The following is a 115,748-nucleotide window of genomic DNA, read 5'->3' on the forward strand; positions in this document are numbered from 1 at the left end:
TGAAGCACTGAAAAAAAAATGAATACCCCACAGAATGAAGGTGGACTGATACAGGTTATTGCCTGGGTATGTGTGAGATAAGAGTCCCAGTAAGTTAAAACCTCTGCTTGTGTTCCTACCTAAAGCATTTCTAGGTGGCCTGATATTACTGCCACTTCCTTTCAGCCTTCAATTGATCCTGCTGGCACATTCCTGTAAAGTATGTGTTCTGGATTTCTCAGCTCTGAATATGTGAAGGCTTTCCTAAGGTTCAGACAATTCTGTGCTGGCTGTGTCAAAATTGACCATATTCTGTTATCCTGTAATTGAGCAGACACCCTGAAATATGTGTGAACACTCCCATACCACCTTTACAAGATGATATGATTATAAGCTATGGAGTCACAGGATCTTCTGTGAAAGATGTCCAAACAAGTGTCTGCCTCATTAAATATCTTGCCAACAAATGCAGTGACTCATCAGGAATCCATCATGGTTAATTGCTATTACTGCTACTTTTAACTTTTTTTTTATTCACTTGTTATGTTTTTTTTTTTTTATGTTTTCCATCCAGTGGTCTATTTTTTTACTTATATATTAATTTTTTGGGTTTTTTGAGATAGGGTCTCGTGTACCCCAGCTTATATTCTCGCCCTGCAAGTTCTACCTACCAAGTGCTGACATTATAGGCATACACTGTCAGGCCTGGCTTTCACACATAAATTTTTTTTTTAAGTTTTTCTGGATCTGGAGGTATCGCTCTGTAGAAGTATACTTGCCTAGCATACACAAAACCTTGGGTTCCATCTCCAGCACTGCAAAGCAAACAAACAAACAAACAAACAGAAATGTTTGTGAGTACTGTTTGAGGGATGGTATCCTTATCCTCATGGACACTGCAGTGAATACAGCAGCTATTCATGCCTGTAACCTCAACTCCTGGAAGGGTGAGGCGGTCCTCCACACTGGAAGATTACAGTGAGCTCTATGCCAGCCTGGACCACAAAATGACTTTGAGGTCAGCTTGAACTACAGAGGTCTTTTTGAAATAAACAAAACAAGTAAGTCTCTTTTATCATGGAGTTTAGTGGGGGAAGCAGACATTACATGAGGAAACGAACCAGAGATTGCCTTTGCATAACTCAGTATTTCAGGCTGGGTCTGTAACTTGGTCGACAGTGTTAGCCTAGCATGCAGGAAGCCCCGTGTTCCATCCCAAGTATACACCTATAGTCCCAGGACTTGTGAGACAGAAGCAGGAAGGATCATAAATTCAAGGTTATCATCAGCTACATAGAGTTTGAGGCTAGCATAGGATACAAGAGACTTATCTCAAATATCATTTTCACAATCTGAACATTTGAAAAAGTATACATATTCTTAAACAGAGGACTTGATATTCCTAAACATCTTTATTTTTCCCCTCTCTCTTTTTGTACTGGGAAGTAAATCCAAAGTGTTGCCAACATGCTAAGCATGTTCTCTGCCACTTAGCTGTGCTTCCAAGATTTGTGATTTCTTTAACATAGTATTCATTAAATGAGAAATTCATACAATATGTTTTGATCCTATTCAGTCCCCACTACACCCTCTAACTCCTTTCAGATCCAACTCCACATTCCCACCTCTTCCCAACTACCCATGCTGTTTTCTTTATTCATTGCTTTATTGTCAAGGTCTCATTCTGTAGCCCTGGAACTTCCTAGACCACATTAGCCCTGATCTCACCAAGAGCTGCCTATCTCTGCCTCCCAAATCCTGGGATTAAAGGGCTTTGCCACCATACCCACTCCAGTATTTTTGAAAGAACCGCCTTATGAAGAAACCATATACAACATCTAGGCAGGATGCAAAGAAGCCACAGCTGATATTGCAGAACACGGGCTAACAAAGTAATAGGCTACAGACACCCTTTTGCTTGATATGGCAAAGGATGAAGAGGGGTTTCTTGTACCTGGATTGGGAAACAGCAAGTATTCTCTGAAATGAGCTACCAGACAGGAAGAAATCAGGTGAAACAACTCACCAACTAGCCCATGGGAACTCATCCAGGGCACAAGTCCCATCCTGTCCAGAGGCCAAGACAATGCGATAGCCAGGTGCTATGGAGCACATCAAATGGGCAGAATATCTACAGGAATGAATCAATAAAGGATATGCCCCAGGCCCCTGCTGTCCTTTCCTCTTCATTAGCTCATTTCTTTAGCTCAGTTTGTCCCAGTTTCTTTGCATACAGGACCTTGATATGCAGCCCTGGTTGGTCCAGAACTCGCAACCCAGGCAGGCTTCAAATACATTGAAACTCATTCCTGAGCCTCCCAAGTGTTGGAATTACAGGCCTATGCTACCATGCTTGGCTTTTCAATCTGTCTTACACTAGACTTTTTCATCAGCTAAGGCCTTCCCATGTCATTACTCCTTAAATAATTTCATATTATAAAACAAAGGCCATGCTCTGAAGCTAATGTTTGGCACTGTTTTTACTTTCAACTTCTGGCTTCCTTCATCCTTCACCCCCTTTTCTTTCCTCCGTTGACTGAAATGTTTTCATCTGCTAACCAGTTTAATCCCCTGTTCAGCATGGACTCTGGAATATGACTTGGACAAAAACTCTTATAACAAGTGACTCTACTACATTTTCTTTGTCCTCAAGTGTCTAACTTGATAACACTATAATAATACAGTTTTGTATGATAATACAGTTTTTTAAAATTATGGTGTGTGTGTGTGTGTGTGTGTGTGTGTGTGTGTGTGTGTGTACAAGTACCATGGATAGCCATGTGATCCGGGGAATTGATCTGAGGTTTTCAGCCTTGATAAGAAGTGGCCCTACATGCTGAGCCATCTCCCAGGTCTGAGGGGCACTCATTTGAAGCTGACATAACTTAGTCATGAGTCCAATTCTGTTCAGGACTACCCCCTCACTTGCTGGCAACCACATTCATGAATAAATTAGAATCATCAAAAACAAAGACAATGGACTCTAAACAACCAGTCCAAAGTATACCTCATCTGCTATGTAAGAGAATGATTGGAGAGTCTATTCAGACTTGAAAAACTAGTATTTCTTATCCTTGCTGGATGATGAAACTCAGAAAAAATAAAAACAAAAAGGTTAGCTAAGAGTTCTAGCATATATGGGAAAGAAAATCCAGTTTCAAGGTGTCATTACCTCTGGAGTTAGGAGAAGTGACCCAGGACATAAAGAAAGAGCTTCAACTGGGGCTTGTTGTATTTATTTTTCTTTTCATTATGTTTGTTTGGGTTGGTGGTATTTTGTTTTGTGAAGTCACAATGTCATGTAGGCCAAGCTTGCCTTGAATTTACTGTGTATCCATGATGACCTTGAATTCCTAATCCACCTGCCTTTACTTCTTATGTATTGGGATTACAGACAGGTATGTGAGCCACTAGGCCTGATTTATTCAGTATTGTGATCAAATCTAGAGCTTCATGCAATCCAGACAATATAGTAACTAAGCTGTATTACCAACCCAATGTTTTCTTTAAAAAGAAAACATTTATTTATTTATTTGGGAGAATTATAAAAGTGCCACTGTTTACATGTAGAGGTAAGAAGACAAACTACAAGAGTCTTTTTCCACCATGTGGATCCCAGGTATTAAACCTAGGCCTTCAACCTTGATGGCAAGCACCTTTACCTTATGAACCAACTTGTTGGCTCCTCCTTTCTTCCCTCCCTTCTTCCTCCCTGTTATTCTTTTGTCTTTGAACTCTTCCCACTTTTGAAAAATGTTGACATCATGATAGTTCGAAACACTTAAAGTGGAAGACAAGCTGTTCAATAAAAGCTACTTCATTTATATGTATATCTGTGTGTGTGTATATATGTGTGTGTGTGTGTATGTTAATTTAAAAGTCTGTTTAAATTTTCTTTTTTTTCCAAAAAGGCAGAATTATCAAGATGGCAGTTTTTGTGGTTTTATTTTAAACACAAATAAAACACGGACACAAGCCATCTACTCATTCTCTTCACTGCGCAGCCTGGCGTTGGGATTGGTCACTCTGATGGCCAGCTGTGCTGCTCTTTCTACGATGGCTTTCCGGTTCTTGGAGGACACATTGTGAGCAATCTCAGCACAGTAAGACTTGTTGCACATCAGCAGCACCTCCAGCTCTTTGACATTGTGGACCAGAAACTTCTGGAAGCCGCTGGGCAGCATGTGCTTAGTTTTCTTGTTGCTCCCATAACCAATGTTGGGCATCAGGATCTGGCCCTTGAATCTTCTCCGAACCCTGTTGTCGATACCTCTGGGTTTCCGCCAGTTTCGCTTGATTTTGACATATCGGTCTGACTGGTGCCTGATGAACTTCTTGGTCCTCTTTTTGGCGATCTTGGGCTTCACCAGGGGCCGGAGGGCTGCCATGTTGCCTCCAAACAGATGGCAGCCACCTCGTAGGTAGCGCCGAGGAAGCCTGTTTAAATTTTAAAAGCAAGTTTATTTGGTGTTACCAAACTAAGACACACAGGAACTACACTTCATTTCAGGGGGAAAAAAAATCCAGATAATTTGTACCATGTTAGAAAAATCAAGTTCATTTGTCATAGTGCACATTATCATATTCCTTTAAAGCAGGAGCTACCCAGAATCTTTACATTTAAAAATGGTCAGGTATCATTCTGCCTGTAAATTAAGAAACAATCATATATCTGCTTACAGATATATGCTTACAATTTTCTCAGCGTGCAAGAAGGCCTCAGTTAATTATTTTCTAAGGTGTAATTAGGTCAAATGAACTAATATTAGCCATGTGTTGCTGATTATTAATATTTACTATTGATTTATCTTTTAGTTAAACAGTGGTTATTCCTAAACCAGCTATATAACCAAATCACCACACAGAGACTAGGATTTATTTAATTAACCTAGAGCACAATGCTGAGCAATAGTCTCTCCATCTTAAACCTCCAAGCCTGCATAGTTTCCTACCAGAGTTCACCTATTATACTTGCCCACTCACTTCCTTCTCCTCCCTTCCAGACCAGGATGTCTGACCCTATTCTCTCCATTGTTCAACAAAACAAAACAAAATAAAAAGTTCTTTAAAAAAAAAAAAAGAGTCCCAAGGAGACCACAGTCTAGGGGGAAAAAAAAGTTGCATTTCTCAGGAGACATAGGGATGACATCATGCTACATCACTTCCAGTGTTGTGACCGACAAACACACCCAGATAAATGATTTCCTAAACAGACTACAAACACACCCAGATAAATGATTTCCTAAACTGACCAGAGTTTTTGGCCAACCCTTAGCTGGACATACAAATACCTTCCCATAAATACTGCTTGTGCCCCCACTAAGTAAACAGGCTTCAACAAAAGCAGTATATGATCATTCCCCTCTCAATACACATGGCACTGGCTGCAAGTGTGACCACATGCCCATGGCTAATTCAGTCAGTAGTATGGAATTATGCCAAGATAAAAATGTTCCCAAACACTTCTGGGATGCACACAGACCCTAGCGGAGAACCTCACAGAATGTCATCAGTACAGCCTCTGGCCTTTGTGAATGTACCAATTAGTATACAAAAGTCAGAGCTGAAACAAAACCCCTGTGGTGTTTGTCTCCCCAGATGAGGGCCAGGCACAGTGGTGCCCCACCTGCAATCCCAACACTTGAAGGTGGGGGAGGCAGAAGCAGGCAGATCTCTGTGAGTTCAAGGCCAGCCTGGTCTACAAAGAGAGTCCAGCTACACAGAGTAACCTTGTCTGGAAAAACAAAACAGAAAGAAAAGCCACCTCAAGGACTAAATGGGACACAAAAGAATGCTCCCAAAGCCACACACTGCTGGGCTGTTCCTCCTGAGCTTCTTCTGTTCTGACACTGTCAGGCTTTCCAGTGTCACCTAGAGGGGGACCAAATGTCCCTCTATTCACAAACTATCCTGATCTGTTTTTTGTTGGATTTTTTAAATAAGGTCTCATTATGTAGCCCAGGCTGGCCTGAAACTCCTGATCCTACCCCCTGTGTCACCATGCCTGGCTTGTCCTGATGTTTGAAATGCAAAGCCTAGCTCCCATCTGTTGGGCACTTCTCCAGGCCCAGGAGAGCTGGTAAAGTTGGCCTGTGTCTCCCTATGTTGATGAACTTCCCCACCACTGCCCAGAAGGGTGCTGGGCCCCTTCATGCAGAGAGAAAGAAGCCTGGCTGCTCTGGGCATTCAGAAGCCACCACTTGACCTGGCTTTGGAAGGCTATTAATAACATTTGAGCTGCAGTGAACTGTGGCTCCTTCTAGCCTCCAGGCATCCTGGTTCCCTCAATCATGCCAAATTACCCTCCCTAAGAGCAGGACTCCAGGGCCCTCCAGGCCTCTCATAATGGCTAAGTCTTCACCCATGCATCTAAGACAATTCAGCACACACCACCTTTTCCCTTTTGGATTTAGTAGACGGGGTCCTTGATGCCTGCAACTCGCCGGAGGAGTCCTGGTTTCACAGCCCCTCTTGCCTCTTCCCTTCTCTCTCAGCTTTTGCACAGCAGTGTGCTGGCCTATGTGTTCTTTCCTGCCTGTTGGTGGGAGCTCAGGAACTGCCTATGCAGGTCACAGCTACCCACTCCCCTTTGGGTCTTCCAACACACAACAGGGTGAGAAGGAGCCCAGTTTGTGTAGTCCTGTCTGGGAAACTGGGGGAGAGTTACAAGCATTCCTGTCCATAAGGAAGTAAGGTGGGGTACCCAGGATCATCATTTTCCCACACTGTAAGAGAGAGGTTATTCTTGCATGGTGGGAGCATGTGGGCACACCCAGGCCACAAAAGTTGTGTGAACAAGGGAGCTTTGGAGAACACAGTGACTACCCCAGAGGACAGCATACATGGAGGACTAAGGTTGCGTTAATGATCTGTTTAGCATACATGGATCTCTGAGTGGGAGGCTATCTCCTCATGTTCCTGCATTGGGTCAGATGGAGTCCTTGTCTTACTCCTGACCATAGAGCCATAGGGTGGATACAGCAATCCACCATGGTATATGTGTCTTCTTGTATTTCGAGCTTCAGAATACTGACTCCAAATCCACTCTCAAGCTTTGTCTTTGGGGTATGTGCCATGGCCTCAGAGCAATGAATACTTTGCTCTCCCATCATTTTATTTTTCAGTCTAGTGTTCTAGCTTTCCTGCAGGTTTTTCCCTGTAGGAGAATTAATTAAAAGTAATTTTTTAAAAAGTAATTAAAAGTATTTCTTTTACAGATTTATAGCATTCACATTTAGACCTAAACTTCCAGCTTTTCCATACTTCGGTTCTAGATCCCTATCTATCTATCCACACAGAGATATATTTTAGCTTTACTGTGTTTTATTTATTGTGTGTATATGTGTGTAGGCATTCATCAGAAAGCACACACAGGGCAGAGAACAACATGCAGGAGTTGGTCCTATCCTTCCACCAGATGGGTCCAAGGGATTGAATTCAGATAGTTAGACTTAGCAGCAAGTGCTTCTATGCACTAAGACATCTTTTCTGTTTGTTTTTATTAGTTTTTAAAGTTTTTCTCTCCTGAACCATCTTGCCATGCCTATATATTATATTTCTCCTACATTTATATTGGCATAAATTAATTGTACCAAATAATATGTTTTATTGTGAAGCTTTCATTTATCCAAATAATGTGTTTTTATCATATTTAATCTCTTATTCCCTCCTCCAACCCCTAGTACTGAATTAAGAGAAGATCTCTAATACAGAGCTTTATTCCAGGACTTCTTTCTGCTTTTTATTTTGAGACAAGCTCTCACTAAGTTGCCAAGTCTGACCTTGAACTTGCAATCCTCCTGTCTCTGTCTTTTGAGTAGTTGGGGTTAAAAGTTTATATCATCAAACCTAGCTTCCTCCTTTCTTACTTAGTCATAGGCTAGCCTACAAAACTCTATCCCTTCTTTTACTTCATAACATATTAACACACAAACACACAAACACACATATACTCACACACAAAATATATTCCCTTTTAAAAAGGATTTACTTTATTTTATCTATAAGAGTACTTTGCCTGCATATATGTAGTATGCTACATGCATGCCCATGGAGGTCAGAAAAGGACATAAGATCCCATGGAGCTGAAATTACAGATGGTATGAGCTACTACATGAGTGATGGGGATCAAAACTTAGTCCTCTGCAAGAGCCACAAGTTCTCTTAACTGCTGAGCCATTTCTCCAGTCCCAGGAGGGGCGGAGAGATAGGGCCTCATATAAGTCAAGTTGGCATAAAATTCACTAGGCCTGGGCCCCCTATTTCTACCTTCCAAGTGCCCATTTTTCAGGCATATGCCTCTATGCACAGTCAAAAGTAGGCCTTCTACTGTGCTAAATTCCCTCATCCAATTTTCCTTCTTCCTCATCAACTGTCCTCATTTCTATCTTTCCTGTCTTCCTTTTTATTTGATCATACTGCCCAGACTCTGTACAAAGTTAGATTTTCTAGACTCTGTAGTGGATCATAATGGATCACCATCAAAGACCTCTCCAGGAAGGAACCTTTGGGACTAAAGCAACCAGGCTGGGAAATAGTTTGCCCAAAGTCGTGCTTCTCTTAAAATTGGCCATTTAATCTGTGTAATGGAACTCAAATGTTTTACATGAGTTTTTGTAGCTCATAGGCTTCTGCTTTTTCAGCTTTCCACTTCTATCTGTTCCCTTATCCCTGGCTTATGCCTGAGTCCACCACACCTATTCCACCCACATCACATCCTCAGTTATGGAGTGTGCCCAACCTTTGTGAGTTACCTCGACTACAGCCATGCCCAACCAGGACTCTGACTTCTCCACTAGGTCTGATCTTGGTGTTTGTAACAGAATATTGATATATGGCTCAGGAAACCCTCAACTTCTCCATCTCCCTGTGTCAGCCTCTTAAGTGCTGGGATTACAGGTGTGTTCCAAAAAGACATGGGATGCTTTGTCACAATTCTGCCTTATTCAGCCACATAGTATTCATATATACTATCTCATTTGGTGAGCACAACATCCTTATAGGAAAGAATTAGTCCTTCACTTTCAGCCAACAATTGCATATTTCATCCTACAGGAAAAGAACAAGGCCAACTGACACAAGCTGCTTCAGGTTCATTCTTTGTTGTTGTTGTTATTTTGTTTGTTTGCTTGTTTGTTTTTGTTTTGAGACTGGGTTTCTCTGTATAGCCTTGCCTATCCTGAACTCACATTGTAGACCAGGCTGGCCTCAAACTCACAGAGATGCACCTGCTTCTGCATCCTTGAGTGCTGAGATTACAGGTATGCACCTCGGTGCCCGGCTGGTTCACTCTTATCTACCTCAAAATCACTAGGGGCTTTCAAGTGCTTTGTTTCCTTTATTGCAGTCATGAAAAATGTCAAATGGGAAGCATCAGAAGCCAATGAGAAAGAGAGGGAAAGGGAGAAAGACTATAGTTCCAAAGAGCACAGGACTTAATGGAATTTATAAGGATTAAAAGAGATGTCTAAAGTGCTAGAAAGATTTCTCAGTGGTTAGAACACTTCTTACTCTTGCAGAGGACCTGGGTTCAGTTTCCAGCACACACACGATGGCTCACAACCAGCTGTTACTCCAGTTCCAGAGGATCTGTTGCCTTCTTCTGACCTCTGAGGGCAAAAGGCATACTAGTGGTGCACATACATACATACAGGCAAAACACTCATAAAAAAAAAAGAAGTCTTATTTAAACTTTTAAAAAGAGCTGTCTGAGAGGGTGTGGATGTGGTTCAGTAGTTAGACATTTGCTGTCTCAGTTTGCTTTCGCTTTCTATTGTGACGAACACCATGACCAAAAGTAACTTGGGGAGTAAAGGGCTTATTTAATCTTGCCATTTAAAGACCATCATTAAGAGAAGTCAGGGAAGGAACTCAAGGCAGGAACTTGGAAGCAGGAACAACACCAGAGATCATGGAGAAATGTTGCTTACTAGCCTACTCCGAATGGCTTCTTTAGTTTGTCTTCTTACACGATCCAGGCCCACAGCAATCATTATTCATGAAAATGCCCCCCCCCCCCCCCAAGACTTGCCTGCAGATCAATGGAGCCATTTCTCAACTGAGGTTCCCTCTTCCCAGATCACTCCTATAAAGTTAACCAACTAACCAAACAAGCAAAATTAAGCAAAACACTTGCCCAGCATGTGTAAGACTCTGGGTTCTGTTCTTAGCAAACACACACACACACACACACACACACACACACACTTGTTTACTGGAAGGAAAATGAGAGAGACATATGTTAAAGAAAACACCAACAAACTTCCAAGAACGTTGTCATCCAAAGACATGCTCAGCAGGGCTAAGGATGTACCTCATTCAGTTGGCAGAGTGTTTGACTCACCGGTACTAAGCCCTGGGATGGACCCCTCCAACCACATACCTGGACATGTGCTAACACCTGCCTGTTACCTCAGCAGTGCAAAAGTGGAGGTAGAAGGTTCTGAAGTTCAAGGTCGTCCTTGGCTACATAGGGAGTTCAAGGCCAGTCTGTGACACATGAGGCTCAAATTCAAAGAGAGAGGGTGTGGAAGGAAGGTAGGAAGGCAGGCAGGAAGGAAGGAAGAAAGGAAAAGAAAAGAAAGGGAAAGGTGAGGAACAGGGGTGCTAAAACCCAAAAGAAATCCTTGTAAAGGGTGGGGGTGAACTGGTCAAATGTTTTCCTAAAATGTATGAAGCCATGGGTTCCACTCTGGCATGCACACACATAACTTTAAAATTTCAAGGTTCAAAATGTAGCTTACTAATGGCAAACATCCTCCATTGTAGGATGTAAAAGCTTTTACCTTTCAGCTTTTTAGAGGGACTCCTCACTTTCCAGTTTCTATCATTTTCAGTAATCACAGTAATGACTTGGATTTTGTCTGTGCACCCATGACTTCTACTTTGATGGATCCAGACTCCTCCCTGATGAGTCAAAATGATGAGTCCAAATGTCTATCCCATATGGTAGCCAAGGGCATCAGCACTGATGAACATTAATAACCACTCTTATTTTAAGATATCTCATTTGACTGGACATGGTTCTGCCATCACTTTATCTTTGTATACTTCATGCTTCCTCTGTGACCCCAACCCTCATTTCCCATCTTTTTCCAGTCCTTTTATTTTTATTTTTTAAATAATTTTATACATTCACTTGTATCCCAGCTGTAGCCCACTCCCTTTTTCCCTCCCATTCCTCCCCTCCCTCCCTTATCTCCTCCCTGCCCCCTTCCAAGTCCACTGAGAGGGGGTGTCCTCCTCTCCTTCCGTCTGGCCCCAGCTTATCAGGTATCTTCAGGATGGTTGTAATGTCCTTATCTGTGGCTCTCCAGTCCTTTTATGCTTCTTCTTTCATACCTTCATCTTCATATACTCTGTGCCACTTTCTTCCCCCTCCCTTTTTTTGGTTTTATTCTGTTTTTCAATAGAGGGTTTCTCTGTGTAGCCTTGGCTGTCCTGGACTCGCACTGTAAACCAGGCTGCCTCCTCAAGTGCTCAGATTACAGGTGTGCACCACCACCATGCCTGGCCTCCGTGCCACTTTGTAGCCGTAAATAAAAGGCACTATTTCTCCTGCACCTCCCTCCAGTGGAAGATTCTCATTTATTTATTTATTTATTTATTTATTTATTTATTTATTTATCAAAGAACCATATCAGAGGTGAAGCTGACATTCTCCTACTTCATCACTGCTTCTGCTACACCAATAATACTTAGTGCATTGCTTCTATGAGTTTCACACTGTCCATCATCTGCTCATCATTGAAACTGTCAAACAACATACTGGCCAGCTTGTCACTGAGCATGCCACCAATCTCACAGTGTTCCTAGTCAGGATACTGGGCACACACACACATATGGAATTCACTATATAAATGAGGCTGCCCTCCAACTCATTGAGATTCATCTTCCTCTGCCTCCTATGTTCTGTGATTAAAGGCATGCACCACCAGGCCCAGTTGGTTTTTAATTAATGATTATTGTTGTGTCTTTATGTGCATGATTAGGGCTGGGCATGTGTGTCAGATGTGCCTGCAAAGGTCTGAAAACAACTTTGTGATGTCAGTTCTCTCTTTTCCATCACCTTGTGGGGTCTAGAGCTGAAGGGCAGATAACCAGGCTCATGAAGCCCACATGTCACACACACACACACACACACACACACACACACACATCAAGCCATCTCACTGGCCTTGACTGCAGTATTTGATCTGTAAAAATCCATCTTGAGAACCCACCAGGCGGGATGGCCTAAAGCTACAGCAATGAAACACCATTAGGTGACATGACTTTCTGCTTTCATGCTGGGTTTTTAACATACACCCAAGTGTGCTAATTAAATAATCAATTGGTTTGGTGACAAAACTTCACTCTGTAGCTCAGACTGTCCTGAAACTGTCTATGTTAGCATAGGCTGGTCTTGAACTTGCATTGATTCTTCTTCCTCTTCAGCCCCTCAAATGTCAGGTTTACAGGCTTATATGATGTTGGGGCTCAAACCTGGGGCTTTATGCACACTAAAGCATTCTAGAAATTGAGCTACATTCTCAGATCTTAAATTTCCTTAACAATCTAATACAAGTCAGTCATGTGTCAAGTTGTGATAGTGATACCCACTGAAAGAAAATGTTTTGGGGTTCTCTGTAGTCCAGGCTAGCCTGGATCTCAAGGCAGTTCTTCTAGTTCTGTCTCTTAAGTATTGGCATTACAGGCTTGAGCCACCATGCCACATTACGGTTGCTATTACTTTACTTTTATTGGGTTTTTTGCTTTTTTTTTTTTTCTTTTTCTTTTCATGTTTTGGTTTTCTGTGGCATGGTCTTATATAGCTCAGTTTAGTCTTGAATTCCCTATGTAGACAAGAATGGCTTTGAACTCCTAATCCTGCCTCTGCTTTCCAAGTGCTGGTATTACAGGTGTGCATCACCACAACTGTTTTCTGAAGTGCCAGGTACTGAACCCAGGGCTTTATGCCTGGTAGCAATAATTCTACCAGCTGAGCTACATCTCCAGCCTGTCTCATTCTCTAACCTCAGTTTCCCTTGAAATCCCAGCAATCCTCCTGTCTCAGGCCCCTGAGTGCTGAAATTATGGATAAGAGCCTGCATTGTTGTGACATTTAAATGAGATAATTCCTTTAAGCAAATAGCTTGCTTTAGATGGTCAGCAAATAATAAAAATAGGAGGTCCTAATGAACTCTTCTGCACCTCCCATTTCTGACCACCAGGTGGCAGCCTCCCACAGCTAAACCTTTCTATACCAGGCCTAGTCGATGGTTCTGTCCAGCATCAGTGAAAGGGGCAAAGTATTTGCCCTTCACCTGCTCCCTGTCCCAGCTACTCTGGTGCAGAAATTAGTGAGAAATTTCCTGTTCGAAAAGTACCCCCAGCGCCTTCTGACTCTAGGCATCATAATTTGGAAACAACAAAAATAAGGTCAGGAAGCAGAAAGAACATTCAAGGTAGAGAGGAAAAACCAAGCTGATTTAGGAAAAGCCAAGAGGAGAATGAAACACATAGGAGAAAGAGTAGGCTGTAAGAGAATGGAAGATAAAACTTTTTTTATCAGTCACTTTTCAAACTCAAAGCTTTCTTGCAGCCCTTTCATTTAAGCCACCAGCAACCCAAAACCCTCACGGCCCAACCTCTGGCCACACATCAAATCCTCTTTTCATCTCTTTAATCCTGCTGTTCTCTAATTGGTATTTTCTCAGATCTGTTTCAGAGAGGAGAATTAGAGTCTCTAGCAAAGAAGTAAGACATCATTCTTTCTGAGACGGTGTAATTTCTGCTTAGCATCTCAGCAGCCACGTTGTTCTAATCTCCAGTCCTACCAATTAGAAACTATAGTTCCATTTTCTGAAAGATATCTTTTTCCTTCTTACAATAGTTTCTTTGACATTGCAGATAACCAAAATGCATATTTGATTTCCCAAGTGCCTAGTATTTTTTTTCAACGTTGGCATACATTTTTGTTCAGGCTTCTAACAGGTTATTTTTTATTTTTCATTATTATTATTATTATTATTATTATTATTATTATTATTATTAATTTCAATTTATTCAATTTGTATCCCAGATGTGGCCCCCTCCCATCCTCTTCTCCGCCTATGCCCCTACCCTAGTCCACTAATAGGGGAGGACCTCATCCCCTTTAATCTGACCCTAGCCTATCAGGTCTCATCAGGACTGGTTGCATTGTATTCCTCTGTGGCCTGGTAAGGCTGCACCACCCAGGGAGAGGTGATCTGAGAGCCTGCCACTAAGTTCATGCCAGAGAAAGTCCCTGCTCCCCTTACCAGGGACCCACTTGGAGACTGAGTCTATGGGCTACATGTGAGCCTGGGATTGAGGTCCTCTCCATGCATTGTCCTTAGTTGGGTTATCAGTCTCTTCAGGGACCCCAGGGATCAGTTTTTATGGCTCTGTTAGTCTCCTCTTGGAACTCCTGTCCCTTCCAGGTCTTTCTATCTCCTCCTTCTTTCCTAAGATTTCCTGCACTCTGCCCAAAGTTTGGCCATGAGTCTCAGCCTCTGCTTCGTTACTTTGATCAATGGAGCCTTTCAGAGGCACTCTGTGATAGTCTCCTGTACTGTTCCCTGTCTTCTGCTTCCAATGTCTATTGCATTTGTCCTTCTGAATGAGGATTGAGCATCTTCCCTAAGGTCTTCCTTGTTGTTTATCGCTTTAGGAGTATAGATTTTGGTATGTTTATCCTATATTATATGGCTAATATCTCCTTATGAGTGAGTATATACCACATGTGTATTTCTCCTTCTGTGATACCTCACTCAGGATGATCTTTTCTAGTTCCCACCATTTGCTTCACATTTTGTGATTTCCTTGTTTTTAATAGCTGAGTAGTATTCCATTGTGTAAATGTACCACAATTTCTGTATCCATATTGACTTTGAAGGACATCTAGGTTGTTTCTAGCTTCTGGTTATTACAAATAAAGCTGCTATGAACATGGTTGAGCAAATGTCCTTGTTGTATAGTTGACCGTATTTTAGATATATGCCTAGGAGTCATATAGCTGGATCTTGAGAAAGCACCAGATTGTTTTCCAAAGTGGTTGTACAAGTTTACATTCCCACTAGCAATGGAGGAGGGTTCAGCTTTTTCCACATCCTCACCAGCATGTGTTCTCACTTGAGTTTTTTATCTTAGCCATTTCTGTTAACTCTGAAATCTCAGGATTGTTTTGATTTGCATCTCCCTGATGACTAAGGACACTGAGCATTTTTTTTAACTGTTTCTCTGTCATTTGATATTCCTCTAATGAGAATTCTCTGTATATCTCTGTACCCCATTTTTCAATTGGGTTACTTGGTTTGTTGTTTTTAACTTCTTAAGTTCTTTATATATTCTATATATTAGCCCTCTGTTAGATATAGGTTCGGTGAAGATCCTTTCATAATCAGTGTAGTACTCTTTTGGATCCTTCCACATCAGTGTAGTACTCTTTTGGATGGTGGACAGGGGTCACGGGGAGCTGGCATTAAGTTGACTCTTATTTTTTCTGTACATCTTAAAATATGTAAATCTAGAAGTGACTTGTATCTTTATAAACATGAATATAGTAAAAGGCTTGGCTCTCCTTTGGCTTGGCTCTCCTTTGTCTTGCATGTAAACTTTACAAGTCTTCACAGAGTCTATAATACGAGGTGTTAATTGTGTTTGAGGCATGATTGATTGAGGACACAGTGATACTTTGACAAGCCCTGAGTCATCCTCCCTGCTAGAGGCTGTTGCTATTTCCAAGTGAGGGTTCATTCTTGACAAGTATCCTATGTTTGGGGAAAAATATAGAAATGCATGTATCCACCATTATTACTGTTATACAAAATAGTTTCATTGTTTTAAAAATCTATGCTCTTCCTATTTGTTCCCCTGACCAACTAATCCTGGACTAATTGAACTTTTTGTTTTGTTTTCTCTGAAACAGGGTTTCTCTGTGTAGCCTTGGCAGTTTTAGACTTGCTTTGTAGACCAGGTTGGCCTCGAACTCACAGAGATGCGCTTGCTTCTGCCTCCCTGAGAATAACTGACCTTTTACTATCATATTCATTTATCCTCTTCCACAATGTCACACAGTTGGAATAATATAGTATGTAGTCCTTTCAGGCTGCTGTCTTACAGGTAATACCATTAATTTCAAGTCTTTGCTGTTTTTCTATGGTTTGGTAGCATATTTAATTTTAGTGCTAAAAGTAGTTCATTGTCTGGATTTTATTTATTCATTTACCAACTAAAGGGCATCTTGGTTGTGTCCAAAGTTTTGGAAGTTATGAAAAATACTACCTTACAAAGTTACATACAGTGAGTACAGTGGTATAGGCTTTTAATGCCACCACTTTGGAGGTGAAAACCAAAGGATCCGGATATATGGGCATTTTTACTTACAAAAAAAGCTCAAGACAGCCTGGGCTGTACATGATTCTCAATCTAAAACAACAACAAGGAAAAAAGCACTGATCTAAACATGCATGTACAGTTTTTGTGTGGACATACTTCTTCAATTCATTTGGATAAATATCAAAGATCATGACTCCTGAGTTGTATGGTGGGACAGTACTTAGTTTTAAAACAAACTGAAGGAGGCAAGCATAGTACCCTGGGACCTCCATTTGGTTTTGAGTTATACACTCACCTTCACTTGTCAAATTGCCTTTGGCGTCCTTAGTTCCTCCCCCTGCACCCCTGCATACAGAATACACACACATCCTTCTCCAAACAATATATCTAGAACTTTAGACAACATGCACTCCTGTTTCTCAAAAATGCTATAAGTTTTCTACTCTGATAACAATCAAATTTGGACAGTTTCTATTCAACTATATTCTAAGCATATTGAGGTGTAAAGAAGGGGAGGGTCAATCCAGCCTGAACTGGTTTTGTGTGCATGTAAGGTAAGACCGAATCCTCTAGTAGCATTTTAAGGAGAATCTTCTATTTATAACCATCTATCTATGTTTAATTGAGCATGCATATGATTAAACTAAGATTTACTATTGGAAGGGAAAGACACAGTAGAAAAAGTATTATATAACCTTATCTAGCAATCAAAATAGAGAGTCACCCAAACTATGTCCTTTAGTAGCCATGCTGTTGATTATTAATATTTTTTATTAATTTATTTTTTAGTTAAACAATGGTTATTCCTAAACCAGCTGTATACCCACAACACCACACAGAGACTAGGATTTAATTACCCTAGAGCACAATGCTGGGCAATACTTACTCCATCCTAAACCTCCAAGCCTGCATAGTTTCCTCCCATTCAGATTTGCCATATTATACTTGCTTTTAGTCCTATCTTAGGTCCAGTTCATCTCTCCTCATGGTTCCAAGGCTTCTCCTGCCAATCTCTGCTCTACGACTCCTCCCACTCGCTTCCTTCTCCTCTCCTCCAGACCAGGATGTCCTCTCCATTGCTCGGCATTGGCTGATTGTTTTATTGACACTACAGACAACAAATTGTGGCATGCTTACACAAACATGAGACAGGTGATGCTTAGAATAAACATCACAATACAATGTCCGGATTGAAACCAGATAGTGGGGTAGAGAACTAGAGCATTTGAATGAACAAGGGTAAATTGTATACATTCCACAAGAACATTACACCAACACACCCAACTCTTCCTTCTCTGGAACCCCATAAAAGGAAGCTCTGAACAATAATTGGGGCCCTTGGGTATCCTCATCCATGCCAACATTTTTAAAAATTTATTTTTACAAATAAAGCTGCTACAAACATGGTTGAGCAGATGTCCTTGTTGTATACTTGAGCGTCTTTTGGATATATGCCTAGCAGTGGTATAGCTGGATCTTGAAAAGGCGCTATTCCTAATGGTCTGAGAAAGTGCCAGATTGATTTCCAAAGTGGTTGTATAAGTTTACATTCCCACCAGCAGTGGAGGAGGGTTCCCCTTTCTCCACATACTCTCCAACATGTGTTGTCACTTGAGTTATTCATCTTAGCCATTCTGATGGGTGTAAGGTGAAATCTCAGGGTTGTTTTGACTTGCATTTCCCTGATGACTAAGGATGTTGAGTATTTCTTTAAGTGTTTCTCTGCCATTCAATATTCCTTTATTGAGAATTCTCTGTTTAGTCCCGCATTTTTTTAATTGGATTACTTGATTTGTTGGTGTTTAAGTTCTTGAGTTCTTTATATATACTGGATATTAGCCGTCTGTCAGATACAGGGTTGGTGAATATCCTTTCCCAATATGTAGGCAGTCGTTTTGTTTTGATGACAATGTCCTTTGCTTTACAGAAGATTTTCAGTTTCATGAGGTCCCATTTATTGATTGTTGATCTTAGAGCCTGTGCTGTTGTTGTTCTCTTCAGAAAGTTGTCTCCTGTGCCAATGAGTTCAAGACTCTTCCCCACTTTTTCTTCTAACCGATTTAATGTGTCTGGTTTTATGTTGAGATCTTTGATCCTCTTGGACTTTAGTTTTGTGCAGGGTGATAAATATGTATCTATTTGCAATTTTTCTACATGTAGACATCCAGGTAGACCAGCATCATTTGTTGAAGATGCTGTCTTTTTTCCATTGTATGGTTTTGGCTTCTTTGTAAAAATTCAAGTATCTGTAGGTGTGTGGGTTTATTTCTGTGTCTTCTATTCAATTCCATTGATCCACCGTTCTGTTTCTATGCCAATACCATGCAGTTTTTATTATTGTTGCTCTATAGTACAGCTTAAGATCAAGGATGGAGATACCTCCTGAAGATCTGTTATTGTACAGGATTGTTTTAGCAATTCTGGGTTTCTTGTTATTCCATATGAAGTTGAGAATTTTTCTTTCAAGTTCTGTAAAGAATTGTGTTGGTAATTTGATGGGAATTGCATTGAATCTGTAGATTGCTTTTGGTAAGATGGCCATTTTTACTGTTAATCCTGCCAAGCCATGAGCATGGGAGATCTTTCCACCTTTTGAAATCTTCTAATTCTTTCTTCAGAGACTTGAAATTTTTTCATACAAGTCTTTGACTTGCTTGGTTGGAGTCACCCAAGGTACCTTATGTCATTTGTGGCTATTGTGAAGGGTGTTGTTTCCCTAATTTCTTTCTCAGCCCTTGTGTCTTTTGTATACAGGAGGGCTACTGATTTTTTTGAGTTAATTTTGTATCCAGCCACTTTGCTGAAGGTTTTTATCAGCTGTAGGAGTTCCCTGGTAGAATTTTTGGGGTCATCAGGTATACCATCATAACATCTGCAAATAGTGATACTTTGACTTCTTCCTTTCCGATTTGTATCCCCTTGATCTCCTTCAATTGTTTTATTGTTTTAGCAAGGACTTCCAGAACTATGTTGAAGAGATATGGAGAGAGTGGGCAGCCTTGCCTTGTCCCTGATTTCAGTGGGATTGCTTTAAGTTTCTCTTTGTTTAGTTTGATGTTGGCTATAGGCTTGCTGTATATCGCCTTTACTATGTTTAGTATGTGCCTTGTATGTCTGATCTCTCCAAGACTTTAAATATAAATGGGTGTTGGAGTTTGTCAAATGCTTTTTTGGCATCTAAGGAGATTATCATGTGTTTTTTTTTTTTCTTTCAGTTTGTTTATATGGTAGATCACATTGATGGATTTCCGTATATTGAACCACCCCTGCATATCTTGCATGAAGCCTACTTGGCTTAGTGGATATCATAGTGGACGATATCTTTGATGTGTTCTTGTATTCGGTTTGCAAGTATTTTATTGAGTATTTTTGCATCAATGTTCATAAGGGAGATTGGCCTGAAATTCTCTTTCTTTGTTGGGTTTTTGTGAGGTTTAGGTACCAAGGTGACTGTGGCTTCATAGAATGAGTTTGGTAGTGTTCGTTCTGTTTCTATTTTGTGGAATAGTTTGAAGAGAACTGGAGTTAGCTCTTCTTTGAAGGTCTGCTAGAATTCTGCGCTGAAACCATCTGGTGTTGGCCTTTTTATGTTTTGTTTTGTTTTGTTTTTTGGATGGGAGACTTTTGATGACTGCTTCTATTTCCTTAGGGGATATAGGACTATTTAATTGTTTTACCTGGTCTTGATTCAGCTTTGGTAAGTGGAATCGATCAAGAAAATTGTCCGCTGCTTCTTAATCTTGGCAGTGGTGATCTTTATTTAAACTGTATTATTGCTTTGCTCAGTACAAAATTGTCTTGCCTCTTTTGAAAATCTTTGTCAGCCCTTATTCCCATTTTTTAATAAAAATAAGAGGCTAAGAACCTGAAAACATGTGGCCCAGTTCCCAACCATAGATAACAAAACTTCCAGCGTTTCTCATCCCTGTACTAGTCTGCATTCCCATCAGCGGTGAAAGAAAGTCCATACTATCCCACAACCCTGCCTTGTATTTGATGCTGTCCATGCTCTGGATTTTGACAATTTTAAATATGTGTTCAGTTATATTTGACTGTTGTTTTAATTTACACTACATATGAAATAAAATGTTTTCCCACCCTTATCCAGCATGTGATCTCTGCCTTGGTTAGGTATCACTCAGGCCTTTGGCCCCTTTTGAGTTGAGCTGTTAGTCTTATATTGCTGATTTTTGTTTTGGCTTTTTTTTGTTTTGTTTTGTTTTTGTTTTTGTTTTTGTTTTTCAAGACAAGGTTTCTCTGTGTAGCCCTGGCTGTCCTGGAAGTCACTCTGTAAGCCACACTGGCCTTCAACTCAGTGATCTGCCTGCCTCTGCCTTCCCGGAGTGCTAGGATTAATTAGCGGTGAGCACTGCTGTCACCTGGCTCATAGTACTTATTTTTAATATTTCTTTTCTTTTTTCTTTTTTGAGACAGGCCTCACTATGACTGGCTTAGAACTCATAAAAATTCGTTTACCTCCATCTCTGAATCCATTGTATAATTTGGATAAGTCTGTCTGTCTGTCAATCTTTGCAAATATTTCCTCTTATTCTTCAACTTGTCTTATTCTCTTGGCACTGTTGCAGAACAGAAGGTTTTTGTCTTATTTACTGAAGTGTTATTATTGAACCTACGGCTTTGCACATGCTGGGCCGGAACCCTCACTTTGCCACTGAGCTATATAACAGCCTTTTTTTCACTTTTTGTTTCAAGACAGGGCCTCCCTAAGTTGCTCAAGCAAGGCTTGAAATTCTGATCCTCCTGCCTCAGCCTTCCAAGTAGCTAGGATTATAGTCCTGTGACACCAGGCCCAGTCAGAACAAACATTTCATCTTCAATGAAATCCAGCTTATCAATGAGATCTTTCAGGAATTAGGACTTTTTATCTGAAAAGTCAGTAGGAGGGCTGGATAGATAGCTCAGCACTTAGGGACACTGATCTTCTAGAATGCCTCAGTTTGATTCTGAGCACCCTTGTGGCAGCTAGCTCACTACAGTCTGTTCCAAAATAAACCAATGGCCTCTTCTGGACTCTGTGGTCACTGCAAACATATGGTGCACATACATATAGGTGAAATAGCCACATACATAAACTAAAAATAAATAAATTTCAAAAGAATATATGCAAAAGATCAACAGCATATCTTAAGACCATCCAAATTTTCTCTGATTTAAAAAAATGTACATGCCTATGATCCATTTTCAAATACTTTCATGTCTAGATGGTTGTAAAAGATTTAGTCTTACTTTTACATTTTTATATTAATTTTTATTTTGTTTTGTGTGTGTGAGTACTTTTCTGCATGTATGTATGAGCACCCAATGTGTGCCTAGTGAGTCTGGAGGTCAAAAGAGGGTGTCAGATCATCTAGAACTGGAGTTAAGATTATTTGTGAACCACCATGTAATGCCGAGAACTGAATCCCTGTCCTTTGCATGAACAGCAAATACTCTTAAACACTGAGCAATCTCACTGGCTCCTATTCTTAATGTATAATTATACATATGTTTATGTATCTATGTGGGGGCATGTGCAAAAATGTGCAAGTGCCCTCAGAAGCTAAAAGCCATCAGAACCCCTAGAGTTGGAGGTCTAGGAGATTGTGAACAGCCAGACATGGGTGCTGGAAATGAAACTCAAGTCCTCTGCAAAACCAGTAAGCTCTCTTAACCATTGAGCTATCCCTCTGGCCCCTAGTATTCTATAATTCATGGTTCCTAGATTTTATATAGAGACATAAAATCATTCATTTGTGTGTGAGAAAGAGTAGTGTTTGTGTATCTGTGTCTGTGTGTAGGACATGTGAAAGTAGAAAAAAACTATCTAAGGAAGGATAACATGAGGAAAAAGACTAGTGTGAGGGAGGATAAAAGGGATGATAAGGGTGTATGATAGGATATATCATATACATATATACATAGGATATACATATACATATGTGTATGTATAATGTATATATAGATATAGGTATCAGAGCTTAAAATAGAAAAGGGCAGTGCCATGAAAAGCAAACACATAAGTAACAAACAAACAAATAATTTTAAATGCTTTGTTTTGGGCAGGAGTATTGTTTAGGTTTTATGAGACAGCCCTGGTTGAGCTTCCCACTTGCTATGCATCTCAGGAAGTCCTTGAACGCCTCCAATCTGTACCCACAATGTGCTGGTATGACAAATGTGTGACACTGATACCATTTTAAAATGTTTCAAAATTAGCAAGTGTCAATGAGGAAAACTATGTTGCAATAAATATTTCCGCACATTCTTCTTTGGACACGTGAAATTGTTCGTTATATTCTGAGATGCGGTTTGTGAACCATGAAGTCTGACCACCTTCAGCTTCACTAGGTATTGCCAAATTACTCTCCAAGACAGCTTTGCCATTACATTTCATTGCATCATCAATGCTTTGTATTGTTGGTTTTTGTTTCTGCCATGCTAAGCTCATATCTCATCACTTCATTCAATATTTTACTATAAACATTTTAGACATATAAAAATTTGAATGGCTACATACATAATCTCTCTTACTTGCTTTTATACATAATCCCACTACACACAATTTAGTTGATCTTAGGTTGTTAGATATTTCAAAAGGTAAATTACAAACATCAGTGGTTGGGTTTTTTTTTTTGTTTGTTTGTTTGTTCGTTTTGTTTTGATATAGGTTTTCACATATCCAGGCTGGCCTCACACTGGCTACAGAGCAAAGGATGAGCTTGAACTTTTTATCCTTCAGTCTGTGCCTCCCAAGTGTTATGGTTACTGATGTATGGTGTGCACCACTATTCCCAGTTTATACGGTGCTGTGGTTATGACCCATGGTTTTGTGAATGTTAGGCAAGTGCTCTAGCAGCTGGGCTACATTCTCGGCCTCCCTTTTCCAATTAAGGCAGGGTTTTATTATGTAACCCTGGCTAGCCTGGAACCGACTGCTACCCAAGTGCTAAGATTACAGGCATATGCCACTGTACCAAACATCAGCATACTTTCTTCCTAAATACAAGTGGAATAAAGCATTGGATGTAGTGATTTACACATTCAATCCCAGCATTCCAGAGGCTGAGGCAGGAAAATCAAGATCACAACTTCAAAGCCAACCTGGTTGTCTATACCTTAAGATCTTGTTCCAAACAAACAAAAAAGACAGATGTGGTAGAGCAAGCTTATATTCCAGCATGTAGGTTATAAAGGCAGGAGGATCAGGAATTCAAGGTCATTCCATTATATAATGAGGTTAAAGCCAGCCTGAGCTATATGAAATATTCTATATCCATATACTATTATATAGATATGCATTATCTGTATCAATATCTACACACATATATACATATATATGCATATATATACATATATACACATATATACATATATACACATATATAACTATGTATGTATGTATATCATTGCTTACAAAAGATTCCCTAAGTTGATTATGTTGGGAAATGACTATTTTGTTTTTATTTTAGCTTTTTGAACATATTTATTTTTGTTGTTTTTAGTTTTGTATATATTTTTATATCTGTATGTACATGTGTATCTGAGTGTGTATATATGCATGTATATGCACATGCCCAAAAAAGCCAGAAGAGGTTATCAGATCCTCTGGAGCTGAAGTTACAGACAGTTGTGAGCCGCCCCTTTTGAGTGCTAGGAACCAAACCTAACTCCTTTGCAAGAGTAGTATGTACTCTTTTTGGGGGGTAGGGGCTGAGACAGGGTTTCTCTGTAGCCTTGGCTGTCCTGGGCTCACTTTGTAGGCCCAGCTGGCCTCGAACTCACAGTGATCCACCTGACTGTGCCTTCCTGAGTACTGGGATTACAGGTGTATGCCACCATGCCTGGGGCAATATATACTTTTTTTTTTCTTATTTTATTTTAATCAAAGGTCTTTCACTTGTATCCCAGCCATAGCCCCCTCCCTGCTTCCTTCCCATCCCCTCCCTCCCTCCCTCATCTCCTCCCTGCCCCATTCCAAGTCCACTGATAGGGGAGGTCCTCCTCCCCTTTCAGCTGACCCTAGCCTATCAGGTATCTTCAGGACTGGCTACAATGTCCTTATCCGGCTACAATGTCCTTATCTGTGGCCTAGCAAGTCTGCTCCTCCCTCGGTGGGGGGGAGGGGGAGGGAGAAGATCAACGAGCCAGTCATTGAGTTCATGTTAGAAACAGTCCCTATTTCCCTTACTAGGGAACCCACTTGGATACTGAGCTACCATAGGCTACATCCGAGCAGGGGTTTTAGGTTATATCCATGCATGTACTCTTAAGTGTTGAGTCCCTCTCCCCCTTTTTGTTTTTTTGGGAAAGGGTCTCCTGTAGCCCAGATTGTTCTTAAACTTATTATTGCATTGAAACTAACTTTGAACTCCTTCCTGACCTTTAAAACCTCTATCTGCTGAACACTGGGAATACAGGCATGTACTACCTGTTTTCATTTTTCTAGAAAAGATTTTATATATATACTGGTTTTCCTATTTTGGACACTATGCATTGTTCTATGGATAGTTTCTCTCACACAGTGCAATACTTTCTGAGATTTGTCCAGGTTGTCTCCTCTGTCAGGAATGTGTTCCCCTTTACTCTTAAATAGAATCCCATTATATGAATATTGCAATTGGTTTATCTGCTTTTCCAATGATGGGAAATGTTCTATTTTTAGTCTTCAGGTATTATAAGTTAAGGTGTTTATAATTATTTTTGTAAAACTTCATTTATTTCATGTGTATGTTCATGTGTGTGGGTATGTGTACACAGCAGAATGTCTGCATGTACATATCAGAGACCAACTTGTGAATTGCGTCTCTCTTTCCACCATGTGGGTTCCAGGGATTGAACTCCGATCATCAGGCTTGGCAACAGCTCCATTACCCACACTCAGCCATCCAGCTGACCCATGTCATCATTCCTGTAACCTTTTTTTTGCACATGTATACTTTCATTTCTCTTTGGTTTATTGTTTTAATTTGCATTTCCCTGGTTACTACTAAACCTGAACACATTTTATGGTACACATATTTCATTCTGTGCATTTCCTACCCATTTTCTGCTTTTGATTGGGCTATTTATCTTCTAACATTTTTATATTCTGAAGCTTTTATTCTGGATGCTAATCATGGGTCCCTAACATGTTGTGCATATCTTGTTCTTGTTTATGTATCTTTCTTATCCAGAATTTTAATTTTATTTTTACTATGTATACAGTGTTATGCCTGCATGTATGCCTGGATGCCAGAAGAGGGCACCAGATCTCAATATAGATGGTTATGAGTCAAATCTTTTTTTTCTTTTTTCTTTTATAGTTTTTATTTTATCTTATTTAAGACAAGGGTCTTAAAGTCTGAGGTATATTCTTAATTTTCCTTAAGGGTATATGAATACTTTCTTTTGTTTTTGTTGTTTGTTTGTTTGTTTGGGGGGTTGGTTTGGTTTGGGTTTTTTGTTTTTTTGAGGGGTGTGTGTGTGTGTGTGTGTGTGTGTGTGTGTGTAGCCTTGGCTGCCTTGGACTCACTTTGTAGACCAGACTAGCCTTGAACTCACAGAGATCCACTTGCCTCTGCCTCCCTGAGTGCTGGGATCACAGGCATGTGCCACTGTGCTCGGCTGATAAAGATTTTCTAAGGTGTTCAAATAATATATGGATGGCTTAGCCTTGTGTAATAACATGTATTGATAGTGTTACCAGTAAGGAGCAGATGCAGGAGGATAAGGAGTTTAAAGATAGACACAAGTACTTAGTTCAAGACTAGACTGTTTTCTGTTTTAAATGAGACCCTACCTCAAAAAAGAAAAACAGTCTGGGGATGCAGCTTGGTTGGCACAGTGCACACCTAGCATGCACAGGTCCATCCATTTGATCCTCAAACTGCATAAAACTGGGTGTGAAGCTGTGGACTTGGCTCAGCAAGTAATATGTGGTTGTTAACAAGCCTGCCAGCCTAAGTTCCATCACTGAATCCCACAGAGTGAAGGGTAGGACAGACTCCAACAAGTCATTCTTTGACCTCTACGTGTGCAAAATAAATACTTTTTTTTAAAAACGGGTATGGTTACACACTCTGGCAGTGTCAAAACTTGTGAAGTAAAGTCAGAAAGATCAAATGCTCTTGGTTATCCTTGACTATATAGCTCATTCAAGGCCAGCCTAGGTCATGGAGCCCTATTTCAAATGACAACAAAAGCAAGCAAACAAACACACCAGCAAACCAAAACCAAATATGGATAATTTTAAGGGACTTGATTTATATATCCTCAATTTGCATGTCTAATCTAGTAGGGTTTTTTTTTTTTTATTTGTTTGAGACAATTTTGTGCAACACAAGCTAGCCTTGAACTAGCTACACAGCAGAGAATTACTTTGAAAGACAAGCTCCACTATGCATGATTTTATGAGGTACTAGGCATAGAACCCAAAGCATTGTGCATGCTAGGCAAGTGCTCTACCAACTGAGCTAGATCTGTACCAACCCCCTTTTCATGTTTGCTCATGCCTGAAGCTGAAATACCTCAAGAGTGCCTGTGTGGTGTCCCCATTCAAAGTTTCTTTTCCCATCCTTCTTTTCACAAGTGGGTCTGCATCCTTTCCCACAAGTTGAATTATCTTAAACCTCTTAAATCACATTTGAATCAGATGAAAAGCCTCTGACAAACCAAACAAAGGAGCAAATCAATATATTGATGTTAAAAGTATACATGCTGTCAGGCCTAATGGTAAATGTCTTTAACCCAGAATTTGCAAACATGAGGCAGAAGGTTCAAGAGTTCAAGGCTAGCCTGTCAACTTTGCCATTTGTTTAGGATGTTTCACAATAACATATCAAAGGGAAAATGAACAAACAGTACTAATGCCAAGAAAGCCTCCCCAATCATAGTCTTCTATCTTTCTCTGTTACTGAGATGTAGACCAATAGGGAAAAAAGAAAGAGAGTTTGACTATGAAATCCTGAAGGTGGCAGATCCTTGTTCCAGGCAACAATTTCATGGCAAGACTATGCAACATCTATTTTCAAATTCAGAAATGAGAACTGCAGAACATGGTAACCAAACATGGTAACGTGAGTTCCATCCCCGGGACCCACTCGGTAGAAAATGAGAACTGACCCTGAAACCTGTCCTCTGACCTCCATAAGACTCCGCACTCATAGAAAGCTGGAGAGATGGCTACCCAGTTAAGAGTACTCCCTGCTCTTCCAGATGACCAGAGTTTGTTTCACAACCACCCATGGCAGGTGGCACAAAATCTCCTGTAACTCCAGCTCCAGGGGATCTGACACCCTTTCTGTCTTCTGTGGATAAACTCAGACACACACATACAAAAATGAATCTGAAAAGGCCAGGGGTGGTGATGCATGCACTTAATCCCAGCACTAGGGAGGCAGAGGGAAGTGAATCTCTGTGAGTGTGGGAAGAGCCTGGCCTTCATAGCAAGTTCCAGGCCAGCCAGGGCTACATAGTGAGACACTGAAAATATCTTTAAAAAATTAACCTTGGGGTGGGGTTGGAAAGAGGGCTCGGAGGTTAAGAGCACTGGCTGTTCTGCCAGAATACCCTGGTTCAATTCCCAGCACCCACATGGTATCTCATAACTGTATGTCCAGTTCTAGAGGACTTGACACCTTTACACAGACATCCATGCAGGGAAAACATGAATTAACATAAAATAAAAATAAATAATTAAAAATTAATCTTGGAGCTAGAAAGATATCTCAGCTGTTAAGAGTCCTGGCTGCTCTTCCTAAAGGACCCACAGTCAATTCTCAGCACCCATGTGTCAGCTAGTAACTTTCTGTAACTCCATTTCCAGGGAACCCCAGTCTTCTTCTCAACCCTGCAGGCCATGCATGTACACGGTGTGTACACATGTGGCCCAAACACCCATACACATAAAGTAAGTAATACATATTTTTAAAGAAAACAATTGAAAAATAAGCAAAATTTAATGAAAATACACTTCATAAATGAGAGAGTGGTAGTTGTTTATAAAGGCTATGTTAATATGCTTCCATTTGAACTGAAAATAAAGTCAGATTGTTAAAAACAATTTAATTTTAAAGTCTACACTGGTAAAGATTGCTTCAAATAAACAATAGCTTATTTTCAACACTATCTGAATTAACTGATCTTCAAGTGAAAGACTAGATAAGCACAATCATTGGTCAATTTGAGTTTTAAAATTTTTTTCCGTATTATGATTATGATTACAATTTATTCATTTTGTATCCTGGCTATAGCCCCCTCCCTCATCTCTTCCTGGTCCCACCCTCTGTCCCTCTTACCCCCTTATGTCCCTCCCCTAGTCCACTAATGGGGGAGTTCCTTCTCCCCTACTATCTAACCCTAGCCTATCAGGTCTCATCAGGACTGTCTGGATCCTCTTTCTCTGGGGCCTGGTAAGGCTGCCTTGCCAGGAGGAGGTGATCAAATAGCAGGCAACTGAGTTCATGCCAGTGACTGCCCCTGCTCTCCTTACTAGGGCACCCACAATGGAGACTGAGCTGCCCATGAGGTACATCTGAGCAGGGGGTTTAGATCCTCTCCATGCATGGTCCTTGATTGATTCATCCATCTCTGCAGGACCACTGGGCTCAGAATTTTTTGGCTCTGCTGGTCTCCTTGTGGAGCAACTTTCCTCTCTGGGTCTTTCTACCTCCCCTGACTCTGCCCAAAGTTTGGCTCTGAGTCTCAGCATCTGCTTCAATACCCTGCTGGGTAGAGTGTTTCAAGGATTTTGTTTGTTTGTTTTTCCAGACAGGGTTTCTCTGTGTAGCCTTGGCTGCTTTTTCTATACTCACTTTGTAGACCAGGCTGGTGTTGAACTCACAACAATCCACTCGCATCTTCCTCCCCCAGTACTGGGATTACAGGTGTGCACCACCATACCACACCCAGAAACTATAGATCATTTAATAAGCCTATTGGTATAGTTCTACAAACTGAAAAAAAAAAAAAAAAAAAAAAAAAAAAAAAAAACTCTAGGTAATGAATGACAACTATTTTGCTATGTCAGTGATTTGTAATCATTTTCTTCCAACAAAATTAAGGAAAAATCTAATCAATTACATAGATTTAAAAAATCCATTTCCAGACTCCAAGATGGTGGGAACCAGTGTACACTGTTTCTGAAGGGCAGAGGATCTGAAACTCCAAAACTGGTGAGTGGATGTGTAGCTGAAGCCAGACTAGCTTTGAGGCTCCTGGGCTAGAGATGACAACCCGTGATCTGGGATAGAATGGATCCAGGGCCCATGTGAACGTCTCCAGAGTCTGAGAGTGGGGAACTATCTACTCCCTGCACTATCAGCTGCACCAGTGCTTGCTCCATGGGTTTCATTGCGGTTGTGGCAGTGTTGGGGAGGGCATAACTTCAGGTACGGGGCACTTTTTTCTCTAATGGCCAAACAGGGGATACAAATCTGAGAGTAGAAAACTGTAGACTCTCTGAGCTTACAGCATACTCCCGTGAATGAGTGTGTCTGTGAGAGAGTGCATACAGAGACCTAGATCCAGGGTCCCTCTATGCTAGCCATCAGGCTTGGATCCCTCCCACACACACACCCACTGTGGGCAACATAGGGATCCCTGGGATAGTGTTCTCAACATTGAAGCCCCTGTTCTGTGGGTCTCCCAGCAGAGTTCAGCCAAATAATTCCTGGAAACAATTCCTGGAGCCTAGATGGTACAGCCCAAACAGATCTGAGCACTTGGAGCACAATGCCAAGACAGGCCTGTGGACCACCGAGCCATTCAGGGCACCTGCACACATGCACTGCTACTGAGAACTACCTCTGCCTGTGCACCACAGCCTGCCCGTAAGCTCCTCCCTTACACTTCACTCTTAGAGGCAGGCACATTCCCAACTACATTCCTGCGCTTGCACACATTCGCCTGCATCCTTCTTCCCTTAGCTGCATCTGAAACACCAAAACCCACACTCAATGCTGTGGACCTCTCTCATCTTTCTGAAGAATACTGTAGACTCCAGACACAGACGGACCCAGTTTGCAGTACAGGCTTCAGGAACAAACAGCAAAGGCTACTGACCATCAGATGGCTAGAGGCCTGCATAAGACCACACCCAACAAAAATCAGGACATAAGGCTTCACCAGCAATCCCTAAAATCAATTGATATTTTAATTCATTGGAAACACAGGAACATGATTTAAAATCGATGCTTATCCAGTTATTAGAGGCACATAAAGAGGAAACAAACAACAACAACAAAAGAGATGCCATCATGGAAAGACAGAAATCGATATTCAAACAGATGAAGGAAATGGTGCAAGACATGGAAACGGAATTACACAAAACACAAACAGAGAAAACCCTGGAGCTAGAGAACTTAGAAAAGAGATCAGGAACCACAAAGGTAAGCATCACTAACAGAATACAAGAGACAGAAGAGAAATTCTCAGGCACTGAAAATACAATTGCAGAATTTTATACATATCTCAAAGAAAAAGTAAAATCGGAAAAGTTCCAAACACAAAACATCCAAGAAAACAAGGATGCCATTACAAGACAAAATCTAAAAATATGAGGAATAGATGAAAAAGAAGATTCCATGCTCCAAGGTTCAGAAAATATTTTCAAATCATAGAAGAAAAATTTCCCAACTTAAAGAAAGAGATGCCCTTAAACATACAAGAGGCTTACAGAACACCAAATAGATGAGACCAGAAAAGAAACTCCTCATGTCACATAATAGTCAAAACACTAAATCTACAGAACAAAGAAAAATTAAAATTATCAAGGGAAAAAGGCCAAGCAACATACAAAGATAGACCTATCAGAATCACACATCCAGAAACTATGAAAGCCAGAAGGGCCTGTGCAGAAATCATACAGATTCTAAGAGGCCACAGATGCCAACCCAGTCTACTATACCCAGCAAAGCTTTCAATCAACGTAGATGGAACAAACAAAATATTCCATGACAAAACTAAACTTAAACAATATCTACACTGCAACCTAGCCCTACAGAAGATATTAGAAGGAAAACTCCAATCCAACAAAATCAACTACAGCCAGGAAAACATAGTTTATAGATAATCTCACAATAAAAAATCAAAAGAAAACAAGGACACACACTATCACCACCAAATCCACAATTAAAGGAACTAACATCCATTGGTCGCTATTATCTATCAACATTAATGGACTCAACTCACCAATAAAAAGACACAGACCAACAGAATGGTTGTGGAAACAGGATACAACATTCTGCTGTATCCAAGAAACACACCTCTGCAACAAAGACAGACACTACCTTACAGTAAAGGGCTGGAAAAAAGTTTCTCAAGCAAATGGACCCAAAAAATAACCTGGAATAGCTGTCTTAATATCTAATAAAATAGACTTTCAACCAAAATTAATAAAAAAGATTAGGAGGGACAATTAATTCTCATCAAAGGGAAAATCCACCATGAGGACATCACCATCCTAAACATTTATGCCCCAAAGAGCACCTGCATTCATAAATGAAACATTATTAAAGTTCCACACATTGATCCTAACACCTTAATAGTGGGAGACTTTAACACTCCACTCTCACCAAGAGACAGATCATCACAACAGAAGCTAAAAATAGGGACATAATAACACTTTCAGAGGTCCTAAATCAAATGGACCTAATATTTCACTCAAACTTATACCTTCTTCTCAGCAACCCATGGAACCTTTGACAAAATTGAACATATAGTCAGACACAAAGCAAGACTCAACAGATACAAAAAGATTGAAATAATCCCTTGTATCCTATCAGACCACTATGGCCTAAAAATAGACTTCAACAACAGAAATAACAAAAAGCCTACACATGCTTGGAAACTAAACAACTCTCTGCTCAACGATAGTGGGATCAGGAAAGCAATAAAAAAAAGAAACTAGAGACTTCCTAAAATTCAATATAAATGTAAAAACAACTTACCCAAACTTATGGGACACAATGAAAGCAGAGGAACGTTCATAGCACTAACTGCCTTCAGAAAGAAGTTTGAGACATCTCATACAAGTAACTTTATTGCACACCTGAATGTCCTAGAAAAAAAAAAAAAAAAGGAAGCAGATAGACCCAAGAGGAGTAGACAGCTGGAAATAATCAAACTTAGGGCACAAATCAGTAAATTAGAGAAAATAAAACAATTCAAAGAATCAATGAAATCAAGAACTACTTCTTTGAGAAAATCAACAAGACAAACAATCTACAGATTCAATGCAATTCCCATCAAAATACCAACACAATTCTTTACAGAACTAGAAAGAACAATTCTCAATTTTATATGGAAAAACAAAAAAGCCCAGAATTGCTAAAACAATCCTGTACAATAACAGATCTTCTGGAGGTATCACCGTCCCTGATCTCAAGCTGCACTATAGAGCAACAATAATAAAAACTGCATGGTACTGGCAGAGAAACAGGCTGGAGGATCAATGGAATTGATTGGAAGATCCAGAAATAAACCCACACACCTACAGATACTTGAATTTTTACAAAGAAGCCAAAACCATACAATGGAAAAAAGACAGCATCTTCAACAAATGATGCTGGTCTAACTGGATGTGTACATGTAGAAAAATGCAATAGATCCATATTTGTCACCCTGCGCAAAACTAAAGTCCAAGTGGATCAAAGACCTCAACATAAAACCAGACACACTAACCCTGTTAGAAGAAAAAATGGGGAAGAGCCTTGACTTCATTGGCACAGGAGACAACTTTCTAAAGCGAAGAGCAACAGCTCAGGCTCTAAGATCAACAATCAATAAATGGGACCTCATGAAACTGAAAATCTTCTGTAAAGCAAAGGACACTGTCCTCAGAACAAAACGATAGCCTACATATTGGGAAAGGATATTCACCAACCCTGTATCTGACAGAGGGCTAATATCCAGAATATATAAAGAACTTAAGAAGTTCAACTGGTACCAACAAACCAAGTAATCCAATTGAAAAATGTGGTACAGAGATATACCGAGAATTCTCACTAGAGAAATATCAAATGGCAGAGAAACACTTAAAGAAATGCTCAGTGTCCTTAGTCATCAGAGAGATGCAAATAAAAAAAAAAAAACTCTGAGATTCCATCTTACACCCATCAGAATGGCTAAGATCAAAAATTCAAGTGAGAACACATGTTGGAGAGGATGTGGAGAAAGGGGAACCCTCCTCCATTGCTTGTGGGAGTGTAAACTTGTACAACCACTTTAGATATCAATCTGGCACTTTCTCAGAAAATTAGGAATAGTGCTTCCTCAAGATCCAGCTATGCCACTCCTAGGCATATATCCAAGATATGATCAAGTATCTAAAAAGGACATTTGCTCAACCATATTCGTAGCAGCTCTATTTGTAATAGCCAGAATCTGGAAACAACCTAGATGTCCCTCAACAGAGGAATGGATACAGAAATTGTCACACATTTACACAATGGGATGCTACTCAGCAATTAAAAGCAAGGAAATCATGAAATTTGTAAGCAAATGGTGGTAACTAGAAAAGATCATACCAACTGAGGTATCACAGAATCAGAAAGACACATATGGTATATACTCACTCATAAGTGGTTATTAACCACTTAATATAGGATAAACATACTAAAATCCATACTCCTAAAGAAGCTAAACAACAAGGAAGACTGTAGGGAAGATGCTCGATCCTCATTCACAAGGACAAACATGATAGACATTGGAAGCAGGAGAAGACAGGGAAAAGGACAGGAGCCTACCACAGATGGGCTCTGAAAGACTCCATTGATCGAGGTATAGAAATAGAGGCTGAGACTCATAGCCAAACTTTGGATAGAGTGCAGGTAAACTTAGGAAATAAGGGGGAGATAGAAAGACCTGGAGCTCTAATGGGAGACCAACAGAACCACAAAAACTGATCCCTGGGGGCCCTGAAGAGACTGATACCCCAACTAAGGACAGTGAATGGAGAGGACCTAAATCCCCGGCTCACATGTAGTCCATAGACTCAGTCTCCAAGTGGAGTTCCCTAGTAAGGGGAGCAGGGGCTTTCTGTGGCATGAACTTAGTGGCAGGCTCTCAGACCACCTCCCCCTGGGGGGTGCAGCCTTGCCAGTCTATAGAGGAAGGCAATGCAACCAGTCCTGATGAGACCTGATAGGCTAGGGTCAGATTAAAGGGGATGAGGTCCTCCCCTATTAGTGGACTAGGGTAGGGGCATAGGGGGAGAAGAGGGAGGGAGGGTGGGATCAGGAGGAAACAAGGAAGGGGGCCACAGATGGGATACAAATTGAATAAATTGTAATAAATAATAATTAATAAAAAACGCAAAACAAATTCCATTTCTGCTTTGTCACTTTGTGTTTCTTATGTTTTCCTTTTTGCCAGAAGACTCACGAAGAGTTCAAATAACTAAATGGCATTGCCTTTACAGCACTTTTTTCCTATTTTCTTGTGTGTCTTAACAGGCCACCTGATGTATTATGTCTATAAAAATAGAAACAAAGTTGGGAGCTGGAGTAATGTTACAGTGGTTAAGGAGAGCACTGGCTGCTCTTTCAGAGGACACATGTTCCATTGCTAGCTCTCACAGCAGCTTACAACCATCTGGAACTTCTATTGAGAGGATCCAAGGCCCACTTCTGCTCTCCACTGGTAACAGGTGTACATGTGATCCACAGACATACATGCAGGTATACACACACTGATACGAATATAATAAAAGTAAATACATCTTTTTCATAATTTTAAAAAGAGCTTGGTTACTGATATTGTTGGGAACAAGCAAAAGAAACTTGCTCTAACAAAACTGACATTACGTTTTCAGGCTCCATTTAGTCATAGGAAGAAACTAAGTTCAAGGTCCTAGGTCCTAGAAGAGCTGGGGACTTTCTAATATCTGAACAGCATCTGTTGTAAAAAGACAATTGTTTGAATCCAATCATTTCAGGGACAACTTGTAAGGAGACAGTTGTCTGAGTCCAGACAGCTAAGGCCAACTTCTTCATCTTGCTGGCAGGGCCAAACAAATTCACGTTCCCAGGCCCAGGGACATTCTACCAATCCTACCAATCCTATCATGATTGGTAGAAAAAAAATGTAACAATAACTTGGCACAGATGTTTGTGTTTTGCAAGCTTAAATATTCTGTGATATTCTGGCTCGAGGTTTCAGTTCAGCTCCTGAGTCTATTCTGCAGCTTGATTATAATAAATATTTGTAATCTGAAAAAAAAAAAAAAAGCTTGGCATGGTGGCTATGCCTTTAATCCCAGCATTTTGGAGGCAGAGGCAGGCAGATCTCTGTGAGTTCAAGACCAACCTGAATTACAAGTGAGTTCCAGGGAGCCAGGGCAGCTATACAGAGAAATCCTGTCTTGAAAAAAAAAAAAAAAAAAGAAAGAAATGAAAGAGAAAGGAGGCTGAAACGATGGTTCAGTGGAAGCTGGACATGCAGGTGGTGACACACACCTGTTATCCCAGCACTCTGGGAGGCAGAGGTGGGTAGATCTCTATGAGTTCAAGTCCAGCCTGGTCTATAGAGTGACTCTAAGACAGCCAAGGCTACACAAAGAAACCCTTTCTTGAAAAAAAAAAAAAAAGCTGGGCATAGTAGTGAATGCCTTTAACCTCAGTACTTAGGAAACAGACGCAGGTGGGTCTCTGTGAGTCTGAGGCCATCCCTGTCTACATAGTGAGTTCCAGGACTGCCAAAGCTACATAATGGGACCCTGTTTAGATAGATAGATAGAGATAGATAGATAGATAGATAGATAGATAGATAGATAGATAGATAGATAGATAGATAAAGAGCTTAAGAGCTTATAGGACCAGAATTTAGAACTCAGCACCCACATGGGACAGTTCACAACTGCTCCAGCTTCCAGAAATCCAGTGCCCCTTTATGGCCTCTGTGGTCACCAACTCATACATGCACACAGACATACACATACACACATGCAGGAACCTATGTGTGTGCGTGTACACACACATACTTTAAAATAAAAAAAAACGACAAGAAATAGAATTGATACTGATACTGTCACATTCTAACCACAAGTAGTAGTCATTTATTCATATGTGGAAGAAAAAAATGCTTAATAGTTAAAAGTTATGCTTGCTAATATTTTCCAAAATACTCTCTTTCCAGGAGGTCTAAAGTGTTCCAGGCTGGTATTGCACTCATTGTGTAGATGATGATGACCTTAGACTCCTGATCCTCCTCTGTCTACATCCTAAGTGCTGAGAGTCCAAGTATGTGTTGCCATTGTGTTCTAAGAACCGTTTTATTTCCATTTTTCCTGAAAAGAAATGTGACAAGTGATCAGTGAAAGACTACTCTCACTCTAATTGCGATAACCAAATGTTATAGACTAGGTAACTGAAACAAGAGACAGTTACTATCTTATAGCTGTAGAGGTTAGAAGTACAGGGCACAGGCAGGAGTGCAATCAGTGCCAGGTACAGCTGCTCTTCCTGACTGTGCAGTCTTCTTATTCCTGTGTCCCCACAAAAGATCTTCTTACAAGGGCACTAACCCCACTATAAGACACCCACATACATATTCTCAGACCTCTTATTTAAACCTAATTCTTTCCCAAAGGCCTTATATCTTAACACCCAGTAGGAATTATGCCTTCAACATATAAATTTGGGGAAGAAATAATTCAACCCATAGTTTATTATATATATATATATATATATATAATAAAATCCTGTTACATGAAGATAAAATTCAATGGCATAAGTATAATGGGAAAATGAATTAAAATTAAAGATGATTTATATAAACTTTCTATTATTATTACATTATAATAATTATTATTACTATTATTAGGATTACATTTTTGAGACGGAGTCTTTCTATTATATAACTCTGGCTGCTCTTGAATTCACTATGTAGACAACACTGACCTCAAACTCAGAGTGCTGCCTGCTTCTGACTCCAGATTCTGGGATTAAAGGCATGTACTACCATGCTCAACTTACTTTTGTTTTGTTTTGTTTTTTCTATTTTTTACACATTTTTTTATTGTTATTACTATTATTATTTACAATTTATTCACTTTGTATCCCAGTTGTAGCCCCCTCCCCCATCTCCTCCCCTTTCCACCCTCCCTCCCTCTTCCCTCCCTCTCCCCTAGTCCACTGATAGGGGAAGTCCTTCTCCCCTACTGTCTGACCTGAGCCTATCAGTTCCTATCAGGACTGTCTGGATCCTCTTCCTCTGTGGGTTGGCTATATCACCCCACCAGGGAGAAGTGAGCAGACAATTCAAGGAGCATGCAACCGAGTTCATGTCAGAGACTGTGTCTTCTCCCCTTACTAGGTAGCCCACATGGAGACTGAATTGTCTGTGGGCTACATCTGGGCAGGGGGTCTAGGTCCTCTCTATGCATGGTCTTTGGTTGATGCCTCAAAAACAAGATAGACACTGAAAATGTTAGAAGAGAAATAATAGGACAGGAGCCTACCACAGATCTCTAAAAGACTCCCCTTAGCAGGGGATTGAAGCAGATTCAGAGACTCATTTATTGTAGTTCTGTAGTGATAAGGAATACAGTAAGCATCCCTACCCTCCTTCTTAAAGAAGGGGGCTGTTGTCCTCTACCAGGGGATAGGGCAGAAGTGATGATCCCAGGGTTATAAAACTGCTTACTATAAGTCTTTCCAAAGATAATAAGAAATAAGAAGTTGGCTCATTCACTAGTACTTTTGTTCTTTAAAAGGTAGTTTTATGTAACCCAGGCTAGCTTCAAACTTCATATGTATTGAGGAGAAGCCTGTACTTCTGATCCTCTTACTAAACATACCTCCCAAATGCTGGACTACAAGCATGCCCAACTGTGTCCAGCTGATTTATTATTACAGTAGTAATATATTGTTCAAAGTATTAGGCAGGGAATGGTGGTGCATGCCTGTAATCCCAGTCCTTTGAGAGGTAGAGGTAGAAGGATCAGGAGTTCAAGTTTGTTCTAGGTTACATGCTGAATTCAAATTTTATGCTACCCTGGGCTATATATGAGACCTTATCTCAAAACAAACAAAACCCCAAGTGTGGTGCTGCATGCCTGTAGTCTTAGCACTTGAGAGGTAAGTGTGGCAGGAGGATCACTGAAGGTTTGATGCCAAGCTACACTACATAGCAAATGCTAGGCTAGTCGCAGCTGCATGGCAAGACCCTGCTTCAACAGAATAACAAAAATATCTTTACTTCTTTTTTTTTTTCAAGGATTTTTTTTTGCTTTATTAATTACACTTTACTGACTTTGTATCACCCCCCCCATGGTTCCCTCCCTCCTCCCATCCCATTCCCTCCCTTCCTCCACCCTTTGCCTGCATGCCCCTCCCCAAGTCCACTGATAGGGGAGGACTTCTTTTCCTTCCTTCTGATCCTAGTCAATTAGGTCTCATCAGGAGTGGCTGCATTGTCTTCTTCTGTGGCCTGGTAATGCTGCTTCCCCCTCAGGGGGAAGAAATTAAAGAGCAGGCCATTCAGTTCATGTCAGAGACAGTCCCTGTTCCTATTACAATTAAAAAATGGGGTACAGAACTAAACAGAGAATTCTCTGCAGAGGAATATCGAATGGCAGAGAAACATTTAAAGAAATGCTCAACCTCATTAGCCATCAGGGAAATGCAAATCAAAACAACCCTAAGATTTCACCTTACACCCATCAGAATGGCTAAGATGAAAAACTCAAGAGACAACACACGCTGGAGAGGTTGTGGAGAAAGGGGAACCCTCCTCCACTGCTGGTGGGAATGTAAACTTGTACAACCACTCTGGAAAGCAATCTGGCACTTTCTCAGACAAATAGGAATAGCGCTTTCTCAAGATCCAGCTATACCACTCCTAGGCATATATCCAAAAGATTCTTAAGTACACAATAAGGACATTTGCTCAACCATGTTTGTAGCAGCCTTATTTGTAATAGCTAGAAGCTGGAAACAGCCCAGATGCCCCTCAGTGAAGGAATGGATGTACAAATTGTGGTATATCTACACAATGAAATATTACTCAGAAATATCTTTACTTAAAGGACTAGGTGTTGGGACTGGAAATATGGCTCGGTGGTTAAGAGCACTGTCTGCTCTTCCTAAGGACCAGAGTTCAATCCCCAGCACCCACATGGCAGCTCACAACTGTCTGTAATTCCAGGCCTGACACCCTCACATCAACAATACACATAAAATAAAGAAAATTAAAAGAACTAGGTGTTGAACTCACTGCTCCACAAATGCTAGGCAAGGACTCAGTCACTGAGGTCTCTAACCTCAGTCCTTTATTTAGCGGTTTGAGTATTGCTATGTTACTTGAGTTACTTAAATTTCTGAGCTTAGGCAATCATCTGCTTCAACTCCCTGAGAGTCAGGGCTACTGGTACCTCCTGACATGCAGTTAAATTTATTTTTAACCGATATATAAAAGCATAAACATTGTGCATATTTATTGGGTATCAAGTGATAGTTAAATACATTGTATATACATCTAAATCATGTTAAACTATCCATATCTTCTATAAGTTTCACTTTTTTGGTGAAAACTTTCAAAAGCCTGATTTGTTCTCTTTTGAGACAGGGCCTCATTGTGTAGCTCCAGCTGGCCTCTAAAGCACAAGAATCTATCTACTTCAGCATCCAGAGTGCTGGAATAAAAGTCACATCATGCTTGACACACCAGAAGTACGTATTTCTATACAAATGCAACTTGATGATGCATTAACTAACCTTTTCCCTGTCCCTCTCAATCCCTTACTCTCTCTGCTCTCTGCTATCATTCTATCAACTTCTATGAGAACAATTCTGTATTCTCTGTGTGCCTTATTTCACTTAACATAATTATGTCCAGTTCCATCCATGTTGTCACAAATCATATTTTTTTATCAAATCATCAGTTGATGGACACTCAGATTATTTCTGTTTCTTGGTTATTATAAATACTGTTGCAATTAATGTGAACATGGAATGCAGATGACTTTTTATCATGGAGTGCAGATGACTTCTTATCATAACTGGTTTCATTTTCACTGGATATACACCCAGTAATATACTCTGTAATGCTAGATCACATGGAAGTTATATTTTAAATTCTGAGACAGGGCTTTTCAGTGTAGCCCTGACTGTCCTAGAACTCACTCTGTAGACCAGGCTGGCCTTGAACTCAAAGATACACCCACCTCTGCCAGAATGTTGAGATTAAAGGTATGCATTACCATTGTCAGGCTTTTGTTATTTCCTTGACACAGTATTTCGCAACATAGATATGACTGTTCTGAAATTCACTATGTGACCAGGATGGCAATGAACTCAGACATTTGAGTTTATCCATCTGCTGAGATTAAAGTCAGAACATCTTCAAGAACATGTTAAGAACTTTCCTACTGCCTCTTCTTTCTTTAGATAGGGTCTTATCCAGAGGGTTAAGCTGTCCTGATACTGATTATGCAGCCCTGGATGGCCTTAAATTTGTAGCAATCCTTCTGCCTCAGCTTCCCAAATTCTTTTAAATGATTTTTAAGGGTATGAACTGACATCTTGTTGTTCCAATTGCATTTCTCTGATTATTGGTGGTGGGATTTTTTTTTCACATATCTTTAGCCATGTTTTTGAGACAGGGTCTCACTGTGTAGCCCTAGCTATCCTAGTAGACCAGGTTAGCTTCAGACTCACAGAGAGTCTCCTGCCTCTGCTTCCCAACTTCTGGGACTAAATACCTGTGTCTTTAGCCATTCTTCTATCTTCTTTTGAGAAACTACTAGCTGGGTGTGGTCATGCACACCTGTGAACCCAGCACTCATGGAGGTAGAGACAGGCAGCTCTCTGTGAGTGCGATGCCAGGCTGGTCTACAACGTGAGTCTAGGACAGCCAAGGTTACACAGGGAAACCTTGTCTCGAAAAAAAATTTAAAAATTAAAAATGAGAGAGAAAAAAATTCCACTTGGCTATCTTTTATATTTTGTAATTGAGTTGTTTTCTTTTTCACAATTAAGAATTTTTTTCTTATTTGTTTTTTGAAACAGTGTCTTACTATGTAGCCCAGGCTGGCCTCAAACTCACCATCCTTTTAACCACAGGCTGCCGGTAGCTGGGATTATAGGGCTATTACATGATGCTCAGCTTGAGAGCATGTCTTTTAGAAACTGTGCTAGGAACTTCCTTGTTTCCAGGTTTATTGCAAGTTTCCTAAGCTCCTTTCCATTTCTTTGCTCAAATCCTTTCACTATTTATGCTATCACAGTGATTTTCTAAAAGCCAACTTTGATTTAGAATTCTTTTTTGATGGGCTAGGCATAGTGGTTCAGGCCTACAATCTTGAAGGCTTGGGAGGCTGAAGCTGCAGGATCACAAGTTAGAGCACAGCCTGTCTCAAGAAAACATAAAATACGACAAAACAGAGCACAAAACCATGGATTTTTTTAATTTTTTATGTTTTCTTTCCTGTTCCTAAAACTGACTGCATCATAAGCCAACCAAATCTAGTGATACACTGGCTACTTGGGAGGCTGAACCAGAAACGAGGAACCCAGCCTAGGATATATAGTAAGTTCAAGGCTGACCTATGCAACTTAGAGATACCTTCTCTCAAATTAAAAATAAAGTGTGTGTGTATCAGAGGACAACTTTGGGAATCAGCTACTATGGGATCAGATTAAGGACTAAACTCAAATCATCAGGTTTGCCTGGTGAGCACTTTTTATATTTTTATTTTTATGTTTATGAGTGTTTTGTCTGTATATGTATGGGCACCATGGAGTGCCCATGGAGGCCAGAAGAAGGAGTCAAAACACTTTTGACTGGAGTTAAGATGATGGGGAGCCACTATGTGATTTCTGGAAATCAAACTCAGGTCCTCTACAAGAGAAGTAAGCGCTCTTAACTGCTGAGATATTGATCCACACCCATGGAAAGCACTTTGGCCCTAGTCTGTTTTGTTTTGTTTCGTTGTTCTGTTATATGAGACGGGGCTTCACATAGGCCAGGCTTACTGTGAACTCTCCACCTTCCCATCTCCTCCTCCTAAATGCCATGATGACCCATACCAGGTTTATATGTTGCTGGCACAGGCATTTTACCAAGTAAACTATATGTCATCCCCAGGTGTTCTTTTCATTCATGTTCTGATGCCAAATCTACAAGAATAGCAAGCATGCTGGGATGTTCTCAAACAAGATTCTTCTAAAGTCCTCTATCACTCATCTATCTAAGCCCACCCCCACAGTGATTTCTCTCTGGTGGAGCCACCAAGAGGGGTCCTGGATACAGATAAAGCAGACTACACCAGGCTTCAGCATTACTTTGTTTTTCAATACAGGGTCTCATGTTGGACATGATGGCCTCAAACTTGTTATACAGCCAAGGCTGGCTATAAATACATTTTTGGTTTTTTGTGTTTTTTTTTTTTTTTTTTTTTTTTCTCCAAGACAGGGTTTTTCTGTGTAGCCTTGGCTATCCTGGAACTCACTCTCCAGCCCAAGCTGGCATCAAACTCACAGAGTTCCACCTGACTCAGCCAAATAAGTGCTCGGATTAAAGGTATGTGCCACTAAACTGGGCTGTACCTCTGAACTCTTTGATAATCTTATGTCTGTCCCCCAGGAACTAAGACTATAGGCATGCAACATCACAGCTTGCTAAGAGTTATGTCATGAAGGACAACTAAGAATTAGGTAAATGAAGCATTTAATGTGATAAGTGAGAACATAATAAGGCATAGAAATGGAACAAAATACCTCGTACACTAGAATGGCAGTTAATACCTGATGCCTGGAGAGGAGCTGCTAACATTTACTGTGTGCTTACTGTACTTACAATTTGTGAATTTTGTTGCATGGTGATAAAGGCTCCCTTCTTAACCAAACTGGGGTCTGGTTCTCTCAGACATTGGGCTGTGCCTTAAGTCCAGTTTTACTAAGAATCTGAGTCTCTAGCAACCACCACCATCAGTATCTGATCAAATTCCTCATTCTGTGCTCATCACTCTGCTCTGCCTCCAGCAAGAATTCCACTAGATTGACATTTCCTCTTAGTAATTTTCCATCTGTTGACCCCTATCGTTTCCTCTGGCTACCTATTGCTATTATTCCTTGCTATGTTTGAAGCTGAGCCTAACTTCCTTCCTCTGCCGCAAAATCTCAATGCAGTAGTCACTATACCCATCAAGACACAGCCTTTCACTAACAAATATCATGAAAAGTATTTTAATAAGAAGCAATGATATTTATTTTTCAGGCAACCCTATGCAAGGCATTGTTTGTTTGTTAACACCATTTTACAGAACTGAATACTGGACACTGACAGCTGAAGTTTCCTGTGAATTCAGAATTTAAAAGGGCTGACTGGGAAGGGGGATGGAAAGAGTTGCAGAGGTTCTAGATAACTATCTGGGGCCAGATTAAAAAATTTTGTCTTGGTCCATTTGAGCTGCCATAACAAAAAATAAAAGCTACAAATTTGTTTGGTCTCAGGTCAGAAGGCTAGAAGTCTTGTTGTTGTTGAAGGATAAAGTCTAACATCAAGGCATGAGCAAGTTCACTTTTCTTCTAAGGCCTTGGTCCTTGGCTCAGACATGGCCACCTTCACAGTGTATATGCATCATTGATATTTCTTTTATTATTTGTTTGTTTATTTTTTTTAGACAGGATTTCCCTATGTAGCCTTGGCTATCCTGGACTTACTTTGTAAACCAGGCTGACCTCAAACTCACAGCAATCCATCTGCCTCTGCCTCCCCACTGCTGGATTACAGGCATGCACCACCATGCCTGGTTTGATAATTTTTTAACTTCTTTTATTTTTTAAGATTTATTTATTTATTTATTTAATGTATATGAACACTCTGTTTTCATGCATACCAGAAGAGGAAATCAGATTTCATTGCAGGTGGTTGTAAGCCACCATGTGGTTGCTGGGAATTGAACTCAGGACCTCTGGAAGAGCAGTGAATGCTCTTAACCACTGAGCCATCTCTCCAGCCCCTGATATTTCTTTTTAATGGGCTGCTCCTCTCTTATTATAAGAACATCAATCAGGTTTTATTATGTTCCACTCTGATAGCCGCTCTTTAATTTAAACACCTCTTCAAAGGCCCAGTCTCTAAATATAGTCATATTCTGAAGTACTATGAGAAAGAGATCCAACACATTGGGGGAGATACAACCAAGTCCATACATGGCTCTGTAAAGGATTTTGAACTTTAATCTGTAGACCACTTATTCTGAAGCTTGGTGTTGAGTCAGACTCACTGGAAGATCTTTGGGGAAACTTCAAATTCCAGGACATGATTCAGATTCAATCCCTCTGGGCTAGGATCCAGGGAGAAGTTCAGTTCCTCTGTCCTTTCCAGTTGACTCTGGTGCAGTGGGATCTTTCTCCCTAGCCCTTCCCCACCCCAGGTACTGGGGAATGAGCACAGCTCCTTGTGTGTGATAGATAAGCACTTATCAACAAGTTACAGCTTCAGTTCTTTTGAAAATTCTGAGGGTGGTGGTGCTGGTGCTGGTGGTGGCAATTCCTCACATGTAAGATATGAATCCATTCAGCTCTTTGGCTTCTGGTTCATATTCTGTCTAACCACACAAGCCATGGAAGTCAGCTTCCCTCCTGGAGCTTAACTCCAGTAACTTTTCCCTTCCTCCAATCTAGACACAGAGGGACAATTCCCTGACTTTGGCTTTGCCTTTGGATTGTTGGCTCCTTGAACATTGAAGAGACTGAGTATAACCATAAGACTAGACTAGTTTATAGAAATCTTGGGTAGACTTTCCTCCTAGATTGAGATGACTGTGTGCTCTTTCAGCCCCACCCCAAACTGTATAGCTCCTTACCTGGAAGATAAAGGGCAAGAAAGGAAGGGAAGGGCTAGGTAGAGATAGCAGTTCTGTCAGCACAAGATAAGACCATTTTATGACTTCACAAAAGAGGAAATTTCAGTTGCAAGGAGCGAGGGAAAGGTTAGCAATGCAGACACCAGGGCAAAAGTCAGAAGTCAACTGGTTGTGATTGGTCCACACCTACAATCCAGGAACTCAGGAAGCTGAAACATGAAGAGTCCCATAAATTACAAACCAGTCTGCATTCCAGCATGAGGCCTTGTTAAGGAAGAGAGAGAGAGAGAAACAAAGAAACAAAGAAAGGGGCCAGAGGGCAGAAAAGGAGATGCTGCAAGTAGATGCCAATTGATTACTATGAATAATCTTCACAAAGGCTGTCCTCTGACTGATACCAGTGTGATCCTTGGCAGGTATGTACCCCTTTCCGTAAAAGGGCACAATACAACAGTTCTAAGGGCAAAGCCTGGGTCACATCACTCACATCATCACTTCTTCTACTATATTTGGACTTTATCATAACTTTTACAAAAAGGTTCCAATGCTAAACCACTGTACTTACTCTCAGCAGATAACTACAAATTTACTTTTAATAAAGCCTAGTAGCTATGGAGACTACTGTCAATTATTGGCCCTTTTTATAGTTAACGCTTTTAGTCTCTGAAGGAGTGTTCTCTCTCTTATTTAAAGCAAATGCTTCTGCTTGCACTTAATTTTTTTTCTTTTCCTCATTTCCTATGAATTCTTATGCCATCTATTTTTTTTCCTCCTACTGTGTGGCAGCAAAGAAAATTTCTGTTTTAATCATTTAGTGGGCCACTGACACAGTTTCTGTTTTGTTTTGTTTTCTTTTGTTTTGTTTAAAGTTGGGGCTTCATGTGTTTCATACTCCCTTGAAACTCACTTTGTAGCCTATGGATGGCCTTGAACTTCTGATCCTCCTGTCTTCACCTCCTGAATACTAAGAATACAGGTCTGTGCCATCATGCCTAACATTGGGTACTGTCACTTTCATTGTTTGAAATCTAGTACCTTGTACACTTTTCTGCAATATTTTTCTTAGTTTAGAAAAATTCCAACCGGTCATGGTGGCACACACCTTTGATCCCAGCACTCCGGGAGGGAGAGGCAGATACAGAGCTGTGAGTTTGAGGCCATCCTGGTCTACAGAGTGAGTTCCAGGACAGCTAGGGCTACACAGAAAACCCTATCTTAAAAAACCATATTAATAATAATAATAACAATAATAATAATAATGATTTTATTTTATGTATGAGTGTTCTATCTGAAGAGGGCATCAGATTCTGGTATTGGTTGTAAGCCACCATGTGGTTGCTGGGAATTGAACTCAGGACCTCTGCTCTTATCGGCTGAGCCATTGCTCCAGCCCTAATAAACAATTTTTTAATTAAAAAGAAAAATTCCAAGTAAATATTTTTGTACAAAGAAGACAAAGCTCTCAACAGAACCTTTTTGTTTGTTTGTTTGTTTGTTTTGTTTTGTTTTGTTTTTCAAGACAGGGTTTCTCTGTGTAGCCCAGGCTGGCTTCAAACTCTCAGAGATCTGCCTGCCTCTGCCTCCAGTGCTGGGATTACAGGTGTGTTTCACCATGCCCAGCTTCAGATCTTTTTTCTAATTTAACATTTCAATGGGTCCCTAAACATAGGACCTAGGCATCATACTTTTATAGGATCATATCTCTGAATGGAGAACTCACTAAGTTTTTACGAGGAGACTGAAATGGTCATGAAATGCTTGTTCATTCATTCTACAAATAGCTGCTGAACAAATACCATGTAAGATGTTGTGGTATTTGGATTGAATCTGTGAACAACAGGAAGATCTCTGCTCTTTGTAATGTTTTTTTGTCTTTCTTCCTTTTTTTTTTTCTTAATTGTATGTGAGCTGACAAGAGTTCATGTGTATCTGATGTAAGCAGAGGGCATTCAATCACCAGCCACATGGTGATTTTGAGTTACTATGTCAGCACTGAGAACATAATGAGGGGTCTCTGCAAAACCAGAAAGTGTTCTTAATCACTGAGATATCTCTCTAGCCCTTGTTTTATCATTATTTGAGACAAAGTTTTACTATGTAGTGGAGCTGTACTTGCTCTTTCTGCTGTACCCTCTTAAATGCTGGGTTTACAGAAGTGCAGGATGATGCCTGGCTCCTGATCCTTTTGTTCTTATAGGTTTTGTTCTAGCATGGATGGAAGGAAGAAATGTATAGTGAAGAAAATAGGTGAGGGCTGGAGAGATAATTTAAAAAGAAAATAGTAAGATGACTGTATAATACATCAGAAAATGTCAAAGATAGATGAAAATAGTGGGAGGAATATGAGCAAGCCACATGATATTTTAAGTATGAAAATGTCCAGATAAAGCCTATTATTTTGAAAGTTAAGTATAAAAACATTAAAAAGAAAAAAATACATGTGCCTGGTGGCACACACCTTTAATCCCATAACTTGAGAGGTAGAAGCAAATAGATCTCTGTCAGTTTTAGGCCAGCCTGGTCTACACTCCAGGTCTGGCCAGCCTGGACTATGTAGTGTCTCAAAAAATAGCACAAATTAAAAAGGAAATAATGGAAATGCTGTTGAAAATGGAAAATATAGACTAAGAGAAAGGAGAACGAGAGTAGTAGTAGGAGGAATTATGATTTTATTTTAATTCTTGGAAACAGTCCTGGATCTGATAGACCACTGCTACATGTCCAGTTTTATTAGTTCTTAATATGGTGGGCCACTGTTGCTATGTAATACATGTAATAAATTACTCTAAGACTAGTTACTGAAAACAAAACCAACAGTGTTGGACTGGGAGGGAGAGTAATTCAACAAAATTGCTCGCCTAGCAGGCATGAAGACCCAACTTTAATCCCCAGAACCTATGAGAGGAAAGCTAGGCATAGTGACATACGCTTGTAATGCAAGCATTGGGGAGGCCTAAAAAGGTAGATTTCCTAGAGCTCACTTGCAAACACAGTGAGCTCCAAGCAAAAGGAGAGTCCCTATCTCCAGTACCAGGTTGGCAGCTCCTGTATTAGTTTGCTTCTCTTTGATGTAATGAAACCATGACCAAAAGTAACTTGGGGACAAAGGGGTTTTTTTCGTCTTACAGTTTATAGTCTGTCATGGAAGAAAGCCTGGCCAGGAACTGAAAGCAGAAATCTGGAAGCAGGACTGAAGCAGAGACCATAAAGGAATGTGGGTTGTTTTCATGGCTTGCTTAATTTTTTTTTAATACAACACAGGCAGTTCTGCCTAAGGGTGGCACCACCCTCAGTGGGCTGGTCCCTCCCACATCAATCATTAATCAAGAAAATACTACATAGACCTACCTACATGCCAATATGATGGAGGTTTTTTTTTTTTTTTTTCAATTGAGGTTGTTATTCTCTAGCTTATGTCAACTCAACAAAAATCTAGTCACCATAGCTCTTGAGAAACATCACCTGAAGTTTTCTAACCCACATACAAAAGAAAAAAAAAAAGAAAAAGAAAAAACGCACACAAATTCAGGAAGGAGGTTTATATGGATATTTCCAGCTTTGGTTGTCAAAAGTTATATGGTTTTGTTTGAGGGGAGGTTAGTTTTATTGATTTATTTTTTAAGACTGAGTCTTATGTATTCCAATGGCTTTGAATTTGCTGATTTTGAGGATAACCTTGACCTTCTAATTTTCCTGCCCACACCTCCAATATAATAGAGTTACAGGCATGTACCACCACACTAGATTTATGTGGTGCTGGAGATCAGACTCTGGGCTTCATGTATGCTAGGCAAGCACATTACCAACTGAGCAATATGCCAAGTCTCAAGAGATTGTAGCTTCCTGACTCTTAGGCCTGAAGTTTCATCCCCTTCAAAGCATCTTACATGGTCAGCAAGGTGTGGCAGCTAGCTGGTCCAGAGAGAGGAGAAGCTAGGAAAGGGTCACAACTCATTTTCTCATCATTGGGGTTATACAGCTCCTGGGCTGGGTCAGGTCTGGTCTCTTGCCCTCCTTCCCTTTTTTTCCTTTCTCTTTTTCGCTTTTGAGTAGAGTTTGAGATAGGTAGCCCTTGTTGGCTTCCTATGCAGCTAAGGCTGATCTTGAAATCCTGGTCTTCCTGCTTCTACCTCCATCTCCATGGAGTAGACTACAAGTATATGCAAACTTTTTTTTCTTTCTGTTTTTCTTTTTTCCTTCCTTCCTTCCTTCCTTCCTTCCTTCCTTCCTTCCTTCCTTCCGTTCTTTCTTTCTTTCTTTCTTTTTCTTTTGAAGACAATGTTTCTTTGTATAGACTTGGCTATCTTGGACTCACTTTACAGACCAGGCTGGCCTAGAATTCACAGAGATGAATTCACCTGCCTCTGATTCCCCGAGGGCTGGGATTTTACAGGTGTGAACAATCAAACCTGGCTTTCTTTCTTTCTTTCTTTCTTTCTTTCTTTTTCTTTCTTTCTTTCTTTTTCTTTCTTTCATTAAGATCTTACTATGTACACTAGGCTGGCTTCAAATTCATAATCTTCTTGCCTTGGTCTCCTAAGTGTTTAGATTACAGTAGTGAACCATCAAACCTAGCTTCACCTTCTCTTTGAGTACTCAAACATGCCTGGCATACTCCACAGCAACCAAACCAAGAAAGCAAAGGCAGAAACCACAAGACCTTTTCTAACCTCACCTTATATGTCACACACCACCACTTCCATATTCTATCAGTTACAAAGGCCAGCCCTAATTCTGTGTAGAAGAAACCCAAGCAAGCACATGACTACTGGTGACTAGTGAGAGATGAAGATTGTTGGACTTCCTTATGGTGGCTGGTAATAATAACTTTTTTTTTTTTATGAAATGGAGAGCTAGTGAAGGAATTTGAGCAGAAAAATGATCTGGATTAGTGGTTTACATTCGTAACTGGCTGCTGTGGGGAATGAAATATAGAGGGAACTGAGAAGGTACTACAGGCCAGGAGAGGGAAAGGCCTGATGAAGTGGTGAAGTTGAGAGCTGTGGTACCCTGGGTATATTCTGAAGACAGCAATGGTAAACTTTGCTGATGGGTTGGATGAGAGAATGACAGATGAGAGGAACTAAAGATGTGTTTTGGTGTTAGAGACTGCAGCTTTGGAGAGAGTGCTTACCTAGTATGCACAAAGCCCCGAGTTCAATCCCCACCACAGTGTAAACTGGGCATTGGTGGTGCACACATATGATCCCAGCAATACGGAGGTGAAGGAAAGATAAGAAGTTCAAAGTTGGGCTTACAGACTGATAACCTAAGTTTGATCCATGGAACAGATGGTGGAAGTAGAGAAATAACTACTGAAATATGCCCTTTAACCTCCATATACATGCAGATGTGTAAACCTACACTTACACACATCTCTCTCATATACACATTAATGATAAAAAAAGGAAAAAAAAGAGATAAGTTCCAGCTATGCAATGAGTCTGGGGATATAGGAGACTCTAGCTTGAAAAATCAAAAAAAGGAGCTAGAGAGAGGGAGCAGTGGGTAAAGGGGCTTGCTGTCAACCCTGATGACCTGAATTTGATCTCTAGAACCCACATGGATGGGGGAAAAGGGTCAACTCTAGCAAGCTGTCCTCTGACCTCCATATACATGACATGGTATGTACTCCCATGAATACATTTAAAATTTGTAAAAGATGACTTCAAGGGTTTTCAAAAAAATGAGTTTGACACAGATCTTCCCATAAATGAGTTTACACCATAGGAGAGATCATACATTTATACAAGTAGCTATATCGTGTGACACAACTCACTGTGTACTGTAACACAGCACTAACTATAATGATGAAGTTAGGTGAACATTCTAGAAATGGACAGTGGTGATGCTTGCACAATAATGGGATTGTACTCAGTGTCACTGAACTATGTACTTACTGTCAGGTCCCAAAAAAACTTGGGACAAGTCTCACTCAGTACCTGAGGCTCCCCCCCAGCACTTCCTACCTCACCCCCTACCTTAAATCTTTCCAACCCAAAGGCCTTGCTTCTCTTCCCTTCCCCCAACTTTTCATTCCTATATAAACCTGCCATTGTGGCCATGTGCTCTCTTGATCAGTTTATGATTATTAATATTTAATATTGGTTTATCTTTTAGTTAATCAGCGGTTATTCCTAAACCCGTTGTATACCCAAATCACCACACAGAGACTAAGATTTATTTAATTAACCTAGAGCACATTGCTGGGCAATTTTTATTCCATCTTAAACCTCCAAGCCCACAGCTTCCTCCTGTTCAGATTTCCTACATTATACTTGCTTTTTAGTCATATCTTAGGTCTGGTTCACTTCTCCTGATGTTTCTAGGTCCTCTCTTCTCTGATCTCTCTTCCCACTGACTTCTTTCTCCTCCACTCTGGACCAGGATATCCCACCCTATTCTTTCCATTGCTCAGCATTGGCTGGTTGTTTTTATTGGCAACACAGAGAACAAATGGTGGCATGTTTACACAAACATGAGACAGGATAAGCATCATCACAGTACAATGTCTGGATTGAAACCAGATAGTGGGATAGAGAAATCATCATTTGAATGACAAGGGTAAATTGCATTCATCCCTCAAGAACATTATACCAACATTGGTCCTCTCGCCTCTTCTCCTCTCTTTCTCCTCTTCTTTCTCTCCTCCTCTTCTCTCACTCTCACCTCTCACAGCCTTGTTCAGTCTGGACCTTTCCTGATGCTTCTGGCTGAACTGTCTAGTAAAAGCCTTTTCCTTAACCATACTTTGGAACACTTGTCTCCCCATTTTCTTTCACTTACAATGGTTAAAATAAAATTGGTACAACAGTAAATTTATGTACATTTCACAATAAAAAATGTTAGCAGATGTAGTGGCTCAAGCTCATAATCTCAGCACTTAGGATGATAATGCAGACAATTGCCATTAATTTGAGCTGAGCTTGGAATATGTAGCTAGACAAGGCTACATAGCAAAGTCTTATCTCACAAAATAAAGTCAGACTTGGTGGGACAATCCTATAATCCAAATACTCAGGCAATAAGATCAAGAATTCAAGGTCACCCTGAACTACATAGTGACTTCACACCAGCCTAGGATACATGAGACCTCAGTTCAAAACACTCAAGCCAAACAGTACTAGGTAGGTTATATAGCTGTTTCTTGCAATCCCAAAAGTCAGAGGCTGTGACATAAGGATTAGTTTCAGTCTGGCCTGGCCTACACAGTGACTTCTTACACAGGCTGGGCTATTTAGGGAGATGCTGTCTCAAAAAAATAATATCAGAAGGCCCAAAACAACAATAATAAAGATTCTATAAAGCACTTTAAGTTCAAAGAATAAAAGATAACAGAAATGAGAAAATATAATCTTCAGGTAAGGGAATTAGAGTAGGCTTTGCTTGAGAGCAGTCTGTTCAATGAGTTTCAATAAATTACTGGAAGGCAGGCAAACTGACAAGAGCCAGGGCAAGGTAAGTAGTTATCTTAGAAGACACTATATACTGTTCTAGAGGGGAGTGAACGTAAGGCTAAGGAGATTTACTCTTGCCCTGAAGTCAGAATGGAAGGATTTAACTAAGCCTCATGCAGACTAAATGGGGTGGAAAGAAGGAATAAGCCTAAGAACAGGAAAATCACACTGGGTAAAGGTCAGGCAGACATGTGAGTAGAAAGATCCAACCTTGACTCATACTGTTCAGTTCCTACCCAATAGACTTCAGCCTCTTTAAAATAAGGTAATGATGGACCAACTACTATAAAGACAAAGGGGGGGTAGCGTGAGGCAAGTTTTTTGTTTTTGTTTTGTTTTCTTTTTTTAAGACAGGATCCCTTGCATCTGAGGATGGCCTCCTACTTTCTACTGAGGATGACCTTGAAATCCTGATCCTCCTGTTGCTGAATTTGAAGGTGGCTTGGTAAAACTCTCATCTAAAGAGAAAAAAAAATAGTTTTATTGATTTATATATTTAAGTAAGAGTAGCAAGAGTTAATCCCAGAACTCAGGAGGCAGAAGCAGAAGATCTCTGTGAGTTTGAGGCCAGTCTGGTCTACAAACTGAGTTCCAGGTCAGCCAGGATTATTACAGAGAGAAACTTTGTCTTGGAAAAAAAAAAAAAAAGCTAATTGTGCCTGGAGAAGTGAGAATATTTGCTTGCAGTTCTGTTTTGCTGGCAGTGGTGGGGTTTGAATTCAGCCTTGCATGTGCTCTACACCTGCTCTACTGCTGAATTACATTTCCAGCCCTTGCTTGCAATTACTATTATTGCTATAAGTCAGGTGTGATTCTCAGAGCTATAAGAACACACTCCAGAACCATTATCACCAAGCCTGGGAACCCGAGTTCATCCTTCAAACCCACAAGCTGGGAGAGAATGGATTCCCCAAGTTGTGCTCTGATCTCACACACTCAAAATGTAATAACTTTTTTTTTTAAAAAAAGATTGCATTAGAAGGAATATTATGTCACCAAAAGTTTAAAGACAAAAAAGAATTTTTTTTTATTTTCAAAGTGTCTTTTCATCAAGGGTAGCATTATTTAACCAGGCAGATGGTACTCATGATTTTCTCCTTTGAAATGATATTCAGAATCTATCTTACTGTATTAGCCACTAAGAGCCAAAATTCCTGAAACCTAAATTCCCGTTTTTCTGACAATCCTACAGTCATATATGAATAACTTTAGGGGCATGATCACCAATTTTTGTACAAAAACTTTTGTGTGTCCTTTTAGTTTTTTCTTTTCTTTTTTTTTTTTTTTTTTTTTGAGACATGGTTTCTTTGTGTAGCCCTGACTGTCCCGGACTCCCTTTGTAGACCAGGCTGATCTCAAACTCACAGAGAGCCCACCTGCCTCTGCCTCCCCGAGTGGTGGGATTACAGGCGTGTGCCATTATGCCCAGCTTTGTGTGTCTTTTCCATGTTTGTTCAATTCTTTTTCCCTTTTCTTCACAAATTAAACATCTCTCACGATCTGTCTCCTTTTCTTCTCATTCCTTTCACCATTCTCTATTTAGAAAGAACCGGTTCTCTAATCTCAGTTTACTTTTTTATCATGTGGGTGATACTGGGATAAATTATTTTCTCTGGGTCTCAGTTTCCCCTGTAGTGAATTTAATAGAGGTGCCCTGCCTTTCAGAGTTTTTGAAAGAGCAACAAACAATGTTATATACCTAGCAGAGTCCCTGGTATCCAGTAAAAACTCAAAGTGCTCCGAGCCTTTTCCCTAGGTTTTTTATCCTTTTATCTGTATTCCCCTACTCCCCGCCTTAGAGTCTAGGTAAAAGCCCTAGGAGAAAAAAAAAGTCCTGGATGCTAAAAAAGGAAACGCTTGAGTTGGGGGCGGGGACTGACCTGTGCGCATGTGCGACCGCTGGGTCAGGCTCTGGCTTGGAGCCGGGAAGGGGGTGGGGGCCTTTGGCTGCATAATGAGGAGGACTGGGTTTTTTCTGGATGCCCCCTTCCGGCTCCGGGAAGTGGCTGGCCGGCGGAGGTCCCCCGAGCGGATGCGACCGTGATCTAAGGCCTCCAGGGCCGGAGAGGTAGGATGGAAGATGGCGGAGCAGGGAAAGAAGGAGGGGCTTTGCCGGGCGGGAGTCGAGCTCCCAGGGGGGAGGTGGGAAGGACATGGCCTGAGGCCAGGGTAGCCCTGGAAGTTAAAGTTGACAGACTTGCACCCCGTGGCCTTTTTTTTTTTTTTTTTTTTTTTTTTTTTTAAGCCCTGACGTGGACTCTCTTGGTTCTAGTCTCCGAGTTTTTTCAGAAGGGACTGTCCGGTCTGAGAAGGCCAAGGGAGGGACACATAGCAACTTCCGTTTCCTTCTAGGCCGCGGCCCGCCGCCCAGCGGAGTTGTTTTCCTGATCCGGGCTCGGGCTGCCCCTCCTCTAGGACCCTCCCCTCGGGAACTGTCGCCTTCGGCTGTTAGGACTGGAGTGCTTGGCGTGGTGGGTACAGCTCTTGTGGGTTTCCTCTCCTCCCCTCCCCTCCCCTCCTTCTCTGCTCTTCTTTCCCTCCACCTCCTTCCTCCCTCCTCTTTTCCCCTCCTGCTCCTTCCCTCTCCCCCTCCCTCCTTTTCCTTCCCTCCTTTTCAACCCCCCTCCCGCCTGAGCTAGGTCTGCCTAGTTGGGCCGGATGGCCGCGCCCGCCCGAGGGATATACAGCACTGGGCTCCTTGTCCAGGTTCCCGGGATTGCCCCTCGAAGCCATGGGGTAGGGTGGCTGGCTTCAAGCCTTCAGGTCAGCCTTCTTAAACTTCGTGATACAAAGGTAAATCTGGTTAAATAATTAAAAAAAAAATACAGTCAACCTCCCTTCCCTCCAATCTGATGCCTGTGGCATGTATGGGGCAGGGTGATGTGTTTCTGGCAAAGGCGTGTGAAACCGAAAGAATGAGGGTCAAAGAGCTTCCAGGGGAGAAAATAGCTTGTCAAACTTGCCACCCTTTTTTGCCTTGGTCACTTCCCCAACATAGTTCTGAAAGAAAAATGTTAATTTGATTTTCAGTTCCATTATTTTAACTCCACAATTTACTTGAATTGTGGAGGTGTTTTTCTTTTAAGGGAGGGGAGTAGTGATTGATGAAACTGAGAACTAGCTCTGTCCCTCTCAAAAAAAAATGCTAATGGAGACTAGGGGAAAACAGACGTATCAGGTTTTAATAATCTACTACTTTGCTTTCAAGTACAATTATGTCACTAGTTCTGTCATCACATCTATACCTTGATAGTGAACAAGTCAGAAATTTACTCTTGTAAGACTGGAGACAGCTTTAGTGTTTGTTTCTGCGTCCTCATTCTCTCCTTAATACCATTTTTTTTTTTTTTTTTAGCCAGTTCAAGAGAACACTGTTAAGAGCTGGCCATCTTAGAATTATACCATTTTAGAATTGGGAAGGATCTTAGCCCAACCGTTTTTAACAAAGCAAAAGCTAAGGTTCAAGGTTTCATGACTTGCCAAACTAAGGTTACCAGGCAGGTTAGATTAGAACTGATTTTCTGGCTTCTTGGCCACCTCACTCCTGTTGCTTCATATAACCTCTAAGCACAAAATATAAGTATTCTGTTGAACAATTCTATTGAGCATGATACTACTTTGTGTTGATGCCTGCACCATTTTCAGTGTAGTGAACATGCTTGTAGAGATTGTGCCTGAGACTGCTTTCCCCCCATACTTAAAAATGGAAGATATCTTAGGCCACATTTATACCTACAGACAGAGAAACATAAGCTTATATCTACATGGATTGGGTCACATGGGTCCATGAAAGGTATACAGGAAAAATGATATCACTGGCTACTTCTGAAAAAGGGATGGAAAACTTCTACTTTGCTTTTCTCCTGTACCTTAAATATGTTTGAATAATTTATTATTAACAGGTGTTATTTAATTACTAAAACGTTTTAAAGCTCACATAGATATATATCAACATCAGTATTTTCAATCAGTGTTTCTAAACATCCGTTTATATATCAATGATTTATATTGTAAAATTGTGGCTTATGTTGTCTTAACAGACAAGCTTGATTATTTGAGTATTTGTTTCTCTTGGCTTTCACCTATTTTCCTTTTCATGTGAAATGGTCTTTATTTTTAGAAAATGATGTTTCTTGATTATTAAGTAGTATAGGAAATTACAGAATTCAGATATCAAATTAGACATAAATCTGAATCACATGATCTTTCTGGATTAACATTTTTTAAAAAGGTTAAGCATGTAAAGATTGTATTGGGATTTGTAACTCAATGAGTGCTTCTCACATGCAAGGCAATGGGTTTTGAACATATCAAAGAAAAACTTAGAAGTTGACCAAAGTACATTATATAATTTGTGAAAATATAACCCATTATTTTGAATAGTATACCAACAGAAGAGAGAAAGGGTAAAAAAAGCCAGACATAGTGGCTTTCACCTGTAATACCAACACTGTGAAGTCAATGAAGAACTGTAAATTCAAGTTCAGCCTGGGCTACCTAGTGAGACCCTGCCTCAAAAAAAAGTTGGGTTGGAGAGATGACTCGGTGTTTAAATGCCCTGGTTACTCTTCCCGAAGACTTGATTTCTATTCCCAGCATTCACATGATATCTCGCAGCCATCTGTAACTCCAGTCCCAGAAGATTCAGTGCCTTTTGTCCTCCATGAGCACTGCATGCATATGATACACATATGCATGTAGGCAAAATATCCATATACGCAAGATAGTAAAACAAAACAGGGTCAGGACTCACACTTCTAATGCCTGCATTTGGTAGGAGGATGAGCAAGCCTTCAAAGCCAGCTTGGGCTACATCAGACCCTGTACAAACAGAATTATAATCAATAAAAATTAAATTGCATGACATTTTTTGATACTTAAGTGGGTTTTGTGCCCTTATTATCAATCCTCACGCGTTCTACACAGTTTAAAAGATAGTGAATGTTTTGGGTTGGGGGTAAAAGCTTCAAAGGGTTTGGGTATATTTCAGTACAGAATGTTTGCATAATATACAGTAGGCCCTGTAGTCAATCCCTAAAACTGGAAACAAAAGGTAAGACTGGACACATCCCCTGTGTTGAGTTCTCTTTTTTTTGTTTACAGATAGGTTGGTGAGGATCCAAAGATGAAAAGATGAATTGCTTAGAGTTCTGTTGTTTAGTGTTAGTAGACTTTGGATTGGGATCTATATTCTAGTCTAGAACACCTGTAATTGTATTGCTTTCTAGTGTATTCAATGAGGTCAACTATGGTAACAAAGTAATGCTGGCTAAAAGTTAGTCAGAAACATTTCAGTGTGCAAGCATTATACTAAATGTGCCAGGTAATTTAGTATAGCACTTAAAATTCTAACACAAATGTACACAAATTTTAATTTACATTGTGTGCATTCATTTACCTAGCATATCCTCTGTATTTAATGATTGAAGACTCTAAATGTAATTTCACTGTTTTTGCTTGGTCTAATAGTTAAGTCTAGCAGCAAGTGCTAGCATGAAGGAAAGGCTTAGGTTTAGAACATAAACATTTATTGAGTGCCGACTATGTGCCAGACACTGTACTTTGTGGTTTGGGTCTAAAAATGAATAGATACCACATCCAGTTATACACATTTGTAATTTTTATACTTGGCAAATTGAGGAAGGAGGATAACATTTTCCAGGACAGCCTGGGCTGCATATTGAGATCTTCATTTAAAAAAAAAAAAAAAAAGAAAGAAAGAAAAATCTCTATGAGATGAATATGGTAAACTACCCTTGTTATTTTGAGGCAGGAAGATTATGATAAGCTGTCAATTCTTAAATTTTTATCTCTGGAGTAATCTGTTAATAGTATTATATAAGCTGTTGGTGTTATTTAAGGTCTTTGTACCTGTCCATTTGAGAAGCAAACATATTTAAAAATGAGAAATTAACAGTGAAAAATACCCTGATTGGATGCCATGGAACTTTTTTTTTGTCTTGACTTTATTTCTACTTAGACTCTTTGCAGCACCGTGTTTATTTTCTTTTTCACAAAAATGTGTTTATTCTGTTTAATTTGAATCATAAAAGGGTATTTTTTAATATTTTAAATTAAAAAGGCATGTTCTAGAAAATTTATGAAATTTGAGATTTGAGGTAGGACAGAAATCTAGGGCTGTGTTATTTAGCACTTCTTATTCAGCATTTTGTTGTGAACAATTCCTGTGTCAAAAAAAAAAAGTTTCTCAAAATGTGATTTTTATTCTGTCCCTATTTATCTGTACAGATTTTAACTCCTTGATTCCAAAGATTCAAAGTCAATATTTTTAATTATCTCATTTTATTTTGGTTTTTCAAGACAGGGTTTCTTTTTGTTGCCTTAGCTATCCCAGAACTACCTTTGTAGACTAGGCTGGCCTTGAATTCACAGAGATCTGCCCGTCTGTCTCTTGAGTGCTGGCTGGGATTAAAGGCGTGGGCCACCAGATCCTTCTCTTTTATATATTTATATATTTTGTTTTTTGTAGCATGGTCTTTTTGCATAACTTAGGCTGGCACATTTGTATAATACTAGCTATTCTGGAGACTTAAACAGAAGGATGGGGAGGGTGTTTTGTTTTGTTGCAGAAGGATCTCTTGAGCCTGGGATTTTAAGAATAGCCAAGGTAACCAACAGTGAGACCATGCTGGGTTTTTGTTGTTGTTGTTGTTTTGTTTTTTTTTGTTTTTTTTTTTGTTTGTTTGTTTTTTTTTTTGGTGTGGTTTGATTTGGTTTGGTTTCTTTGTAGGAAGGGTTGGGGGGGTGGCTTTTCAAGACAGAGTTCCTCTGTGTAATAACCATCGCTGTCCTGGAACTCTATTTGTAGGCCAGGCTGCCCTCAAACTCACAGAGATCCAACTGCCTCTGCTCCTCAGTAGTAGGATCAAAGGTACTACCTGCTTACCATGCCATTTTAAGAAAGCTTTATATCCATTATATTTTAAAGAGACAGGAAAATAAGAACAAGGTAGAAATAGAAACCTTAGTAATTTATGCTTCATTCTTTATTTTTTGAGATAAGTAGGACCCTGATACGTATTTTCAGGGTGACCTACAACTCTCCCCTTGTCTTTCTCAGCCTTCACTTTCCTGAGTGCTAAGATTATAGGTGTATGTTATCATATCTAGCTTTCTTTCTTTTAATTTTTTGTATTTATTATTATTATTATTGGTAATTTGAGACTTGGAGTCTTCTCTGTGTGGTCTTGGCTGTCCTAGTACTCACTGTGCAGATGTGGCTGTCCTGGTACTCACTGTGTAGATGTAGCTGTCCTTAAACTCAGAGATCCTCCTACCTCTGCCTCCTGAGTTCTGGGATTACTCCCAGCCCTCTGACATTTAATTTTAAACTTTGTGATAAGTACTTGAATTTGAATTTTTAGAAGTATAAATGGCAGTTGCTGACCTGTTCTGGGTTAAAGGGAAAGTTAAAACTTCCAAGGTATTCAGAGTAATCCAAAAAGAGTCCCTTCAAATTCCAATGAAGGAGCTGCTGATTATTGTACCAGACAAAGGAGTTTAAGCCCAAATGTGAGTTGTAAGTTTTATCTGCTCAATTACTGTTTAATAGTTTCATCTGTTTTGTGGCAAAATCAGATTTGTGTCCATATTCCTGGATATTAGCTTGGGTTTTTAGTATTTTTGGTTATAGTATAATTGTCATGTTATTATGGTTTAATTATGATTTCGTATACATTATGAAGAGTACATTCTATTCACCTTGTGAGTTTTTTTAGGCTTAATTTTTATCATGTGTGTATTTATAATTGTGTGTATGACATGTATATGTGTGCACATGTACCGTAGTATATATGTAGAGAATAGAAGAAAACTTTATGGAATTAGTTCTTTTGATCCAGTTTTATAGTGATTGAATTTAGAGCATTGGGCTTTCAAGGCAAACTGTCTCATCCAGTGAAATATCTTTCAAGCCCTGTTTTTGTATGAGAGAGTGTTTTCTTTTTATTTTATTTTATTTTTTTTTAACAGTTACATTTTATTAACTCTGTATCCCAGCCGTGTCCCGATCCCTCATTCCCTCCCAGTCCCTCCCTCCCTCATCTCCACCATGCCCCTTTCCAAGTCCACTGATGGGGGGACCTCCTCCCCATTCATCTGATCCTGTTTTATCAGGTATCTTCAGGACTGGCTGCAAAGCCCTCCTCTGTGGCCTAACAGGACTGCTCCTCCCTTCGGGGGTGGGGAGAGAGTGTTTTCTATGTAACCTATGTCAGCCTGGTATTCACTATGTAAATCAGGGAGGCCTTGAATTTGGCACCCTCCTATGTCAGCCTCATATGGAGTTGGAATTATAGATGTGCTATACTTTGCCTACTCTACATGGTTTGTGATCTGATTTTATAGTTACTTTCGAGAATATGAGACATGGTGAAAAACAATTACTAATTGTAGACTGAAAATAAGTAACTCCTATTTGGATGGTCAAAACTGAGTGAGTTAAGACTTTTTGTGTTTTGAGGTAAAGTCTGCTATGGCAAGACTTTTTTGAGACACGGTCTCTCTGTATAACAGCCTTGGCTGTCCTAAAACTCCTAGAGATCCTCCTGCTTCTGCCTCCTGAGTGTTGCGATTTTAAAGGCATGTGCCACCACTGCCGCCAGTACTTGAATTTGTAATCTTCCTACTTTAGCTTCTTGGGCTCTCAAGTGCTGGGATTTTATAGCCTGGTGTAGCCATGCCAGGCTAAGATAGACTTTCTGTTTATTTTTTGAGGCAGTCTCACAATATAGCTGTGGCTGTACCGGACCTCATTGGGTAGACTTGGCTAGTCTTGAATTTGTGGTCAATCCTCCCATCCCTGCTTTTTGAGTACTGGAGTTACATGTATATGCCACGTGGCTAAGACTGTTTTTTGTTTGTTTGTTTCTTTGTTTTAAGGCTTTTTGGTTAAATGAAGAAAAGCTGGTACTACTATGCATTCCTTGGCATATATACTTACATATGTAATTTAAATTTTTATACTTATGTAATCATTTTATTGCCCTTAGAACAGACTTGGAGCCTGTCCAGGATGGGACACTCCTTTAATTCCTTTATTCACTATGAGCAGAGACAAGAAGACCTTGAGCTCATTGACAGCCTTCACTACATAGTAAAAACCCTGACTCACAGTAATTGGCCAAGCCTCTCTCACTTTGCATTCCTGTGTGATCTGACTTGTGTGCTTCAGAACATTTTCCAAGCACAGAAAGGTTAGGAAACCTCACATTTTCTTATACCTCGGTAGAGTCTGCCAATAATATTTATAGTAATTTCTTGAGAACTATATTAGTCACAAGACCAGGGTTTGATTTTTTTTTTTCATTTTTGACTTTCATTTGCCACATTATGTCTGATGAGTAACTACCAGTTGGAACCACAGTTTACCCATTTTATACATGAGAACTGTGTGTCCTATAAATTAAATCAGATATCAGATATCAAAACATTCTAAATTTTGAAAGTACATGGACAAATTTTAATTATTATCAAAGGAAACATGGTAAAGGAAAAAAAGAGAATGAGATATAGAATTACAGAAACCTATGTTTAAATTAAGGAAATTTCTCACTTCACCATTTTCTGGAGTAGAACAAAAATTTACCTGCAGCTAAGCAGGTGTATTAAAAGACATTAAATACACACTTTTAAATCTAGGTTATTGTTAGTGAAGTAGATTGCTTTGTCTTTTTTTTTTCAAGTTAAAACCTAGGCAGAACTAGGCTATGTGGTACATGTTTATATAATACCCTTACTTGGTAGGTGAAAGCAGGGGGATCAGGCGTTCTAGGGTAGCCTGGGATACATAGTAAGTTTTTTTTTTTGTTATTTATTTATTTATTTATTTATTTATCAGTTACATTTTATTAACTCTGTATCCCAGCCGTGTCCCGATCCCTCATTCCCTCCCAGTCCCTCCCTCCCTCCCTCATCTCCACCGTGCCCCTTTCCAAGTCCACTGATGGGGGGGACCTCCTCCCCTCTCATCTGATCCTGTTTTATCAGGTATCTTCAGGACTGGCTGCAAAGCCCTCCTCTGTGGCCTAACAGGACTGCTCCTCCCTTCGGGGGTGGGGATGCCAAAGAGCCAGTCATTTCCTGTTAGAAATAGTCCTTGTTCCCCTCACTTTGGGAAACCAATTGGTTACTGAGCTACCACAGGCTACATCTGAGTGGAGGTTCTAGGTTATATCCATACATGGTCCTTGGTTGAATGTCAGTCTCAGAAAAGACCCTGTGCCCAGTCCTTGTGGAGCTCCTATCCTTTCCCCATCAGACTAACTCCCCTTCTTTCTTATGATTCCCTGTACTCTGCCAAAGGACATAGTAAGTTTAAAGATAGACTTTGATGAAAGCCTACCTTAAAAGAAGTAAAATAAATTAAATAAAAATAAAACCTAGACAGGACAAACCTACCAAATGTTTTAGTATAGAAAACAAAGTTTTTTATAGATAGAGCAGAATATTTTTATGAGGGGGGGTCCATCAAGAATTTGTTTCAAAGACATGGCATGGTGGTACACACTTGTTATTCCAACACTCAGGAGGTGGAAACAGGAAGATCACAGCTTTTAAGGGCAGCCTGAATTACATTTTGTTGCACTGTCTCAAAAAAAATAGCTAAGCATAGTAGTACACATCTGCACATCAGTAATAACAACACTTGGGAGATAGAAGCAAGTGGATCACGAGTGCTGTTGAAGCAGTGCTGTTGAGATGGCTTGGTATGAGAAGCTGCTTGCCACCAAGCCTGATAAGCTCAGTTCAATCTCCCTGGGACCCATGTGGTAAAATGAGAGCTGCCAACTGCAAGTTGTCCTGACTTCTGCAATACTCCCCACTAAATAAGTTAATGTGATTTAAATTTGTTTTAAGTTCATGACCTTCCTCCTGCTATATGGCTAGCCTAGGCTATGTGAGGCCCTGTCTCAAAAGTAAACAAATAATTTGTTCCAGTACTTGCTTGAGATTCTTAGTATGAACTTAAAATACTTCATTCCAGGGTCTCAGAGTATAACAGAGTCCATTTATTTCCAACTCAAAACTAATGAGCTAGTCCTTTTATTTTCAACTCAAAAATAAAGGTGATTTACTCCTTTAATACCAGCATTTGGTAAGCTAAAGCAGAAAAATGTCTGGGGCCAACATTAGCCACATAGTGAGTTCTAGGCCAACTTACTCTACAGAGTAAGACCCTATCTGTCTCAAAAAATGACAAATTTCCATCCCTTCTATCAAAGTAGCAGGCAGGGATTAACTTTTTTTAACCCTTTTTGTGGCTAAGTTATTTTCATCTAACCAGTCTATCAAAAGTCATTTGCTCCCTGGCACATGCCAGGAATGTGACCTGTCCATCACTGAGACTTCACCTTTATCTTCTCTTTCTCTTATCTGACCTTATGATCAACAGTATTGACATCAGTTTACAATTTCTCCTCTCTTGCATGTTTTCTAAGTTATCTAAGTAGCAGACTGGCAGGAAATCTCAGATAGCAAACTAAACATATCTTTCTGTCTCTCTATAATTTATGAAAATTGTCTTTAATGAAAAGTCAAAACCTGGCAGTACAAGTCCCCAATACTCAGTTTATTAGGTTAATGTATTCACAGAAGAAAACATTTTGACATTGATAGTAACCAGATGACACTCTGTCTGGTGGGCAGACTAATATAATGTTCCCCTGACAAATTAAGTCTACTTGCTTATTCTTTTGATTAGAATTCAGTATACTTGCTGATAAAATTTAAACGGTGAAAAGAAGCACAAAGAAGAAAATAAATCAGTAATAGTATTACACAGTGAAAGCATTTTTTAAAAAAGAAAAATAGGTTCTCTCATTGTGACCCAAGCTGTGTATCTATCCCAGGCTTGTCTCAAAGTTTGAGCAGTTTTCCTGCCTCAACCTCCTTAATGTGGAAATATACTTGTGAGTCACCATGACTAGCAACAATAGAATTTCAGTGGATAACATTGCCATTTTATATGTTTTTATTATTGGGTTATATAGTTTATATCATCATCATCATTATGCTTGTGTTCTCAGGACCTCATGCATGCTAAACAGACATTATAGAAATTAGTTACACCAAACCTTATAACCAGCTCTTTCACTTAACAGAGTATCCTAACACTGTGTCTGTTCTACTTTAGTATTCATCTGCAGCCTGAGCTTTTAGGTTAGTTGTTTGCTGTGTTTCTGGGGATGAAATGCTGGGCATCATGCATCTTGGGCAAGTGTTCTCTCACTGAGCTGTAATACCCCTGTCCCTAGGGTATTACAAAAAAGTAAAGTCTGGGATTTTACTATTTTTAATGTGTATGTCTTTTAATGTTTGGGGTGGGGCATATGTGCCATAATGGGTATGTAGAGGTTAGAGGGATACTTGGTGGGATCAGTTCTTTTTTCCTACTTTTACCTGGGATCTGCAGGTTAAACTCAGGTTGCCGGGCCTTTACCTGATGAACCATCTCACCTGTCATACCTCAGTTTATAATGGTTGTATTCGGTTCCATATTACCTTTGTACTATCTTCTGTTGAATATCTTGTTTTTCTTGTTTTGTTTGTTTGTTTTTATTTTTCATTTTTTGAGACAGGATTTCTTTGTATAGGCTTGGCTGTCCCAGAACTAGCTCTATAGATCTGCCTGCCTCTGCCTACTGAGTGCTGGCATAAAAGGCATGTACTACCACTGTCCAGTGAATGTTATGTTTTTGTATATTTATGAATAGCACTTTTGGACCATATTTATATGTACCTTTTATATTATTTCTGGTGCAGAACATTGAACCCAGGTTGTTGCATATGATAAGTGCACTTTGTAATGTTGAACTGAGCCTATATATATTTTGAGACAAGGTCTCTTGTATTCCATGCTAGCCTAGAGTTTAGCAGGATTACAAGTATGCCGCTATAGTAGCCCCCATAGACTCATAGAGAGTGGCACTATTAGGAGATACGGCCTTGTTGAAGTAGATGTGTTCATGTTGGAGTAGGTGTGGCCTCGTTGGAGGAAGTGTGTCACTGGTGGTGGGCTGTGAGATTTCAGAAATCCAGCCAGGCTCAATGGCTTTCTCTGCCAGCTGCTTGCTGATCCAGATATAGAACTCTCAAGTTGCTCCTCCAACACAATGTCTGCCTGCACACTGCATGCCTCCTGCCATAATGATAATGGACTAAACCTCTATACTGTGAGCCAGCCCCAATTAAATGCTTTTCTTTAAAAGAGTTGTCATGGTTTTAGTGTCTCTTCACAGCAATAGAACAATGACTAAGACAGCCAGTGTCTTGTTTTATTTCCCTGACTGTAATGTATCAATATCAGGGTTTTTGTTGTTGATGTTGTCTCATACTTTCTCATTTTTTGTGGGTTACATTGATTTGTGATAGTAATCTTTGCCAAATAGGATAAAAAATAGCATTAGGTAACTATTCTTTTGATTACAAATGTGATTTAAGTTTTGCATACTTTTGCTAATATTTGTTATTCATATTTGCAAATATTCTGATTTTCTGTTTGTATGCTCATCTTTTTCTTGTAGAACTATAAGTGAATTCATGTCTTTCCTTAAAAACTATTATTTTAAAACCTGTAAAAAAAAAATGCAGGATGGATAAAAAGGTGCTGACTGATACAAGATACATTTCTACTTGAGACCATTTAATATGGTCTCAAGTAGAAATGAAAACAAACATTTTCATTTGTGAAAATTTGTGAAAAACAAATAAGAAATTTAGACAAGGTACTCCCTTTTAAAGAAATTACATTTATTTAGAGAGTGAGCATGTGTACATATCCACATGTCATGGCATTCATTTTGGAGATCAGAAGGACAACTTTTGGAGATGGTTCTCTCCTACCATGTCGGTCCCAGGGATTGAATTCAGGTAGCCAGGCTTGGTGGAAATTGCCTTTACCCACTGACCCATTTTGCCAGTACAGGGCATTCTCTCTCTCTCTTTTTTTAAATTACTATACAAAATGATAAGTTTCATTGTGGGATTTTCATACATATATGCTATTGTACTTTATTTTTATTCATCCTTGTCTCCTACTGCCCTTCCTCATTTCACAGTCATCTTTTTTGTTGTTGTGGATTTATTTATTATTCACAATGTTACATTTTCTTTTTTGATTACATTGATTTCTATTTTTAATATATAAATTTATTTTTTATAATTTAGTCACTTTATATCCCAATTATAGTCCCCTCCCTCATCTCCTCCTGGCCACACCCTCCCTCCCTCTTTCTCCTTATCCTCCTCCCCTAGTCCACACAGAGGCTGGGGTCACATGGTAGGCGAGGAGGGCTCCCCAGTCACCTTTTTTTGTTCCCAGAAGAGTCTTACTACATAGTTTTGGCTGGCCCTGAACTCAGGGAGATCTGCCTGCCTCTGCCTCATGAATGCCAGGATTAAAGGTGTATGCCACCATACCCAGCTGACATTCACTCTTGATTGTTGATAGTAATAGGAAATTGTGAACTTTATGTCCAACAACAAGAGTGGGTAATTACAACTTACACTTGTAATTCTAGCACTTAGGAGGGGGGAGACTAAAAGCCTTCAGTTTGAGACCAGTCTCTGCTTTATAGTGAGTGAGTACTATGCCAAGCAGAGCTACATTCTGAGTTCCTTTCCCCTAACCTCAAAGTCCAGCAATGAAGTACATAACTGTAGAGTATGGAACTAAGCAGTCTAGTCAATAAAATGGGATAATGAAATCAATAGATGGTATGTAAAAGATGAGACATAAATAGCCAATAAATTTTGAAGTGTCCACTATCCTTAACTGTCAGGGACATAGAAGTAAAACAGTACTGAGATCTCATTTCACTGAAGTCAGAATGGCTATTTTTTCCAAATGTATGTGGACTTTATATTTATTTTAAATAAATTACATATAATAAGAACTATTATAAAAAAAAATCAGGAAAGCCATCTGTAATAGTTACATTCAAGGGCCTGGAGAGATGGCTCAGCAGTTAAGAGCACTAGCTGATCCTCCACAGAACCTGGGTTCAATTCCCAGCGCCCACATGGTAGCTCATAACTGTCTGTAATTCCAGTTCCAGGGGATCCAACACCCTCAGAGATACATATGTAAACAGGACACCAATATACATAGAATAAAAAAATTATTTTTAAAGATAGTTACAATCAGACTGTTTAGAGCTCATTTGTATTTGGTAACCTTGAAGAAAATACTATTTACCCTATCTAAGTGAGTTTGTACCTAAATCATTCTTTGTCATATCTTGTATTTATCAACTTAAAAAAAAATCTTTATAGACCTTAAAACATTTTCTTCAATCCTAAACAACTTAAGCCTATAAGTGAAACCATAAGTATCGAGTCTTCAATTCCATTAGAGACTTGAGAAGGAATAAAATTATTACTTAAGTAGGAAGTGCAGGGAAGCAGCTTCCAAAACTAAGAGATGACAGTTTACTTACTGTCTAGTCAGTTACCCATTCTCTCTATAATGGAGCATCATCTTCAGAAGAATGGCATTGTAAACTGAATACATTCCAAAAGAACATTATATCAACAGTATCTCTTTTGGCCAGAGATGGTCTTGAATTCTTAATCCTCCTACCTCTACTTCCCATATGCTGTGATTACAAGCATGTGCCACCACACCTAGCTTTATTTGTTTATTTGCTTGTGTGTTTATGTCTCATTATGTAGCTCAGGCTGCTCTGGTACTCTCTGTAGATCCTGCTGGCTGTGAGGTGGCTACACTCATGCCCCTGCCTCCCAAGTGGAGTTAAGGGTGTGTACTACTACTGGATGTCTATAAACCTTTTAAATGCATATGCATGTGTCTGTATTCCTAGAATATTTCTGGAAGAATATATAAGAGACTACTAAGAGTGATTGCTTCTAAGAAGAGTCTTGGCGGTATAAGGTAGAGGAGTGGATAGATAGAGCCTGAATTGTTTGATAAGGTGTTTTATGTCCACTTAACACCTGTTTTAATAGTCAAAGTTATACTGTAAAACAATTCATTGTTCATAACCTTATTTGCAAATAGGGTTTTCACAGATATAATCAATTTAAGATGATGCCATCAGAGTAAACTTTAGTAAACTTTTGTTTACTCTGGCTGCCTTGGCTATTCTGGAACTCCTCATATAAACCAGGTTGGCCTTGAACTCACAGAGATCTGCCTGCTTAAAGGTATGTACCACCATACCCAGCAAGGCTACTTCTTAATATATATTTTACCATATAGAGAAAAGTTCCTTAAAATTTGAGTAATTTGTTTTTCATTGTTTTAAATAGCACACAACTTATCAAAAGCATCCATAGTTAATAGACCATAAGAACATTTTTTTTCTTATATTATTAATTTCTGTATGTAATTGTATTACTTGTGTGCATTGTGCCATAAATATTGAAGAAATCTGTTGGAAAGAAAGTAGGTTTTCTAAGTGGTTTTGTGGGAAGTAACCTAATGTGAATAAGGTGGATAAACTATCAATGATAGATGATAGATACTACATATTTTACTTTTATTTTTTTATTATTTTATGTGTATGAGTGTTTTGTGTGTGCATATACACACACGCACCACACGAGTGCCTGGTGTCCCCAGAGGCCAGAACAAATGATCCCCTGGAACTAGAATTACAGGCATTTGTGACCTGCCATGTGGTTGCTTAGAGATGAACCTAGATCCTCTGAAAAAGCAGCCAGTGCACTTAACTGCTGAGTCATCTCTCAAGCCTCCTTTATATTTCTTTAAAATTAAGACTAGTGTTTGTAGTATAATTATATGAAAGAAAACCCAGTCAGGCTGAGAATATAGCTCCATGACAGAGCACTGGCCCTACCAAAAAAAAAAAAAAAAGGTTTACTGTTGGTAAAATTATGTATCTAAAACATTATGGTACTGGAATTCATTAAAAGAATGTAAAAGCGTTGGGCATAGTTTTCTGCAATTCCATCTTGTGGAAGGCTGAGGCAGGAGGAAAGTGAGTGAATTGCCAGCTCTAGACAAACTGGGTTGTATGATAAAACTTTGCTTCAATTCTCTTTACTCTCATAAAACAATTATACACCAGAAGCTTGACATAATGCTACAGGCCTGTAATACTAGGAGGAGGATTACAAATTCAGTAGCTTGCCTGTACTACAAAGCACGTTTAAGGTCAGTCTGCTAACTGAATGATAGTTACTCAGTCTCCGAATTTTAGAATGGGCCAGTGAGATGGCTGAACAGGTAAAGCATTTGCCATGCCAACCTGACAAACTGAGTTCAATCTCTAGAACCCATGTAAAAGTGGGAGGAAAGAACTGACTCCACAAAGTTGTTCTCTGACCTCTATACACATGCTATGGATTGCACATGCCTTTTAACCCCATACACTCAAAATAATTGTTGAAGATAAGTAAAAAAAATTAAAACTTAAAATAGTTAAGATATAATTAAGCCTTAGATCACTTGCCTAGTATGTGTAAGTCCATTGGTTCAATCCCCAATGCCACAAAACAACAAAAAGCCTACAAATATACAAATAGACTTACACAAAGGGAACTCCAGTAAGATTGGAATATAAGGACACAAGTTACCAAAAGGTCTCATTAACAGAAGCAATGAGATTTACCTTTTTAAAATATTTAAAATTGTTGGGAGGTTGTGGCACAGACCAGCCAAGGCAGGAAGATCTTTCAAGGCCAGTCTGGTCTACAAAGTGAGTTCCAGGGCTACACAGAGAAACCCTGTCTCAAAAAATAAAACATCTATCAAAAACAAAAAGAAATAAAAATGCAACCAGACATGGTGGTACACTTCTTTAATTCCAACAGTCAGAGGCAGTGGCTGTCCTAGAACTCACTATGTATCCAGGACTGACTTCCAGAAAAGCTTCAGCCTCTGCATGAAAGAGAATTTTACAAGTCTTGTGATAGCCTCACACAGAACACAGTCAGTGGTTTCCTAATGTTTTAATTGTTCTAGCTTTATTGGGAGCATGTGTCTTAAATTCTGTGCCTACACCACTTGCAAAGTTCACTTAATATGAGGTTGGGTAAGCATTCTTCTAGTCTCAAAACTGAGTTTATTTTTCTATTAAAGCTTTCAGTTGTAGGAACACCTTTTGCCAATAGCATACCACTATTTTCTATGATAATGTGATTTTCTTTTTTGTTTGTTTGACATAAGGTTTTGTTTTGTTTTGTTTTAAATAGCTCCAGCTACCCTCAAACTCACATAGTGGACCCTGACCTTAAAATTGGTATATAATACAAGCAGGCCTCAAGTTTGTGGGCTTACTGCCTCAGTCTCCTAAGCAGTTGGTCTTATAGACATGGGTTATCATGCTTAACATGTAACATTAACATCTAAAACATAAACAGCTAATATTCTTCTGTTGTGAGCCATACCTCCTGAAACAAACTGGGATATAAAGATCCCTGGGCCTTTTTCTTAAGCCATGTGTTGTATTCCCTTAAGCTGAAACCTCCAGGTGTAGAATTCTAGGCAATTTTGTGATTGTAAGTGGGAACCTAGTGCTGTTTATGGTAGCGTATCCACATCTATAATAAAATACAAGTCTAAAGTCTTAGAGCACACCAGTAACTAGATATTGCCTTTCTGTGGTTAATAGAACAAAGTGAATCAGTTGAAACATTCTATGTCTCTCACTATCTGTCGTGTGTTTGTGTGTGTGTGTGTGTGTGTGTGTGTGTGTGTGTGCGCACACGCGTGCAAGCATACACTCACTCTCCTGTACATGTACTCATGTGGATTCAGGCATGCATCCCAAAGCATGAGTGTGGAGGTCAGAAGACAACCTTGGTCCCCTTTTTCCCCCTTGTTTGAAACAGGGTCTCTTTGTTATTTTTCCACTAAGTCATGTACCAGGTTTGCTGGCCCTTAAGCTTCCAGGGATTCTCTTATCTTCACCTTCCATCACCCAATACAAGCCTTGGGATTACAGATGCTTTTCCTATTTGTCCCACTTTTATGTAGATTCTAGGGATTCAAACTCAAGTTGGCACACTTGTATGCCAAGTGATTTTACCCACTGAGCCATTTCCCCAGTCAAGTTAAAACATTTTGATTGTCTAAATAACACAGTTATATCAAAGTCACTGTCTACTGCATCTCCATTCTTCTGTGTAAAAATCCTAAACAGTAGGTTGACTGAACTTACTTTAAGACAGTTATTGTTATTATAGGTTATAAGCCTTCCTGGATGTTTGAATGATCTACTAAAATGTTAACAGATCTTTTGTGAATATTTTACAGTAATCAGTAAGCTCCTTACAATTTCCAGGTTTTGCCTTTTTGTTTGTTTGTTTGTTTGTTTGTTTAAGTAAAATTTGGAATTTGGTACTGACCTTGTTCATGACCTCTAAAACCACAGTTCATGTTAATCACTCTCCCTTAGTCATAGGCAGGCTTATGAGCACCTGTGGTGCATGTGCCTGTATGGGCAGCTGGGTCCAGCCGTGAGTTCCACTGCTTTGCTAACACAGCTATACAGCTTCTATTTTTTGACAGATTTTAAGTGATACTAGTTTTTGTAAGGAAAAAATTTATCCTGAGTCAAATGACAATACTATCAAAGTTTTCTTTTTTTCTTTTCTTTTTATTTTTTAGGTAAAGTCTCACTGTATATCCCAGGCTGGCCTGGAACTCACTGTATATACTTGGTTGGTCTTGACCTCTCAGCAGTCCTCCTGCTGTGGACTCCCAAGTGGGATTTAAGTATGAGCCACCCTGCCTACCTTTTAAAGATTTTATATATATATATATATATATATATATATATATATATATATGTGGAATTAATCCATGAGAAAGTGAAGTTTCCTTTTATTTTTTAAAGCAATGACCTTTTAATTTTTATTATATATAGACATTTTATATATATATATAATATATAATGTCTATATATAATATATATAATGTTTTTAATATATATATATTTGGAGACAGGGTCATTCTGACCTGGAACTCACTGTAGACCAGGCTGACCTCAAATTCACAGATACCCTCCTGCTACTGTCTTCCTCCCAAGTGCTGGTGTTAAACACATGTGCCACTACTCCTGATACTTTAATCATGCCCCAACAAACTTCATTGTGTTCAATACTGCTACTGTAATGCAGTCATTGCACAAAGATACATCTTTCAATTCACCGAATATTGCTGAATATTGCATTCTGGGTCTTGATCATTACTATGCTTTAATATGGTAGCAGTCTGTTTAATATCCTTTCTTAGATCCTTTCTCCCATTCAAAGGTTCAGATAACCTTTATTCTATCTCTTATAAAAGTTTAGGAGAAAAGAACATTTGCATTATTCGCAGTTAATATATTGGGAAGTTTTTTGTTTCTGTGTCTCAGCCTACTTCCCATTTTCTCTCTAAGTTAGCAGTCAATCTTCTATTCTTAACACCTACCCATAGTTTTCTTTACACAGCTGACTGTAGTGTGTATGTGGTGCATGTGTGCGGTGTGTGTGTGTGCATCTGTCTGTACACGTATGTATTTTAACTTTTTTAGGGGAGACAGGATCTGTAACCAGGTTGATCTTGAACTCACCATGTAACAAAGGCTGCCCTTGAACTCCTGGCTTCACCTCTCAAGTGCTAGGATTAATGACATGGTGCCAGTAATTCCAACATTCGTGTGTGTTTTAAACATACTATATCACCATCATAAAATCTTCCAAATCTGTAATAGAAGCATGCACCTTTGCTTGCTTTTTCATTTTGCTTCACTGTTGACATCCAGGGTACAATTTTCCACAATCATCATTTCCCTCAAGATTACTGATTGCCTTTCTTCTTACTGTAAAGCTTTCTTTGACATTGTGTTCCTTGCTTTCCTCCATTTCTGGTCACCCAGTACAAAGCTTGAATGATTATACTAATACCGAGAAACCTTAAATTATCTCAGCATTCCTCTATTGCACCTCAGATTTTTTTCCTCTTTTTTGACATCTAAAGCCATTCTGTTTTTTTTTCTCCAATAGACATATACCTCATTTTTTTATATATATTCACAATTCTGTGCTTTTTATAGAATTATACTTCTGGTGTAATTCATTTTGTGTGAATATGATTTTACCTTCTGTGTGTGTGTGTGAATTTTATTGCATGCATATGTGAGAGAAGCACATACAAGCAAAGTGCATGCTTAGAAGTCAAGTACAACTTTGTAGAGTTGTTTCCTGTCTTTTACTGTTATGTCAGTTGTCAGGACTGAATTCTAGCCATAAACTTTGTGGGATAAGTGCTTTTACTACCAAATCATCTCTCTAGTCCCCCTCCCCAAGTGTCTCTTGATTGTCACTTGTCTGTCACTTTTAGATGGGCACCCTTCTATACATTATATGTACATGTAGTAGTTATTTAAATACCTGATTTTCAGAACTGTAACCTAAACCAACAACATATAATTAAACCATGAAAAAGTGAAATTTCCTTTTATTTTTTTTAAAGCAATGGCCTTTTAATTTTTATTTATTTATTTATTTTTGTTTTTTCAGGACAGGGTTTCTCTATGTAGCCCTGGCTGTCCTGGACTCACTATGTAGATGAAGCTGGCCTTGAGCTCAGCCATCCTCCAGCCTCTGCCTCCCCAAGTGCTGAGATTACAGGTGCACGATACCACTGCCCAGATTGAAGCAAGAGTCTTAAATTCACCTTGAACTCACCTTCTTCCTGTCCCAGACTCCTGAATGCCAACATTACAGGAATGTGCAACTAGATCCACTTAAAGTCTCCCCTTTTTTGTGTGTGTATGTGTTTAAAATTTATTTTTATTTTGTGTCTCCAAATATAAGATACATTTCAAGGGGGAAATAATTATGGGGGGATTTAGTTTTGAAACTCACAGCCCTGTCTTTAACATTTTCTATAAATATCATTTGGACTGAAGACCACATACCTTCACAATAATGAAAGGTTTCTCGTTCCACCTCCACAAGTTACTGTGGTATGAAAGTCAGGGAATACATTGACTGAGATTTTTCAACAGCAGGTGCTGAAGCTGAAAAAAAATTATCTAGATAGAGCTAGCCTATTCCTTTACTTCATATAACAAATTCAGGCGCAGCACACAAGCCCTGCTCAATTTTTGCTGGCTACACATGGAAATACACTCCAAAGTTTCCCCTCAAGTTGAAGATACTATCCAGCGCCAGGTGAAGGTTGTGTGGGGCTTTGCTTTACTTTTTTATTTATTACAATTTACTCATTTTGTATCCCAGCTGTAGCCCTCTCCCTTATCCCCTCCCAATCGCATCCAAGACTATCAGGTTTTATCAAGGCTGGCTGTATTGTCTTTCTCTGTGGCCTGGTAAGGCTGCTCCCCCCTCAGGGGAGGTGATCAAAGAACCAGCCCATGAGTTTATGTCAGAGACAGCCCCTGTTCCCCTTACTAAGGACTCCACATGGAGACTAAGCTGCCATGGGCTACATATGTGCAGGGGTTCTAGGTTATCTAGGGTCCTTGGTTGGAGTTATCAGTCTTAGAAAAGAGCCCTGGGCCCAGATATTTGGCTGTGTTGTTCTCCTTGTGGAGCACCTGTCCCCTTCAGGTCTTTCTATCTCACCCTTCTTTCATAAGATTCCCTGCCCTCTGCCCAAAGTTTGGCTATGAGTCTCAGCATCTGCTTGGATACCCTGCTGGGTAGAGTCTTTCAGAAGCCCTCTTTTGTAGGTTCCTGTCCTTTTCCCTGTTTTCTCCCTCTTCCTATGTCTATCCCATTTGACTTTCTGAAAGAGGATTGAACATCTTACCCAGGGTCCTCCTTATTGCTTAGCTTTTTTAGGTGTACAGACTTTAGTATGTTTATCTTATATTGTATATCTAATATCCACTTATAAGTGAGTATATACCATGTGTGTCTTTCTGTGTCTGGGATAACTCACTCAGGATGATCTTTTCTAGTTCCCACCATTTGCCTGCAAATTTCATGATTTCCTTGTTTTCAGTAGCTTAGTACTATTCCATTGTATAAATGTACCACAATTTCTGTATCCATTCCTCAGTTGAGGGACATCTGGGTTGTTTCCAGATTCTGGCTATTACGAATAAAGCTGCTATGAACATGGTTGAACAAATTTCCTTGTATACTTGTGCACATTTTGGATATATGACTAGAACTGGTATAACTGGGTCAAAAAATTCCTAATTTTCTGAGAAAGTGCCAGATTGATTTCTAAGTGGTTGTACAAGTTTAGATTCCCAGCAGCAAAGAAGAAGGGTTCCCCTTTCTCCACATCCTCTCCAGCATGTGTTGTCACTTGAGTTATTCATCTTAGCCATTCTGATGGGTGTAAGATGTTATTTCAGGGTCATTTTGATTTACATCTCCCTGATGACTAAGGACATTGACCATTTCTTTAAGTGTTTCTCTGCCATTCAATATTCCTTTATTGAGAATTCTCTATATAGCTCAGTACCCCATTTTTTAAATTGGCTTACTTGATTTATTGGTGTTTAACTTTTTAAGTTCTTTATATATACTGGATGTTAGCCCTCTGTCAGATATAGGGTTGGTGAATATCCTTTCCCAATCTGTAGGCTGTCGTTTTGATCTGAGGACAGTGTCCTTTGCTTTACAGAAGATTTTCAGTTTCATGAGGTCCCATTTATTGATTGTTGCTCTTAGAGCCTGGGCTGTTAGTTTTCTGTTCAGGAAATTGTCTCCTGTGCCAATGAGGTCAAGGCTCTTCCCCATTTTTCTTCTAATAGGGTTAGTGAGTCTGGTTTTATGTTGAGGTCTTTGATCCACTTGGACTTTAGTTTTGTGCAGGGTGATAAATATGGATCTATTTGCATTTTTCTACGTGGAGACACCTATTTAGACCAGCACCATTTGTTGAAGATGCTTTCTTTTTTCTATTGTATGGTTTTGGCATCTTTCTAAAAAAAAAATCAGGTGTCCATAAGTGTGTGGGTTTATTTCTGAGTCTTCTTTCTTTTCAATTTTTGATCCTCCAGCCTGTTTCTGTGCCAGTACCATGCAGTTTTTATTACTGTTGCTCTATAGTACAGCTTGAGATCAAGTGTGGAGATAACCTCTAGAAGATCTGTTATTGTACAAGATTGTTTTAGCAATTCTGGGTTTTTTGTTTTTCCATATGAAATTGAGAATGTTTTTTTCAAGTTCTGTAAAGAATTATGTTGGAATTTTGATGAGAATTGCATTGAATCTGTAGATTGCTTTTGGTAAGATGGCCATTTTCAGTATGTTAATCCTACTAATCCATGAGCATGGAAGATCTTTCCATCTTCTGATATCTTCTTCTAATTCTTTCTTCAGAGACTTGAAGTTTTTTTCATACAGGTCTTTCACTTGCTTGGTTAGTGTCGCACCAAGGTACTTTTATGTTATTTGTGGCTATTGTAAAGGGTGTCATTTCTTTAATTTTTTTCGCGGTCCTTTTGTCTTTTGTATACAGGAGGGCTACTGATTTATTTATTTGTTTGTTTGTTTGTTTGTTTATTGTGTTAGTTTTGTATCCAGCCACTTTTTGAAGGCGTTTATCAGCTAAAGGAGTTCTCTGGTAAAATTTTTGATATACGCATGTATACTATCATATTATCTGGAAATAGTGATACTTTGACTTCTTCCTTTCCAATTTGAATCCCCTTGATTTCCTTTAATTGTCTTAATGTTCTAGCAAGGAATTAAAAAACTATGTTGAAGAGATATGGAGAGAGTGGACAGCCTTGCTTTGTCCCTGATTTCAGTGGGATTGATTTATGTTTCTCTCCATTTAGGTTGATGTTTATTATAGGCTTGCTGTATATTGCCTTAAAGTCTCCTCGTAAGCTTCAGAGAGAGATGCTCCTGTAGAATGACAAAGTTGCACATATCTGTAAGGAGATGAACAGTTGAACCTCACAAAATGCCTGTCATGGTGAAATGAGACTAAATCTTTAATTTTATATGTTTTGATTGTCTCAAGACACAATATCTTTCCTCAGGGGAGGTGAATTTCATCATTTTGCTTATGTTGACTATTCTTTAGGCATATTACAGACTTGAAAATGCTTAGCCTTCTAGTCTACACTCGTTTGTTTTTATTTATTTGTTTGTTGTTTTATTTGTTGTTATGTATTTATTTGTTTGTATTTGTTTGTTTGTTGTTGTTTTGTTTTGTTTTTTTAGACAGGGTTTTTCTGTTTAGTTTTGGGTGTCCTGGACTCTGGCTGGCCTTAAATTCACAGAGATCTGCCTGCCTCCATCTCCCTGAGTGCTGGGATTACAGAAGTGCACCACTACTGCCTGTCCTGAAGTCTGTTTTACTGATGGGAAGGACTTATACTCTCAAAAGCAACCTAACTCATTGTGTACTGCAAAGTTCATTCAAGTTTGGGGCTAAATGTATTGGTTATATGTCAGAGTGTTTCTGTGTAGCCCTGGCTGTCCTGGAATCGCTTTGTAGACTAGGCTGAGCTTATCATGCTCATTCAACAAAGAACTTTGAACATTATTGTCAGAATGTTTTCAAAAATCTGGAAAATGATAGCTAAAAGTATCTAAAACTTTATTGCAAAAAAATTGCTCAGGGATAGATAAAAGTCAGCTCTTAAAGGATATATGTGAATACTAGTGAAAATTGACAAGGCCACCAAGCCTGAAGTTTATTGTCATCTTTCAAAAGAGGCATTTTTAAACATTACTCAAAGGAAATTAATGTTCTAAGACTTACTGCTAACATACTGCCTAGAGTCTGTATAAATGTTCCCAAGATCCCCAAAACAAGACATCATGACCATTCTCGTTTGTTTGTTTGTTTGTATTTTCAGACAGGGTCTCATTATATGGCCCAGGCTCTTTTCTAATTCAGTGTCCCTTGTCTCAGCCCAGTGAATGTATTTTTTTAATATATGTATTTTTCCTTAAAATGATTTTATTTCATGTGCATTTGTATTTTGCCTGCATGTATGTCTATATGAGGATGTTGGATCCCCTGGAACTGGAGTTACAAACAACTGAGCTGCCAATTTGTTGCCAGGAATTGAATGAACCCAGGTCCTCCAGAAGAGCAGCCAGTGCTCTTAACTGCTGAGCCACCTTTCTAGCCCTTAAAAATATTTTTAATTGACAGCAGCAATTACATAAGTGTGTGGGATACAGTGTGGTATTTTACTACATGGGAAATATACATCAAATCATACCAGAATAATTTTTATTGTCTCATTTCAGACATTTTTTGCACTGAGAATATCCAAAACTTGTTTGTTAACTATTTTAAAGTATTCAGTTAATTATTGTCAACCATAGTTTTCCTAGTTTACTACAGAGCATTTAGTAATCAGAGCTAGGCCAATGGCTCAGTGGCTGAACCATATGCTGTTACAAGCATGAGGGCCTGAGTTTTGATTCTCAGGACCCAAGTAAATGCTGGGTGGGCATGGTGACTCACCACTAATTCTAGGAGACAGGATCTCTCGAGCAAGCTGACTAGTAGATAGGACATATCAGAGTTGTAGGTTTTATTTAGAGATATTGTCTCAATGAATAAAGTGGACCGGAAATTAGGATTGATTCCCAACAACAACCTTAGGCTTCCACATGCACAGTCCTGCTCTGGGCACCTACACACATGAAAACAGGAAAAAAAGAAATATAGTATATTGTTGTTCAGGGCTTAGTAGTACATGCCTGTAATCCCAGGACTGTGGAGGCTTAGGCAGTAAATATGGGGTGGGGGTGGGGGTCCTGGGTTACATAATGAAATTCTGCCTTCAAACAAAAAGGAAAAAAAATAAGTTTTTGGGCTGGAGAGATGGCTCAGAGGTTAAGAGCACTGTCTCCTCTTCCAGGGGTTGTCAGTTCAAGTTCAATTCCCAGTACCCACATGGTGGCTCACAACCATCCATAATGAGATCTGGTGCCGTCTTCTTGCATGTAGGTGTACATGCAGGCAGAACCCTTTATACATAATAAATAAATCTTTAAAATAAAATATTTTTTAAAATGTAAGTTCTGTTCAGCTACATCTTTATGCCCATTGACCATCCTGTTTCTATTCCATCTCCCTTCATCCACATTCTGGTAACTACTGTTTTATGAGATTAACCTTTCAGCTTCCACATATGAACCTGACATGTTTCACTGCACATAATGTCATCCAGTTCTATTCATGTTGCTGCCAGTTGCAGAATTTTAATCTTTTTAAGGCTAAATATTATGTTGTATACATATACTATATTTTCTTTGGCCATTCAACAATGATTACCTAAAGCTGATTCCACATACAAACAGTGATATATAATAAATGTGCAACACACAGGTATCTCTTCATCATACTGATTTCACTTCCCTGGACATATGTACAGTGGTAAGGTGGCTAGATCCTGGGTTAGAACAGGTTTTGCTTTGTTTGTTTTTGAGACTGTAAATCATAGGCTGGCCTAAAATCTTGTTACATAGCCAAGAATGACCCTGAAATTCTGATCCTCTTTTTTTTTTTTTTCTATCTCGTGAGTTCTGAGATTATAGATGTACTGCCACACCCAATTTATATAGTGCTAAGAATTAAGCCCAGGGCCTTGAGCATGCTAGTTAAGTACTCCACAACTTGAACAATAGCCCCAGCATTGTCTACTTGAAAAGGCTCCATTTAGGGACTAGAGAGATGACTCAGTGTGTGCTGGAGGTAGAATAAAAATCCCAGGAGCAAGCTGGCTGACTAGGCCAGCCCAGTAAGTGAGCCCCGAGTTTATCTGAGAGACCCTGCCTCAACAAAGTGGAGAGTGATAGATGATATCCACACCCAGAAGTGCATATCAGGCACACACATCTACATAAAAACAACAGCAGCCTTCATTTTGAGGTTCATAATGGCTGTGCTAGTTTACATTTCCATTTGTAAGTTTCTTTTGTTCACATCTAGCAGCATTTGCTGTTTTTTTTTCTTTCAGATAATAGGTATCCTAATAGGTGTAAAGTTGATACCTCATTGTAACTTTAATTTGCATTCCCTTGGTACATAGTCTAATGTTAACATGTTTTCATGTGCTGGTTGGCTATTTGTACATCCACCTTGGAGAAATACCCAGATATGCATTCATTTTTGTATCTGAACCTTTCATTTTTGCTGTTAAGTTATTTGAGTTTTAGCCTTTTTTGTTTTTTAATTTTGCATTTGACAAGCATACTGAAGAGACTATGGCAATGTGGAAGATTCTGGAAAACCAGGTTTATCTTGTAGCTAGGGTAACCACATGTTCTTCTGTCTGTTTTGCCTAAAGTGATTGTGATTTATGCCTGTTGTCCTTGTGTAATTATTATAGCTTCATTTTACACTCTCAGATATGTTGGAGAACAAACTATCAAGCCACTCTTCCCATAACTTTTGATGTGTTATTTGGCTTAAACATTACATAGTTGTAATTTGGCAGCTCTGATGAGCCTGCTGAATTCTCTTTCATTCAAACAGATTGTTCCTTGACCAACAGAAGTTGAAAGCAAAAGTAACTTCAATTAACATCTGTAAATAGAATGTTTCTTCAGCTATTCTCTTGCTGGCAGTTTTGGGTATGTAGGATGTGTGTATGGGGGTGGTGGGGGGGTGGGTATGTGTATGGTGTGAGGGTGGGGGGTGAGGGTGTGCGTGGTGGGGAGGTGGATGTGCTGGGTGGGGTGTGTGTGGTGTATGTGTGGGTGGGTTGGGGGGTGTATGAAGGGTGGGGGGGCTGGGGAGTAGGGAAGGTGTATATGTGTGGGTGGTATGGAGGGGTGTACATGGTGGGGGGCATGGGTGTCTGTGTGCGGTATGTGGGGAGGGTGTTGGGGGAGGGGTGTGGAAGGGTGTGTGGTGTATGTGGATGTGTGGGTATATGTGGGGTGTGTGGCTGTATGTGTATGGGTGTGGGGAGGGTGTGGGGGTGTGGGTGTCTTTGTGTGGGGTGTGGCTGTGTGTATGTGTGTGGGGGTGTATGATGGTGGGGATGGGTGTAGGTGTGTGGTATTGTGGGGGTGGGTGGGTGTGTGGTGTGGGAGTTGTATGGGGGTGGGGGTGTGTGTATGTGGGTGTGAGGTGTGTATATGATGTGGGGTGGGTGTTTATATGATATGTTTGTGGTGGTGGGAGTGCTTGGGGGGTATGTGTGGGAGGGTGTTTATATGTGTGTGCACACAGAAAACAAGGAATGGTCCTCTTGCAGCAGAAGTGAACTCTGTACATGAAAATGAGAAGCATGCTGGAACCAGTTATTGTGAATACTTAATTTGTTTAATACTTTGATTAGTTCTTTGAGGATTTTATACGTTGCAGTTTGATCATAGTCACCTCCCAAACTTCTCCCATATCCACCCACCCAACTTTGCATATTTCCTGTTTTTTTTAAAGCATCAAATCTCATTTTGTGCATCCTCGTAACACCTTTGTTTTGCTAAGCAAGAAAATAAAAATATATTTTAAATTAATTCATTAACATTCTAAACATTGGTTTCTTTTTAAATAGTAAAAAAATTGAGCTTTGATGCCTCGAATATGTAATGACTCATTATAATAATTATGCATAGTCTTTAATAATCTACATATTTTATGCTGCTCTCATGTCTTTCCTAATGAATGACTTCACATGTTTAATATTTATAATTTTTGTGTCATAGTTTCCATATTTATATAAAATGGGTGCTTAACATTGGTAATTCTTCTCTGTTTACAAATTAATTTTCATAAAAAGGGAAAATGGGACTGAGGTTGAGGTTTATTAGTAGAGCACTTGCTTTAAGTGCAAAAGGCCCCACGATGGATACCTAACACTACAAAAGAGAGAAACAGGCTGGGAGTGTAGTTCTGTGTTAGAGCATGTGTTTAGCATTATGTTCAGTCCTAACATTGAAGGAAGAGAACAAACAAAAGCACCATACTTTGAAACTCAAGTAGTTTGATAATGTAAAACTAGTGTTTAGAATTAAAATGTGTCTTAGTGATTATACCATTATTTTTAGTGCTTAATATCAGAAATATATTTATGTCTTGAGTTTTGGATTTCCTAATGCAATATTCTCTTTTTAGAAAAGGTGGACAAGTCCTATTTTCAAGAGAAGATGACTTTTAACGGTTTTGAAGGATCTAAAACTTGTGTGCCTGCAGACTCCAATAAGGATGAAGAATTTGTAGAAGAATTTAATAGATTAAAAACATTTGCTAACTTTCCAAGTAGTAGTCCTGTTTCAGCATCAACACTGGCTCGAGCAGGGTTCCTTTATACTGGTGAAGGAGATACCGTGCAGTGCTTTAGTTGTCACGCATCAGTAGATAGGTGGCAATATGGAGACTCAGCTGTTGGAAGACACAGGAAGATATCCCCAAATTGCAGATTTATCAATGGCTTTTATTTTGAAAACAGTGCTACACAGTCTACAAATCCTGGTATCCAAAATAGCCAGTACACGGATGAAAATTTTGTGGGAAACAGAAATCATTTTGCTCTTGACAGGCCATCTGAGACTCATGCAGATTATCTTTTGAGAACTGGACAGGTTGTAGATATGTCAGACACCATATTCCCAAGGAACCCTGACATGTGTAGTGAAGAAGCCAGATTGAAGTCATTTCACAACTGGCCAGACTATGCCCATTTAACGCCCAGAGAGTTAGCTAGTGCTGGACTCTACTACACAGGGATTGATGATCAAGTGCAATGTTTTTGTTGTGGTGGAAAACTGAAAAATTGGGAACCCTGTGATCGTGCCTGGTCAGAACACAGGAGACACTTTCCCAATTGCTTCTTTGTTTTGGGCCGGAATGTTAATGTTCGAAGTGAATCTGGTGTGAGTTCTGAAAGGAATTTCCCAAATTCGACAAATTCTCTAAGAAATCCAGCCATGGCAGACTATGAAGCACGGATTGTTACTTTTGGAACATGGATATACTCAGTTAACAAAGAGCAGCTTGCAAGAGCTGGATTTTATGCTTTAGGTAAATTTAACCAGTAAATTTCTTTCCAGCTGTTATAGGGCTCCTAAAAAGGAAATCATTGCCTGTGGTCTTCTGAACTGATAAATATTTAAACAAATATTTAGACATAAACTTTCAGGATTGTTTATTATCAGTATCATTCTCAATCTTTAATGTACCTACTGAATTTATGTTAAAAGGCTGTGCTTTGATAAGTCATATCTTTATGTATGTAATTTTTGAGGGTGAGGTTAGAGTTGAGAGAGAAAAGATGATATTGATTCCTGATAGATGATGGATCTAATAGTAATACTGGCTGCCATTTATTGAAAATCTACTCTGTATGTTCAAAATATTTACTGCATGAATTTTACTCTTCACCACAACCTCATTAGGAGAGTTAACATTGGAGAAATTAGTTTGCTTTGTGGTAAAATGACATCAAGCTAAGCATGGCGCCACACACCTATAATTCAAGCAATCCATTGGCTGAGGTAGAAAGATCAGTATGAATTTGAGGGCATTTTGGGATACATTTTGATACACTCTCTCAAAAAGCCAACCAAACAAAAATTAACATCTACTTTTAAAACATACACCACATATTTGAAAACTTCCCTGTATTTTGCCTTACTGCTTCATAGTACTTAGTTTCTATAGCTGTCTCAAGAAAAGCTGGTAGTGTGATGGCTTGTAGAAATATTTTAAATCTACATGTCTGACTCATATTTTAGGATTGAATAATGCCAAATTCAAAATACAAATTATTTCAAGTCTTTTCATTTATATAATACAGTAAACTTAAAGGTTAGTTACCTTGTAATTCATGCTGAATTTTCTTGTTAACATTTGGAATACAACTTGTAGAAATTTCAGTTTGGTGAAGTCTAATAGTGATGGTCCAAATGACATTCACTAAAAAGAATGTAAAAATTGTAGTTTCTAATACAACAACTGTTATTTTACTTTCATTGTCAAAGCAACTTATATTGAGATGGTGAATTTATTACGTATTTTCCTTCAAATGATAAAGATTATATCTAGATGGAATGTGAATTTCTCTTCTAAGCCGTGAGATTTTAAGTAACAGACACTCCTTATGTTAGAATTGGCATTTTTCTAAAAACTTGTGCTTGTGCACAGTTTTAGTTGTATGTTTTCTTAGGTGAAGGTGACAAAGTGAAGTGCTTTCACTGTGGAGGAGGGCTCACAGATTGGAAGCCAAGTGAAGACCCTTGGGAACAGCATGCGAAGTGGTATCCAGGGTAAAATTCTTAATTGTTCATTTAGTAATATATAAGTTGGACATTGTACAAAATGGAAAGATTTGAATTACTTTTCACGTCAACTATTTTTGTCTTCACTATGGCATGAAATTCACACCAAGTTTACAGAAATGGGGTTACCCACTTTGTAGGCCAAACAAACAAACAAAAAAAACACCTAAGTCTTCTGGTAAATAAAACATTCACTGCTTATATAGCCTATGATACATGGTTCCATTTCTAAACAACAGATTATGAAAATGTATACTTTTTATTTAGTATTTTTTATATGTGTACTTTTTATTTAGAAGTATGCTCTTTGGAGAGTGGCATGAGCCCATGTTACAGTGAGAAGTCCTGAAGGACTGTCATAATATATAGTTTGTCTTTTGTTTTGTTTTGTTTGAAACAAGGTCTCACATTAGCTCAGGCTGGCCTCCATCTTGAAACCCTCTTGTCTCAGTCCCTTTTTCATCTTGCTTCTATAAAATAAAGTTCTCAGCTGTATAAGTTGGCGTGAGTTTCTAATATATAAAATAATACAACTTAAAATATTGGAATAATTTTAAAAGAATCTGTTACAAGCAACCTACAAATTAAATGAGAAAATTAAAAGTAAAGTTTTTAAGTGTTCAGTATTGGTTTTAAAAATGATTAAACATTTCAAACATTTAAAAATGCCAGTGTTGGTCAGAAGGTGGTAGTACATGCCTTTAATCCCAGCACTCAGGAAGCAGAGGTAGGAGGATCTCTAAGCTTGAGGCCAGCCTGATCTACACAGGAAGTTCCAGGATAACCAGGTCTATGTAGAGAAACCCTGTCTTGGGGGGAAAAAAAGTCAGTGTTTGGGTACTAATTTAATAGCTTCTTTTGCCTGCTTTTAGTTTTGTTTCTTTGTTTGTCTGTTTTTAGATATGATCTTGTTATGTAGCCTTAACTGGCCTGCAAATTCCTATGTAGACCAGGCTGGCCTTAAAACTTGTGGCAGTCTTCCAGCTTCTGCCTCTTGAATATAATACAGCTATGGGACCATGCATGTCTTTCTTATTTGTTTCTTTTTAGTGTCTCTTGTAGCTCAGGCTGGCAAGAATTCACTATGTAGCCAATGGTGATATTGAACTTCTGATCTTGGCTTAACCTCCTAAATGCATACATCCCAGGTGTTGGCCACCATGCCTGGCTAATAATTTTTTCACTCTTTTTTTTTCACTTTCTTTTTTGGGATGGGGTCTGGCTATATAGCTCAGACTAGCATGGTTTTCTTCCTGTCTCAGCCTCACAAGTGCTAGGATTATAGACAGATGTCATCATACTTGGCTCCTAATTTAGAAACTCATGATTGAAAATTGAAAGTTCTCAAATTGATACTGTTAGTGTGAGTAATAGGAGCATTAATTTAGTCTTGAAATTACACCTGGTTAAGGAATTGGATAGTAGTGCTTTGTGGCTCCTTAGAAACAGTAAAGCTGAGGCCTTTCGCCTCAGGATGGGAATTTCAAGGCCTATCTAGGCTACAAAGCACACTTAATGCCAGCCTGGACAACTTTGAAAGACCCTATTTCAAATAAAAAGTTATATTTTTAAAAGACTGCAATAATTTATACCTATTCCTGCTTATAGTCCCAGCACTTGAGACATATAAGCAGGAAGATTAGAGGTCTGGCTACATAGCAAGTTTGAGGCCATCTTGAATTATAAGACTTGTCCAAAAATAAGGAACTGATGATAGATGCATTTTAGTGATGGAGTGCTTGGTTAGCATACCCATGGCCTTGAGTATAATCCCCAGTACCACATATAAGAGACAGAAACAATGAATAGGTAGATTTTATATTTTGATAGATTGATTGATTGCATATGGGGGGTGCACATCCCATAGTATACAAGTGGAGGTTAGAGTATGGCTTGCAGGAGGAGTTTGTTCTCTTTTTTTACCATGTGAGCTCCTGAACTTGAATGCAGGTTGTGAGACTTGTCATAAAGTGCCATCTCTCATAGTTAATGGAATTTATATGATAGAGACAGTCTTTACTAATACTTCGCTAATTTATTGGTTAATAGAGTTAAATTTTCTTTAATTTTTAGGTGTAAATATCTATTGGATGAGAAGGGGCAAGAATATATAAATAATGTTCATTTAACCAATTCTCTTGGAGAATCTTCGGTAAGTTGACTATTATGTATTTATGTAATACGTTTTCAGATTCTATATCATTTGTTTTCCTAATGATTTCAGTAAAATGCATGGTATGCTACTGTAATTAATGTTTAGTAAACATTAAAGGGAAAAGCTTGAAGAAAGCTTCTAATTCTTAACTCTAAATATTTGGAAAGATCAGAGTAAAATAATGTATCACTCGGTCAGAATGGGTGTAAAGAATCATTTAGACTTCTGAAATTAGACTTTTGGTAGTATACTTTCCACTCACAAATAGTTTCTACCTTTATTATAAAAAAGGCATCTTACCGTGTAAATCAGGCTGACCTTGTGAACCCATGAGATCTGCTTGCCTCTGCCTCCTGAGTGCTGAGCTTAAAGGTGTCTGCCACTATGCCTGGTATTTTCACCTTCAAAAAAAAAAACATAGTTTGTGTATGTGTGTGTATAAACCACATGTTGTACAGGTACCTGAGGAAACCATAAAAAGGCATCAGATCTCCGAAGCTAGTGTTACAGTTACAAGCAGCTATAAGCTGCCCAATATGAAATCTGGGAACTGAACTCTGGTCTTCTGGAAGAGCAGCAAATATTCTCAACTGCTGAGCCATCTCTTTAGCAACATTTTAGCAAATAGTCCTTAAAATTGCTAAAATAAGGGTGTGGGTTCATGAGTTACACCTTATCTGGCCAACATAAACAAGACCCTGGATACCATCTCGAGTAGGGAAAAAAAAAATTATAAAAATGTGTCTGAGCTGGGTGCAGTGGCACCTACCTGTAATCCCAGCACTTGGGGAGGCAGAGGCAGGTATATCTCTCTGAGTTCAAAGCCAGCCTGGTCCACAAGTCCAGGACAGCCAAGGCTATACAGAGAAATCCTGTCTCCAAAAAACATGTGTCTGAATTGACACATAGGATACTGGCAGTCAGGCAGAGCATTAGCAAACTGTGGGAAGCCTGGAGCTGACCTGTCAGTTATATCAGTAGTTTTTAGTTTCATTTGTGCTTTTTTTCCACTCCAGGGAGTTGTTTGATCTCATTGGTCCTTAATTTCTTGTCTGTAAAGTGGTGATGATGTTGAATTAGGTAGTCTTGACTTCGTTCTGTTCCATCAGGCTATGCTTTTGCGAATAGTCATGTTTTGAATTAGAATAAATCCTATTTGTTTTAAGTTTATTAACTTTTCAAATTAAGATAATTGCTTTCTGCTAAAGTGAATTCTTGCCATTCATATTTCAATTTTAGGTAAGAACTGCTGAAAAAACACCATCACTAACTAAAAGAATCGGTAAATATGCTTATTAAAAATAAGTTTATGTTTAATTTTGTGGCCAATTTATTATAGTATATTTAATGAGGATGCTATAAATTCAAAATTTAATGAAGTGCTTATAATTTTATATCAGATATTTCTGTAGTGAAAACGTTAATAGAAAGCCAGCTGTTGTGGTACAAATTTGTAATCATAACATTCATGATGTTAAAGCAGGAGAATTCTGAATTTATGGCCAATCTAGGCTGCATGGCATGGGTTTAAAAAAAAAAGAATGGAAGGGAGGGAGGAAAATGTATTATTCAACAAAGATATTAGAAGCTTGGATTTTTAATTTTTTTAATTTATTTGTTTTATGTGTATGGGCTTTCAGCCTTCATATATGTCTACTGTATGTGTGCCTGGTTCCCCTAGAAGCCAGGAAAGAGTGTTAGATTCCCTGGAACTGAAGTTAAAGGTGGTTGGGAGCCGTCATGGGAGTGCCATGAAATGAACTCATGTCCTCTGGAAGAACCAGTGAGCCATCTTAGTAGTCTACTGTGTAGGCGAGACTGCCCTGGACCTTTCTGTCTTTTTGCCTCAGTATCATGAGTACTGGGATTGTAGATGGCTACCCCCACACGCAGGTAAAGCAGATACTGTGATGGTATTTGTCATTTTTTGGTGCTGGTGATTGTGCCCGGAGCCTTTCTAATGTACTCTGCACTATAGCCCCAGCAGTTATTCCTGCATTTCAGCTGAAGAAACAAAGAGGTTATATGATTTATGCACGGTCACATTATATATTTTTTATTTTTGGTTTTTAGAGACAATTCTTTGTGTGTATCCCTGGTTGTCATGAAACTTGCTTGGTAGATCAGGTTGGCCTTGAACTTGAAAAGATCCACCTACCTTTGCTTTGCAAGTGCTAGGATTAAAGGCATGTAACATTATAAATTGTTAGTAAAACTATAAACAAGGTCTTCTAAATTCTATAGCACATTGTAGATTTAATGTTTAGTGGGGTTATTTATGGGGGTTTTAGTATTGGGTTTTATTTAACAGGTTTTCTCTGTGTAATCCTGGCTGTCCTAGAACTCACTCTATAGATCTGGCTGGCCTGGAAATCAGAAATCTGCCTGCCTCTGCCTCCTGAGTGCTGGGATTAAAGGCATGTACCACCACACCCAGCCTAGGTTTTGGGTATTGTTAAGAACAGAGTATCTATCTTTATGTATCTCTAGCTGTCCTGGAACTCACTATGAAGATCAGGCTGGCCTGAAACACCTAGATATCTTCCTGCCTCCACCTCCAGAGCTCTGAAATTAAAGGTGTGCACCACCACACTTGGCTCTGGTGTTCTTTTGGGTTTTAGTTTTTTGTTTGATTGGTTTTGTTTGGTTGGTTCTTTTGTTTGTTTTTTATCTCCTTTTTCATTTGGAACAGTATGTTTCAAAAATAAAAGGTTAAATTTTGAATATCTGGTGAGTCCCTATTCCTTAATGTAACATTATTTCTTTTGTGTGGCAAGGATTACAAGGCAGGAGAATACTACATATATTCATAATGAATACTGAAATGTAGAGCTATGTTGTATTACTTTGGTATAGGTTTGGCAGCAGGCATAGATAAAAAAATTAAATCATTTTGTCTAACATACAATTTTTGTTTTTGTTTTGGAGGCACGGTTTCTCTGTGCAGCCCTGCCTGTCCTAGAACTCCCTCTGGTCTCAAACTCAGATATGCCTGCCTCTACCTCCCAAGTGCTGGGATTAAGGGAATGCAAGACTACTGCTCAGCTTTAACATACCTTTTTTTTTTCTTAGTTATTCTAGAAAAGTCAAAAGGACCTCTAGAATTAGGGTTATGTTTCAGTGATAGAATTGTTTTTCTAGCATGGAAAAGTTTAGTCCCAACACCACAAAAATAAAGATTCTACATTTCTAGAGAAAATATTTAGTGTTTAATCATCCTTACAATGCACATTTTTTTATTATGATCAGTGAGACTTTTGTTCTTGGATTGAATTAATGTTTATGAATTGAAATATAACTCAAGTGCAAAATCTAGCTTGATAAAGTACATAATGTATATAATATATTTTAGTGTATTCACTAAATATATAAGTATATAATATATATTATATATATTATATTATATATAAAATATAAAAATATAATATATAATATATATAATATTATATATAGTATATATAATATATATAACTAAATATATAAGTATATAATATATTTTAGTGTATTCACCAGGTTGTACAGTCATCACTATTTAATTGCCATCACAACAGAAAGAAATCTTATACTCATCCATCATCAGTCTTTCTTCATTTTCCTACTGTTGGACCCAGATAAACACCAGTATTACCTGTTTTGAGCATTTAATATATATGTAGTCATCTTCTATATTGTCTCAAATGTCTATATTGTTTCATATATGAGTCTTTATATTGTTTTGTTTAGTTTTGAGGCAGGATCTAGTGTATCCCAGGCTGGCCTTGGATTTCCAGATAGCTGAATATGACCTTGCACTTTGTTATTTCTGGAGTCTCAAGCCTGCATTACCAGGCTAGGATTATGTTTTGCTGTGGGCTGAATGCCAAGGCTACATGCATACTTAACAAGCACTCTTCCAGCAGCCGCCATCCTCATCTCCTTGACACTTTTCTTTCCCGATTTACCTATCTTGCACTTTCCTTTTCAACTTTGGAAAGCCACAGAAACACATGTAGTAGACAATGTGAACTACCACTGAACTATTCCTCAACTATATTACAGTCTTAAATCCCTAAACTGTTTGATTGTTTAGTTGGTTTTAATGAAAATACCTGTTTCTACTATGTTCTTTCTCTATCCAACTTTGATTTCAGATGATACCATCTTCCAGAATCCTATGGTGCAAGAAGCAATACGAATGGGATTCAGTTTCAAGGACATTAAGAAAACAATGGAAAAAAAAATCCAAACATCTGGGAGCAGCTATCTATCACTTGAGGTTCTGATTGCAGATCTTGTGAGTGCTCAGAAAGATAATGCACAGGATGAGTCAAGTCAGCCTTCATTGCAGAAAGGTGTGCATTATTGTTTTCTTAAAGAAGAAAATCACTTTGCAGTCCTTTATCTAATGTCCCCATAATATAAACATTTTTTGTTCTTTTATTATGATAAATTTCAAATATATACAGAAGTGGAGAGAACTTTTACTTTGCTGAAACTGAAAAAATCAGTTCAGTCATAAGCATCTTTTTTCCCATCTTGAGTCTCATCTTCTGTCTTTTTGGCCATACCACTTCAAAGTAAATGTAAGAAGTCCTTTGTATCCTCTACAAATATTGTAATACACATTCAACATATAAGGGTATTTTTTAAAGTATGTCCTTAATGCTGTTATGTTTTTGAGGCTACTATGACTAAATTCCACAGAATAGGTAGTTTAAAAAACGTTTTTTTTAATTTTTTTCCCCATAGACTGGAAAGGCTGGGACATCCACCTTCAGGTCCCCATGTAAATAACCTGACTTCCCAGAATAGTGTGTATAAGTTCTCAGGTCTTTCATGCTAATTCCCCCAAGAGTTCTCATGCTCATGACTTAATCTAAACCTAATTGTATTCATCCATTGCTTAACAATGAAGATACATTCTGAGAAATGTGTTGTTAAAAAATCTCATCCTTGAATGAACGTCATCACATATGCTTTTACAAACATAGACTACGTCAACCTCTTGGTGTAGCCTCTGGATGCAATCTTGATACTTCCTAAACATGGGATGTGTGTGTGCTGTGAAGCTTCTGCTGACATGATATGGCATATTGTTTCATGGCAGTTTTATTTATATGGAGAAGTGTAGTCTAATAGTTAAGTTTGCAAATTAATACATAAACCAGTATCATAGGTTTTTTTATTATTATTAATTCCTATAAACTGTATGCTATGCTTTCATATGACTAGCAACTTCAAGAGGTTGATTAATACCAGTGTCACCACAGACATGTGATACATTATGCCATAATGTTAGGGTGGCTGAAATATCACTAGACGATAGGAATTTTTCAGTTCCCTTGAGGGATAAATGTTCTCTGGTTTACCAAAGCATTCATTGTTCAGTAGCACATGACTGTACTTCCTTAAGGCCTTCCTCTGAACATCACTATGGGAAAGATTAAGGCTGGAGCATGTGAATGTAAGGAACACAAACATTCATTCCATATCACTTTGTTACCACACTTAACAAAATTAACAAAGTCTCTAAATCATCAGAAACATAGGTGGTTTTAATACTGGTCCATTTTTTTTTAGTGCTAGAAGGTAAGCTCAGGGCCTTATACATGTTAAGCAAGTAGTCTACCAATGGGCCACACCCATCACTCCTCTAGTTTCTTGAAACATTTTTACACTGGATCCATTTCAGTAAAGATCTAGATTCACAAGTTTATATTCATTTATTTTTAAATATCTCAATTACATATAAGGATAGGTTTCATGGTGTTTTCATATATGTACTTATATCATGTTCATCCCTCATTCCTTCTAATCCTCTTCTAATTTCATGCATCCTGACCCTTTTTGACCCAGTGAATTTCATTAGGGTTTTTGCTTAGGGGCACATTGGTTACTCTGTTTGTGTGTCTGTGTGTGTGTGTGTGTACACATACATGTAAAGGCCAGAAATCAGGGTTAGTGGTGTAGGGAAGAGAAACAAGCACATCCTTGGGGAATCCCTGACCAGCCAGTCTAGCCAATTGGTGAACTCCAGGCTCAGGGAGAAAGTCTGTCTCAAAAAAATAATGTGGAGGAGCAGTTGACAAAGATAATTAACATAAATCTCTACCTTTCATGTACATAAGCAAACACATATATATAAGCACAAGCCAGCCACACAAATACAGAGACATGGAAACATAGACACAGGCTTTTTTTTTTTAAGTTCTACATATTTTATTATTGAAAAAAGCAATTAGCTCATGTGAAACTGAAAAGCAAATCAAACTCCAAGTTTAAATATGACCATGTCTTCAGTAAATGTTTAGGTTAATCTGGTAGGATTGATGGGTGACCATGATTCAGCCTAAACCTTTAGTCATACCATTGTGTGTAAATCCTTACAGACCCAGTTTTATTTTCCTCCAGTATCTTCTTTTGGAGTTGTACCTGACTTTGTTACCAGTTTTCATCCAAATCCATTGAGAATAGGGCAGTATTGCCTTTGTTTTTTGGCCAGGAATCTCTTGATTCTTGTGAAAAAAACATGGCAAAAAGCAATCAGGTATATGTTGCATGCATGAAAGGTGCATATACGTTTTGTTTGTTTTCCATTTTTTATTAATTACTACTTACTGCAGTTTATTCTATTTGTATCCAGGCTGTGGCCCTCTCCTTTGTCTCCTCCCAATCCCACTTACCCTCCCTCTTTTTGCCCATACACCTCCCTAGTCCACTGCTAGGGGAGGTCCTCCTCTCCTTCCCTCTGACCCTAGCCTATTAGATCTCATCAGGACTTCCTCTGTGGCCTGGTAAGGCTACACCCCTAGGGGGGAGGTAATCAGACAACCTGTCACTGAGTTCATGCCAGAGAAAGTACCTGCTCCTCTTACTAGGGATCCCACTTGGGATACTGAATCTATGGGCCACATCTGAGCTGGGTTTTTTTAAAACACATGAAAGGCACTGGAGAGCTGGCTCAGTACTTTAAAAACTTACAGTACTCTTACAGAAGACATGAGTTTGGTTTCTAGCATCCACATTGGGTGGTTTGCAACTTCCTATAACTCCTGCTCCAGATAACTACCCTCTTGTGGATTCCAGAAGCACCTGCACACGTGTACATACACATGTATGCTTACATGTACAGACACAAATAAATGTTATTTAAAATAGCGAAAAATAAATTTTTTGTAATGGGCATAGTAGTCCCACCATAACTATATTCTCACCTGCTTTGGCAGTAAGGTGGTAGGATTTCTTGAACCTCGGAATTCAAGACCACTCTGAGTAACATATAAGACCCTCTCACAGCTGGGCAGCAGTGCCTCACGCCTGTGATCCCAGCACTCTGGGAGGCAGAGGCAGGTGGATCTCTGAGTTTGAGGCTAGCCTGGTATACAAAGTGAGCCCAGGACAGCCAAGGCTGCACAGAGAAACCCTGTCTCAAAAAACAAAAAGACCCTCTCTCAAAGTTTGAAATAATACATAAGGAATATTTGAGAAATAACATCAAATGTCATGTAGCTATTAAACCTTTATTGCTATGGACCTGGAACATTCTGATCTCAAATGGGGTCCGTGAGAAACATACAAGGAGAAAGAGCACTTAGTATGGTGATGCAGGCTTTTAATCCTAACACTTTAGGATCAGAGGCCGGTGTGTCTCAGTGTGTTCAAGGCAAGCCTGATGGCTATAGCAAGTTCCAGAATAGACAGAGCTGCATGTAGACTCTGATTAAAAAAACAACAACAACCAAAAATGACATAGGAAAGGATATAGAGTACAGTAGTCACCTGTGCAGTAATTGCCAGAAGTAAATCCTAGTCAGAGCCATCCTCAGGATGTAGCTTAGTAGAAAAAGTAGAGCTGATAATATTAATGTTTGACTTCATTCCATTGGGTCTGTAAAATAGAATCACAGTCTAACCCAGGAGTGATAATAGTTCCTGGGTGTGGTGGTCCCAGCACTGTAGAAGCTAAAGCATAAAGAGCTAGCATTCATGACCATTTTAGACTACCTAGTATGACTGTCTCAAAAGGAAACTGGTATTCTTGAGCTATAGCTCAATTTCTAGAGAGCTTTCATAGCCGTGCAGATAGCCAAGGATTTCATTCCCAGCACAGCAAAAACTGGGTGGAATAGTAGAGGCCTTTAATTCCAGGGTTTGGGAAGCCCAAACAGGAGGGTCAGAAGTTCAAAGTCATCTTTTGGTATATAATGAATTTGAGGCCAGCCTGAGATATATGAGACACAAAAAGGCAAAACAAAAATAACAAGAAAACAACCTAGGTTGTATTACGCTTTTATTATTTCAATGAGCAACTAAAAATACAGCAGATAAGCTGCTGCCAGAAATCTTTCGTTCGTTTGTCCTTGTTTTTTGAGACAGACATTCTCTCTATAACCCTGGCTGTCTTGGGACTCACTCTGTAGACCAGGCTGGCCTCAAACTCACAGCCACCTGCCTACTTCTGCCTCCCAGTGCTGGGACTAAAGGTGTGCACCAACACGCCCAGCTAAGAGATCATTTTACAATTTTTGAATTGTAGTAAAGTGCACATCAAATTTATAATCTTATAACTGGGGATATACCTCATGTTAAAGTAATTATCTAGTATACCTGAAGACCCTGGGTTTAATCTCCAAAACCACAAAAAGTTACCATCCTAACCTTTTTTATTAGTATAGCTTAGTAGTGTTGTTACATACATATTGTTGTATTATACGACCATATATTTTTCTTGTTCCTGTTGATCAAACATGGGATCTTTTTTTTTTTTTTATTTTTTTTATCAGTTACATTTTATTAACTCTGTATCCCAGCCGTGTCCCAATCCCTCATTCCCTCCAAACATGGGATCTTATTATACATGCCAGTACAGGTGAGGCGTATACCCAGCCAGATCCCATAACTTTATTGAGTGTAGAAAGTTATTTCTTTTATTTTTGTTTTGTATGTGCTACCACACTAAGCCTGAAGGTTTTTTTTTTTAAGTGATGCCAGTGGCAATTTTTTTTATTAAATTTTTATTTTTTATATTAATTACAGTTTATTTACTTTGTAGCCCAGTTGTAGTCCCCTCCTCCCTCATTCCCTCCTAATCACAAGCTCCCTCATTTCTTCCCTACCCCTCTCTCAGTCCACTGATAGAAGTGGTCCTCCTCCCCTTTCATCTGACCCTAGCTTATCAGGTCTCACCAGGACTGTCTGCAATGTCCTCCTCTGTGACCTAGATAGGCTGCTCCAAATGGCCATTCTGCCACAAGCAATCTACAGATTCGATGCAATTCCCATCAAAATACCAACACAATTCTTTACAGACCTTGAAAGAAAAGTTCTCAACTTCATATGAAAAAAAACAAAAAAAAACCCAGAATTTCAAAGCAATCCTGTATAACAACAGATTGTCTAGAGTTATCTCCATCCCTGAAGGTTGTTTTTTATTATGATAAAAAACTTTTATTTTTAAGTCTTTGAGACAGACAGATAACCTTGAAAATTAAGTCAAATGAAAATGTAAGCCCTCTTAATACACAAATATTTTTTTAGTACGAAAAAGATTATTTTTTTTATTTTTACTTTTTATATTAATTACAGTTTATCCCAGCCTGAAGGTTGTTTTTTAAGAAGCGACTAGAACAATACTTTTGTCCCTTTCTGATCCAAAGACACTTCTCTGGAGCGTGGATGTAACAGTGCCTCTCTCCAGTTTAAAACTCCTCACCATCTTTCAGAACCCTTAGAATCAAGTCCCAACTCTTCCAAGGTTTGCCACATCTTTAAGGGTCATTTCTTGCTGGCCTTCTGTACCCTGTCTCTTTTCCTGCAAACTTAATGACCTGTTTTTACTTGCTCTTGTCAGTCATGTTCTGTCTCTTGGAGCGTGCTTCAGTCATTTCCTTCACCTAGAGCAGTCTTCTCTTATTTCTCCAGCCTCCAAGGCCCCTCCCTTTTCTACATATCTCCTGTATATTGTATATGATCCAAGCTAGGTATAATTTTTTTGGGAGGGGCCTTCATTTAATACTTTTGTTACCATGGTGTATCATAATGTCCTGTTTACTTGTATTCCTGACTTGTCTGTGAATATTTGGTACCTAAAGTGTAGATATGTATTACTTATTGTACGCCAAATGCCCGAGTAAATGTTCAGTAAGAACAAAATTAAACTGTTGCTTTCCAAACATGTTTCGTAAATAATGTGCCCTCTAGGACATTAAATGCCATATAAAGGAGTGATGTCAGGCATGCTGGCACATACCTGAATCCTAGGATTTAGGAGGCAGAGTTAGGCATAGATCTCTGAGTTTCAGCCTAGCCAAGGTTACATAGTACGACCCATTTAAGTTCCTATGTGCCAATGTGACTAGAACTAGAAGTTTTAGAGTTAGTGAAAGAACCTAGCAGGGCTAGTGCAACTTCTCAGTGGCTAAAGGTGTCTGCTTCAAAACCTGAAGACCTGACTTGAGTTTGATCCTGGAACCTGTATAGTAAATAAGAGAAACAACTCCTGAATGTTGTCCTCTGACTTTCACACATGTGCCACAATGTATGCACTCATACAAATATAAATAAATGTGATAAATTATTTTTTAAAAGAAAACTTGTTTTTAAGAAAATGCAACAAGAGGTAAGTATGTGGAACAATGAATTGTGTATAGTATCCTGGACTTCCAGGATTGCTGACCCACTAAACACACACACTCACACGCCAAAGGAAAAATAAAAACAACTTAAAATAATTCTCATTTGAGGCCAGATTTATAAATCATTAGTATACAGTGATTACAAAGATAGTTAAAATATGTAATGTATTTGGAGTAGTGCCCAGCACATAGTATTTATGCTCTATTACTATTGCTGCTGTTATCCATCTATTAGTAAGAATCATAGTTTTGTGGAATATTTGTTAGCATTTCACAAAATCTGTTTTGGCAAAGGTTCAACTCTGAAGCTATTCTAGTATTATATATGCTAATCATACCCAAATATGTTTTTGTTTTGCATACAGTGCCAACATCTTCAATATACCTGAAAATGTAAAGCCTTTATCCCCCTTTATATTTCTAGTAGTTATCATCTCCTTGATATATTAGCAAATCCAACCTTAGTTCCTCTTTCTCTCATCAGCCCTCATATCTAAGCATCAAATCCTAGTGTCCTTGAAATGGGTCACTTTCTGGATTTACCCATGCCCTTGATATGTTGCAACTTTTACTTCGTCCTTGCTTTTTCTGCCTGGCAAATTGGTACCTGTAATTAAATGTCACTACATCACCACAGTCACCTTCTCATGATGTTCCCCTACCAGCCAGCCAGAATAATTTCTTCATCTTTCCCCCAAGCACATTGTATGAAATTTTATTATAGCACTTACTATTTTGTACTTACCTCTCTAGCTGGTAGCTTATAGCCTCTCCCACTAGCATACACGCTACTTAAGAATTTGTACCATGTGTGAGTTATTTTCTTGTCTACCAGGACTTGAGTGTCTGACACACAGGATGGATTCAATGTTTAAACAACACAATCAAAAACTAGTATATGTTGTTTTTGTCTTTATGCAGACATTAGTACTGAAGAGCAGCTAAGACGACTACAAGAGGAGAAGCTGTGCAAAATCTGTATGGATAGAAATATTGCTGTAGTTTTCGTTCCTTGTGGACATCTGGTCACTTGTAAACAATGTGCTGAAGCAGTTGACAAATGTCCCATGTGCTACACAATCATTACATTCAAGCAAAAAATTTTTATGTCTTAATCCAGCACCACAGTAGGCATGTTATGTTCTTCTTACCCTAATTGAGTGTGTGATGTGAGCGAACTTTAAGTAATCAGTATTGCATTCTATTAGCATCTGCTCCCAAATGGAAACAAATGTTAACATCACTGTTTCAGTCTAAACTTTGTATTTCTGGATCTTTCAGTTTATTAGCTGTATTATTTATCCAATTTTTTACTCAACTGAAACCTTAGACAAAGAACCTTTTTATAACTTCTCACAATCTATGTTTGTAGTACACTGACTTGATTTCTATATGTAAGTGTAATTAATCACCTGCATTTTCCATTCCTTTCAGACAAACTTAACAAATGCAGTGTTCTATATAAGCAGAGAGATTTGAGTTAATCTGTCCAATCACTTAATTTGCTTATTGTGAACAGGACATGAACTGTTCCACACTGGTGGGAGGATAAACATTCTTTTATAGATGTTTGTCTCTGTATTTTAAGATTCTATCCACTTTCTTTTGGAATTATAAATGTGCTTGTATGAATGATTTTTAAGTGATTTTGCCATCTCCCAAAAGATAATTTAATAGTAGACTACCATCTAACCAGCATGTACTGACATAGAAAGGCAGCAAAGATAACATAAGTATAAAATACAAATGGCAAAATACTATGTATAGTTTGAGCCAAATCAAGGTGTGTATATTTTATATCTGTATAGGACAGAAAGATTTGGAAAGATATGCATCACACACCTAAATGTATTTTTTTTTCTTGAGGGGGTGGGGCATGGGTCTTATAGGAGCCTTTCACTTTTTTTCATTTTGTTCTGTTTGAAGTTTTATAGGTATGTATTACTTTTATAATCAGAACTTTTAGGAAATATTTTACTGATTTAAAGGCTTAGGCATGTTCAAACGTCTGCAAAACTACTTATCACTCAGTTTTAGTTTTTCTAATCCAAGAAGGCAGGCCATTTAACTTTTCTGGTGCCAATGTGAAGTTTAAATGTTTTTGTTTTACCTGCTTTGTGGATGGGAAATATCTTTGAGTGGTAGTTTTCTGACAGGTAGACCATGTCTTATCTTGTTGCAAAATAAATATTTCTGATTTTGTAAAATGAAATATAAAATATGTCTCAGATCTTCCAATTAATTAGTAAGGATTCATCCTTAATCCTTGCTAGTTTAAGCCTGCCTAAGTCACTTTACTAAAAATGATCTTTGTTAACCCAGTATTTTAAACATCTGTCTGCTTATGTAGATAAAAGTAGAAGCATGTTTATATACTGCTTGTAGTTTTAGTGTCAGCTGTCCACGTCTCATGTTATTTTGGTCCTAAAAGTTTCATGTAGTTTTTACTGTTAGGATGATTAAAGTGTATATAGTACAAAGTGCTAAGTCTTTGTTTTGTTTGTTTTCTTGACTAGTAATGGTAGTAAAAATATTAAAAATATTTTCTCAAGATCCTTAAAACCTCTTGGAAATTGTAACATACTGACAAAAGCAGTTGTTTAAATACTTTTAACAACTTAGGTAACAATCAATATGAAAAAAAAAATCAAAAGCTGAAATGCTTTGTAGAACACAGGATTTACCTTAAATGGTTATCCTGATAGACCTGTTGTAGATACTGGTCTATTTTACTACAGAAGAGAACAGTTCGAGAGTGAAACTGTTACAATTTAGATTTTTTGTTGTATTTTCTAAGAGAAAGAGTATTGTTAGATTTTCCTAACCTCTGTTGACTGCTATGGTAAGTGATGTTATTTTAATTGCAAATTTAAGTAGAAATTAACAGAATTAAGTAAATAACTGCCTGTTTAATCTACTTCTTAGCTAAGGATTCAAGGACTGAATTATTTTCATATAAGGCTTTTCCTCTTCTGAGAGCCTTAGTTCATTAAAACTCTTAAAATCTGTGTGCTCAGAGTTAAGCAAGACCTCTTTTTTTTTTTTCTTCATGAGTTGCAAAATTGAATTCATGAAGCTGATGTGGCTAACAAGTTTATTTTAGGAATTGTTTAGAAAATGCTGTTGATTGGGGTTCTTAAAATCACAGCACTACAACTCTAATCAAAAGGTTGGAGACTTACCAGAGTTGGTCTGAGATCACACTTTAAAAACAAAACAACAAAAAACACTGGATCCTTTCAAATACAGTTGTGCAAAAATTGGTCACTTGGAAGGTCAAAATATAAGCAGATCCAAATCACCACATCGGAGAGTTGTATCTGTGTATTGATGCTCTTTTTCTATATAAAGCTTACTCTAGGATTTTGACGTGACCACCTCTTTTTACTACATATTGGTCATGTGAAATTTGAAGTTATTTTGTAATAAATAGTTAATTTCATTTGTAGTTTACTGTGTTAATCAAAATTTTTGTGAAAGTGTTTAGTGTTTTGTGAAGATGTTTTGTGAAAGTTATTTATCAAATAAACTGTTTATTTGATAAATGGCTTAGTAGTATTCTCTTTCCTCTTAGATGTTTGCCTCTTCCTTTAATTAGGGTTAGAGGTATAAGATGAGTGTAGTAAGTGATTATAATGTGATTTAGCTGTGTTGTTAAGATATTTTGTTGTTTTTTTATTTAAAATGTTTTTTGTTTTATTTTAGTAGGTAAAATTTCTATTTTGAGCTCTCTGAATGGAAACTGCCACCCTAGCCTTAGCTGCATGTATTGTTCCCATTAGACCTAAATCATTGTTTTATTTCTGATTACCTAGATGTTGAATAAGAGAAGAGGAGAAATGAAATAAATTGTATGTAATTGCTGTTAGAGATATAAGAAAATGGAGAAATAATTCAACAGATACCATTTTAGTCAGATCTCTCTTTTTTTTTAAGGTAGCCATCAGTGAAGAAAGGAGCTAGCCAAATAGGCCTGACAACCTGAGTTCAGATCCCCAGAACCCACATAAAAGCTGAGTGCACTAGCCCAAGTATCTGTAATCCCAGAATGCCAACATAAAACAGGAAATGGATAGGAGAATGTTGTGAAGCTTGGGGTCAACTAATTTAGCTTATGTATTATGGTAGAGACAACATATTAAACAAGGTGGGAAGGTGAAGGCCCACCAACACCCAAAGATTATCCTCTGCCTCTGCACATCTACCATGGCAGACAGCCACCTACACTCAGACACACATACAAAAGAGAGAAAAAGAAAACAGCAAAGATAACTCAGTCATTAAGAGTACTTGCTGCTTTTTCAGAGAACCAAGTTTCAGTTTCTAACACCCATATGGTGGCTCACAACTGCATGTAACTCCAACGCTGGTACCCTCTTAAGGACCGTATGGGCAGCCTGCATCTGTATACACATATACTATCATACACGCATACACATAAAAATCCATAGAGCTTAAACAGAAGTCTTAGGTTAACATTTACTCGCTATTACTCATTTCTCTGGATGCTTCTTATGAAAAGCTATAAATTGCAATGAATAAATATTTAAGTTCTTTTTTCAAAAACTAGAAAAATATTCTTATTAAGTTCAGTTGAGTTTTCCTAATAGAAGCAGTCATCTTATTCCCATCTTAATATTTCAATTTGGCTCTGAAACATTTAACACAATGTATAACTTTCATCTTTATACAATAAGGTCTCAGACTATCAGAGAAAGAAATGACCTTAGAGAGTTGCTTATCTGCACCACCACCACCTGCATTTTATCGTTGAAGCAGCTGCTCAAAGGAGAGGTCATTTGTTCAAAGTTATATAGCTAATTAGTGATAGATCCCTTACTAGGGCATAGTTTGAAGTTGAAAAACCTCATCGTACCAGCTACTTGTCTGGAAAGTCTCAGATGTTTAATTTTTAGCTGTTCATTCCATTGTGCTCTAATTTTCACTGCACATTGACTGGTGCTTTTATAATTGATACAGTAGGACAACCTCTGATACTTTGAAATTAAACAATATGACATTAATGCTTGAGTGGTGAAGTTGTGTTTTGGAGGCTGAAGTTTGTAGATGTGAGTGAGTACAGATGTTTGGTATTTACTATGTGCTTATGTATTGTTAATGTAGCATTTACGATTCCTGTGTAAGTGTATTTTATCACTGTCTATACCAATAAACTTGCATTGTTAATTTGATGTAATAATTGCTTTAGTGTAATTTCTGGGGTTTTTTTTGCATTTTTTTGTTATTATATTTCACCTGAAAGAAGGACCAATTAAAAAAAAAGGACCAATTCTATGGTCATTATGTTAGTGTTGTGAATAATTATGTAAAGCATTCTGGGGCAGAATATTATATTTGTGAATGTCATTTTATGGCTTCTTTTTTCATGTAATTTCCTTTCATAATGGAAATTTATGAAAATTGTTTTCTGCTCTATAATCTGGCATTTGTTGTAGATTAAAGCATATTTTTCTGTGAATAAGACTTATTCAATAAATCACTATTCTTTAAAATGATATCTTCTTTGTATTTGATTTTATTTGTTTTGTTGAAACAGGATCCCAAGTGTCAACTCAGGCTACTAGCCTTAAACTCAGTATGGATGAGGGTGGCCTTGAACTTCTGATCCTCTTTCTCCCTCCTCCCTATTGCTGGGATTACATGGTATACATGGTATATGTAGCATTTAGGATTAACCCAGGATTTCAAGCATGCTAGGTTCTCCCAGGTAAGGTAGCTCTAACTCAGGTCAGCAGGCTTGACAATAAGTACTCTTAACCCAGTGAAACATACACAGGTACATGAGGTACCCTGCATACATAAAAGTAATGAGCAAGGTAGTGGTGGTGGACTTTAATCCTAGCACTCGGGAGGCAGAGGCAGACAGCTATCTGAGTTCCAGGACAGCTCGGGGTTACATGCAGAAACCTGTCTCCCACCAAAAAAAAAGTGATAAATCTTTATAAAAAAAATACAAACAAAAGGCTGGAAGTATAACAGTAGCATACATAATAACTTAGATTTAATCCCTACCACCAGAAAAAAAATACTTTAAAATATGAATAGTTAGCACTACTCTCCTCACAGAGCAGCCTGTTTGTGTCCAGAGATCATATAGCCACTTCAAAAACAAAGTGCCAACAACCAAGTAATAATGAGTAAGAACCACTGCCCCCTTGAGGCAGGCAGCAAAGGGATTTTTGTGAGTTAGGGTACATACTGGCCAGAATTTCAAAGTGTGAGAGCAATCTGGTATGATGGAAATTTACAAGTAGCTATTTCAAGTGGCTATTGTCCTGTCCCTTCTAATAATCCACAGTACAGGTTCTCGAATGAAGAATTACATATTCCAGTCAGGTGCGATGGCACATGCCTGTAAACCCAGCATGTAAAAGGGAAATATGAGTTCAAGGACAACAGGATACATGAGACCATGTTTTCAAAAAGAAAAAGGTATTTCCGGCCATCTGTATCAGGACTAGTTAATCTTTGACAGTATTATCATTGTCAAAAAATCATTGTCATTATCAAAAAACAAGCAAGACTTTGCCAACACATCTCACTTTGAGATAGGGTCTTAATCTCTAGTTCCAGCTGGATTTAATTCAGCAATCCTCTTGCCTCAGCCTCCAAATGCTGAAACTAGGCATGTGAACCACTATTGCCAGTTCCCTTTGAAAAACTGCTTTCCTCCATATAAGTATGTATTTGTGCTTTGTAGGAATCATATTGCAACTCAGCGCAGAATTCAGAGCAATTCCCAGTTGCTCATTGACATTGAACTACCCTGAAGAAGGGCTGGCAAGATGGTTCAGAAGGTAGAAGGCACCAACAAGCCTGAAGATTGCTTGTCAGAACCCATAAGGCAGAAGAGAAACTACTCTTGCATGTTTCTTCTGACTTCCACATGCACACTAAGGCGCACGTATGTGTGCATGTACACATATACACACACACAAATAGGATTTTTAAAAACTACCCTTTGATCAAACATTGAAAGCGTTAAGGATTTGAAAATTCAGCTGTAAGTGCTGGTGGATGACAGCAAACGGAGTAGATTGCAGAATAGTTCTGCACTTCTACAGAGCCAACAACTTCAGTGAAATGTGAGCCACTAATTTGGAAGGAAAGAATTTCAGAGTTAACAGTTCTAATTTTTTTTTTCATTTCTGAGATTTTTGAAGTGTGGCACAAAATAATGAAAATAGAGGACTCAGTCTTTAGATGATGAGAGTTGGGTAAGTCAATACACATAGGTTTATATTGTAATCAAAGTAATAATCTCAATAGGTATAACGTGCTAGATGACAGTTTATTTAGTATTTTAAATCTTTGTATGAGATTTCCAAGAATATAATGGATCGTAATTAATCACAACCATGCAGAAAATCTTTTGCATGGGCCTATACTTGTTACCTTTAAGCTTCTGTATATGTATTGAAAGAATACTGGTTCCAAATAAATAAAGAATAAGAAGCCAGGAGAATCTGATTTTCATTATTTTGTTCTTTCCCCAGAAGAATTTAAACTGAAGAAAGCCTAGGATATAATTAATTGAGATACTGTGTATTGAAACAGTCTTGTTTCAAAATTTAATTTCTGAGACAGGGTCCAATGTAGCTTGCTAGGATTTCATTGTGGCACATAGGTCTGGCTTCCAAAATCTTAATTATTTCAATAGCCTTTACTGTCAATATGTATGTATATATTTAGATAGATACAGTCTTAGCATTTCCCAGGATCGAACCTAGAGATTCACTTGTAAAAGGGAAGTACTCTATCACTGAGCTATATACCCAAACCCTCAAATATGTATTTTACATTGGAAATTACTGATGTACATTTTTTAAAATAAACTATCATTGTGTATTCATTTCTGTGTTCATGTGAATACCTGCTGTTTGTTTAGCTTTATTCCATTACTGGGTACTAGGGATTTTTTTTTAAATTCCCTTAGCTTATATAAGGAGATTTTCATTTTTGACTAAGGCATCAAAAATGTATTTTCTCATTAAATACTGGAATTTATTTTGCCAGAAATTAGGCTCTGCTTCTGCCAAATCAGAAACAATTGTCTTGAGTCAAAAGAAAGAAAACATGAAAGTGTTTTTATGAACACCAATGGCTATTTCTGAAGAACTGCTATTAAAACACCAAACTCCAAATCCCACCTCCACCCCCTTATAAAGTTAACCTTTTGTCTTTTAAAGTTAATTTTCTAAATTAGGGAAAGACTTTCTAATTTTCATTGATTATTTAAACACAGATCATGGCTTTCTTCGTAAAAAATTAACAAAGTTTATGTTAATCATTAAGACAATGTCCTAGCAGATCTAGAAAAACCTGCTTTTATCTCAACATTTTATTTGATTACTAAAATGAATGTATTTTGCTGTACTTCTTAGCTTTCTGTTATAAACTTTTTAGATATGTTATATTTTATGTTAACTGTAAGAATGGAAAAGACAAGTGCTAACAATAGTTATAAAGCAATAGTTTTCACATACATGAAGTGAGCATGACAAAAAATAATTCATGAGGATAGCCACTCCTGTTCCTCCTGTCCTATGGGATTATGAAGACCCTATGAGAAAATGTACATGAAAGAGACTTAAAAGGATTAAACCCTCTGTAGGCCTGAAAAATCATTTATCTAATTAAAGTGTATTGAACTAATTACAGGTTAGTTTCACAGAAAATGAAACCATTGAGGACCAGTGTCTGATTAATCAGGGGTGTAGGGTGATGAAACGCATTATTGCCACTTTCATAGCTCTCAAAATGCTTTACATCTATTTTCTCCTTGCCTTCCACTCTACATTACTATGTGCTGTGTTTAAATCAGAAGAACATGTGTTATGGATCAGGGGTAATTGGGAAAATTGTTGCTATGTAAAATCATGAAAAGTACCTTCTTAAACCACGCCATTCGGTTGACTTTCAGCTAGAGAGGTGGAGATGTATCTCAGTGGTAGAGCATTTTGCCTAGTCCTGAATTCAGCTACCAACACTATAACAACAAAGCAACAGACCAGCGGTGGTCCACACAGAAAAATTTTCGGACAGCCAGATCAGTTTTATAATGTGACCATACAAACATGTAAAACCTATTTAGGCATGATAATTTATGTCCTCACAGGTTTTCTTTTTTTCTTTTTCCAGAGCTGAGGACTGAACCCAGGGCCTTGCACTTGCTAGGCAAGTGCTCTACCACTGAGCTAAATCCCCAACCCCAGGTTTTCTTTTTGTTTAAGATTTGCTTATTTATGTAATTTATGTATATGGGTACTTTGTATGCGTGTACATCTGCACACCAGAAGATGGTATCAGATGGGTGTGAGCTGGGAGTTGAACTCAGGACCTTCAGAAGAGCAGTGAGTTGAGTACTAACTACTGAGCCTTCTCTCCAGCCCATTGATGGGATTTCTTGATACCTCTCTAAAACTCTTCCCTCTGAAACGAGCTGTTCCTTGTAATTCTGAAAATACTGAAAATGCCACAGTGAAGTTAGGTGACTTAACCCAAGCTCATGCAGGTAAGTAGAGGCAGAGTCACAACAGCCTTTACTTCCATTACATTTTTTTTTTAAATTTATTTCATGTGTGTTTGCATGTGGGCATGCATGACACAGGACATATGAGGTGAGAGGGCAACTTGTGGGAGTCGGTTCTCTACTTCCACCATGTGGGAGCCAGGGAATGTACTCAGTTGGTCAAGTTTGGCTGCAGGTGTCTTTATCCCCGAGCCATCTCAACCACCCAAGAGCCCTTGCTTCTACTCTGGGACTCTTTAATACCATGTCATTGTGTCTCTAATTCATTATATTTGTACCATGTATGTAATTTACAGCTGAGGAGCCCTAGACATAGAGGTTATATGACGCTCCTAAATCATATGGTGGATCACCAGTCAAACTGTTCTTACAGACAATAAAGATGTTTCTAGCTAATTTTTTGGCATGAATTCGTTAAATCAGCTGCCTTGCTGTCTGACATGTATGCATCCCAATTCAGGTTCTTGGGTTGGTTTAATGTTGCCTTGTTTTGTTTGTTTTTGCATGGCAAGACATGGATGACTGGCCATATGACACTAAAACACAAAAACAAATTATAGGTACTAAATGAACATGTGAAGTCCTTAATCTTCCTGGTTTGATTTGAAACTTAACTGATTAAACTTGAATTGATAAAATGACTAAAAATCCATAAAATATGTAAGTACATTTTAAATTTCAATTTTGGTGTGAACGGGATGGTAGTCATCAGTGGTACACTCAAAAGTACAATCAGGAGGATCAGAAATTCAAAGCCAAACTAGGTTACTTAGTGAGGCTGTCTCAGAACAAACGAGATTTTGGCAATGGGAGCTGGGGACAAGTAGATCAGTAACAGGCTGACCTAATGTGTTTGAAGCGCTAAGTTCCATCCCTGTTCATTTCATCGACAAGGCAAACATTAGAAGTCAGGATGTTGCTGTGTATCTTCCTGTAGTCACTGTGTTCCCATTAGTAGGTCATTACCTAACACTAGGTTAATTTTTTTTTCAGGACATATAACGTGTTGAATGAGCATTCTGTGAAAGAATAAATGAACATATGAATAAATGAGTGGAATGAGAAAAGTAAAAGCTGAGCATATCTTCTGAAATCAATACTGATTTTTCTTTAAAATTTTTTTCTTTGGTGAAGTTGAATTAGAAACACTTTATTTTGCTGTTGCCCAAAAGAAACTTAAAGAAGGGTTTATTGGGATCACTTTGAGGGTATTGTCCTTCAGGGTAGAGAAAGTGTGGTGGTGAGAGTGGCTATAGCTGCTGTCTCAGAAGCATATGACTGGCTACACTGCATTCACCATCAGAACATGGACAAGGCAATGTTGGTGCTCAACTTAACATGTCTACTTTCCGATTTTATTTAGCCTTGAAGCCCAGTCCACGCACATTCAGGCTAGTCAAGCCCTTTGGAAGTATTCTCACACTCACTCAGAGATCTGTCTCCTAAGGGAGACAGTGAAGAGTAAGAGTCACAGGAGCACAGGGTTTCACTATCCCAGGCTGACCTGGAAGTCTCAATCCTCCTGCATCTGCTTCCAAAATTTAGGGATTGCAGGCACCCTTCCACATTCAGTTTATACAAACACAAAATGTCTACTGCATGCCAGCAGGCTGTGTTCTAGACTTCCTGTCATAGATCATTGAAGGGCAAGAGGAGGTTTGTGTAGTTCAAACAAGGTGGGGGAAAGTATGAAGGTGTTCAGAAAAGGTAGCCTTAATGTACTGGAAGACAAGAATCCTGGCTGGAGAAAAATAGTGCAGAGTTCAGAATCACAAAGTTGGGCTGCCTGAAGAACTGGAAAATGGGAAGATTTTATTTGAGACAAGGTCTCTCACTATGTTGCCTATTTAGACCAGGTTGATTCTTCCCTCTACCAAATAGCTGGCATTACAAGTGCACCTCACTATGCCTTGTCTTAAAAATGGAAGCTTGAAGAGGTCTGAAGGCATTTATTGAGAATTTCTCAGGCTACTTTTAGTTTTCTTTCTGGTAATGCTAGGACTGGGAATCTTTTATATGTTAGGCAAGCATGGTATCCCATTTGCTGCATCATCAGCCCTAAGGCTCTTTATGTCTTTTAGGATGCCTGTTTAAGATAAATTTGCTCTGCTTCCCTCTCCCCCCACTGCCACATTAAAGAAATAAAGATTAAACGAGGTGCATTGAACTTTAGAGAAAGAAATGAGTTATTTTCTCAAGCTGGTTTCATGTATGTTGAAACATCAGGAAAACAATCTTCACTTGACAACTGTCATCTAGTCTCAACCTTTTCTGGGACTGGATGAACTATACAGGCCTTACATAGGTTCTTCCTTATTTGAAGTATGTCTTCAAATTAAACTACTTTGGGGCTGAAGAGATGGATCAGTGGTTAAGAACTCTTGCTACTTTTCCAGAGGAGCCAAGTTTGTTTTCTAGCATCCACATGAGAGAGCTCACAACCACTTGCAACTCCAGCTCCAGGATATAGTGCCCTCTTCCAACCTCATTGCCACCTGTGCTCATGTGGCACACATAAACAGACTCACAGACACATACACGTAAATAAAATTAAGTATCTGTTTCTAAACAAGGTCTCATTATGTCACCCTGGCTGGTCTGGAACTCAGTATGTAGAAAAAGCTGGCCTCAACCTCACAGTGATCCTCCAAATCCCAGCCTCTTGAATGATGGGATTAAGGACATTAACTACCAAGTGGCTGATGTTAGAGCACACCTGTAATTCCAACACTCAGGAGGCAGAAGTAAGTGCATCTCTGTGAGTTCAAGGCCAGTCTGGTCTACAGAACTAGTTCTAGGATATCCAAGGCTACACAAGGAAACCCTGTCTTGAAAAAAACAAAACCAATCAAACAAACAAAAACTTTTTGTTAAGCTACTTTGTCTACTAATCTTTTTCCCCCTTTGGTTTTTCGAGACAAGGTTTCCCTGTGTAGCCCTGGCTGTCCTGGCCTCACTTTGTAAACCAGGCTAACCTCAAACTCAGAGATCCACCTACCTCTGCCTCTGCCTCTGCCTCTCCAAGTGCTGGAATTACAGGCAGGTGCCACCACACCCAGTTTGTCTACTGTTTTTAATAAAATTATTGTTAGTCTTTTAGTCTGATTAAACCAAACTGCATTATCAGCTTGCTGAATTCTGGGAAGTAGGATGGGCAAAAAGAAGACTTAGAAGGCTGGGGTATACCATGTGTTTAGAATACACAAGGTACAAGATACAGAAAGAGAAAGGAAAGGAAAGGAAAGAGAGAGAGAGAGAGAGAGAGAGAGAGAGAGAGAGAGAGAGAGAAAGAAAGAAGGAAGGAAGGAAGGAAGGAAGGAAGGAAGGAAGGAAAGAAGGAAAGAAGGAAGGAAAGAAAGAAAGAATCAAATTAGGGAGAGTGCAAATGTCCTGTGATATAGTGCTAGAGTGGGTGGTATAGGCCTTAGCTTCTTAAATCATGTGTAACCAGCCCATATAGGATCATATAAATAAATATGTGAGTCATGAAAACTTTAGCAACAGTGAAGGGTTTCTGAATGTGTAACCACAAAAATTAATTCAAAATGGGAATTGCTCACCCGTGTTACATCACATGACTCCACTGCAACCTCGCTTTCACACAACATGGATGCTCAGACTAATAAACACCGCATGAAGCACCTTGACTCAGATTAAAACTATTGTGTTATGAGTCACTATTTTTCCAATACATAAAAAGTTTTCTGCTCTTTGAGAAATGTAATGGCATAATTATATATAACAAAACTAATATTTTCTACCATCATTTCTTACCATGGAAGTATGAAATCCTTAGATCTTTGCATTGTGTTGGGTACATAATTGGGTACAGAAGATGTGGTGCTGAGGAGATCACTCAGTTGTTAGCTCCTCCAGAAGACTTAGGTTTGATTCTCAGCAGCCAGATGGCAGCTCACAACCATTGTAACTCCAACTTCAGCAGCTCCAAAGCTGAATTCATATTTCCTTTGGCATCCAACACACATGGGGGGCACAAAGAAGCATGCAGGTAAATTTCTCAGTCACACAAAGGAAAATGTTATTTTAAAAATTGGTGTTACGGTTGCTAACTTGATATTCATAACAAATTGTTCAGGGGACTGAAGATGTAGCTCAGTGGTTAAGAGTGCCTATTATTGCTCTTGCAAAAAACCTGAATTCAATTCCTAGTACTTACATCAGGTATTTCATAGTTGCCTCTAATGTCAGCTCTGGGGGATCTGATGCCTCCGGCCTCCAAGGACACCTATACTACCCCAATCACATACACCCATGTACATAATATTAAAAATAAAAAGAAATCTTATTTAAAAAGTCATTCAATGAGAGAACATGATGGTGTACACCTTTAATCCCAGCACATGGGAGGCAGAGGCCGGCATATCCCTATAAGTTTGGGGCCAGCCTGGTCTATAAAGTGAGTTCCAAAACAGCCAAGGCTACACACAGAGAAATCCTGTCTTTAAAAAAAAAGTCATTCAATGCATGAGGGCATGACATTAAGAAAACACTTCTAACAATTTCTAAAATGAGTAAACATACTTCTGCTACTTTATGCTATGTATTTATGTAAGTTCATATTATCAGCAATGACAATTATAAAAATCAAAATACTAATGAACCTGAAAATTGTGATTATACTGTATGTCCTGCTAAATCAAATATTTAGCCAAGTTCTTTTTCTGTAAGAATAAATAAACAGGGCTAGAGAGATGGCTCAGAGGTTAAGAGTATTGGCTGGTGTTCCAGAGGTTCTGAGTTTAATTCCCAGCAACCACATGGTGGCTTAAAACTGTCTACAATAAGATCTCGTGTCCTCTTCTGGCATGCTGGTGTACATGCAGACAATATTATATACACAATAAAGAAATCTTTTTTAAAAAGAATAAATAAACACAACAATTTTCTTATGCAAATTTAATACATGAATAGTTATTTTAATACATTTATGATTTATTATCAATAAAACTTTGATTTGTCTATATAAGCAAGTATATACCATGTTTGTCTTTCTCCTTCTGGGATACTGCACTCAGAATGATCTTTTCTAGATCCCACCATTTGCCTGCAAATTTCATGATTTCCTCATTTTTTGATTGCTGAGTAGTATTCCATTGTGTAAAAATACCACAATTTCTGTATCCATTCCTCCGTTGATGGACATCTGGGTTGTTTCCAGGTTCTGGCTATTACAAATAAAGCTGCTACAAACATGGTTGAGCAAATGTCCTTGTTGTGTACTTGAGCAAATTTTGGGTATATACCTAGCAGTGGTATAGCTGGATCTTGAGGAAGCACTATTCCTAATTGTCTGAGAAAGCGCCAGATTGACTTCCAAAGTGGTTGTACCAGATACGATAAACATAATGAAATCTATACACCTAAAGAAGATAAACAAGATGAACAAGAAAGCAGACATGGGGTAAGACTATCAATCCTCACTTAGAAAGACAAATGGGATGTGCATTGGACATATGACAAGAGTCTACCGCAGAAGGCATCTGAAAGACTCTACCTAGCAGTGTTTCAAAGCAGATACTAAGACTCATAACCAAACCCTCGGCAGAGTGCAAGGAATCATATGAAAGTAGGGGAGTTCGTATGACGTGGAAAGGATAGGAGCTCCACAAGGACCAAATATATCTGGGCACAGGCGTCTTTGCTGAGACTGACACTCCACCAAGGAACATGTATGGATATAACCTAGAACCTCTGCTTGGATGTAGCCCGTGGTAGCTCAATAACCAATTGGTTTCCCATAGTAAGGGAAACAGGGACTATTTCTGACAGGAACTCAATGGCAGGCTCTTTGACCTCCCCACCCCCCAAGAGAGGAGCAGTCCAGGTAGGCCACAGAGCAGGACTTAGCAGCCAGTCCTGAAGATACCTGATAAAACAGGGTCAGATGAAAGGGGAGGAGGTCCTCCCCAATCAGTGGACTTGGAAAGGGGCAGGGAGGAGATGAGGGATGATGAGTGGGATTGGGAGGGAATAATGGAGCTGGATACATCTGGGATACAGAGTTAATAAAATGTAATTGATAATAAAAATAAAATTAAATTAAAAAAACTTTGATTTGTGTACTTATTTCAGAGTTCTGTATTCTCAAGGTTATATAAAAATTTCTTGCATAAAAAGAAATTTTTCATGGGTCATGAGTGAAAAATATTAAGGAGCCCTGGTGTAGACTGTCACCACAACAGGACTATAGAAAACAAATACTTTGTGGCCAATAAATATAAGAAGCTTATGAAAATAACAGCATCAGGGCTGGAGACAAGGCTTAGTGGTTAAGAGCACAGGCTGTTCTTCCAGAGGACCTGGGTTTAATTCCCATTACCCGCATGGCAGCTCATGACTGTCTCTAACTCCAGTTCCTAGGGGTCTGACACCCTCACACAGATATAGGTGCAGGCAGAACACCAATGTACACAAAAATAAATAAAAAGATAATGCTGGACTGTTTTTGACATGAACTCAATGGCTGGCTCTTTGAACTACCCGCCCCCCCCCCCCCCAAGGGAGGAACAGCCTTACCAGGCCACAGAGGAGGACAATGCAGCCAGTCCTAATGAGACCTGATAAGCTAGGGTCAGATGGAAGGGGAGGAGCAACTCCCCTATCAGTGGACTTAGAGAGGAGCAGGGAGGAGATGTGGAAGGGAGGGTGGGATTGGGAGGGAATGAAGGAGGGGGCTACAGCTGGGATACAAAGTTAATAAACTGTAACTAATATAAAAATAAAAATAATAATTTAAAAATAAAGATAATGCCATCAAAGCTAAGGGATCTGAGAAGATTCTAAACCTCATTGTTAGAAGATTCCAAACCAATTGTTAAATTGTGAATTGAGCGTGTGTGTGTGTGTGTGTGTGTGTGTCTGTCTGTCTGTCTGTATTGTTTTGCTTGTTTTTCTATGTAAGGTTAATGTTGGAAAACAACAAAACTCATGCAACATACTATTGCAGGATAGACTTGTGTGTGTGTGCTGGCATTTATTTTCAATATTTAAAACACATTTCCATAGACATCTTATTAAATAATAAGTATTCAAACAGCATCTCATCTCAGGAAGAATTAAGCCTCTTCCAACCACTACCAACAAACAAAAAGAAACCAGAATTCATTTATACACAGTTCAAAACACTCCTTCATTTGGAAATGGCTCATTAATTCAGATGACAAATTGGGAATAGTAGCAACTGGGTGAGTGATTCATGATGATTGAAGGTGCCTCATAACCTTTCTGTTTCCATTTTTTCATTGGTCTGTAGGGAATAATGGTTTTGTGGAAGTGTTATGAAAAATAATTAAGATTAGTAATGCACTTTGAAATCCATGGATGAATCCTGCTCTCAGACTTCTGTCCTCTTTAATAGGTATTGAAAAATAGCACTGCTCAGGTAGGTTTTCCTGTTCTCAAGTAACTACTACATTTTTTTTAGCCACTGATACAAGCTATCTTTAAAATAATATGTAGCAGTTTATGGTGTCATACACTTGCAATTACAGCACTCAGGAGGCTGAGGGAAGGGGATCACTGAGAATTTGAAGACGGCCTGGACTACATAAGGAATCCAGGTCAAGCAACAAAGGCTGTGTAGTGAGACATTTGTGAAACACACACACACACACACACACACACACACACACACACATCAATAACATAAAAGTGAAATGCAGACCACAGTAATTGTAAGGACCACTAATTCTAGGGGTTTTCATTTGGAGAAGTATAGTTTTCCAGATAATTCTCTCATTTTTCAGTTTTTCCCAGTGAACTTGGCTCGCCCATCTGGTGTGTGAGAACAGGATCCAAAGAATGTAGATCAGCTTAATCACTTCATTAAGACTCTGAGAGAGGTCTTCATCTTTTGAAATATTAAATGATTTTTAGGGATGAAACTCAGAACCTCATGCATTCTAAAGAACGTTTTCTGCCAGTGAGTCAGCAGGTAAAAATATTTGTGACCAAGCCTGAGGACATGAGTTTGACACTCCTGACCAACACAGCGGAATGACAAAACTAATTTGCACAAGCTGTCCTTTGACCTCAACACGAATACACATAAATAAATGTAACTTTAAAAAATTTAAGGAATCCGGCATGCTGGCTCATGCCTTTAATCCTAACACTCAGGGAGGTAGAGGAGGTTGGATCTCTGTGAGTTTGAGACCAACCTGGGCTACAAAGCGAGTTCAAGGACAGCCAATGCTACACAGAGAAACCCTGTCTAGAAAAAACAAAACAAAGCAAAAAAAAAAAATGTATTGGGCTTCCAGTTCCAGAAAGTCCATGATGGCAAAGCAAAGGCATCAAAGCAGAAACAGCTGAGTGTTCACATATCGAACATAAGGCAGGGGGCATAGGGTTCATTGGAAATGGCAAAAGTTTTGAAGCCTCAAAGCAAGCCACAGTGACATACTTTCTCTGTCAAGGCCATATCTCCTAATCCTCCCCAGAAAGTCACCTACTGAGGCTTGGGTACTCAGATGCATGAGGCTTACTGGGGACAGTAAGACCAACACACCCTGTCATTTTAAAAATCATTTTGTAAATGTTTTAAGATTATAAGAACATCATATTCCCCTTTCCTTTTCTTCCCATAAACCCTTCCATATACTCTTCCTTGCTCTCTTTCAAATTCATGAGTTTTTCCTCATTACTTGCTGTTACATAATAT

General features: G+C 38.8%; 2 protein-coding genes across 9 annotated transcripts; one reads left to right on the forward strand and one right to left on the reverse strand.

Annotated features, from left to right (window-relative positions):
* Positions 1-3,896: 3,896 nt before the first annotated feature.
* On the reverse strand, positions 3,897-54,736 carry LOC110540770 (large ribosomal subunit protein eL32-like). The gene is made up of 2 exons (XM_060375212.1): positions 54,447-54,736; positions 3,897-4,416 (listed from the first exon to the last, which is right to left on the reverse strand). Exons 1-2 carry the CDS (start codon positions 54,719-54,721, stop codon positions 3,960-3,962), a joined length of 732 nt encoding a protein of 243 aa, XP_060231195.1. The 5' UTR covers positions 54,722-54,736; the 3' UTR covers positions 3,897-3,959.
* On the forward strand, positions 54,497-103,028 carry Xiap (X-linked inhibitor of apoptosis). 8 transcript variants are annotated; one of them, XM_060375207.1, is made up of 9 exons: positions 54,497-54,634; positions 54,919-55,359; positions 80,996-81,093; positions 82,583-83,488; positions 84,633-84,732; positions 86,818-86,896; positions 88,139-88,181; positions 91,030-91,230; positions 98,434-103,028. In XM_060375207.1, the coding sequence occupies exons 4-9, from the start codon at positions 82,615-82,617 to the stop codon at positions 98,625-98,627; spliced, it is 1,491 nt and encodes a 496-aa protein (XP_060231190.1). In that variant the 5' UTR covers positions 54,497-54,634; positions 54,919-55,359; positions 80,996-81,093; positions 82,583-82,614; the 3' UTR covers positions 98,628-103,028. The 8 variants fall into 8 exon arrangements, with proteins under 8 accessions (XP_060231190.1, XP_060231189.1, XP_060231188.1 ...); XM_060375206.1 differs by having other exon boundaries at positions 54,919-55,037; XM_060375205.1 differs by lacking the exon at positions 80,996-81,093.
* The last annotated feature ends 12,720 nt before the right edge of the window (positions 103,029-115,748 follow it).

The sequence above is a fragment of the Meriones unguiculatus genome, chromosome X, assembly GCF_030254825.1.
Source record: "Meriones unguiculatus strain TT.TT164.6M chromosome X, Bangor_MerUng_6.1, whole genome shotgun sequence".
NCBI lineage: Eukaryota > Metazoa > Chordata > Mammalia > Rodentia > Muridae > Meriones > Meriones unguiculatus.

What these genes read in the sequence shown, in the direction of transcription:
- LOC110540770 (XM_060375212.1), bottom strand. Translation starts at nt 54,721, where the DNA reads ATGTCCTTCCCACCTCCCCCCTGGGAGCTCGACTCCCGCCCGGCAAAG. An exon ending in GCGGTCGCACATGCGCACAG is followed by an intron (nt 4,417 to 54,446) that starts GTCAGTCCCCGC and finishes AAATTTAAACAG; the next exon opens with GCTTCCTCGGCGCTACCTAC.
- Xiap (XM_060375207.1), top strand. Translation starts at nt 82,615, where the DNA reads ATGACTTTTAACGGTTTTGAAGGATCTAAAACTTGTGTGCCTGCAGAC. An exon ending in ATTCTCTTGGAGAATCTTCG is followed by an intron (nt 86,897 to 88,138) that starts GTAAGTTGACTA and finishes TTTCAATTTTAG; the next exon opens with GTAAGAACTGCTGAAAAAAC. An exon ending in TCAGCCTTCATTGCAGAAAG is followed by an intron (nt 91,231 to 98,433) that starts GTGTGCATTATT and finishes GTCTTTATGCAG; the next exon opens with ACATTAGTACTGAAGAGCAG.